This window comes from Gallinula chloropus, assembly GCF_964237585.1.
Source record: "Gallinula chloropus genome assembly, chromosome: 26".
Lineage (NCBI taxonomy): Eukaryota > Metazoa > Chordata > Aves > Gruiformes > Rallidae > Gallinula > Gallinula chloropus.
Genome location: NC_140111.1, coordinates 2535678 through 2673778, shown reverse-complemented (window position 1 = coordinate 2673778; position 138101 = coordinate 2535678). Strand labels below are relative to the sequence as shown.

Here is a 138101-nt window from a genome sequence, read left to right as displayed (position 1 = left end):
CCGGGGGCTGTGTGGGACCGTGGGGACGGGGAGACATTGGGGCAGGGTGCCGTGGGGACAGGACACCGTGGGGATGGGGGATGCTGGGGACCGGGTACCGTGGGGATGCTGGGGATGCTGAGGACTGGGTACCATGGGGATGGGGGATGCTGGGGACGGGGGATGCTGGAGATGGGGCACCGTGGGGATGGGGGATGCTGGGGATGGGGCACCGTGGGGATGGGGGATGCTGGGGATGGAGGATGCTGGGGACGGGGCACCGAGGGGTCGGAGCATTTTGGGAACAGGAGGACACTGGGGACAGAACTTCGTGGGCACAGGGTGCCATGGGGACAGGGAGTCGTGGGGACGGGGCGCGGCGGGACCGGAGCGTCGTGGGGACAAGAGGACACCGGGGCGCCCGTTGCCCGGTCCAAAAGGTGAGTGTCGGGGGCGGGGCCTGGGCGATGGAGCGGGCGGGGACTGGGGTGGGCGGAGCTTGGGAAGGGGGTGCCGAGGGGAGCCGGGGGGCCCCCCCAGTGCTCCTTACCCCGGGCATCTCCCTCTGGACGCCTGGGTCTCCCCTTGGCCCTGCAGGAGGGGATACATTCTGGGGGTCCCTCCCGAGCCCCCCACGCACCCCAGGACCCACCGAGGGTGCAGCCCGCCGGGCACACGACCCCCCCCCCGCACCCCCCCCCCCCCTCCCCGAATCAGCGCCTCCCCCCCGAGCTGCAGCGGGGGCGTCCGGGTGGGGGCCGGTGCTCCCCCGGGTGCAGAGGAGGTGCCGGAGTGGGAACACGCGTGGGAACAGGCGTGGGAGCAGAAAGGGGCGGCGGTCGGGGGAGGGGGGGTGCGGAGGCCTTAACCCCTTCCCTGCTGGCAGCTGTGTGTGTCCCCCCACCAGGAACAAGCCTGGGGTGCTGCACAGGGGAAGGGGAGCTTGGGGGTGGCCCCCTCCCCAAGTGGGGCTTCATGGGGGGGCCTGGGGACCTGACCCCCCCAACGGTGGCACCCCACTGCCCTGCTGTCAGCTGTCGCTGCCCAGAGCAGCGCTGGGTGGGGCTGGCACCCCCATTGGGGAAACTGAGGCACTGAGCAGCACTGGCAGGACTGGGGGGCTGCAACACCAACCCCCCCAGCACAACAGGGGGGCTCCAACCCTGGCAGGATTGGGGATGGGGGGGTGGTGGTCCTCACCATGACGGAAGGCTGCAACCCCATGACCTCAGCACAATGAGGGGGTCCAACCCCAGCATGCTGGGGTTGGGGGCCAGCAACCCCGTATCCCTGGAGAGACGCAGGAGGGGATGTGTCCCCCAATTCCCAGTGGGACAGGGCGGCTTTGATCTCACACCCCCAGTAAGATGAGGGGGGGTGATGTCCCCGGTGGGATGAAGATGTGTCTGGTCTCCACACCCCATCAGGGTGGGCAGGGGGCTGTGTGTCCCCCCCATCTCCCTTGGGCGAGGCCTGGTCCCGGTGCCCTCGCCAGCCTGTCTGTGCCCATCGGCGCTGCGGCACGCTGCCGGCAGATGTCATCCCCGGCGCGGCTGGCATGGTGGTGCCCAGCCCTGGCATGGCTGTGCCCGATGCTGGCATGGCCGGGCTGGCACAGCCACCCTGGTGCTGGCACGGCCGCGTGGAGAGCACAGGCCCGGGCACCAGCTCAAGGGCTTTGGCAGCGGGCAGCGGGAGCGGAGCCGTGGCTGGAGCTGTCCTGGTTGGCAGCCGCCGGCCACTGGCCCACGCCAAACCTCGCACCCACACCCCAGGGTGCTCCCGAGCAGGGTGGGGCCAGGGGCTGGGGGTGTGGGAGGGGTCCTGGGACAACACCCCCAGGGTGGGCACTCACCCGGGCAGGGGGATGCATCAGCACAGACGAGGGGTCTGTGCACATGGAGCCAGGTGCCAGGGTCTGCCTGTCCCCTTCTACCCCCCCTCCCTCTGAACAGTTAAAACCTTGAGGGGTGATTTAGGGGGGTGGGCAAGCCTGGAGGTTCTGAGGGGGAAGGGGATGCAGCAGTGAGACCAGGAAAGGAGAAGCAGCCTGTGACTCTCTTGCTGGGGGACACCAGTGCTGGCTGTGCCTCAGTTTACCCACCTATAGCATACGCCCTCCACAGCCCTTGGCCCCAGCTGTCCCCGTCCGCAGGGATGTGTGACCTCAGGGGACCCGTAAACCCATCCTGCTGCCCTCAGGGTGGGCTGCAGGGAGTGGGCTGCCACCTCTGTCCCCCCCTCACCCTGTCCCCATCGATGAAACCTTCCCGGGGAGGGGGCCTGGCCGTGCCCAGCCGCCACCACAGACCAGTTTGCTGCCTCCATTCCCAGAAGAAAGAATAAAGTTAAAACATCTGTTAATTTATAAACCAATTTAACCATGACTGGTTAATAAATAGCTACCAGCTGCCAACCCCCACCCTCCAGCCGGGCGAGGGGCGTGCGGGGAGCTGGGCACGCGCAGCCGGCCGCGTGCGCTTCCTCTCCCCCCCAACCCCAGGCCCCCCCCTGGAGTCAGCATCACTTGTCCCAGTGGGGATGTCACCAGGGTCCCCGGGGGATGTGGCTGCCCGGAGAGCTGGGGTTTGCTGGGGAGAGCCCGGTGCCCATGTGGAGGGTGGCACGGCCACAGCGCCTGGCACAGGGGTGGGAGGGGGGCTGGCAAAGGGACTATCAGGTGCGAATCCATAAGGGAGGGACATATGGGTGAGCGTGGCCTGGGTGGGGGTGATGCCCAGGTGCGGGGGGCAGGGGGTGCTGCTTGTGCAGGGGGGGACATGGGGACGTGGGGGTGGGAGCCATCCTGCTTCAGAGTGGGACTCACTGGTGGGTACTGGTGTGGTGGGAAGGGGCTGGGGGGTGTAACATGCATGTGCATGTGCCAGGGCTGTGAATGTGTGTGCCAGGGAAGTGCACACATGTGCTGGAGCATGTGTGTGTGTGTGTTTGTGTGCACGTCACACGTGTGTGCCAGCACCCAGGGCACATGCAAGGTGCCCATGCATGTCCCAACCCCAGCATGACCAGGTGCTGAGCAGGGGTTCCCCATCTCTCCTTGGGGAGCTGCTGTCCCCACAGAGCCGCAGGACAGTGACGTGTCCCTTGACGTGTCCCAGCCCCACATGGAGCATCCCTGGATCACACGGATCCCTCTCGGATGCAGACAGAGAAGAACCTGACCCCAGCTCTGGGCAAAACCAGGGATGACCACACCAAGGGGCAACGGGGTCCCTACTTTTGCCCCCCTACCCTTTCCAACCCCACTCCTCCCAGCCCCCCTCGACCCCTCTCCCCCTGGGTGGGGTTGAGGGGTGCAGCAGGGTCACGGTGCCCAGGCACGAGCCCCTTCCCGTCCGCGCGCGCCCCGACACGTGTCGCAATAGTAATGTAATTTGTCCGTTAACAATGGGCAGCTTGAGGTTTATATTTAATTACAACGTTTGCACCAACCTGAACTCGCCCTTATTCATCAATAATGCATGGGTTTGTGTTTATCGCTGCTTAATTAATCTGTGCTTACGACAATTAAAGGCTTGCAAAATCCCCAAAGGTGGCGGTGGGGAGCGGCTGCGCGGTGCCGGCGTGGTCGCGGTGCCAGCGTTGGTGGTGGAGTTGGTGTGGTGGTTGAAGCCATCGTGGTGTCCGTGGCTGGCAGGAGCCAGAGCGGCTGTGGAGCGGGGTGATGTCCCCCGCCAGGTACCCACATCCCTGGGGGGCTCCCCAAGTCGGGAGAGGCTGAGCACCTCCCTGTGCGCAGGGTGCTGCAGTGGGGAGCACCATGGACTCACTCCCTCAGAACACCCCACTCCCTGCCTCTGCTGTGGGGAGCACCATGCACCCACTCCCCCAGGGCACCCCACTCCCTGCCTCTGCAGTGGGGAGCACCATGCACCCACTCCCCCAGAGCACCGCACTCCCTGCCTCTACAGCGGGGAGCACCATACATCCACTCCCCCAGGGCACCCCATTCCCTACCTCTGCAGTGGGGAGCACCATGGACCCACTCCCCCAGAGCACCCCACTCCCTGCCTCTGCAGTGGGGAGCACCATGCACCCGCTACCCCGGAGCACCCCACTCCCTGCCTCAGTTTCCCCAGGAGGAGACAGCTGGGGGGCTACCGCATCCTCTGGGCACAGAGCCACCGCATCACCCCCACCCCATCCCTCCTCCTCAGCGCCTTTTCCCTTCATTTCCCCCTCTCTATTCCGGGTGCCCTCGCCCCCTCCCGCGCCCCAGGGCCGGGAGGGCCGTGCGCGCCCTGAGCCGGGCGGCGTGGCCGGGCCGTGCCCCGCCGGCTCTGCGCCTTTAAGGGCGCGTGGCTGTCCCGGATCAGCCGGAGCGCCTATTAAAATTTTATGCGAAGTGTAAATGGGCCAGGTCTCCAGCTTCCCGCTCCCTCCGAATGATTTATTACTCGCAAATACCACAGAACTAATTAGTATAGTAATTAATTAATACGAATTTGCATATTTGCATGTGCAATTAGTGCAGTGGAGTGATTACTCTGAAAATGAGAAGTTGGGCTTGTCAGATGGTAGTGTGAACTGGAGTGGAAAAGCCTCGTGCAAATGAACCCGGGTGGCGGCGGCGGTGGCGGCGATGGGCACGCGGCGGCACGCGGCGCCACCGGCCCCACGCCGCGCAGCACCGGGACACCGCCAGGCCCCACGCGTGGAGGGAGCGAGGGGACACACGCACACGCACGCTCTCAGTCTTGGGGACCCCCATCCCTCAGCCCTGGCCTGGCCCTGGGCCCCAGCCATAGGGACCGCTCCATCCCTCGGCCATCTCCATGGCGACTTGCAGTGCCAGGCGCATCGCCATGGCAACGGGCCGGGCCACGCAGCCTCGCCATGGTGACTGTCGTCATCGGCGCCTTGTCGCTATGGAGATACCCCCCCCCACCCCCAAATCCACTCCCTGATGGGGGCCCCCCCCAGGGATGGCTGGGAGTGTTGGGGTGAGGGCCCTGCTGCTCCCCAAGCTGGGGGTCCCCAAAGACACCCAGGATGCTGGAGGGGGTGTCCCTGATGTCCCAGGTGTGGGGGGCCCCAGAGCACCCTGGGATGGGATGAGACCCCCCAGGGCACCCGATGCTGGGGGTCCCCAAATTGCCCAGGGGACAGCCAAGCCGCACAATGGCAGCACCAGGCTGGATCACCCCCCAAGGGCCAGCAGCCTGAGGGACACCCCCAAGATGGGGGTCTGGCACCCCCAGCCCCACAGCTCTGAATCTGTCTGCCCCTGGTGCCACCCCAGCCCATCACTGCCCACGACCCCTGTGCTCACCCTCCTGCTGAGGCCTGACACTACTCAGTGCATGGCTGGGAGGGCCACCAGCTTCCTCCACCCCAGCTTGGGGACATCAGCGCAGAGGGGGTGCAGGTAAGTGGGGTGGGTGTGTGGGGCAACAGAGGGGGGTGTGACTGCAGGCAGCCCCCGCTGCCCCCACACACCACGTCCCCCCATCACTGCGCCCCGCCGGCTCCCTGAAACGGGCCCAAGGAGACGCCATCTGCCGCGGGGGGGCCGGGGGCCGGTGCCAGCAGCGCTTGTTCCGCCGCGCCACGCTCATGCCGGTGGCACCACCGGGCTGTGCACTGACCCCCCCCCCATACCCCCACCCCTCCCCAGTCTGGCCGGGGCTGCCATGGGGAAGATGCTGTGGTGGCCTCAGGGGGCTTCCTGTCCCCTCCTGGGGTCTTGTGACAGTCCAGTGGCTATGATGTCATAGCTCCTCCTGACCTCACTGAGGCTGGTAGTTATGGTGTCATAGGTCATCATGACGTCACAGGGGTGGCCTCCTGACCTTGTCAGCAGCCGGATCCCTCCCAGCCCCCACCCCCCTCCAGCCCCAAAGAGCATCATGTCTGTCAGGGACCAGCCCAGCCACCACCAAGTGACAAAGGGGGGTCAGAAGGGGGACAAACCCCTGTGGCCACATGTCCCCCCACCCCAGGACCCCCAGTCCCATCCGCAGCCAGAGCTCCAGCAGTTTCCCATCAGACAATTCCCAGGGCACCGTTCTCCTTATTAATGCTGCGTCTCAAAATCCCTGTGCCAAGGGTCCAGGCTGCCAGCAGCAGTGCAGGGGGCTGGGGGGAGAAGGACATGGATGGGGGGGTCCAGGGGTCTGGCCATGGTGAGGGCTTCGCTTGGCACCAGCACCACAGCCCCGCACTGCATCTCCCCATCCTCCTCTAGCAAAAGAAAAGAGGGTTCTGCTAAGCTCCCCCCCCAGCCCAGCCCAAATAAAGGCTGAGCCAGGACCGCCCCTTTCCTCCCTCCCTCCGTGCCTCAGTTTCCCTCCACCACCAGCCTCCTCCTCCCAGGCTCCCCAACCCACCCATGACCCCGCAGTCCCCACTGCAGGGACCTTGAGGGACATGGGGATGGGCAGGCCACCCACACCCCCATCCCAGAGACCCCACTACCTCATCCCCAGCCGGGGCCCTGCTCACCCGGTGACCGCGGTGTGCCCAGGGACGGGTCCCACGAGGCAGAGCTGTTCCAGGGACCCAGCCCCGGGTGCCACTTCATCCCCGAAGGCAGCAGGGACGGGGCCAGGGATGAGCTGGGCTCCCGCTCCCGCCGCTCTCCTCCCCTCGCTGACATTCCCGGCGGTGGCTCCGCCGCGCGTTAGCACATCCATCTCTCCCAGCCTTCACCTCCCAGAAATATTGCAGCGCGGAGCCGGCTCCATCTGGCAGCGCGGCCCCCGCCTCCCCCCGCCGCCGCTCGCGGGGAGACGCCGGAGCCGGCTCCAAGGCTTGGGGCCCGATGGCTCAGCCCAGCCCAGGGGGGGAATGGGGACCCCAGGGATGAAGAGGAGTGGGGGTGGGGGGGTGGGGGGTCAGGTCAGGTGCCCCCCCCAACCCACAGCCCACACCGAGGAGGGTCGGCACGGTCTTCGCCGAGGTGGCCGGTTGCGGTGCTGTGCATCGGCCCCACGCTGGGGATGCGGCAGCCGGCTGAGCCCCGGCAAACTCACCCCATGCGGGGCCCCCAGAGCCACCCCGGGCCCAGCTGGCTCCCAGCCGGGTCCTGGCACCACCCAGCGCCCACCTCCCACCCCCAGCTCTGCCGGTATCAACCCGTTTCCATGCCCCCCACCGTGTCCCTCCGGATGCCACGTGTCCCCAGGGATGGATCCCAGCCCCGGGATGGAGCTGCCCTGCTCTGGGCAGGGTTCCTGTCCCCATCCACCGCCGTCCTGCCTGAGGGAGGGGAAGGGACGCAGGGGATGAATTTTGGAGGAGGAAGGAGCTTCATGGAGCAGCGGGACGTGCTGCTGTGCCTGCCGGGCAGTGAGACCCCAGTGAACCCGGCTGGCATGGCTGGGGACCGGCGGTGGCAGTGCCGGGACCCTGCACACACAGACCACCAGCAGGATGAGGACAAGAGCCCTGGGGTCTCCAGGATGCAGGGAGCCCCAGTCACCCTGGATGACCCCCCACCCCCCTAAAAAAGGCACCCCCAGGACTGGGATGGGGCTTCCCTGCCCTGCCCTGTGCCATCGCCAGCCACGGCTGAGGGGACAGCATGGGGACAGCACCGGGATCCCCTCCTCCTGCCTGCGCCACGGGCCGCATCCTGGCACAGGCCGGCCGAGGGCCCCTGGCACTGCCCCGGCCCCGGCACAAGGCAGCGGTTTGGGTTTTCATCTCCCTGCTCCCCTTTCATCTCCTCTCCCCGTTTCATGTCTCCACTTTCTTCTCCCTCCAAGCGCTGTGCATGCTGATGAGCCTCACGCCGGCGCCCACCCTTGCCGCTTGCCGGCTGCTAATTAGGCTGTAACGGATGCACCGGGCCGGGGGCTCACGGCTTCCCCCTGTCCCCATCCCCATGAGGTCCAGCCTGGCCGCTCACACCATGGCATCTCCTCAGCCTCAGTGGCACCACGTGGCAAACCTGGTGCCAGGAACTGGGGTACCGCCGGCTTCGCTGCCCTGGGGGTGCACAGCCATGCTGCCTGGGGGTCCCCCCGGCCTGGGAACCGAGGGCAGCGCGGTGTGGACTTACCCAGAGCTGGCAGGGACAGGCAGCGCTGGCGTGCCGCGGGCACCGGGCAAGGGTGTGCTGTGCTCCTGGGGTGCAGAGATGCTGCCCGGCACCCACCTGCAGAAGGAAAATGGCAACAACGGAGGGAGCCGAAGGGTGCTGCTGGGAAGGGCTGGGAGCCTGTGCCCAGGAATCGCTGCCCCAGCACGGCACCGGCACGATGGGCCCTGCCTCCCCGCGGGCCGGCTCCAGCCCAGGTGCCATCTGCTCGGCCGCAACCATGAGTGACAGTCGGAGGGTTCGACAGCGGGAGTGTGCGGGGGGGACACTTGCCGCCGGTGGAGGCCCCTCTGTCACGTGCCAGCCCCGGCACCTGCACCGGGGGAGTGGGCGACGCTGCCGCTGGCACAGACCCGTCGGCCGGGCACGGCCAGCCCTTTGTCTGTGTGTGGGCACAGCCCCGGCCACCACAGCCACCGTGTCCCTGCCGTGACCGTGCCACGGCTGCGCTGGCCTTGCCTGTGGTGCACAGTGAGCACGTGCCGGTGTGTGGCACCCCACACCCACTGCATCCCCCACTGCCCGCACCCCTCAAGCCAGGCTGGTCCCCAACCCCACCCTGGGCTTGTGCTGGGACACGGGGACATCCCTGGCACAGAGCAGGTGAAGGGATCCAGCTCCCAGGGACACAGTGTGCCCGTCATGGGCTGCCCGGCCCCGCTGTGGCCAGACGCCAATTTCCTGGCACAAGGGAAATGGCAGCACCAGTTTCTGTCTGTACAGGCGCTGCGGTGGGGATGGAGTGGGGGGCTGAGGGGTGCCAGGGGGCTGAGGGGTGCTGGAGTGCTGCCGGGCTGTGCCATGGGTGCCTGGCAGACAAAGGCCTTGATGGCTGCGCCATGGCAAGGCCGGGCCTCTGCCACAGTGGGACCCGTATCCGTGGGGGGCTTGGCCCCCGTGTGCGTTGGGAGGACGGGTGTGCGTGTGCGAGCGTGCGTGTGTGCATGTGTCCGTCCGTCCATCCGCCTGTGTGCACAGGGGAGCGTGCCGCAGGCTGGCTGCGTCTGTGCACAACGGGCTGTGCCGCGGGGCTGCGGAGACGGGCTGGCACGGCTGTGCGGCGTGCCGGTGGGGGCCGTGGGGCAGCGGGCAGCTGGGAGGGCCACGTGCCACCCGCACAGGGACCCACAACCCCGCAGCCACCGGCCCTCCCTGTACCCACACCGGTAGCCCCCCTGCCCAAGCCAAAACTGGGCACCACCACCACCACCACCTCCCATGGGCCCTGCCCGGCCGCAGCCCCCAGCCCACACCAGGCCCTCAGCGCCGCATCCACAGTCCCCCTTTTTGGCTGGTGGCTGAGGGTGGGGATGGACCTGGGCAAACCACCGCGGTATTTTGCAGCGAGCCGCAGATGCCAGCTCCCAGCGAGGGTCCCCGCAGCATCTCCCCCCCTCACCCCAACGCTCGCCGGCTGCCCCCAGCACGCTGGGCCCAGGCGGGATGGCCGGTTTCCCCTGCTGCCCTGCCGCTGGCTCCATTGTTCAGCCCGGCCGCGCCATCGCCTGCGTCTCGCCCGGGTCCCATTTTGCAGCGTGTAGGCAGAGCTGTAGATTTGGAAGAGATTTTTTTTTTTTCTTTCCTTTTTCCCCCCCCCCTCTTTTTTTTTTTTTGAGTACAGAGTGACAGATGGCGAGTCCTCCTTCCCCAGAGAGACAAATCTCCCTGAATGCAAGCGCATGTCAATCATTAGCTCTCATGTGATAGCTCTCGCGCATGACGTGCCAACCATATGGCACTGGCAGCAGAGCTGGTACCCCCTTTGCTGGGTAGAGATGCCACTCTCGCCTCCTTTTGGATAGAGGACTGCAGGAGGCTGGAGCACCTCAAGGAGCCGCGTCCCGGTCCCAGAAGATGCTGGGAACAATGAAATAAAGAATTCCTCCGGTCCGCCCGAAGGTGAGTTATGTAAGAAGTGGAGGGCTGGGAGGGCAGCGGAGGAAACTTGAATGGAGAAAAGGCAACTTCCATGTTGATTTTGTTTCTCCGCCACGTCTCGCCCTTTTTTCCCCCATCTTTCGTTCTCCCCCGGCCCCCGGTTCTCCCGCTCCCCTCCGGCCCCGCCGATGGGCTTTTCCCCCACCACCACCCCCGCTCCCGCCCCCGAGCGCCCCCGGAGGGGGGGGTTGTTAGGGCTTTTTCTCCCCCCGGCCCCCCCCCCTCCCTTCCTCCCCAACACCCCCCTCCCCGCGGCTGGGCGCGCCCGGGGCGGCCCGGTCCCGGCGGGACGGAGCGGGCAGCGGCGCCCGAGCGGCATCAACGAAATCGCCGCGGAGCCGCCGCGCCGCCGCCCCCGGGGGCCTCGACCCGGCGGAGCCGCCTCCCCGCTCTCCCGCGGCGCCCCCGACCCCCGCCCCGGGCGGCGCCCCCCGCCCCGGCCCCGCCGCGCCGCCCGGCCCCGGGGGCGACCCCGGCAGCGCCGCCGCTAACGACCTCCGCGTTGCCCCCGGGGGTGGGGGGCCCGTCCGCGGCCGCCCCCGCCGCCCCCCGCCGCCCCCCGCCGCCTCCCGCCGCCCCCCGCCGCGCCGCCGTTTGATGCCGCCGCATTTTACGGGCCGCGCTCCGGCGGCCGCGGGGAGCCCCGAGGCGGGAGGCGGGGGGGGGGGGGGGGGGTGGGGGTGCAGGGGGTTCGGGCGGGGCCGACCGGACCGGAGGGGGTACGGGGGAGGGGTGGGGCGGCGGCCGCGCCTCGACGCTCCGGCCCCGGGACGGCGGTGCCGGAGCCACGGACGGGGCCGCGCCGCGCCCGCGGCGGGGAAAAGTTGGAGGCGTCGAAGAGGGGCCGGAGGCACCGGGCCCGGCCCGCGGGGCACCGGGCGGGGGGGGTGGGCACCGACTGGGCCGGGCCGGGAGGGCGAGGATCGGGGGCGGGGGCCGCCGGGGCCGGAGAGCGGGACGCGGGCGACGGCTGCGGAGAAGCGGGGTCGGGGTGGGGGGGTCTGACCTCGCGGGAGGGGCGCATCGCCGCGCACCGAGGAAGCCCCGGTGCCACCGGGGTCGGGCGGCTGGGGCGGGCGGCGGCAGCGGGCGGCCCCGCTCCCAATTCGTTTTCGCCGCCCCCGGCGCCGCGGAGCCGCTCCCGGGGAGAGCGGCCGGGGCGGGCGGGTGGGGGGAGGAGGGTGTGGAGGGAGGGAGAGGGAGGGGGGGTGGAGGGCGGGGGGCGGCGGGGCCGCCGGTAACGCCTGGCTCTTTGCCCCCCGCTGCAGCCACCATGTTGACGCGACTTTTCAGCGAGCCCAGCCTGGTCCCCGAAGTCCCGAAATTCGCCGGTTGGGCCGAGGAGTGCGAGGAGGATGCCCGCAGCGAGAAGGAGGAGCGGGCGGGAAAGGGCTGCTCCCTCCCCGAGGAACCGCCCGAGGGTTCGCTGGGGGAGAGCAAAGAGGAAGGGGAGCTAGGAGGGGACGAGGAGGAGGAGGAGGAGGAGGAGGAAGGCTTGGAGGAGGCGGAGGGCGAGCGGCCCAAGAAGCGCGGCCCCAAGAAGCGCAAGATGACCAAGGCGCGGCTGGAGCGCTCCAAGCTGCGGCGGCAGAAGGCGAACGCCCGGGAGCGCAACCGGATGCACGACCTGAACGCGGCCCTGGACAACCTGCGGAAGGTGGTGCCCTGCTACTCCAAAACCCAAAAGCTCTCCAAAATCGAGACCCTTCGTTTGGCCAAGAACTACATCTGGGCTCTCTCCGAGATCCTGCGCTCGGGCAAACGGCCCGACCTGGTTTCCTACGTGCAGACTCTGTGCAAGGGGCTGTCGCAACCCACCACCAACCTGGTGGCCGGCTGCCTCCAGCTCAATTCCCGCAATTTCCTCACGGAGCAGGGTCAGGAAGGCGGCCGTTTCCACGGTCCCAACGCCTCCTTCGCCGTGCACCCCTACCCTTACCCCTGCTCGCGGCTGGCCGCGGCGCAGTGCCCGCCCGCCGCCGGCCCCGGTTCCCACGGGCTGAGGACACACAGCTACTGCGCCTCCGCCTACGAGAGCCTCTACGGCAACGCGTCCCCCGACTACAACAGCTCGGAGTACGACGGTGGGCTCAGCCCCCCGCTCTGCATCAACGGCAACTTCTCCCTCAAGCAGGACTCTTCTTCTCCCGACCACGAGAAAAACTACCACTACTCTATGCACTACTCGGCGCTGCCCGGTTCCCGGCCCGCCGGCCACAACCTGGTCTTCGGTTCGGCGGGGATGCGCGGGGGGGTCCACTCCGAGAACATCTTCCCCTACGACATGCACCTCCCGCACGAACGGGGCCCCATGTACGAGGAGCTCAACGCCTTCTTCCACAACTGACCCGCACCCACGCAACACCCCCCCCCACCCCACCCCCTCGCCCCCTCCCACCCCGAGAGCCCCCTCCCCAACCGGCCGCCCCGTCCCCGAGGCGGGGGAAGGATGGGAGGGGGACGGACACAACCGCGGCGGCCCCGCGGACCGGCCCCCGGGGCTCCGCCGTGGGCTTTGGTGCAATATGGGGACCCGGCCCCGGCGGCGGGTCCCCGCGCCCCGTGGGGACAAAGTGCTTTTTGGGGAGGATTTCCCCTTTTCCTTAAATTATTATTATTATTATTATTATTATTATTATTATTATTATTATTATTATTATTATTATTATTATTATTCCCCGAGGGGGAAGGCGGCCCCAACCCCCCCGACCAGCCACGGCAGCGCCCGGCGGAGCCCCCCCCCGGAGCCCGTCCCGTCCCGCTGTGTCGAGCCGCCTCGTTTCCTTTTTAATTCGTTTCCATTTCATTTATAATTCTCTTTTTTTTCCTCCACCCCCCCTCCATCCCCTCCACCCTCATTTTTGGGCCTTTTCTCCCCTCCGCCGCTGTGACCTCCCAACCCACTTACCCACCCCCCCCCAACCCCTACACACACCCCCACCCCACCACCACCACCCCCCCCCCGGCATTGGACACCCGCTGCCCCGGCCCGTGGGAGCGAGAGGAACCCGCGCTGCGGCGCGGAGCGAAACTTTCCGAAGCAATAAAGAGGCGAAGGGAGGAACCCACATTTCTATCTATGCAAGCAGGCCCGGCCCGGCGGACGCTCAGAGATGCACTTTGCTTTGGGGGGGGCCCCGGCCCCGCTCCCGGCCCCGGGAGCTCCTCTGGCAGCGCGTGTGTCAGGACGTTTTTTACCTGTTTTAAAAACTTGAAACGGAAAAAAATTTAAAAAACAAAAAAATTCAAAAAAAAAAAAGAGGAAAAAAAAAAACCCACAAAAAGGGGAAAAAAAAAAAAATTATTACTAAGAATAAACCCCGCGGAGCCGCCCCGGTTTTCTCGAGCTGGCGGAACCGGGGCCGGGCAGCCCGCAGCTATGCAAGCGGGGCTCCGGGGGAGGTGGCGGGGCTGCGCCCCCCCCCAATCCCCCGCGGCGCCCGGGTCCGGCCCGAGTGTCTTCGCCCCGGTTTGCCGCATTCCTTCGGTCGGGAGACGCCGTGAAGCCGAAATTAAGCGCTTTTATTTTTTCTTTTAATTGTTTTCCCCTCTTTATTTCTGTTTTTTATCTATTTTTTCTTTTTTTTCCTTCTTTTTTTATCTCTTTTTTTCTTTTTTCCTTTTCCTGGAACCTGCCCGCACCACCTTCGAGAAACCAGCATTTTTAGAGACCAGGGAGGAGGAGGAGGATTTCTGAGAAATGTTTTCGAAACGAAAAAAACAAAACAAACAAACAAACAAAAAAAAGTTTTGCAAAAAAAAAAAAAAGACAAAACCCGGAAAAAAAACAACAAAAAAAAAACAAAAAGAAAAAAAAAAGAAAAAGAAAAAGAAAAACAAACCCACAAACGTTGTAGCAAAGGGGACCCGCCTGTCCGACACCAGAAGTGCTTTCGTGTTTCTGTTCCGTTTCATTTCGATTAATAAATATTTATGGCCAACGATATGCAAGAGACACCCCCCGCCCCCCCCCTCCCCCCCGCCCCCGCGCCGGGAGCCGCTCCCCGCTCCCCCGGTTCCCCGGTCCCCGCCGCCGCGGACACTTCTTGGCGGCGGCGGAGCGCGTGGGGCGCGGGGCCGGGGGGCCCGGCGATACTGCATGCATCGGCGCCCCCCCGCCCCCTCCCCTTTTCTCTCCCCCCCCCTCCATCCTCCGGGGCCTCCCCCCCGGCCCCGCTGGACGTTCGCAGCCCGGGCCCCGCCGGGGCGGCCCCGCCAGGACTCGTCGGCCGTGACGAGCCGCCGCCGGTGCGATTCGCGGCGAACCTGTAATTACCGAGCGTCCTTCGACGGCGATTAATAAATATTCAATGTTGACTCCGCCGCCTTCGCCGCTTTCCTTCCGCCCCGGGGCACCGGGGGGGGGGGCACCGGCCCGACCCTCTCCCCGCGCCCTCCGCCGCTGTCGGGACCAGCCCCGGTACTTCTCGGCGGTGCCGGTGCCTCCGCCGCTCCCGCCGCCCGAGTGAGAGGCCCGCGGTGGGGCGGCGCTGATATAACGCGGCTCTGCCCCACGGGTGTCCCCCCCGGGACCGGGGAGGCGTTGGTCCCCCCCCCTCACCAATAAAGGCACCGGGATCCGGAGCGGCGGCACGGCTCGGTCCCGATCCCGCCGTCACGGGCGAAGCGCGGCTGTGCCATCGCTCCGTTCCCCTGGGAACATGGTGCCCAGAGCCTGGCGCCGGGCCCCGGTGCCGGTGGCCTCGGTGAAGGCGGTCGGTCGCGGTGGTCGAGGCCGGGTTCGTCCGTAGCGGTCCCGGTACGCGGTTGGCTCCCGGCGCGGTGCCCGGTTCCCGGTGCCGGTGCCCGACGGAGCCCCGGGAGCCCCGTCGCGGCGGCCGGTCCCGGTGCTGGTGCTCGGTGCCCGTCGGAGCCCCGGCGCGGTGCCGGTGCCTGGTGCGGAGCTGTCCGCCGCCGCGGTGCTGAACGGCCGTCGATCTATTTACCGTTCGCAGCACCGGGACTCGTTACCGCCCGACGGCCCCGGACTCCGGGCAGGGACGGGGACCGGGATCGGGGCCGCGCGGGGCCGCTGCCCACGGACACGGGGATCGCGGGAGGCGGCGTGAGCCGGGGCAGCCCCCGGGCTGCGGGGATGGAACCCCGGGGTTCCTCCCAGGACAGGCTGGGGGAAGCTGCGCCCCGCAGCCCGCGGGTTCCGGGGGAAATCTGGGCAGATTTGGGGTCGGGCCGGGACGCGCCCCCAGCCTGGCCGGGACCGGAACCGGCGCCAACGGGGATGGAAACGGGGAACGGCTCCAGCGCGGCCCCGACGTGCCGAACCCAGCCCGGGAAAGGGGACGGCGGGGAAGCGGTACCGGCAGGACAACGGGACCTCCCCGGGCCACCGATCCGCTGCGACCCCCCAGCACCCCCGACCGGGCCGGGCCCCGGCACTCGCCGTGGGGCGAAGCTTCTTCCGACGGCTCCGGCCTGAGCATCCACCGGGAAGGGCCTCGTTTCTCTGGGGGAAAAAAAAAAACCGGGATAAGGGCGATCCCGGCCGGGAGTGCCGAGGGCCCGGCGGGGAACGATGAGCGGCCCTTCGGCCGTCACCCGCAACCGGCGGCACCGGGGCCGCGGCCCGGAGACGCCCCGGCGGAAGGGAGGGAGGTCGCGGGGGGCCGGGGACTGCGGGGGAGCCGCCGACATCTGCTGCCGGGAAGGGCCTGGGACCGGCTGTGCCGGGGTGATGCCGGTCCCGGTGGCGAGGCTGCCGTTAACGTTTAATTCCCGGGATTTTTGTTTCCCCGGCCCCGGCGAAGCGGGGGGGGATGAGGGGACCCCTCGTCTGCCCCGCAATGCGGCCCCGCACTCGATGCACGGGCCCCGGTGCAAGGCTCCAGCAGAAGGGTTTGGTGCGCGGCCCCGGTGCACGGCGTCGGTGCGAAGCCCCGGTCACGGGTACACGGCCGCAGCAGGACGCTCCGGTGCAAAGCTCCGGTGCGCGGCCCCGCGCAGAGCTCCGGTCCCTCATCACGGCTCCGGGGCGCAGCCCCCGCTGCCCAACCTGCCCGTATCGCCGTCCCCGGCCTCTGCGGGGAAGGGAGACGGGAGGTCGGGAGCCGCCGGGCTCTGCGAGGGTTTTGCGTGATCGTGGGGTCACAGTCACCTCGGGTGGGGAGGGGGGACACACACCGCTCCGGTGTGTCAGCGGGACCCCTCACGGCTCGGCCGGGGAGATGAGGGTGGGGGGGACCCGGGTGTCCTCAGCATCCCTATTTCAAGGCAGGATGAGATTAAGGGGGGAGGGGGGGGGAGCATGTTTCTTTCCCCCCCCTGCCCTCCGCCCTCCGGTGCCCCCGCTTCTCCCGGTGCTCCCAGCCCGGCCCCGGCGGAGGCCACGGGGCGAGCGCCAGCTCCGGGTCGCCGCTGCCACCGGCGAGTGCCAGCCGTGGAGGGCGGGTGGGGGGGGGGGGGGGGGGGAGAGGAGGAGTCATTGCTTCAGTTTAAATTTCATGGCATCTGTTCATTATTATACAGTGCGGATTTTTATATGGACAGCTAAATTAAAGACAGATTTCTGCCAAAATTGCAGATACCATAAAAAACCGGCGGCTCCCGGCGCGGGGCTCTCGCCGCTGCGGAGGCGGCTCCGCGGCCGCCGTGGGCCCGGCGGGGGGGGGTCCCGCTTTGGTGGGGGGGGAGCCAGAGGCTGCGTGGGGGTCGAGGATGGGGGTCCTGCAATGGGTTGCCCCTGGTTTTGTGTGATGGGGGCACCGGGACGCTTCCCGGGGCCGGGGTGGGGTGTGCGGGGGCTGTTGGGGGGGGTTGCGGGGGGGTGGTGGCTGCGGTCCCCGGAGCCGCGGCCGGGGCGGGTCGGGCTGGCAACGGTCCCCGCCGCACCGGGGGCTGCCGAGCCGCCCCCCTCCCCCGCCCGGCCTGCCAGGCTCCATCGCAGAGGAGTTAAAACAAGGACATCTGTGCCTGGAATCGCTGCGAAGCTCCAAACCTGCCAACGCCTGCTGGCACCGGCCGCCAGCAAATGCTGGTACTCCGGAATGCGGCACCGCCTGCAGCCCAGCCCCGGGCCCCCGGCACTGCCCCCCCCCCACCCACCCCCACCTCCCCGCCCCGCCGCAGGGTCCGGCCCGGTTCGGCCCCGGGGGCTGCGGGGCCAGGGGATGCTCGGCCCGGCTGGGCAGGGGGGGCGGCTGCTCAAGCCTCGGGCACACGTGTGTGCGTGGGGGGTGTGGGGAGTGGGGGGGGTGAGGGGGGTGTGCCCCGCCTCCCCCCCCCCAGGCAGTGTCCCGACCTGCAACTGTCCCCATCATGTCCCTGCCAGTGGCAGTTCGGTGGGGTGACCCCCTCAGCCCTCCCTGGGGTCGTGTGTGTGCCCCCCCTCCCCATTGACATCCTGCCCCCCCCCATCACCATGGGGCTAAACCCCAACCCCTGTCCGGGTGTGGGGTGGGAAGTGGCAGTGGGAGGTGCCATGGGGGTGAGGAGATGTCCCTGTGTGCTGGTGGGACACAGCCAGTGCTGGGGTGACTGCATGGCTGGGCTGGGAGGGTGGAGAGCAAGGGGTGTGGGGGGGCTGACAGGGAGCAGGTGGTTCCCAAAGGAAGGGGTCACCCAGGGCTGGGGTCACCCAGACAGTCAGGGCTCTGCTGAGCAGCCTGGAGGGGCCAGGCTGGGGTCTGCAGCATCAAGGACTGCCGAAAGAGGGGAACCTCTACCTCAGCCCACCCCCCGCCCCCCAGGCCCCAGGGGGAGAAAAGGGACAAAATCCAAGTGGGAACAGTGGGGGAGGATGGATCCAGCAGACGCGGGGCCAGCCCTGGCCAGGAACACCAGAGAGCAGGTGGTACCCACCTGAGCACCACACAGCAGCCAGGCCCCTTTCCCTTCCCTTCCCTTCCCTTCCCTTCCCTTCCCTTCCCTTCCCTTCCCTTCCCTTCCCTTCCCTTCCCTTCCCTTCCCTTCCCTTCCCTTCCCTTCCCTTCCCTTCCCTTCCCTTCCCTTCCCTTCCCTTCCCTTCCCTTCCCTTCCCTTCCCTTCCCTTCCCTTCCCTTCCCTTCCCTTCCCTTCCCTTCCCTTCCCTTCCCTTCCCTTCCCTTCCCTTCCCTTCCCTTCCCTTCCCTTCCCTTCCCTTCCCTTCCCTTCCCCTCCCCTCTTCACCCTGGGCTACAGCCCCATCTCCATAGTCCCCAGTGAGGTGGTACCACCCTGTCCATCCCCACTCAGGGGGGGTCTCCCAAGCCCGGGCCCCGGCTGGGCTCCCTGCCCCCCCTCTCTGTGGCAGGCAGCAGCTCATTTCATATGGGAAATGTCCATTTTGTTGCTACTTAAAAGCTGATTTACGGCGGCTGCATCCCAGCCCTGCCTTGGCCTGTGTTCATCCCATAATCTGCCCATTTCTCTTGGCAGCTCCAGCTCGCTCGGGCTCACTGGAGGTCTGTGCCCGGCAGCAGGAGCACCCGGCCCCTTCCTGCAGCCCCCCAGCCCCGGCCCTGCTCCCCTGGTCTTGGTGCTGCTGCTGGCAGCTGGACCCCAGCCGCTTCCAGTGGATCCCAGCAGCCCTGAGATTGGCAGCGCTGGGTGATGCCTCTGGGATGGAGGGGACCCAATAGCCCCAAAACGGGTTGTGGGGCTGGAGGGGACGTGGGTCATGGATGGGGACAGTGTGTGGGTGGCTTCTCATCGCCCCAGCATGGCTGGGATCCCCGCTCCATCCATCCCCCTCTGCCTTGGATGTGGCCAATGGGATCCATCCCTCCATCCATCCCTCCATCCCTCCATCCATCCATCCATCCATCCATCCATCCATCCATCCATCCATCCATCCATCCATCCCTCCCTCCCTCCCTCCCTCCCTCCATCCCTCCACCCAGCAGGACAGCCAGGCAGCCCTGGCACCGAGCAGGGTCCCAGCACCCCTGGCCCCCTCCCCCCAATAGAATTTGACCCACCTAGAAATATTTTTGCTAAATGTAATTGAAAACTGCCCCTTCAGACCCAGCATCCGCCCGGCAGCTCGTTAGCAGAGTAATTAAAGCCTTTCCCAAGTTCGGATCGGCCGGATTGTGCCATAATCCCGGCAAAGCAAACAAGTCCAGAGCAAAACTAATTACATTTCGAGCAGCTGTGATAATAATCCTAATTCCAGCCCATTTGGTGCCTAAAATCCGGTGATCCGGCAGGAAAAGCCGGAGGGGGCGGCTGTGACATATCTCTGCCCTCCAGTGTGCCCCTTGCCGGCAGCAGCGCTGGGGTGTTGGGGTGAGGAGGGGTTACCTTAAAGCTTGGGGAGTCCCTGGGGGTCCCTCAGGGCTGGGTTCCCCTGGAGGGGGGGGTCCCCATACCTCTCAAAGCCGCCCTCCCCATCACCCTGCGTGACTCGGTCACCCCTCGCCTGGCACTGTTGGGTTGGGGTGGGGGGGGAGGTTGGTGACTCTGCATCGATTCTCTGGGTGGTGGCACGGTGCCCAGGCCCACCCCCAACTCCTCACCCCCCTCCCCAACAGCCTCCCTGGGGACGGGGGGGATCGGGCGGCCGCAGCTGGCGCGCGCAGCCGTAATGGCCACGGCTGGGCTGGCACACCGGCCCCACGCCTGCGGGCACACGGGCAGGAGCAGCTTGTGCACCGTTTGTCCTTGACTAGTCCCCGTGCGGCCGCCCCTACTTGGCACTGCCCACCCTGGGCACAAAGCCCCCCCCCTCCCCTTCCTCCTTTCCTCCCTCATCCCTCCTCCCCATGGCAGCCGAGACCTCCCAGCTCATCACACGTGTGGCACCTTCACCGACACCAAGGCTCCGTGTTGCTGGCTGGGCACAACACCCCATCGCTTTGCTCTGGGAGGAAACAAACCCTCTGTGGGCAGCGGGCACGGCGTTGGCATCACCACCACCACCCATCACCCACGGAGCCGGGTGGGATGCAGGGGATGGTTATTTACACCCCGGTGGGTACCTCAAGGGTGGGGTGTGGGGGGGACACACACACGTTCGTGACGCTGCCAGGCTGGAACTTGCCATTTTTTTTATTAAAGTTGCCAAAAAAGCCCAGCGTTGGCTTAATGGCTCCTTCCTCCCGCCGGCGCCGGGGGAAGGCAAATGATGCCATCCGTCTTGTATCGGTTCGGAATCACATCTGACACCCAATCGATCATACTGTGGGACATTAACTCCTTTGGATGGGGGCCCGAGCGGCTCTCGCAGGCTCCGCGCTCCCGCGCTGGGCTCAGTTAACTGCTTTACTGCTGGTATTTTGGCACCGGGCTCCGCGGGCTGGTTCCTCTCCGGTTGGTGCCGCTGAATTATTTGCCTTTCTCTGGATACAGCTGGCACCGTGCGCCGCAGCATCAGCAGCATCCGCCCCCTCCCCACACACACATCACATCCCACCCCCCCCCCCCAGCCCCCCCCCCCGCCTCTTCGCGTGCCGCCGCCGGCGCCCTTCACCCGACCTTCGCCCCTTCCTCCCGGTGCTGTGGGGTGCAGCCCCCCCCCCCCCCCCCCTTACCCCTCCTTCATGGGTGTCCCGCATTTTGGGCATTGCTAGGGGAATTATTTTCCCGGGGAGGGGCGGTGTGAGTGCCCAGGGATGCCCGTGGGGTCAAAGGGGAGGTCCTGGGGGATGGGGATGGTGGTGGCTTTGCTCCCTGGTCCTGCAGCGGGGCCGTGCCTCAGTTTCCCCATTGCTCCAGGGACCAGGGCTCAGCTTTCACCCACCTGCTCGGGACAGGCAGGTCCCCAGGGTGGGTGGAGAGGCCGGTGGCACCTCAAAGCCGTACCCAAAGGTGGCCCCATCCCCTCCGCGTGTCCCCCCCACCCCGCCCAGCGGAGCTGGAGACCCTCCCTGCGGCGACCCGGGGGATTGATGGTGCCAGGGGCAGCCTGGGCTGGGCTGTGCCCTCCCAGCCGGGGGCAGCTGGGGGCGCTGGGGGCACCGCCGGCTCGGCAGGGCCCGATCTGCCCCCCCCCCCGGTCACAGAGGGGGCCCAGGCGGCAGCGGGGAAGGACCCGTGAGACCCCCGGGGCGGCCCCGGGGGCAGCAGCGGCCCCAGCGCGGGCAGGAGGGTGATATACCCACGGGGGGCGGGGCCAGGGGCGGGGCCGGCTGCCATTGGTCAGCAGCGCAAACCCTGATAGGGGATTGGCTGGAGGGTCGAGTCCTGCGTGGGGATTGGCTGAGCTCTGTGCCCCGCCCTGGGACCGGCGGCGGCCCGAGGGGGCGGTGTGGGGTGCAGGGGTGTCCCCGTGTCCCCCAGAGGGGCCCCGGTCTGTGCCCCCGGCCTGTGCCCCCGGCGCAGAGGACACAGGGACAGTCGTGTGTCCCCTGGTCCCTTCTGACGGCTCCTGGCCGAGGGCAGCTGCCCGTCCGTCAGTCCGTCCGTCCGTGTGTCCACCCGCCTGCCTGTCTGTCTGTACAGCCACCTCCTGCCACCCAGCCACCTTCTGCCTGTCACCCGCCTGCCCGTGTCCCCCTCCCTCTGTCTGTCCTGACACCCACCCACCCACACGTCCATCTGTCCATCCATCCATCCATCCCTCCATCCCTCCATCCATCCATCCATCCCTCCATCCATCCATCCATCCATCCATCCATCCGTCCGTCCATCCATCCATCCATCCATCCATCCATCCATCCATCCATCCATCCCTCCCTCCCTCCCTCCATCCATCCCTCCCTCCATCCATCCATCCATCCATCCATCCATCCATCCATCCATCCATCCATCCATCCATCCGTCCATCCATCCCTCCCTCCCTCCCTCCCTCCCTCCCTCCCTCCCCCCAGACACTGTCTTTCCCCCCCCCAGTCCCCCCAGTGAGAGGCCAAGCCCCTTGGTGCAGCCCAGACCCCTCCCACCCACCCCAGGGACCCAGGAAACCCCGCAGGTGACACCCCAGTTTTGGGATCTAGAACCCCAGTTGGGTGACCTGGAACCCGCTGGGTGACCTGGAACCCTTGTGTGCACGCTCACACGGGGTGTGCACACGTGTGTGTGTGAGTGTGTGTGTGAGTGTGTGTGAGTGTGTGTGTGAGTGTGTGTGAGTGTGTGTGTGAGTGTGTGTGAGTGTACGCTGGGTGCTCACACAGGGCTGTGTCCCCCCCCACTGGGGGTGGGGCCAATCTGGGTGTGGCACCGTGGGGGGAGTCGGAGTTGGGGGGGGGCAGTCGGGTCTCCAGGGTGGGCTGGATCTGCTCGATACCCACATCACCTCCTTCATCCCATCATCAACCCTCATCCCCTCCATCACCTTCATCCCCATCATCCCCATCATCACCTTCATCCCCATCACACCCTTCATCCCCATCACCCCCATCATACCTATCATCCACATCACCCCCTTCACCCTCTTCATCCTCATCCCCATCATCACCTTCACCCCATCACCCCCACCACCCCTATTGTCTTTATCACCCTCTACACCCCCATCACCCCCACCACCCCGTTCATCCCCATCCTCCCCATCACCCCCTTCATCCCCCTCACCCCTTTCATCCCATCACCAACCTTCACCCCATCACCTGCTTTATCCTTATCCTCCCCATCACCCCCTTCATCCTCATCCTCCCCCTCACCCCTTCATCCCATCATCCCCTCCATCCTCATCCTCCCCATCACCTCCTTCACCCCATCACCATCACCCCCCCACACCCCTTTCATCCCATTTCCAACCTTCACCCCATCATCCCCTTCATCCCCATCCTCCCCATCACCCCCTTCATCCCCACCACCCCTTTCACCCCATCACCAACCTTCACCCCATCACCTGCTTTATCCTTACCCTCCCCATCACCCCCTTCATCCTCATCCTCCCCATCACCCCTTTCATCCCATCACCCCCTTCACCCCCATCACAATCACCCCCCCACCCCTTTCACCCCATCACCAACCTTCACCCCATCACCTGCTTTATCCTTATCCTCCCCATCACCCCCTTCATCCTCATCCTCCCCATCACCTCTTCACCCCATCATCCCCTTCACCCTCATCCTCCCCATCACCCCTTTCATCCCACCACCCCCTTCACCCTCCCCCTCCCCAATCCCCCCTTTCACCCCACCACCTCCATCACCCCCACCACCCTTCCCTGCTCTTTCCCCCCCCACCCCCCAATCCTCCCCCACCCTCCCCCTCCCTCCTCTCCACACACACACAGGGAAGGCCGGGATGTGTGTGTGTGTGTGTGTGTGGGGTGGGTGCCCGATGAAGACGCAGACCCCGAGCGTATGTCAGGAATCAGTGCCTGTCTCAGGCTCCTAATCTGTTTTTCTAAGCCGCCCACGAGCGGAGCGGGAGCCGAATTAGGCCGACAGCTGCTACGGGGTCTTCTCCCCCTCCGCGCCCGCGCCGCGACGCCTGCCGCAGATGCCGGGTACCCGCCGCTCCCGGCCTCGGCATCTGCGACAGGCGGCGCCGCCTGTGTCACCCGCCTCACACCTCCCAGCACGCGGCCAGCAGCACACGAGGACCTCACCATAGAGAAGCTGGGGGGGGGGGGGGGGGGGGCACCACACAGCACCCACAGCGCACACGCGTGTGCATCCTCCTCCTCCTCCTCTTCCTCCTCCTCCTCCTTGCACTAGCTTGGGCTCCTCTCTCTCTCTCTCTATTTTTTTTTGGAGAGCAGTAGAATGCAATATGCAAATGAGATGGTTATTACCGCAATGTTCGTCAAGCTGAGCTGAGAAGACATTAATAGCCTGATGAATATGCATGCGAATTTGTTAATTAAGTTAATTATTCTGCTGAAAATGCATTCGTCTTTCCAAGGACATTTTTCCCAATGATTTTTTTTCTTCACATGCTCCAGTCATTAGTCATGCTGTATTTTAGAGGGGAAATGAGTTTGCTTAAGTTGAGGGGGGGGGGGTGTTTAAAAAAAGAGAGGGGAAAAGAGGAAAGAAAGAAGGAAAAAAGGGAAAGAAGAAAAGAAAGGGAATGGGAAACTGGGCGGGGAGAAAAAAGGAAAAGGAGGGGAAAAAAAACCCTAAACCCCCCCCAAAACACAAGGCAGGGCTGGGCTGGCAAATCCAGAGGGAAACTTTAGGGAAGAGCTGGGGCTGCAGGTGGGTGCTGCCCCCCCCTTTACTTCTCTCTGATGACAAACTTTTTTTCTCTCTCTTTTTCTTTTCTTTTTCTTTTCTTTTCTCTCTTTTTCTTTCTTTTTTTTTTTTTTCTCCTCCCGGTGCCAAATTTCCAACACATTAATTAATTGTTGTAGCCAATTAACTGTAGTTGTGCAAATGAGTTTAGCACTAATTACCATGCAGTGCCTGTAATCACATAAAAAACTTGCTGAGAGGTGGAGGGAGAGGGGGGAGAGGGGGGGGGCTCTGGTGGGGTGGGGGGGACACGGGCAGGATCCGGCCACCCGGCACATGGGGTGCCCATGGTGCTGCCAAAGGCACCGGCTGACCGTGGTGGAGTGGGGGGCTTGGGTGGGGGGCAGTGGGTAGGGACACAGCCCACCCTCACAGTGACACTGGTGTCGCCAGGAGGAGACACGGAGGGGCTGGTCATGGTGAGGGTGATGCTGGGGTGGATGGTCACAACGGGCTGGTTCCTCAGTGGTGCTGGCAGTGCTGGGTGCCATGATGTGCCATGCCAAGCCATCCTGTGCTGTGCCATGCTGTGCCATGGTGTGCTGTGCCATGCCAAGCCATCCTGTGCTGTGCCAAGCTGTGCCATGTTGTGCCATGGTGTGCCATGCTGTACCATGGTGTGATGTGCAATGCCAAGCCATCCCACACTGTGCCATGCTGTGCCGTGCCATGCTGTGCCATGCCAAGCTGTGCCATGCTGAGCCATCCCGTGCTGTGCCAAGCTGTGCCATGGTGTGCCATGCTGTGCCATGGTGTGCTGTGCAATGCCAAGCCATCCCACACTGTGCCACGCTGTGCCACGCTGTGCCACGCTGTGCCATGCCAAGCTGTGCTGTACCAAGCTGTGCCATGCCACGGCAGGAGAAAGGAAGGGGACACGTGGCCCCATGGGGAGTCCCCATCCCGCCTGGGTCCCCCCAGACAGAGCCCCCCAGCCCCCCAGTGCCTGGTGTCTGCCCCGGCTGTGGCCCCCTCTGCCCATCTAATCACACCCCGCCACAAAGTGGGGATGGCCATGTCCCCTCGGCCAGCACTGCGCCCCCAGACACCCCCCGGCTCAAGGCTGGCACCTCCTGGCGAGGGGCAGCCAGGGCAGGGGGCAGCCGGGGCTGGTCCCCTCCAGCAGCCAGGCAGCAGGCGGGCACCGGGCAGGGGCTGGCACCCTGCCCGGCCAGAGGATTAACCGTGCCATGGATACAGACTCCCTGGGGGCTGCTCTGCTGCCAGGCTGGGGCTCCTGTGGCACGGAATGGCATGGCACGGCATGGCACGATGCCGCTCAGCATGGCACAGCGTGGTAGGGTGCAGCACAGCACAACACAGCACGGTGCAGCATGGCATGCCATGGCATGGCTTGGCATGGCACGGTGTGGCATGGCACAGCATGGCAGGATGCAACATGGCATGGCATGGCACAGCACAGCACAGCATGGCACAGCCTGGCATGGCATGGCACGGCACAGCATGCTGCATCACAGCGTGGTGCAGCATGGTATAGCACAGAGTGGTGTGGCATGGCATGGCATGGCACAGTGGGTGCATCACCACACGGAGTGGTGCGGCCCATTATGGCACCGCATGGTGCAGCACAGCATGGCACAGGATGGCATGGTACGGTGAGACATGGCACAGGATGGCATGGCGTGGCACGGTGAGGCACGGTGAGACATGGTATGGCATGGTGAGGCACAGTGAGACATGGCACAGGATGGCACGGCACAGCATGGTGAGCCATGGCACAGGATGGCACGGTGTGGCACGGTGAGACATGGCACAGGATGGCATGGCGTGGTATGGTGAGGCACAGTGAGACATGGCATGGCATGGCATGGTGAAGCATAGTGAGACATGGCACAGGATGGCACGGCGTGGCATGGCACGGTGAGCCATGGCACAGGATGGTATGGTGAGCCATGGCACGGCATGGCACGGTGAGACATGGCACAGGATGGCACAGTGAGCCATGGCACAGGATGGCACAGGATGGCACGGTGAGGCATAGTGGGCCATGGCACAGGATGGCATGGCGTGGCACGGTGAGGCACGGTGAGCCATGGCACGGCATGGCACGGTGAGCCATGGCACAGGATGGCACGGTGAGCCATGGCACGGCATGGCACGGTGAGCCATGGCACAGGATGGCACAGTGAGCCATGGCACGGCTTGGCACGGTGCAGCGGGCGCATCACCGCAGGGCGCAGCACAGCCCGTTGTGACACCGCATCACACTTCGCAGCATCGCCCGGCCCTGTCCGGCCTCCCCCGGTGCCCAACACCCCCCGGTGCCCCCGGGCAGCCCCGTGTGTGTCCCCCCCGGCCCCGCCGCCCCCGCCCGGCAGGCAGAGGGTTAACGCGGGCCCCGCCGCGCTATAAATTTTGCATGGCGGGGGGGGGGATGGGGGGGGGAGCTGGGCGGGAGCCAGGGGCTGTCTCTAGGTAACAATAAACACCCGGGCAGGAGCAGCTGGTGCACCGACTCTCTCTGCATCACAATGCCGGAATCACGCTAATAAACCCGCCCGCGCCGCCGGGCCACGGGCCGGGACCGGCCACGCCGGGGGGGTCCGGCCACGCCGGGGGTCCGGCCGCGGGGCGCAGCATCCCTCCTCCGCCGCCGCCAAGGGAGAAGGGGCGGTGGTCCAGCCCCCTCCCCCTGGCAGCATCCCGGGCCCAAAGGGTCCCACCTCCCCCCGGGCCGGGGGCTGGTGACGCCCCGTGTCCGCCCCCCCCCTCGGGTGCTGTCCCCGTCGCACCGGGGCACCGCTGGCCCGACCACAGCCGGGAAGTGGAACGAGACCGGGAATGGGACCGGGACCCCCCCCCAGGGTCCCTCCCGTGCCCGGTGGGGCCGGGACTGACCCACCGCCGCCTCTCGGCCCTTCCCCCCGGAGCAGGGACCGATGCCGGGGGTTGTGCCCCCCACCCCAGCTCCCCTTGTAACGTGTCCCCGGCCTCTCCGGGCCGCCTTGGGGGGTGGTGGGGGGGCGCAGGGGGGGTGCTGTCCCCGCAGGCTGCGGTCCGCATTCCAGCGCAGGAGGCAGCTGTGCCGCAACCCCGGCGCGGCCCCCCCAGCGCCACTAAATATTAATGCCTGCCCTACATTGCGCCGCGGCACCTGCCACGGGCGAACCCCCCCCCACCGCCTCCAGAGCAGACCCCCCCCTCTTCGACCCTTCGCAGGGCTGGGCAGCTGCCCCCGCCCCTCCCCACCGCACGGCCCGGCCCCCCCCGGAGCTTCGCCAGAAGGTGTGGGAGGGATGCGCCTGAACCAGCTGTGCCCCCCTCCCTGCCTCCGACCTCCCCCCCCCCACCCCGGCACCTCCCCGGGCTGGGCGGGAGGAACAAAGCGGGGGGGGGGGGGGCACGGCGGGGGGCACCGAGAGCCCTCGTGGGGAGGGAGCCCATGGGGGGGCTGAGGGGCTGCTGACACGGGACAGCGCTGGGAGCTGCCCTGGCTGTGCCCGGGTCTCCCAAACCCCCACCCCACACGCAGACTGGGAGCAGAGTGGGCTCTGCCCGCTGGCACCCTGCCCCCAGCACCACCCTCCCCCCCTCAGCCCCCTCCCCACTACTGCCAGCCGCAGCTGAGGACGTGCCGCTCATCACACATGTGCCAGGAGGCACCGGGCGGGCGGGGGGGGGACTGTGGGGTGAGTGGGGGGGTGGGTAGGGAGGGGGGGTGTGGCTGCAGCCCCATCGCCCAGTCTTGAGCCGCAGCCAAAAAGTGCAGAGCCGAGAAGTAGGGGGTGATTGATGGGAGCGATTGGCGGGTAAGCGCACCCCGCGGCCCAATCCTCCCACCGTCCCCAATTCCTCCCCTGCCCCTATTCAGAGATCATGTTGTCTCATGGTGGTCCCAGAGGCACCATTAATTAAAAATACATCCAATTAAATGGCAGGTGAAAGCGTGGAGGCGCTAGGCCTGTGTGTGTGTGTGTGTGTGTGTGTCCTCCAAGCCCCCCCTGCCCAGCCTCTGTGTGTGTGTGTGTCTGTGTCCCCTCCAAGCCCCCCCTGCCCAGCCTGTGTGTGTGTGTGTGTCCCCTCCAAGCCCCCCCCTGCCCAGCCTGTGTGTGTGTGTGTGTGTGTGTGTGTGTGTGTGTCTGTGTCCCCTCCAAGCCCCCCCTGCCCAGCCTGTGTGTGTGTGTGTGTGTGTCCCCTCCAAGCCCCCCCCTGCCCAGCCTGTGTGTGTGTGTGTGTGTGTGTCTGTGTCCCCTCCAAGCCCCCCTGCCCAGCCTGTGTGTGTGTGTGTGTGTGTGTGTCCCCTCCAAGCCCCCCCTGCCCAGCCTGTGTGTGTGTGTGTGTGTCTGTGTGTCCCCTCCAAGCCCCCCCTGCCCAGCCTGTGTGTGTGTGTGTGTCCCCTCCAAGCCCCCCCTGCCCAGCCCTGGCTCAGCTGTGGCCGTGGCGCTGGGGAGGGGGATGCTCTGGGTCGGGGTGCAGTGCCAGGGCCCCCACTGTGGCTGAGCGCCCTGTCCCCATCCAGGCACCTGCTGCGGTCCCCGGGGTGCAGTGGGGTGGGGGTCACCCTGCCTGTGGCCCCCCCCCACCTGGGTATGATGGCCAGGTGTGGGTTCAGGGGGGGGAATGTCCCCCAAAAATGCTCAGCCCTGGCTTGGTGGAGGGTCACGGGGGCGCTGGCACAGGGATGCAGGGACACGGGTTGGAGCATCCCTGGGCGGTGGCACCGGGGGATACGCGGGGGGCTGGGGAACCCCCCGGGCTGCAGTGGCTTTGCTTTCCCGCTAATTGGAGCTGTTAATCTCGGGCGCCTTTCCGCTCGGGGTGCTGGCAGGAGGCACCAGCTGTGCCGCGCCGCCCGCGCCGCCTTTTTAATCAAGCTGCCGGCGTGGCAGGGCGGGGGGCGCGGGGGCTCAGGGGCACGGCGCCGTGTGACACAGGGACCGCATCACCCCTGAGGAGCGGGGATGGGGCAGGACCCCCCCCAACCCACCTGTGCTTGGCAAACCCCATCCCTCCCCCATCCATCCCTCCATCCTTCCCTCCCTCCCTCCACCCTTCCATCCCTCCATCCATCCCTCCCTCCCTCCCTCCATCCATCCCTCCATCCATCCCTCCCTCCATCCCTCCATCCATCCATGCCCCCGTCCATCCCTCCATCCATCCCTCCCTCCCTCCCTCCATCCATCCCTCCATCCATCCATCCCCCTATCCATCCCTCCCCCCATCCATCCCTCCACCCCTCCATCCCTCCATCCATCCCTCCCTCCATCCCTCCATCCCTCCATCCCTCCATCCCTCCATCCATCCATGCCCCCGTCCATCCCTCCATCCTTCCATCCCTCCATCCTTCCATCCCTCCCTCCATCCATCCATCCATCCATCCATCCCTCCATCCATCCATCCATCCCTCCCTCCATCCATCCCTCCACCCATCCCTCCCTCCATCCACCCATCCCACCCCTCCAGGGTGGGGGGCACAGCCTGGTGATGCCACCCAAAATGCCACCGCTGCCATCAAAACACATTCCCACAGGGTGGGAAGCACTGGGGGGGTCCAGCACCCATCCTTCACCCCCCCTCCAACCCCCCTCTTTCCATCCCCAGCACATCACAACCTCCAAAACCTCAGTGGTTTTACCCCCACCCCCCTCCACCCCCATTTCCTTCTCAATCCCTTTATTCCCTCCCCCCCCCCAAAAATACCCCCCCACCTCTGCCAAACACCAAGACAAGGTGCTGACGGGTGGGTGTGGGGGGTGTGTGGGCTGGGGGCGGGTGTTATTTTGGGGCAGGAAACATCAAAATTGGGAGAAAACTCTTTTCATGCCGCCAGCCAGAGCAGCTGGAAGGACAAATATAGCTGAGGAGGAGGAGGATGGGGACACGGTGGGAGGTGGTGGCCGTGCTGAGAGCGACACCTGGTGACTGGCATCCACGGCCACGCATGAACACGCGTGTCCACGTTGCCTCCCCCCCCCCCCAGGTGTGCGCACACGCGTGGACACGCGTGTGCGCACACCTGGGGGGGGGGGGGAGGCAACGTGCACACCCCATGAGCTGGTTTCTTCAAGGTGATGCTGATACAGTGGGAAGGATCCTCCTCATCCTCTTCCTCACCGAGCCTTCATCACCATCCCACGTGTGCTGGCACGATGGGAGAAGCACCGTGGAAGGACAATGCCCCTCCGGAGTGGGTGGTGTCACCAACTCGGCACTGCAGGGGACCTCAGCACGCTGAGGATGAGTGTGAGCAAGGGAGGAAGGAGAGGGGTGCTGAAGCCCCGTGGCTCAGCCGCTGGAGATTTACAGCGCTGGCTCCATGGATGTTGGCACAACACACCCCTCACCACCTCCCTCCCTCCCTCCCCTCTCCCCCCCTGGCCATTTGGCACCGCAGCTGCTGCTGGGGATGTTGGATGGGAAAATAAATTAAATGGAATAAAACGTTCTGGTCACCTTGGGATGGGGTGGAGGGGGTGAGTGGGATGGTGGAGGGGTGAGTGGGATGCTGGAGGGGGTGAGTGGGATGGTGGAGAGGTGGGCAGGATGCTGGAGGGTCTGGGTGGGATGCTGGAGGAGTGGGCAGGATGCTGGAGGGGGTGAGCGGGATGTTGGGGGGTGAGTGGGATGCTGGAGGGGTGGATGGGATGCTGGAGGGGTGAGCAGGATGGTGGAGGGGTGAGTAGGATGCTGGAGGGGTGAATGAGATGTTGGAGGGGGCAAGTGGGATGCTAGAGGGGTGGATGGGATGTTGGAGGGGGCAAACAGGATGCTGGAGGGGGTGAGTGGGATGCTGGAGGGAGGGATCAGGATGTTGGAGGGTGAGTGGGATGGTGGAGGGGGCAAGTGGGATGCTGGAGGGGTGGATGGGATGTTGGAGGGAGCAAGCAGGATGCTGGAGGGTCTGGGAGGGATGCTGGAGGGAGGGATCGGGATGTTGGAGGGTGAGTGGGATGGTGGAGGGGGCAGGTGGGATGCTGGAGGGGTGGATGGGATGTTGGAGGGGTGGATGGGATGTTGGAGGGGCAGGCGGGATGCTGGAGGGGTGAGCAGGATGCTGGAGGGGGCAAGTGGGATGCTGGAGGGGACTGGCTGGATGGTGGAGAGGGAAAGTGGGATGCTGGACGGGGCGGGCAGGATGCCGGAGGGGACGGGCGGGATGCTGGCGGGAGGGAGCTGGATGCTGGGGGCGGGATGCCGGAGGGGACGGGCAGGATGCCGGAGGCCCAGGGCCAACCCCACCCCGCATTTTGTCTGGCCGAGGTGCAAAGGTGACGGGCGGCCGCCCGCGCCGAGTCCCCGGTACGATCCCTCCCGCCACGGCGATGCCGAGCGGAGCCCCCGGGCTGGGTACCCGGGCGGGTGCGCGGCTCCCAGCGGCCCCGCTCATCAATCGGGGGGGGGGGGGGGCGGCCCGGGGGGGCTGCGGGCCGGTCGCTCCCGCTGTCAGCGCCGGGTGCCGAGGCCGCCCCCGCCCCCCCCCTCTCCCCCCCCCCACCATCTGCACAGGGAGGTATTTTAAGAGGTGTCGGCGGGGAGATGCTAAACCAGGCGAGAGGAGAGGGAGGAAGCCGGGGCTGGAGCCGCAGGCGGCGGCTGGGCTGTGCCGAGGGGGAGGCACGGCACGGGGACCCCAGGCGTGGGGGGATTCCTGGGCTGAGACACCCCCCGGCACCCCCCCACCCATCATTCCTCACCCGCTGCCGGCAGCGGGGTCCTGCCCCCCTGGCTCAAAGCAGTGAGGGGGGGGAGCCCTGGGATGCTCCTGCACCCCCTCCCCAGTTCCCACCTGCACTTGAGGGAGGGAGGAATCCTCTGCCAGCCCCCCAGGAGCCAGGGCTGGAGCTGGGACCAGTGTGGAGAAAGACCTGGGGAGAGGGAGGGCTGCCCACACAGCCCCCCCACCCTGTACCCCCTGAGCAGGGTCTGTCTCCCCCCATCTCCTCTCCACCACCCCAGGGGCTGCCAGGGGAAGGTCAGAGCCAAACCCCAATCGCAGCTCTCCCCTCACTGCCCCCCACCACAGCATCTCCTCCCCCCTTCCCCCTCCCAATGTAACCCCAACCAGCCCCCACAGCCCCAGCATCCCCCACCCCAACACCCACAGGAGCAGCAGCACCGAGGGGCTAACGAGGGCTTGGCCCTGCTCTTAATTAGCCAAGTCCAATTGTGGGCTTAGGGACAGGGGTACGGGCAGGGGGCTGACGCTGCCAAGTCCCAACCACCCTCACTAGGGCTGAGCTCACCAGAGGAAAAGGGGGGGGAACCCCCAGTTAAGGGTTAATTAACTGGCAGAGGCTGTGGGGAGCACTGGGAGGACCCTGGGCAGGGAGCAGAGGCCACTACAGTAACAGGAAATATTTAATTTTCCAATCTCCACTTTCCATTTTTATAAACTGAAAAGAAAAAAAAAAAAAAACAACCAAAAAAATTGAATATATTACAAAATATCTGTACAGAGCCAAAGGTACAACGGAGAGAGGCGCACTCAGAGCCCACCAAAACAGGGGGGGGGGCAGGAAGGGTCTTACCAGGGGCTTCTCTGCTGGGCAACCAGCTATGGGGCTTTAGACATCAGGGTTAAACCCAAACCTGACCCACATGGAGGGAGAAAGGAGGAGCCAAGTGCCACCTAAGGACCTGTGTGGAACCTGCAGCACATTTTGGATCCTTTAACTGAGTACAGTGTGTCCCCACCCACCCTGTCCTGTCTCACCCCCAGTAATTCCTTTTGTCTTCTTTGTACAGAGACCTTTGAAATGAAAGAAAAAGGAAAAATAAAAGAGCTGCTGGGGGGGCTGGAGAAGATGCCAGACCCCCCCAGGAGCAGGGGCCACATCCTGGCCAAGCTGGTGCCTCCCAGATCCCCTCTCATGTTCCCTTTGCTCTCACAGAGGTTTGAAACCTTTTGCTGGGACCAGTTAAGAAAAGCCACTGGAGCTGGAGCAGCGGTTCCTGCCAGCACCACAGCTCTGCCCAAAGCTCCTGGGGTCAGGAGGGGAGATGCCCCCAGCCACCCGAGCCCCAGAGCAAGGGACAGGAGCTGGGGGGCCCCATCTGTCCTTCACTCAAGGTGGGACAGAGGGACAAACCCACCCCTCACTGTCACTGTCACCCCCCAGATTGTCCCCACAACACAGGCTGTCCAGGGGGACACGGCCACACTGGGATCTGCTGTTTTGCAAGAGCTGGGACAGGGCACCCAAAAGTAGGACCCCACAAGGGGGGGGGTGGCAGCAGGTGGGGGGCTGGCTCAAGGACCCCTCACTCCTTGGCAGGTGCTGCTGAGAGGGAACACCCAGGATCCAGCACTGGGCTTTTCCCTCCCAAAGGGGATGGGTGTGGGAAGGAAACCCAGGAGAACAGCAGCAGCTTCACCCCAGCCCAGAAGGGAACAGAAAAACCAGGGACCTTCCCCACCCCTGTCACCCCACCCTCGAGGGGTGAGCACTTCATTCCAGGGGCTCCAGGGCTTCCAGAGCCAGTTGGATTTGGGGGTTGCCCCTGTACATCAGCCAGGAACCAGCAATTAGGAAAATAACTACCCCCAACAAACCAAAACCAACGAATTCCTACTTGGAATCAGGGAGAAGGGGCTCAGCCCTCAGTGCTGACTCAGCACTATGAGGGGCACTCGCTGCTCCCCCTTCCCAGAGGGGCCTCAATCCTCACCAGCCAAAAATCTCTCTATTCTATAGCCCCTGTCCTGTCCCATGCTGCCACCCAGGGCTGTGCTGCTGGGTGCCAGGCTGGGGGGGGGGGGGGGGGCTCTCCCCAAGCACCACCCAGTTGGGGGGGGCTTTTATTTTATCATTTTGCTTAATTTCTCTCTCTAACAAGACACAAAAATCAAACCCTGTCAGGAAGAAGGTCTCTGGGCCCCACCAGCTTCCCACCCCTGTAATGCTTCCCAGGGTTAAAGAGCTGAGTGTTTGCCATGGGAAAGGGCTGCTTGGGGAGGATGAGAGGGGGAAGAAAAAGCTCATAAATATGTACCTTGGTTTTATTCATCTCTTTTAAGTCTCAGTGGAACGGACAACACGGCAATGCGCTGCAGGAGGAGAGAGCTTGTTGGGAACAGAAATAGAAATGCTTAAAGAAGTGACACAGGGAGGCTCTGAGGACCCTGAGAGCCCAACTGAGCTGCTTGGGACCCAGACATGATCCCAAAAGCACCCTGGGTACAAGAGATGCTACTGCCCAGCAGCGATTCCCTGCCAGAAGTTGGGGGTTGTTTTGCCTTTTGGTTTTTCTTCCTTTTTAATCCTTGAAGCAGTTGGGGAGTTGGGATTACAAAGGAAGGTGGATGTAGAGGGGGGTTCTCTGTGCTCCCCCCCCCCCCCAAAAAAAGGGGGAAACAGAAAATTGACAGTTCCCACAGCCAAAGTTGTGTTGGGAGAGACCAGAGACCCCACAGAGCCATTTACCAGCGTTACCATGCTGAGGGGCAGGATCCAGGCGTGGGGCCACCAGGGAAGGACAGACAACCAGCCCCAGAACGGAGCTGGAGCAGAGGGACAGCTGGATGCTTGAAGGAAAGAGAGTGACAGATAAACGAGAGTCCAGCCCTGTGCCCCCTCCTGCAGCTCCACAGCCAGGCCCAGCACTCCAGCAGTCTCTGTATCACTACCTTATTCCTCCCCCACCATCCCCTCTTTAATTTTCCTCCTTTCTTCTTTTTAAAAGGGAATTGGGGAGGGGGGGGAAACCAAACCACACACACAAAAAAAAATGTACTTTGGGACCCAGTTTCTCCCCCAGCCCTACCTGAACTTCCCCCCTCTCAAGAAGCACGGGTGGGGGGCTCATGAAACATCCTTTTTATTTCCTTCTCCCCCCACAGAGGGGTTGGTTTCATTCCTCCTACCTCCAAACAATCCCCCCCCCACACCCCTCCCTGCTCTATGCACCAGGGTGGGGGGGTTGGTGGGGTTCACTTTCGGGGTTGGTTTTCATCACTAACCAAGCATGAGAGGTTTTGGCCAGCGAGGCACCCGAGCAGGGACCCTACAGCAGGGGTGATGGGGTGCCCAGGGGCAGCCCAGCAAGGGAGCACAACAGGGAGGCGTGGCAGCGGCTGAAACGAGGAGGAGACCTTGCTCTGGCAAAGGGGAAAAAGAAAGAAAAATAAAGGGGAAAGAAAGAAAAAAACAAACCCCAAAGGAAATGGTAATAAAAGTCATGTCACTAAAGGTGGAGAGGCGAGGGAAGGGGGGGGAGAAAAGGTGAATCTCTCAGTAAGGAACCCCTCTCCCCCGTCCCCCCCGCGGAGGCACTCTGCCGGGCCCACGGTACGCCTTCCCATAGGAAGAAGGGGCCTGGGTTGGGGCACCCCAGCTGTGACCTGTTCCTGCCCCGCTGGCACCGGCCGTCCCCGGTCCCAGCTCGCCGTAGTTTTGGATTTTGGCCTCTGGGTGTAGCAGGGTGTTGTTGCTCCCCTCGGTTTTGGGGAAAGATTGGCCGACCGAGTGTATGGCGACGGGGACTCTGGCGAAGCGGAGGTCCTGGTCCCCTGGGAACTGGACAGATCCTGTGCCCTGGTAATTGCTCGTCTCCCCGAGGTGGCTCACGGAGCCCAAGAAGGTCCTGCTTTTCCCCAGAGGCTGGGCAGAGGGTTCTAGTAGCGTCTGGCCCGAATTCAGCTCCTCGGTACCAAATCCCCCCTCTGAGCCCTCAGCGCTGTAAGTCCTGGAAGGGTGGGACCTGCCGTAGTCGGGGGCCGGCGGGGCCGGGTGCTCGTGGGTGGCGTGGGCGAGCGGTTCCGCGTCTTGCTGGGACAAGAGCTGCAGCAGCGCGGCTGTCACGGCCGGGTTCAACTCCTGGGCTGCGCTGGAGAGATCAGCTTCAGACAGGGGCGGAGGCGGCGGCGGTGGTGGTCCAGGGGGTTCGGGGGGTCTCTTCTCTGGTGGGAGAATGCGAGGAGGACATGCTGTGGAAGGGTTACTTCTTTTAAACACCATCTTAAAACAGCACGTGAAACAGACATAGAACACATTGCTAAGCAGATAAAAATCCCCCCCCCAATCCCCCCAAACCCCAACCCCAGCCAGCCTACAGCCCAGGATGTGCTGGGAAGAGGCTGAGGGGTGGAAGAGCCGCTGTTCCTCCCGAGACCAACGCACACACGTTCGTTAAGGGTGTCCCCATCCTCACCCTGTCCCCCCTGCCCCTCCCACGCTCCCACCCAACAGCTGGCTTAACACATGGGCGCCCACAGAGGGAATTCCTGCTCTGGGATCAAAGGGCAACGCGGAGCAGGAGCCAGATGTGGAGCCACACGAGGCTCTGGCGCTGCGGAGGGACGCCGTGCCGCGCCGGTACCAGGCTCAGCAGCTGAGGGGTTTTGCTTTAGGAGAGAAAACCACAGGTCCAACCCCAAACCCACACACAGCAGCTCCTGGCTGCGCCTGTGGCAGCCTGAGGGAGGGGGTACACCCACTCCTGTCCCCTCTTTGCTCTGGTACATGCCCAGGGTACAACCCAAAAACCATCTCCACCCACAAACATTCATATGCAATGTACAGGATGGCCTGGAGCACGAGGAGATCTTTCTGGTGTGTCCCCCTAGCCCTCCCACCTTGGCCCCAAAGTCACAAGGATTTCCATTCCCAAAGGACCCTCCAGCATGAACAAACCCCCCCTCCACTCTCGCTGCTTCTGAGGCAGCAGGAAGAACAAGGCAGCCTGGACAGGCAGTGGGAAAGGCAAGCACAGAGCTCTGTGTGTCCCCCTCAGCCTCACAGCACCACGGCCAGAAGTGATGCTGCAGAGGGGAGGACACGGCTTCCCACACGCCCCAATCTGCTCCCAGTGCCTCACAGACCCAGCCCTGACTCCTGCAGAGCAACACAACTGCACTGACTCCATCTCACCCACCGAGAAAAGCATCGGCTGCCCGGGGAGGGGAGAGGCCACGAGCGCCTCGTTCGAACCAGATCCTCAAAATCACTTGGCAAAAGTGGTTATTAAAAAGGTCAAACTTTATTGTGAAAACCAGTAGTCTTCCAGGACCACCCCTCCACCCATATCAGTCAGTCCACTTGAAAACTAGATTGTATTTAAATCCAGAAAACAATCTTCAGGTAAATCTTAAAGCCAAGCTGATTTTTGGGGAGGGGGGACGGGGGGGGGGACGGGGGACGACAGCATATCATTTAAAATAATTATAAAACAGAGAACAATGTTATTTGATTGAATCTGCTCTACAATAGCCTAGTTATCTTCCAGTACTAGGGCAAAACAAGAGGGGAAAAAAAAAAAAAGTAGAGAGGAGGCAAAAAATAAAGAGCAGGATCACAACTGGCTTGTGGTGGGCGGGTGTGTTGAAGGCACGAGAACACAGCACGTTGAGCTACATTGCAGGAGGTGTGTACCAGGCCCAGGGAGGTGTGTACCAGGCCCAGGGAGGTGTGTACCAGGCCCAAGGAGGTGTGTACCAGGCCCAAGGAGGTCCCTGCAGAGTCCCAGCCCTACTCGGGAGGCGCTGCTACAATTTGGTGAGGTCGTCACGGGATGTTGCTAATAATCCAAGAGATCAACAGAAACAAGAGACATGGAGATATTTACACTCACCTTGGGAAGGGAAATGCCAGAGTTCACCCATAGGGTCAGGTCTTTTGAACGTGCCTTTTACTTGCTCTATGGGAAGGAGCTGTTGGGCTCAGCTTTAGGGTAAGCTGAGTTTTGGGACTCCCAAGAGGCAGCTCTACATGTGACACACTGAGGCTGGAGGCACAAGTTTCTCACATACACAGCTGCCATCATCCTTCCCTCCCAGCACTCCCCAGAACATCAGCCCCTTAAGAATCTCTCTGCATATTTTGGGGGGGGGTTTAAAGTATTTTTTGAGAGTGCTGGAAGGGAACAGTGAGAGAGGAGTCAGGATAAACAATAAGGTTGGGAAAAGTCAGCAGAGATCCAACACCCTGTGCAAAAAACTCCACCTGAACCTGATTCCAAGGGGTGTGGACTGACCCCTCCAAACTTCCCTTCAATTTTTGGGCAAACCCCCAAACCTTTATAGTCTTCACTGCCCCATTGTGAGCAGAGCACTCAGGGGTTTACACGCTTTGCAGAACAGTTCAGTGTGTTCATGTTTGGGTGTGTTAGGGCTGTTAGAGCCTCCTGAGCAGTCCAGCACCTACCACAGGGAGTGGGTATCTTTGTCAGTCTCCGAATTTGAGACCCGAGCACATTTTAACACCCAGCACCTCTCCTCCTCCTTCCCACAACCTCCCAAGCCACAGTGCACTCACTCAGAATACTTTAATTGTTCAACAAGTGTGCAGCAGCCACGATGCACAAGCCCCAGCGCTGGTTATTTACCTGTAGTCTCCTCCGGGTGTGCGGTGGGGGTTTTCCTCGCTCCCCGTTGCTCGCTGCTCTTCTCCCCATTGCTCTCCTCCATGGTGATAACAGGTTCCTGGCTCTTCATCAGCTGACTCAGCAGAACTGCCAGCACGTTCTGCATATCTCCCTGAGCGCTGGCTGTTTCTGGAGTCGCCTGCTCCTCCGGTAGCTGGGTCTCTGCAGGTGGCTCTTCTATGGCTTCCTCTGCTGCCGCTGCCGCCTGAGACTCGTGCTGCTGAGTGGTGGCTTCTGTCAGTGCGTTGATGGACTGGTTGAGAGCCTCCAGCTGCTGCTGCATCTCTGGGTTAGAGTGTACATTCAACAGCTGGGCCATCTGTGGGACGCTCAGATCGGTCTGGCTCTGCAGCAAGTTGAGTAGAACAGCCAGTTCGCTCTGGTTCAGCTGCTGGGTGATTTCTCCGAGGCCTGTGGGGGACACAAGCGGCATCACAGGAGGGTCAGGCAAAGCTGCACCACGTTGGGTTGCAATCACAACGCTGCACATACAGCTCGACACCTCCTCTCCGTGTCCCCAAGCCAGGGAAAGGCACAGAAGCTCCAGGAGGAGGATTCTAGGATGGTCTGCTTGGATTTCCACCACCAGCTTGCCCTCTCCAGACTGCCATGGGCTGTGAGCAGCACTGCAGCAGCACCCCGTGGTACTGCGCCCACACTGCACTCACCCAAAGCTACCGCTGGGTACCGCTCCCTCAGAGAGGGAGGCTTCTTCCCTGCCCCCCCTCAAAGCTCCCAACCCAACTCTAACACACCCCTGTTCCTCCAAAGCCAGCCCTGCTGAGCCCAACCTCCCCGCTCCTGGTTGGCTAACCGAGGGCATCCAAGGATCAAAGCTACACGAGCCTGAGGATGCATGAGGAAGGTGGAAACCCTGAGCTGGTCATCGAGCAGCAGCTCAGCCCCTCCCAAGGTCTCTGCAGCTCTGCCCCCATCACAAACGCTCCCCTCCTGCACTGGAGAGCAGGTTTCTCAGGATGGAGGATGGAGGAAGGGTGTGCTCCACTGACGCAGCAGAAGAAATTAGGTCAAACAGAAGGCAATTCCTCGCTGGAATCCAGCCTGGGATCAGAGAGGACTCTGTCCTGACCTGCAGGTATTCAGGTTAGTCTAAAATGCAGCTCGAGTGGCATCACCTCCCCTTGCACCAGAGCAGAGCAGAGCCTCCTGAGTGCCAAGTGACAGGGCTGTCCCTACACACTGACTCCAAGGCAAACTTTCTGGGAAGAAGGGTGCAAAGGTTTGGTTTCAGCAGCTCCACATGAAGCTCCTCTCTCTGGTAGGCAGCGAGGAACGTGCCACTCGCTTTCCTCAGCTGTTTGTTAATCCAACCACCACCTTTTGTCCATCTGCCACGTTTCATTGAACACATGGATCGTGCATTCCCTGGAGCAAGAACTGTCTTCCTCGTTACTTGTCACTACAACATTTGACACAAAGGAAGCTTCAGCCCATATCTGGATTTCCACCCCCCTTCCCTTTTTTCTCCAGAAGGCTTCTACAGAGCAGTCAGTACAACTGGGGTAGCTTTGTCTATCTCCACATTCCCAGGAGTCAGAGTACTTTCCCTCCACCACTTTCCCAGGCACCAGGAGGGTGGTCCCAGTCCTACAAATCCTTACAGCCCAGCAATCTTTTTTGCAAGTAGTAAGGCACACTTCTGCCCACCACCCTGACATCTGTTACACACCATGCTTAATCTTTGTATAATTCCACCAAATTCAGCCCATTTGCACCCCCTTTCCACCTTTCAGCCTATTGTCTGGTACTTTGCTGGCCTGAGTGACTCAAGGTCTCCTTTCATTATCTCATCACTCTGATATCATCCATCAGAACCACTAATCTAACTCCTAGACCAAATTCACTGTCAGCTCATCACCAGCCACTTCTGAAGCCCAGCCAGAACACTCTGCAGCCAAGAGTTGCCATAACATGAGGGAAAAAAAAAAGCCCCAAACCACCCCCAAAAAAAATCAGGACTGGAAGATTCTGGAAGGTTCTTTCCACAGAAATAGAGGTGTAAGAACCAGACCGGCTTGAAAGCAGACCCAGGGAGGTAACAGAGCAGGAGGAGCATTTACAGAGCAGGCTGTGCACTGACCTACTGCATCTCCAGCACCAGACTCTGCTTTGAGCTGGGCAGGCTGTGGGGGCACAGGACTGCTGTTGTTTTTCACAGTGTCTGTGCTCGTTACAGAGGTAGTTTCTTTGCGAGAAACTTTTGCTAAGGGCGGCTCCTCCACCGCGATCCCGCTTTGCCGCTGCCGCCGGCGCTTCTTGCTCCACAGCTCGTGGCAATCCTGCCAGTGGGGAAGGCTGGAAGAGAACAACACTTCACAGTGAAGAAACGTGGCAAGAAACAACCCCCCTCCCCCAACCCATTTCACCCCCACAGGAAGTTATTAGTGCCATGAGAAGCACAGATGCTCTTCTGATGGCAATCCTACTGCTAAGACAAGAAGGGGCAAGTGCTGGAGCTGGGAGAGGCAGCCTAAGTGCATGTGAATCCTTAAATCTGCACTGGGATCTCACCCCTGAGTGGACTGGCTTACAAGTCCTGATGAACCTAAGTCTGCTGAGCTTTGAGAGTCTGGGGGCTTTAAGAAAGCAGGTGTCTTTAGGAGCTCTGAAGAAAATGGGCACTTCAAGAGCTACTGCACACAAAGCAGCTAGAGCAGGGTTTATGGCCTGCTTGGTGGGAGAAGAGCGCTGCAGTGTGACACTGCTCCACAGACACTCTTCTACTTGATTAAGCAGCAGCATAAACGAGGCCCAGACTCTCCCCATGACAGAAGAGGGGGATACATGAGAGTAATACCTCATGTATTTTCCAGCAGAGTTTTAGAGCACCTTGCAGGCAAGCTGAGCTTCATAAACCCAAGCCTGCTATCAGGCAGAAAACCCACAGTGTAGGAAGAGTTATTTGCTCTGTCACAAGACAAAACACAAGGGCCAAGTTGAGAACAGAACCCAGCAATAACAACTTCATTCTGCCTGAAGAAACCAAACCCCAAGGCCAAGGTAGCAGCACCTTCCCAAAGCTCCTCAGCAGAGCCCACTGCCAGGGAGGATGCCAGCTGGAACTTACTCTGGAGGTGCCATCTTGCTGAGGTCAACATCCTTGAGGAAGTCGCTCTGCAGCGCCTGTTCCGCGGTGCAGCGCTTGCCGGGGTCCAGCGTCAGCATGTGGTCCAGCAGGTCAAGAGCAGATGAAGGAATGCTGGGTGGAGGCAGAAACACAGCTGGGTGAAGGGGATGTTCTGAACTGGGGGAGAAACCCACTTTCAAAGGTGCTTAAGGGAAATCCCTGCAGTGAAAGTGTGTTTCTATGGGATGCAGCAGCTCAGAAGACATCAGATTTGAGATATTTGTGACTGATTTTTGCCAATTTGGCTACAAATCCCACCAGGTCTCACACAGTTACAGCCTGGCCTTAGAGAGCAGCCAGCCTCAGTGCTGTGAGGACACCAGGCTCCCAGCACACGTTCTGGGTGCAGACTCTGGCTAGAAGTGTCCCTGGCCTGCAGAGGGGCAGGATCCCCTCCAGAAAGTCACCTGTGGCAGACCAGGTATTTCAAATGGGGATGGTGACCTCGTTGCAACCTTCCCCAGAGAGGAGAAGCCCTCTGGCAGAAGGCAGAAAGGGAAAGCACTGTTTTATCCTACCAGATAGGCTCCAGCCAAGGGATAGCAGGCGATTGGCCCCCCAGAACAAAGCCATAACCCCTGTGCAGCCCCTTCCCCTCTTAGCAAAACTCACAAGGAGAACTCCTCACGCAGGCGCCTTCGGTATTGCTTCTTGGGTTTCATAGTGTTGAAGTAGGGCAACTTGATGACATCCGGCCACACTGCTGGACAGGGGCTCCCACAGAGCCGGCTGAGAACCAGAAAAGCAGAGCAGAATCAGCAAGGGAACCCCACAGAGAAGAGTCACCAACCTGAGTGGAGACATCTTCTTTCTGAGCAGCTCAGCGTACCCATAACCTAGGTCTGGGCACAGGTCAAAGATCAGGTAACCCTCAGGGTTAAAAAGGAGGCAGCAGGAAGAGGAAAAACTCTTGCTTTGGGTTTACACCCAACACAATTTTCCATGTGAGACACAATTTAGGTTGAGGATTTTTGCACTCAACTAACAGCAGCAACATTTACTGAGGGCACCTGCATCAGCAGTACAGACACAGAGACCCCCAGCTCCTCACATCTGCAGGTACAGTCACTCACTGGTCCCATTTGCAGGCAGATTAGAGAAAGGGCTCTTCTAACACAGAGACTGTGTGCACAAGCAGTTTCTGCAGCACCTCTCCTCATAGGCATGCATGTGCAATGCTTTACCTGATTAATTCAAGCTGAGCCAGTTCCAGATTGGCTTGAAAAATAGGCTTCTTTGTAAACAGTTCCCCGAGGATACAGCTGGAAAGAGGAAAAGCAAGAGGTCACGACAGCAAACCCTTGGGATGATCATTGGAACACTGCAGCGTTTCTGTTGGGAAGCAGGTTTGCCTGAGGAGAGTGATTTGCATCAGGGCTTGTAGTTGAGAACTGACAAACTAACCTACGTGTACAGAGTCACCGATTCTACGCAGCTGGGAAATAACACTCAACATAGGCTGGTTCCCACGTCACCGGCTCCAGGCTTTAACTCTTTGTGGGGAAGGAGGATGCATCAATGGCACAGCAAGAAAAACAGCCAGGGATGGCATTGTCCTTCAGCCTCAGCCTGGTTTTATCTTTTACAGCTTTGCTGGGGGAGTATCTGCCAACAGCTCACTGCCTGTCGCTGCCCAGTGCAGGATACAGCCCTGTACATGTGATGTTTGTACACACACACCTTTGTACAGCTGGAAGGGAAGGAGGGGAGAACTCAGTTCTTAATGTCTGCTCCTCAGTTTTCCTACAGGAATGACAAATTGGTGCCAAAACTAGTTGTGGGCTGACGCCAGCACCCATCTCCCTGAGCTGGGCTAGCTCCTCTCCTTCAGCACAGGCCACAGACAGCAACTGGACCTCACAGAGAGTTTCCAGAAGTTATTAGCAGGGTCTGGCTTGCACAAACCTTTGCAGTTTGTATGCTAAGCTCCCCTGAAGTGTGGATGTGACAATGGGGAGCACACACTTTGGGAAATCCAGCCCCACTGCTGAATCCTTGAGTCTCTGGTTCTGAATCCCTGGGAAAACGTCCCATCTTTGTGGCTGAACTACCCAGACTCCTCCTGTTCATGAGGCTCCCTACACTACCAGAAACCTGAAATCTCTATTTTAAAGTGTTTCCTAGATTTAGCTGAAAAAAAACCCCAGGTGACAAGCAAAGCAATCTGAAGATGTTACAGAAAAACCCCTCTCTATTAGGTCATTAAAGCCATATGCTGAAGCACAGAGCAAACTTGTCACCCCTTCTGCTCTTAGTGGGCTGCTTTGGGTTTTAAAGATGCTTTTTATGCTCTCATGTGCCAATACCAAGGAAAGTCTCATTCTGGGAGTTCTCCCTGCAAGATGTAGCTGTACTCAGGTGACACACACCTCTTTCTGCAGAGCAGGGGGTTCTGAGAGCCAAGCTGGAGCAGGGTTCAAATCACAGAGTGCTGCTGGGAACAGTCTGTTCACATTCACAGCCCAAAGAGGACAGAAGACACCACCAGACACTTACCCACAGCTCCACACGTCTATGGCTGGTGTGTAACGCTCCTCACCTAGCAGCAGTTCCGGAGGTCGATACCATAATGTAATGACTTTGTTTGTGTAGGGACGGCTGGAAGGTCAGACAACAAAGACAAGCTGATGACAGGAGCCACAAACCCCTCACAAAACTGTCCTCTTTACTTCCAAACTGCAGAGTTAAGCATTCAGTAGAAGCAGCAGGCTTTCAGTGCCTCAACTCCCATAGCACCTGCCCGAGTTAAATCCCAGCTTTCACAGGTCTGCCCCAAGCAGTAGGCTGTAGGTAACCCAGACTGACAGCTCCTGACCAGCAACAGGCTGCTGTGACTGAATAGAGACTGATCTCTGAGCCAAGCAGGGTCCATGACAAGCAGACATGCTGTTTTGGTTCCTTATCAGCTGTTTTGTGTAATGAAAAGCTGTTTGTACCAGCCAGGAGGATATTTTCCCAACAGCTGGAGCTCCATTGTACCTCTTACACCAGAAATAATTCTCCAGGCAATGCCAGGACTTCCCAGTGAAGGGACTATCATGAAGAAAGGAGCCCAGCCCACCCACATGAGCCCTTTCCCCCTTTCCTCCACCCTCCTCTGCCTCACCTCTCCTCCGAGCTGTAGAGTCGGGCGAGTCCAAAATCTGCAAGTTTGATTTGCCCACTGAAAGACAAAACCCAGACACTGGTTTGAATGGGAGGGAGAGGCAAGGAAACAAGCCCCCACACACAGCCACGTGCACAGTAATTACTTGTGGATGTGCCAGTCTTAGTTTTCCAGACCCTATTTTATGCTTCAAAGAAGCAAAAAGAAAAAGCAATAGTTCAGTCTCACCCCTCTCCCAAACCTTTCCCAACAGGCCAATGTCCCAGAGACATTTTCAGGTGGATATCTGGACTCATGGACACAACTATGTGCAGTGTTATTCTCACAGGCTCAAAGTTTTCTTGTGGGACTCCAGATAAAGCCTTGAGAATTAACAGCAAATGAGTAATCATTAAGTGTTCTGTGATGAACTACGCTACTGCCAACCACTGCTGCCTGGAGAGAGGAGAGTGTTCATGGAGAGCCACTTCCTACCTTACTCCTCAGTGGTTTTGCTGCATGAAAATGCTTCCAATAAACAGCATTTTTGCCAAAAAGCAGAGACCAAGCACCCACAGAGACCCCTTCACTTCACATCAACAGGACACAGTGAACTGTGAGGAGCAGAGGGCCTCGTGTGGAGGGACTATTAAAGCAGTTCAGCCTCAAGGCAGGAGCTTCCTCAACCCAGGAAAGCTGCTGCTCAACTACAACCATCACACCACTGGTGGGAACACGCAGGGCTGTACTGAAGAGGATCAACATCTCCTGTTCCTCAACATACTTAAGGTGAGGACAACCACTGTGTGGCTCACAACTGACCCCAGAGAGCAGGAAGAGCTTGGACAGAAGTGTATCTACTCCCAGGTTACCTGTTGTTCAGTAAGATGTTGGAGCACTTGATATCTCGATGAAGGAAATTCTTTTTGTGACAATAATCCAGACCCTCCATTAACTGTTTCATGAAAGACTTGATATGGTCCTCTGAGAAATGTACCAAGCCAGATTCTAGCAGCCCCATTAGGTCATGGTCCATGTACTCAAACACAAGGTAAAAGGCACCTGGTACAGCAGAGAAATGATTTAGAGAGGAGAGACTGAGGAAAAGAAAGAATAAAAATATCTTGAATTGTTGAAACACTTTCTGCAAGCTCATGAGCTTGTGACATTCAGGGTTTACCAGGCATCCTACAAGAAATATTCTTCCTCAAGAGACAGGATGGAACTGAAAACCTAAGTAGTCCCTCTAATGCATCAAGCTGAAATACAAGTGTGCCCCCAAATAAATTCCTTTTAAGGCCTGATCAAACTTACTCACCCATCTTGGGTTTTCTTTGAAGCTTCTTGTTTAAGAGACTACTGCTACATGAGGCTTAAACTGATGCCCACATCATTCTCTTCCATGAGAGAAGCCCTCATGGAGTCTTCTCTCATGGAAAAGAAGCCCCCAAGCAAAAGCTGGTGGGATGCTCTAACACCCTTCCTTCCACAGTGGCAGGGGACAAAGTTTTCCACACTCTGAGTTTGCTGGCACTAGAAGTGAGCCTATAAAGGGTTTTAAGGCTGCTCTTCTGTGACTCTGCAGGAATGAAGTGCATCCTCTCAAGCCCACGTCTGCTCTGCAGTGCAACAGCTCATTTTAACTGGAATCTATCCCCTGATGTAAGGCCAAATCCAGACGCCAGATACGCTGGAACTGTGAGTCAAGGAGGAATGTAAAGAAGGAAATCTCCACCAGCACTGAGACTTTTAGCTTTACGCTAAGAACAGCCCAACAGGAGTTGCATCACCCGTTTGTGCAAATCAAAACCACACCCTGCAGCAATCATACCTTTGTCCTTCTTGAAATCCAGTGCATCTTGTTTGTCTGTGACAATCTCCTTCATGTTCACCACGCTGCGGTGGATGAGCTGCCGGAGGATTTTGATCTCACGGATGGCGGTGATGGGGAAACCTTCCTTCTCGTTGTCCAGTCGCACCTTCTTCAGCGCTACCAGTTCACCTGCCAGAACAAGACTGGGTCAAAGCCTCTCTGCACACACACATCCCTGCTAACAGCTCTGCCTGTTTCCAGGGGGAAGCTGAAAGCAGCTATGAGCAGAGTCAACATGCACCAGGCAAGAGCAGAGGCAGCTTTAGGTACCACCCCACTAATTTCCACGCTGCTGCCCTCTCAGAGGTTGTCACACCAACAACTCAAGGTAGGTGACACCAGTGCTGCTCCTAAGCTGCTTCAGAGGGAGGGCACACTGGTGAGCTGATCCCAGCCCTTTTTGGGAGCTCTGCTACAACCCAGCCTGGCAAAGGCACAGCTAGAAACCAAGGCACCTTGGGCCACGACCATCCGACTGTGTGCAAGCTGTACATGCAGGGGACAGGATTCCACAGGCAGAGGGGGCAGCTGGGCACTAAGCTGCAGTGCCTGTGATGCAGAGCTGCTGGTTTATCCATTTTTGGAAACACTGGATGCAAATGCCTATTCCAGGGCTGGGCCATTCCTAGCTCTACAGGTACTCATCCTTACCTGGCAGCACCGTTAGCACTGGGATGGGTTTTTTTAAGCACACCCACAGTAACAAGGCTTTCAAAAAGCAGCTTGGAACCCTTACCTGTGTCCTTGTCCTTGGCTTTGTACACCTGCCCATACGTCCCTTCTCCAATAATCCCAATGATATCAAACTTGTCCACGCAACGCTTCCCCCAGTCACTTTCCGTCTGTCTCCTTTCCCCATACCGAGGACAACAGATTCTGGAAGAGGGATGGGGACTGTTAGATACCCACATGCTCCACCTCACACACCAGCCCACATACACACACCCACTTGACCATTTTAAGCTAAACTAAACAGCAGAGGCCAGGCACCCTCATCTTCACACACCTAGCCAGGGAGTGTGCAGCAGGGCACAAGGAATTCTGCTCCATCATCTCACTAATCCAGACCCAGGTGCTGCTACACAGGAATATTATCCCTCTTACTCAGACACTGAACCACCCAGGAGCCCTCTCACCATCAGAGCTTTGCACTTCACTTAGGTGTTTATCAGCTGTGTAGGGCTAGTGAGCAATATTTCCTGGGGAAATAAGAAGTCCCTGAGGGGGAAAGACAAGCACAATAGGTGCTATGCCACCTCATTTCCAGTGGCTTTGAGGTGGCAGAAGCAGGTTGCTATAGTTTGTCTGGGCACACACTCAGCCACGAAGATTTCCACAAAGGGCTCATTGCGTAACACTTAACTGAGCGCAGCTTGGATACTAAGCCAGTATCTTTAGCTAAGGGAGACCAAAGAATTCCACTACAGTAGGACAAAAAAAAAATAAATACCAGTGTTTGGTGTCTTTTGCAGAATCACCAGGCACTGGATTTTAATTTAAAAGGAAGCACAGCCAGCACTCTGGGCAGCAAACACCAAGGGAGCTTTGCTGCTCTGACAGCTGCACACACTCTGTATTGGGGAGGCTGTGTACACCCTGCAACCTGGCTAATGCCTCAATGGCACACAAAGAAAAGGGGTTTGGCTCCTACTGGGAGGACCTAATTCCTAGAAGCACCATGAGCTCTATGTGGGGATACTCACTGGGAGGCTGCTTTGGCTGCCAGGCTACAGGCTAAAACAGAAGGTGAGAGCACTTTCAGGGTAGGTGAGGCTGGAGCATACTCCAGCAATTCCAGCCACTGAAAAGGGCCAAGGTGGAGGACAACAGAACCCAGCACAGCTTCAGCTTAGAGCCTGGACTGTGGTCTGTACTCTGTGCACGATTCACACCACCTCTTCTTCCCAAGATCAAACAGATGGGGCAAACGGCCTTCAACTGCAAGCAGCCCACGCGTGAAGCGACCCACAGGAAACAGTTCATACACCAGAGGAGAAAACCAAACACCAAAACCCCCCAGAAATATGAACTTGTGTTCTCCTCGTTTCACTTCCTTCAGAGAGAAGGCTCACAACGAGCCAGGGGACTAAAGAACTTCAAGAGGACTGAACTAATCCCAGCTAAAGCTTTACCGGTGAGGGTAAACGGTGGGGAGGGTGCTGGGTGCTGGCACAGGGAGGATGGCAGCATACACAGAAACATGGAGCTCTGGAAACCTAGGCTTTGAGCTGGGTGAAGAAAGAGAAGTCCCAACAACCCAAAAGAGAAACAATAAGGAGAAAGGCAGCCTTACTTTGGTCTCTTTTTGAACGGTTGCTGAGGTGGTGTGGCTGCCTTTGGTTCCGGGGAGTCAGGAGGAGATGGATCCCCTCCAGGGAGCTCTGGAGGGAGCGGGAGGTCCGTGAGTAAGTGCCGTGGTCTCTGCTCTCTATCTTTCTTCACAGGTTTTGGAGGAAGAATCTCTTTTGGACTAAACTCCGAAAAGTTAATACAACACAGAAGTCAGACATAACAGCCAATTCAACAAATAAAACCCCTACTGTTAGGGCTGCAGCTCTCTGTTTGAGAGCACAAAGTTAAAAGCCCGAGTTTAAGGGCCAAAATGAGCAAAGTATAAACCTTAAGTTTATACTTCAGTTTCACAATGATAATACATCAGGAGAAAAAAAGCATTAGGTTTGAGCCACTGCTAACAGAGAAACACACTGCTCCCTGCAAGTACAGCTTGCTCAATGTGCACAAATGAGTAGTTACTCTGAGTTTCCTGTTCAGGTTATCAGCCAGCACTCACTTTCCAACCTTTACTTCCTCTATTTAGTCCACTTATCATAATGAAATTAAACACTCGACTTGTTAAGGACCCCTATGAATACAGAGCCAGAATTAAATCTCTCTACATTGGTACCTTCTACCTTCTCATTGAGGACTGAAGCATAGCTCAGACTTGTGAGGGCTGCTGAGAAACCAAAAGCTGAGCTTTTTAAAGCCCAAACCAAATTACCAGTGGTTACAGAGCCTTGGGTCAGACTCCAAAGAGTCTCATTAGCAGACTCTAACTCCTGACATCTGAACAGGCAGAAGTTCTTCTCCATATAAACATCCATCTCACCAGGAAAAGAAAAAGCTGAGGAGATAGGAAACAACCTTCTGAGGTCGGTTTTTAGGGCAGCCAGCAGGAGGTTTGCTGTTTGTCAGCATCACCAGGTCCAGTGCTCCAGCACAGAGACCTCCACTTAAACGAACTGATGGAACTAGGTCATTTTCCCAATTTTTTTTTATTAGACTCTGCCTAATCTGCCTGAAAAATCTCTTGTGAAATAGTCAAGAAGCACACAAGATGAAGGAGGATATTGTTTTGGCACTGATGAGATCTTGTGAGTGGTACATCTCCTAGAAATACTGTAAGTGGGAGAGCTGCCTGGGCTGAAGCTGCTGGGAATCCTTCTGGACACACAGCTGGGTCACCTCACTGAGGCAGAGCCCATGTTAAACCTCAGGAGAGGTTCTTCAAAGCAGGATCTAGGCAGCCAGGGCACGGAGGAGCAAAAGACTTTGTTCCAAGAGAGCAGATCAACCAAGTTTTCCAGCTTTCCTAAGCATGCTCAAAGCCCTAACACCACCCAGCTCTGACAGACCCAACGCTCACAGTAACAAAAAGCTGTTGTTTATCTGACTGTCTTTAATCCACCTCTAATTGGCAACCAATTTGATCCTGATAATATTTAAATATCCAAGAGTAAGTACTAAGCTTGGGCCCTCTGACCCTGTCAAAAGGCTCAGCCTTTTTTCCCCCCTGGACACACATCAAAACCCAACTTCTCCACAGAACCTTCTCGGGGAGGTGGGTGTGGAAGGTTCACCCCACAGGTGCCTGGCCTTTCAGGAGGTCCCTTCTCTCCCTCTTCCCAAACAATTCCCATCTCCTTCCTAATCTATTTGCTCATCAGCACTAGTGCTGCTACCTGGTTACTCTAACTTCAGTTAATTTTCATTCACACATTTCCCCAGGCCTTCCTTTCCTTTCCCAGCCAAACACTCTTCAGAGATGCCTAAGCAGAAAAAAAGACAAACCCAAATGCCAAGTGCCTAACAAAGGCTCCTGGAAGCTCCTTCTCCTCCCCTACAGCATTTTAAACTACCTTAGTGCTGTGACCCATCAAGCAGATGTTCCCAGGAGCCTACAGAAGGTATCCAACATCTGGGTGCAGCATCCAACACATACAAAGTTTGCACCACTCATCCCTCAGCAGTTTTTCCCCTTCCTCCTGCTACATGAAACAACCCACAGGACACCTCGATAGCTGTGACACCTAAAAGCATTATGGACAGATGGGTGAGCACTGTGAGAGGTTACAGAGCCTGTGACTGAACGAGGTGGGGTTTGTACTGGGACTCTTCAAAGCTCATCTCAATCCCACACTTGCTGCCGCCGTGGAGCTGGAGGGTCCTCCCAGCCTCAGCACAGGAAAACAAAAGCCTGAGATAAAATTTTGCTCATCACCACAAAGGCAGCTGATAAGAGTGAGGTTCTGCAGGCAGTCAGCCCTATAGGCAACTGCCACCAGACTCAGCAAAATGAAGCAGGATTCCCCATCCTTTTATTGGGAAAAAAATCACTGCAAATCCCTTCCCCAAGCTCAGCAACCAGCCGTGTTATCACCCACACTCCTCAGCTCAGTGAGGGCAGAGGTAAAATACACTTTTATACAGCTAAGCCACACCTAGAGCTCCAGGTGTGAGTGGCTAAGAAATAAACCACAGCATTTGCAGCATGGTTGCTGTGTTTGGAAAGAAGGGAAGGCAGCAAGGAGCCCTGCTTAGGCTGGCGGTCGAGTCAGGAAACATCTGCAATACAAGCTCCTGCTCATCATGAGTAGGTTTACACCAAACAGGTACTTGCTAACAACACTGTGGAAGGGCAAGACAAACAGGCACAAGTCTAGCAGCAACAACGGAACTCTACTTCACAGTGACACCAGGACAAGCAGTCAGGATCAGTTCAATGAGTCACGTAACATACTGTGTTCACGTAAACCACGGGGTAACTGCACCAAGTCATAGCTACTGGGTAGCACACTAATGGTTCCAAACCACACTTTGCTAAGCAATAGGGTAGCTGCTACACCTTTAGTGATGGTTGGAAGGGTACAGAAGTCCTTAGGGAATTACTGGCTAAGTAGATCAAGCAGAGGAAAAAAATAATTATCAGTGATGACCTTACATTAACAGCACCAGAGCACACTGAGAGCTGGGAGAGAGAGAGCAGGTTGTTCTTCCCCATTTTAGGCATTCCACTTCCCTCTGCCCCCCAGTAAAAACCCCCACTATGGTTCTTTAGACAATTTGTGATAGAAGCTGAGACCACCATCAGCCAAGGCCCCGAGCAGCCAGAGTGACAAGGATCCAGCCTGTGTGTTGTGACTAGAAATGAGAGTGAACAGAAAGCTGAAGTAGGTGCAGTTTCACTCTTTCAAACAAGCAACACCTACTCAAGCAATAAAGACTGTATTAACTGTTCAATAATTAAGACAATATTGAAGTTAGTTCAATCATTGTCTTTTTTTTTTCCTTTAAGATGTGGGCACAGCCTGCAGGTTCAGTGCAGTTGGGATAGAAATAATGCTGGTATTGGAACTGTTAAGCCCTTTCCTGCTATTTTAAGTACAGGTTTTGGAGGAATTAAACAAAAAACTAGCTTCAAAACAAGCCTGTGCCAGGGGCTGCAACGTAAAGGGGTGCAAAACTCCAGCTCCATGCTTCATTACTGTAATAAATATGAACAAAGAGTGAGGTGAAACTTTTGCTAACCAGCACAAAAGAGCAGCCAAACCTCTCTTTCTCACCAAGACAAAAGTACCTGCACAGGACAAGAAAATTCCCCACATAAACCTGAGGAGCCCAAACCCAGGAATGGCTGTGGAACACCACACTGATCCCAGCAGCACAGCCCTCACTCAGCAGGGTAAGCTAGGAGCTGTCACACTAACTGAAAGAATCTTGTTTTTGCAATGTTTTTGCTTTTAAAATGCAAACAGGAGGCTCTCTTGTGACCTTACCTATCCAAGTCATCTTCCCCAACTAAAATAGGGGGCAGCGGAAGCGGAGGCAACGTTGAAGTTTTCAGGTGCGGAATAGCAGCCGTCACAGACACTTGTGTTTTTGTAGCGACTTGGACAGAGGGCTGAGAGTTCACCTGAGAGGATAAAGTAGACGTCCTTGGGTGGGAAGAAGATGGCAAAGACGTTGGGGCTGAAGTAGGGGCCTGAACGGGAGTCGGTTGGGATGGTGGCAAAGGCGGAACAGCAGGTGATGGAGGCAAAGGCGGCAGCGGCGGAGTTGGAGGCGGTGGGGTGGTTGTGGGCAGAGGTGGAGGAGGTGATTTTATTGAGGGCTGCGGGGGTGGAATCTCCTTCTCTGCTGCATCTGTCTCTTTTGGAGAGAGGAGGTCCTCTGCCACAGGCTTCGAGTCTTTTGTTCCCGACTGCTTGGGCTCTCTGGCTGGAGCAGGATGTTTCCTCTCCGAGTTCTCCTCTGCCTTGGCTTTCGGGGTCTCCGCAGGGGCTTTAGTCTCTGCGTTCGTATACAGTAAATTCACTAATTCAGTATCTGAAGAGGATTTTTCAGATTTAACAGTTTTGATGACCTTTTTAGCTTCTGTTCCAGGCTCCTTCAGTTCAGCTAAGCTGTTCTCCTTCCTAGACAGGAAAACAGGCGAGCCCTTTGCCTCCTTGCCATCCACCTTGGCTGCAGCCGCCGCGGCGGCCGCTCGCTCCTTCTTCTTCCTGCTGAGCTCTGCCCCCAGGCTGGAGTTGAGCGGTAGCCTGGTGGGTGAGATACTGGAATGGCGACTGCGTGACCCAGACCTCTGCTTCTTACTGTGAGATGATGAGTGTCTTGAATAGCCAGGACTTCGGCTTCGGGACTTCACAGACTTCCTGCAGAGAGAACAGGAGGAGAGGGTCAATGAAACAAAGCATCTCTCAACCTCGGAGCTACACATCAGGAGCTCTCTGAGAATAAATCAGATCGTTATTTGTCAACTCGGTTCAGAGAGTCTGCAACACCTGTCAGCTATGGGAAGGAGTTTATTGACTAAACCAGTTCAAGTCTGAGGTCATCACCCTCATCTGACGTCAGCACTACCCACACAATCATACTGTCGAGGCAGAAATGAAGGATTGAGATGGGACAAACCTCAAGGTAAAGGTGAGATCAAAGATGCACACACAGTGAAAGATGCCTTCAGTCAAGAGGATGAGCAGGCAGCTTACGGCTCCTTCCCAGTGATTAGACACAACTTTAAAGGGAACAACGGATAAAATACGACTGCTCTCATGGGAATGGCACCTCAGGAAGCATCTCACTTTGAGCTAATTTCCCCTCTCAGTTCTTTAACTATCATCAGAACTCAAATTTGCATATTGGGATTCAGGAGAAGAAAAAAACTCAGGAATTTTAATACTGTTTGAGGTATTGTCCAGGGGGTCTGTCTTACTCCAGAGTGAACGGGCTCTAAATTAGGTGAATATGCAGAAATAGGAGACCACACAAAGCCTGTGCTGTGATCCCAGCAAAGCAGGAAACATCTCCCACCGTGCAGACACGCACCGCGAGCGCAGGGCAGCCCGAGTCACGAGGCAGCAGCAGCCACACCACCCGTGTGGGGACCCAAAACAGTTAAATGGAACTGGAAACCAGTACTTCCAGTGCCCAGGTCAGGAGAACTGACAAGGCTCCACTGTGTTCTCCACTTCAGGAGGAACTAGGGTCTCCCAGGATGCTTTTGCTGTACGTGGGGTGGCTGTGATGGGTTGAGGAGCTGTGGAGCCAACAGGAAAATAAGATTCTGAGATCAGGCCCCACGAATAGAAACTTCTTGAGTCTGTTCTCAGGCTGTGATTTACTGCTCCAGACATACCCAGTTCCCTCCAAACATCCTTCCTCACTAGCTACAGACCACACTCAGTACCAAGCAGGTTTCAACACCATAGACACTGGCTTGCTAGTGAATGCAATTAACAACAAGGTCTAAACCACTTGTAGCTCTACACAAGCCAGTATTACCCCAAGACTGCACACGTTTGGAACCAAGACAGCCTAATGTAAAGCTCCTCACTGGACCCCACCAGCACCCCTGAGGATGGGCAGAGCTGGGACTGCCCCATCCCACAGTACAGAATTTAACAGAACCCTCTTCCCTCACTACTCCAAGCTCAATGTCCTCTCAGTAGTGAGTACAACCCCGCTGCCAGCACGAGGCTCAGTCACAGAACAGGAGGACTGTTCACAAGCCTTACCTTTAGGCTTACAAAATAAATACGTGTCCAAAAGGAAAAAAAAGCATCATCTTAAGTCACTCAACTACTGTCCTTGTCAACCTCTTGCTCTGCAGTGAGAATGCTGCCCCAGGTTAATGAACTAATGGCCTCAGACACAGTTTACCATTTGGACAGCAGCTCACCTGCCACATCCCAGCAGCTGGAAAAGCACTTCCATTTTCACTCTGCTCCAAGACATTTGCAGGCTAAAGAAAACATTCCTAATGAAACCTGTAGGATGTTGTTTACTGCAACCACAAATAGTTTTGGGGGGTGGCATTCCCTATTACAATTCTTTCCAGGTCAATTAAGACGCTGCAACACTCAGTTTCCTGCTCCATCTCCCACTCTTCCCCATGATTATCCCCCAACAGTTATTCCAATTCAAGTGGTTGCAGAGCAACATTCTCAGTACGTTTTCTCAGCAGATCTGACAAAGTGAAATGCTCCAAAAGCACACTCTGACCTTATTTTAACAGTGCTACACTGGAAACACAGAGACACCTGCATGGACACAAGCATGGGATGCTGCAGAAGTTGTGCTGCAGAACCAGCACTTCCAAGGGCTGGGATGAGTCCCTGACCTTCCATCAGCAGATCTACAGGCTCCTCTGCTCCACCCAGACTAAACCCACTCACTACCTCCCAGCACTCTTCCCTGCTCCACAGGGACCACTCGTGCTTCTTCCTCTTCAGCCATCTAACGATAATTACCTGTAGTTATTACACCAAGAGCTGTTGTTTTAAGCCCGTTTTCCAGCCTGGTGCTTTGTCAGACCCAAAAGCAGCACCACATCCAGCAGCTCATCTGCTCTCCCAGCCCGTTACAGGCCACTCCACAACAAATCTTACCTCTCATCATCAGACCATCAGCAGCCTCAGCACCACTACAGTGCTTACTGCAGGCACTTCCACAGCAGCACTTGCTTTTATCTCTGCTGGACAGCTCAGGAGAGATGCAGTAAAGACAGAAGATGCACAGGCAGGTTTCTGTTTTTAAAGATACTCTTCCCACTCTCTGGAAGGATCTTTTTGGGGGCTTTACCTCCAGCCAGTTTGTCAGCACTTTTACCTTTTCCATATGTTAAGGCAACACCCTACAGCTGCCTGGCTCTGCTGGGGTGAGCAGGGATGGGCTGGGGGTAATTCAGTCTCACACAGTTCTTCTTTGGGATTAAAACACTCTGGGGTGACAAATCCCCTCACTGTCTCCCTGGCACTGGAAACTAGAGACACCAACCGTGATGACTGAATTAATACAAAGTCATAAATGTTGGTGCATCTAAAAATCCAAACAGAAAAAGCATCATTAGAGTAATTTAACTGATTCCATCAGGAGATGAGAATAGTCTTTGGAGAAAGGAATGCTAGAACTCTCCAGGCCTCCCCATGCTGAGGGCAACCACAGCTACTAGTCATTAGCAGAGGTGACCCTGAGCCAAGTCTGTTGATGGAACAAAGCCCACTGCTCCCTCCTACCTCATCCACTCCCACTCCCAGGAACACCTACAGACATTGAAATAAAATACTTCAGGAGCCAGAAGTTAAGAATAAAGTACAAACCAGTGTCTGGGACACCTGACTGTGTGTGCTGTGCTCTAATCACTCAGAAAACAATCCCAAACAGAAGGCTCAAGCCTCTGCTTTATGAAAGCCCAATGACCTTTTGCCATAGCAAGGACCTGTGTAACAGTGGCCACTACTACAGCACGTGCACAGGCTCACACTCAACAGCTGCTACACACAGGACACACAGAGCACAACCCACCTGCAGCAAGCTCAGGGACTCTGCCATTTCTTTTGCTAGTTTTAGCTGCAGCGAGTTGCTGTGAGGAATGGCAAGGCACAGCTGGTATTTTCCCTACTGACCAAATCATCCTCATTTCCTCCTAAATTGAAAGCCAGTTGTTTTGCACAGCTATTTGAAATGCAAACATTCTGCCTCTTCTCCAATCTGCACGTTGATGCAGTTTCCCAACACTGAGTGTGGAGATTAAAGAAAACACAGAATGCACTAACCCCCCCCACCCATATTGTCAGTGAGTGGAAATAATTGGGTGTCCCAGAAAAGCCTGCCTTGCCTCCTCTGAAGGATTTAAGGCACAGGCAGATGTTCACTGCCTGAGTGTGCCAGTTACAGACGTTTTCTCTCCCAAAGTGTTCCTGCCCCTCTGCAGGAGCCCAGAGGAGAGATCACACGGTCAGGTGCAGAGTCAGCTGCCTGCGTTTACACACCCCTCTGCAGCAGACCAGGCTCCAGCCAGCTCCTCAGCAGAGGGGCAGCCCCACATGAGGCTTCTGCAGCAGACATCTGACCATAAACCTACACCAGCCACCTCACTGTACAGGCTGCAAGCTCAGTGGAAGAAAACCAATGATGAATTACAACCCTGAGTCTCCCTAACATACACAAAATACACTCAATTCCCTCTGTCCCCCTACTAGAATCCCTTCAGGCAAATGTTTTCTGAAGGACTGATCCCTGTTTTGTTGTTCTGCTTTAAAAGAAGTACAGCACACAGTCAGGAAGTTAACTGCCCAGAAGAGAGAGGAGTTGTAGGTTATCAACTGAAGTCAGACACTCAAAGAATTCACTACAAGCTGAGCGTAAACAGTGAGTAACCTTTGGAATCTGTTTGGGTTTTGGGGTTAGCATTTTGTCAGCTGGTCAAAGATGCTCTTAAAGAGTTTCTTACGTGGGTACATAAGTTCAGGGAAGCAGCATGAATTGCTTCAAAGCTGCTCCAGTAATTAAGATCAGGAAAAGATAACTGCTTGATTTCGAGTTAGGAGCAACTAGCCATTTCCAGAAAGAGTAACCTGTAGGTTCTCCTGGGAGGGAACAAAGCAGACCTCTCTGTACACCCACTCCAGCTTCCACATCATTTCTCCCTGGCTAGGGCTGAACATGGACACTTCAGAGGTGCCATAACACACAAGGATGTCAGGAAATAGATATATATTGCCCACTATTCTCACTCTTCCAAAAGAGTTAGTATGTCATAAGTAAAAGCAGCATCACCAGGGCAAAGAGGAGTGAGGGGAGAGAAAGACATTGAGGACTATCCCTCAGAACCTCTCGGGTGTCCCCAGAGAAGACAGGGCAGAGGAGAAGCAGCCTGAAGGAAGTTTTCACTATGGGAAATCTCAGCAGAGCAAGTAGATTTTACATAACAGCTTTCCAGTGTGCTAAAACCCAATACCCCTCTCACAGCAAGGACAAAGGCACTAGTTCAAGCCCACTACAAAGAAAGTATTCCTGAAGTTAAGAGAAAAGCTGTAGTAAGAAAGGCTGGATTCCAAAAGCCCCGAGTTCTTTAGGAACTGCTGATCTGGAGGCAGCCTCTTCCCTTGCAGCTCCTGTTTGGACCTGAGGATGCAGCACAGCTAACACAGTGCAGAGCATTTTATAGCTATTACATTCCAGGTCACATCTTAATTGCCATGGAGCTACAAGCAAAGCTTCACTGCACCCATGGTGACAACTGGAAACTCAACATGAGCTGAAGCTAGAAAAAAAAAGAAAGAGAGTCAATATTAGGCTACGTATTTGTGCATTTAACAGGATGATTGATGTGTATCTGAAATAAACCACACAACTACCTTCAGATAGTAGCTTCCTTCTGTAGCAAGTTTGCTAATTAAAGAGGGGGGAAAAGAAGGGTAAAATAATTAGCCAAAATACAGCTGGTTCCTACTTGCCCTTCCAGAACGCCCTGACTTCAGAATGGAAGCAGGAAACTCCAGGGCTGAGAAAAGAAAGTTTAGGCTAGAAAGTTGGGAGTTGGCATGAGGTCACCTCCAAGGAAAGAGCAAAGAGAAGTCAGTTCAGAAAGAGGAAAACACACTCAAAACAAGCCGCCCTCCCTAAAAGCATGATCCAGTAGTGAAAGAGATAAAGGCTTCCAGATACTGGTGCAAACATCCTCCCTGGCTGCAGGGAAACCAGGGAAGCACATTCCAGCCCGCATCAGGAGCCGCATGGCTCTGGCTCCCTTCAAGGCACAACCCTCCCCCGGAGCCTGGGCCCTTCTGCAGGGGCCACCTCCAGAGGTGGGTGTAATTTAATCCCAGGAGCTCATTCAGCCCCGGGAGCCTCTGCGCCCGAGAGCCAACATGGACGCTGCCTCCTGCCAGCCAGCCAGCCAGCCAGAGAGGTGTTTTCCCAAGTGTGAACAGGGTTTGAAAGGGAACCCCCATAAACCCCACCAAAGCCATTCCACACGGCTCCCTCCCAAACCAAGCCAGGCAGCTGGTGGAGTCTGAACCCCACCGAGACAAGGAAGAGGGGTGTGTGTGTGTGGGAGGAGGGAGGGCTCACCCTTCCCACCCAGAGCCACCCCGAAACCCCCAGACACTTCCCCATTCAGAGGAAGGCCACGCAGAGAACACGCACCTGGCGATGGGGCTTCGGCTCACGGAGCGTTTCGGGGCGAAGGGGCTGCTGGACCGCCGGCGGCTGTAGGGGCTGGGTGACCTCCCGCCGTATGAGCCGCTGCCTCTCTCGTAGCTGGAGGAGCGCCTCCTGTTATAGGGGCTGATGGACCTCTGCCGCCGGCTGTAAGGGCTGGGAGAGCGAGTGTTCGACTGGTAGGCCACGGGCTCCTTGTAAGGTGGGCTGATCGACTGCCGGCGCGAGGAGCCGCCCGGACTCTTCCTATAGGGATCATAGTTACTGGATGTGTGAGAGCGGGGTGGGCTGAGGTCGTATTCCTGGATGTAGGAGGCTCCTGAGGGGCTGTCGTCCAATTTAGGGCTGTCAGACCATTTCCTGTGAGGGCTTCGAGATCTGCGCTTCGGACTGTCCAGGGTTTTGTAGCTTTTCGGCGCATCCCTCTTCCGATGGCTTTTGCTGCGCTCTTTGTGGCTGGACTTCAGCTCCCGCTCCTTCCTGGATTTCTCCTTGTGCGCTTTGGCTGAGCGGGATTCCTTGTTGCTGCTCTTTGAGGACAGTGACTTCGGGTGCTCCTCGCTTTCGAGGAGTCTCTTGGAGGATCCCGATAGTCTCTCCTTGGTGGAGCCCGACCTGCTGGATGCTTCCAGGCTCTTTTCTAACTTCCTCTCTTTTTCCGCCTGTTTGCTCTTCATCAGCTCCCGGATCCGCTTGTGCTGGTGGTGCCGGTGCTTCTGCATCCTCTCGCTCCTGTCCCCTCTCCTCTCCTCGTTCTCCCTCCTGTCCAGCTTGAGGGCCACATCATCCGAGAAGGTATCCGAATCCGAACTGATGTCATCGTACTCCACCAGCGGCTTGATCATCGCGCCCAAGGGTGCTGCCGTGTCCTGGGCTGCCAGCGGCGACTCCTTGGAGTGCCTGGACTTGTGTCTCTTGTGCCTGGAGGCCAGCCGGTGCCTCTCCTTGCTGTTCGAACTCCCGCTGCCAGGCGCGTGCTGCGAGGACCCCCCGCCGCCCCCATCCTTCTTGCCCCCATGTCTCTCCGGATTTGGCATTCCTCCTCCACTGTGCTCAAGAGAGCGGAGGAGGAGGGGGGGGGAAAGCCTCCAAAACCCCCGAACTTCAAACTTCCTCAGCGCCCCGCTCCCCGCACCATTCACACCCCAGGCCTCGGGCCTCCCTGCCGCCAACACACACCCCCCCCCCCTACTCCTACATGGGGAGCGGGGCAGGGAGCGCGGCCCCGCGGCGGCTCAAGGCCCCGGAGGAGGCGGAAAGGGAGGTGGGGGTGGGAAACGGGGCAGGCCGGGCGGGAACCGGGAAGGGACGGGGGGGGGAAAGGGCTCCGGCCTCACCGCCTCATCCGAAGGGCCCAGGCCCGGAGGGCAGCGCCGCGGCGGGGGCGCCCCGGGAAGGCGGGGCCTGGGCCCGCGATCCCTCCCCGCTCCCTCAGCACCGGGAGTCGGCGGGTTCCTTCAACCGGAAGGCCCAAAGGGGAGCCGCTACCGCCCGTCAAACCCCCCCACCCACCCCCCCCCGTCGCCCAGGTCCCTGTCCGGCCCGGCCCGGCCCTGCCCTCCGCGCTCCCGCCGCCCCCCCGCTCACTTCCCAAAGCGAAACGGCTCCGCGTCCAACGGCGGGGATGGGGGGGGTGGGGAAGGGAGGGGGGGGGGAAAGGAGGTGGTGTTAGCCCGCCAGCTCTCGCGAGACCCCGAGAGCGCTCGCGAGAACGCCGCCGCCCGGCTCGCCGATCGCGCGAGACTTCGAGGAAAGAGGAGGGAGGGAAGAAGGCTGAGCGCTCTCGTCCTCTCGCGAGAGTTCGAGCGTGCGCGCGCGCGCCCCGCGCCAGGCGCCTTCGTGAGGCGTTTTATCGGTGGTGGAGGAGGCGGCGGGAGGGGACAGCGGAGGGAACCTCCTCCCCTCTCCTCCTCGCCTCGGTGCCTCAACAAATCCCTACCAGGCAGCCCCGGCGGCGGGTGGGGCCACGAGGCCTGGTCCTTGGCCCCTCACGGGTTGAGGGGTTTTTTTGTGCTTTTAAAGCGTTTTGATGTTTGTTCACCGGCCACTCGTTGGGTTTACGTGTGTGTGTGGGGGGAAAGTCACCGGAGCGCTGCGTTTTAACTACCGCCGGTAACCGGGAATAGCCCCGTGTGTGTCTATTCTCCCCCCCCCCGTGCGCTCTGAGGCACCGAGATCAAAACGAGGCTGTGAAGGGGGCGGCGCTCGGGCGGGCGCACGGCGTTCCCGCCCCTCTCGCGAGAGCCGAGGCTCTCGCGAGAGGGGCGGGAACGCCGTGCGCCCGCCCGTTGCGATGGCGGCGGCCGCCGTGTGAGACCAGCGAGCGGCGGCCCGGCCGCGGCTTCTTCCCTCCTCCCCTTCCCCACCCCTCCCCCTTCCCCCTCCTTCTCCGTTCTCCCGGCTCGAAACGACGCCGGTTCTGCGTCCCGCCCGGCCCAGCCGGCGCTATGAAGGCGGCACCGGGCGGCGCCGAGGGTGAGTGCGGGTTGTGAGGGGAGAGGCGGCCCAGGGGGGTGTGGGGAACCCCGGGGTTTCTGAGGGAGCGCCGGTTCTGTGTTGGGTTGGGGCTGAAGGGGTTGTTTTTCCCTGGCTCTGAGGGGATTTCGAGGTTGGTGGTGCTGTGCTGGGCTTTCCCTGGCTGCGGGATGGGTCTGGGTCTATAGAGAGATGGGTCTGGGTCTATGGAGAGCTTCCTACTGCTGTGGGCCGGCTTGGGCCTGGGGGTTGGTCTCGATGAGCTCTGGAGGGCCCTTCCAACCCCTAAAATCCTGTGGATGTCACACAATCCCTGGGCTGGAAAAGCCCTTTGAGACTATCAAGTCCAACCGGACCCATCCTCTACTAACCCTGAGCATATCAACCCATCAGTGACTCAGCCCCTCCCTGGGCAGCCTGGGCCACAGCCCCACAACTCTGCCAGGGAAGAACTTGTCCCTCCCATCTGCTCTGCCCCTGCCCTGGGACAGCTTGAGCCCATTGCCCCTTGTCCCATCTCCTGTCCCCTGGCTGCAGAGACCATCGCCCACCTCTCTGCACCCTCCTGGCAGGGCAGGGGAGGTGGGGAGAAGGTCTCCCCTCAGCCTCCTCTTCTCCAGGCTCAACACCCCCAGCTCCCTCAGCTGCTCCTCAGAGGATTTGCCCTCCAGCCCCTTCCCCAGCCTGGTTGCTCTTCTCTGGACTCGCTACAGGACCTCAATGTCTTTCTTGTAGTGAGAATGTTCTCCAGAAGCTCTTAACTCTGCTTAGTTCTGGCTGTGCTCTCCCTGTCCCTGGGATCTTCTCAGTGAAATAATGACACTGTGCCTCAAATGCTGCATTCAGTTCGGTGCCCCTTGCTACAGGAGAGATGCCAGGCTCAACCTGAGCACCAGGAAGTGCTTTTCCACTCAGAAAAAGCACTTGGCACAGGGTGCTTGGAGAGGAGCTGGGGGCTCTGTCCATGGTGGGTTCAGGGTCTGCCTGGATGTGTTTGGGTTGGTGTTTGGTCCAGGAGAACCCTTCCAGCTTGGGGTTGAAATGTACTGAGAGGTCCATATACTGGAGAAGAGAAAGCTCCAGAGATCTCTTACAGCAGCCTTCAGTACCCAAAGGGGCCTACAAGACTTTTAGAAGGGACTTTTTAGGAGGGCAGGGAATGACAGGACAAGGGGGAATGGGTTTAAATTGGAAGGGGGTAGATTTAGGTTTGATATTAGGAGGAAATTCCTCCCTCTGAGGGTGGTGAGGCCCCAGCACAGGGTGCCCAGGGAGGTGGTGGCTGCCCCCTCCCTGGAGGTGTCCCAGGCCGGGCTGGATGAGGCCTGGACCAGCCTGGACTGTTGAGAGGTGTCCCTGCCCATGGCAGGGTGGGACTAGATGGACTCTGAGGTCTCTTCCAGCCCACACCAATCTGTGATTCTATAAAGCATCTGAAAACATCTGGTAAACACATTTATGTGGTGCTCTTGGATTTGGTAGGGGTGGCTGGAGGTCTGGAAGTTGTGTGTGTGTCCATAATGAAAACCCCTTGGATTTGTGCAGGTGGAGGTGTGCAGGGTTGAGTGCTGTGCTGGTTCAGATCTCACAGGCACCTGCTTGTCTTGGACCTGCAGTGACAGGGTTTGTTCTGGCAACGATGCCTGGTGGGGTTGTATGACAGATGCAAATGTAGAAAAAGCTGCTTTAAGGGGAAAAATAAAGGGCAAAATTCTGGTGCTCCTGAGAGCTGCTTCTCTTTGTGCACGTGTCTGGCTGGACAGTGTGAAAACCTGAATGATTTTGTCTTGTACCTTTTTTTCACTGAAGTGTCCAAGGTTCTTATTTTGCTTGTTCCCTGATCCTGTATATCCCTCCCCCCTTCCTTTTCCCTCATCAGGGGGATATTATGCACAGCACAACTTTGTAAAGCCTACAGAAGTGTAGAAACCCAGGTAGTAGATGGGAGTCTGTGGGATGAGAGAGGCCTTTTGTAAAGGCTGAGTAGGTTTGTAGGTTGGTAGAGCTCACTGACCCCCACAGTCATCTGCTGCTTTGTTATCCCAGAGCAGCACCAAGGAGACACCAGCCCAGGGGTATGGAGCTGGGGTGGGGGTATGTCTGAGCAGTGAATTCCTGGCAGTGACTGCACTCATGTGGTTGAGGTTTTCAGTGTTGGGAGGGTCTGTGAAGACTTTTACCTGAAGTGGAGAGCTGGAGGAGAGAACAGTGAAGAGGAATCCAGGAAACAAAGTGTAACCTCACTTCTTGAACACAATGTTTCACACACACACTGTTTCCTGTCCTGGGAAAGCCTCATCTCTCCACCATGCTGTGCTGTCTTCAGACAGTGCCCTGATATGTCCCTGTCTTCCACAACCTGGTGGGGCTGCGCTGTTCAGAGTCCATGCAGAATAGACCCAACAGCCCTGTAGGCATTTTTACAGCCCTTTAGGTTGTGATATCCTTAACATTTACTTAACCTCAAGGTCTAGGCCTTGGGGATAAATCAAAGGCAAAGAGAATTGTCAAAATGGTCTTTAACTTAAAGGTGGGAAGTATTTTCATTCTGCCTGCCAAGCTGTTTTATTTGTGGGGCCTCAAAGAATGTCTCTTTTCTCCTCCCTGAATCTTCCTCCTGTCTGACAGAAACGGAGAAGCTGAACAAGATGAGTACCCTCCTGGAAAGACTGCACACAAAGTACAACCAAAACAGACCTTGGACAGAAACCATGAAGTTAGTCCGTCAAGTCATGGTGAGAGCTGCTGGGATCTGAGCAGGAGGGTTTCTGGAGTTGGGTCAGGAATAATCTTTGCTGCTGGTTTGTTACCTCTCTCTAAAGTGCTTTGCATTTTGTTCAGGCCTTGGTTTCCTCCCTGGCCTGTGTCGTTGAGACGTGTCAGTTCTCACACCCTGCAGTGTGCAGGGGAGGTGGTGATGTCTGTACCCATTCTGTCTGTCAGGCCTTTGCCTTCCCTAATTGCAGCCTCCCCCTCTATTCCCTGATTGGCACAGGGCAGCCATCAGCTCAGCACCAGGAAAAGGTCAAACCTGTGGTTTCAGCCCAAACCCTCCTGCTGCTTTGGGGTGTTGTGTTTTGGGAAGCAATTTGTTCCCCATTTAGGGATGTTCAGAAGTTGGTGTTGGCTCAGGCAAGCGTGGGTTTGGAGTGTTGATCACTGGGTAGGGAGGGGGCTACAACAAAGGCTTCTGCTTATACTGTGGTGGTCCAAGTTTGCCTGCCCTGCTGCTTCTGTTCTCTGTGGGAATCAGAGAGGATGTAGTTTTGGGATGAAATCTACTCTGCTTTTAATGACCTAAATAAACCTCACTTGACCAATCAAAACTCCTGATACCTGTGGCTGAGCAATACCCACAAAGGATGATTTTCTTCTTCTTTCTGACTAAGGAAAAGCGAGTTGTGATGAACTCTGGGGGACACCAGCACCTGGTGAGCTGTTTGGAGACGTTGCAGAAGGCGCTGAAAGGTTGGTGCATCCTAAGTGACCGGCTCAGTTGGGATCTGCTATGGGAATACTCCACACCCTAAAGCAAGCCAGGCTGCTGCTGGCTGGTTTCACTGGTTCCCAGCATGCATGTGCTCCTGTTTATGTGAGTGTGTTTATCTCTGTGCCAGTCAGCATTGCCTGGGTCAGTTTTATCATAAAAACCTGTACCTGAATTCCTCTTGGGGAAGAACATCCATCCTTGCTTTGCTGAACGTGTGCTTCTCTCTGTGCACATTGTTCCTCCTCTAGTTTGAGTGCAGATAATGTTGATCGCTGCACATGCGAGGGTGTGAGCAGACACAGGAGGGAGGAACTGGTTGAGATTGGGTTCAGTGCTGATCTCTTATTCCTGGGGTTCACTAGGCCTTGTTTTTTTGCTCTCTCCATCTAGTATCTTCTCTGCCTGCCATGACGGATCGCTTGGAGTCCATTGCTAGACAGAATGGGTAGGTCTTCTCCTTTACTTCACAGCAGAGGCTCTTCCCCTGTCTCTGTACACACTGTAATCTCACTGCTGGTTGGGTTGGGTTTTGTGTGTGTCTCATAGCAATCTTTGTTTGGTTTGTTTTGTGTGTAAAGCCTTGGATCTCACCTCAGCACCAACGGCACTGAGTGTTACATCACCTCCGACATGTTCTATGTGGAAGTCCAGTTAGATCCTACAGGGCTGCTGTGTGATGTCAAGGTGGCTCACCATGGAGAAAACCCTGTGGTACGTATCCCTGGCCAAGCTGAGGGTAATAATTCCTCTCTGGGTTTGGAACTGCTGTTCTGGCTCCCTTCTGCTTGAGCTGAGGGCAGGAGTTACTCTGAACGTTCCACTAGACCCCACGTTACACCTTCGCTCCAACAGAAAGTAGAAGCTTCTGTGGAGCAGTCGGTTCTCCTGGGTGAATCTGGCTGACGTAGTGCATGTGTGTGAGGACTGTTTTACCAATGACCTCTCATTTTTTTTCCTCTGAGTGGTTTTATAACCAGCAAAATCACTTGAAGATATCCCTGTTTCTGAGAATTTAGTTTCTGAAGAAGGGACAGGGAAATTAATCTTACAGAACCTAGGTCAGTGAATGGAAAGCACTAAATCATGGAATCCTGGAAGAAAATAGCTTTCCTTGCCTCCTGCACATGTATGAGAGTTTGAACTGTGGATTTACATTGGCCTGGCCATTCCTCTGAGAGAGGAATTATTTCAAATTAGTCATTTAAGAGGGAAGAGTATTGCTTGGCTTTGTCCCCAGGGGGGTTAATGAGCAGAAGTAGCACCTAACAGTGTGTCGTTGTGAGCATTGTGTTGCTTCTCCCCAAAGGCTGATGGTCAGCAATGTTGCTGTCCTGATGTTTTGCAGTTGCTGCTCTGCACAAAGGCTGAAATTGCTGCATTGGCCATTGATATCCTTGTGTGTTCTTTCCTTTTCAGAGCTGCCCAGAATTGGTGCAACACCTGAGGTGAGCAACCAGAGCTGTTTGTAGTATTTTCTGACAGGCTCCTCTTCGCAGTATCGGTCTGATGCTTTTTTTTTAATGCCTGGAAACACAAAATGTTTCATAACTGTTCCTTCCCCATGAAGCCTTTCTACTTCTCCAGGGGATTTTCTGGCTGGGGTTCAGATACTTCTGGTTCTGATGGCTGTGCACAGTATCCTGGAAGCCACAGCACAGCCTTCATCAGAATCCTTAGTGCTGTCCTGTAGCTTTCATGTAGCAGAAGTTGCTTCTGAAGTGACTGAGTGTCAGGATTTACCTGACTGTTTAAAACAAACCCTTGTCTGTTGGGGATTTCAATGTGTATTAACTTCTCCCTCTTCCTTTCAGAGAGAAAAATTTTGATGAGTTTTCTAAGCATCTAAGGGGGCTTGTGAACCTGTACAAGCTGCCAGGAGACAAGTAAGTCTGGAATATGCTTGTTTACATCCACATACATAAAATCAAACACATCAAAGCTTTCAGTTCTGTGTTTAGCTTTTCAACTTGATGATAAGTTGTAATTTCTAGACACTCACCCTGATGGCAAGTCCTGGGGCTTGTCACCCAGCAGTTCCCTGAGCTGGATTTCACTGCACACTGCCTTTCTGTTTTTCTTAACGTCTTTTTTCTGTTGTTTGCTTGTTTTTCCCCAGCAAACTGAAAACTAAGATGTACTTGGCTCTGCAGTCCTTAGAGCTGGATCTCTCAAAGATGGCAGGGATGTATTGGTAAGGAGAACTCTGCCTTTGCTGCTGCTTTGGTTTTAGTTCATAACGCTGCATCATGCTCGCTGGTTCTGACTGTGCCAAGAGCCATATACCTGGGATGATGTCCCATCCATCCCATCATCATCAGTGCCTCTGTCTCATAGTGTTGCTAAGAAGTACAGTGCTGAGGCTGTAGAAGGCCTGTGATAGTAGGGGAATTTTATATACATGTATATGTGTGTGTATATATATGTAAAATATATTTTTATATTTATTATAAAATATATAATTTGCATATTAAACATTATTAAAATATATTTTACATATATAGATATGTAAAATACTATGAGCTTTCTGTGCAGTTCCTTTTTAACTGCAGAATTCAACTGGAAGAAAGTCTAAAAGCCCAAAACAAAAACCAGTTTGGAACTAGATGGATTAGTGGTGACACGTTTTACACTCAGAAATTGAGAAACATTTGACCATCTTTCACTGCTGCTGATTCAGTGGATAAACAATCCATGCTGTAGAGAGTAAAGTAGCTTCTGTTTTGCTTAGAACACTGTGAAGTTTAAGATCACAGCCCCTGTGTGACTGAGAAGTGTGTATATTGAGCTAAAATATTAGACTGCCATCAGCAGGTGAATTTTGGCTGCAAGTATGGCTCTGGCTTGTTACCCACCTGTGACTGCCTCTCTTGCAGGCAAGCCACCAATGCTAATCCCCTCGACAAGATTCTTCATGGCAGTGTTGGCTATCTCACCCCCAGGAGTGGAGGTACGTCTGATGAACTCTTCAAACAGAAAAGAATAAAACCTGCTTTGTTCAGGGTCCCCTTTATGGAGGATAGTTTCATGTTCACTGGTGGTGGTAATGGAAATTGTCAATGAAACTGAAAGAGGGACAAAGGTGGTTGAGTATTTGGAAGTCCTGCATGATTCAGAAAGCTGGCTTTTCTTTACAGAGGCCCTTCAAGCCCCCCCAGTGCCACCCCTGCCACAGGCAGGGACACCCCCCCACCAGCCCAGGGTGCTCCGAGCCCCATTCAACCCGGCCTTGAACCCTGCCAGGGATCCAGGGCAGCCCCAGCTTCTCTGAGCACCCTGTGCCAGGGCCTCATCCCTCCTCCCCAGGAAGGATTTCTGCCTCCCAGCTCCTCTCCATCTCCCCTCTTTCAGTTTAAAACCATTACCCCTTGTCCTATTGCTACAAGCCCTTGTAAAAGGTCCCTTGTAAAAGGACCAGCTCGTTCAAAGTGCCCCAGCAGCTCTGCACAGTGTGTGCTGCCTGATGGTGCCACTGCTGTGTGGCTGGAGGGATTAATAATGACCAGGCTGACCTGTGTTGTTGGGGTGCCTCTTCAAAAGCTTCTCTCCCACAGGTCTTCTGATGAACCTCAAGTATTACGTCTCGCCCTATGATTTGTTTGAAGATGGCACTGGAGCCCCTGTTATTTTGCATGAGAACAACGGTAGGTCAGCTTTAGAAGCTGGTGTGAACTGCTGCTGCTTGAAGGAGAGAAGAAAGCTCAATTGCAGCAGCAGAGCTCCCTGCTGCTGTCACCCCCTAGTACAGGAAAACCACAGGGTAACTTACAGAGGACCAGAGTTCGATGAGCCCCAGTAAAGATGCTGGTTCACTTGACCATCGTGAACCTCATGGCTGTTCTGCAGTTTGAACTGTGCTGCTACCAAGTGGGATGATCTGCAGACAGAGCCTCTTTGCTTAGGGTGAATTTCATCAACATGAGAGTTATTTTATTGTGGGAATACTTGTTACTGCTGTCTTAGCAGAAGATTGTTTTGTGAATGTCTGTGGACATCTGCAGCGCTAGGTAGTGTATCTAGCTTGGCTCTAGTCCATTTAGTGCTAAAGGTGAAGGCTGGATACTCTGCCCCATGGAGGAACTCAGCTATTTCCACCTAGAGATATTTAATTCCTAAAGCTTGCCTTGCTTTGGGGTGTCTTCAGCTTATGTTGCTGGGTTTTTCTCTTGCTTCCTCCTGCAGTTCCTCGGTCTTTGGGTATGAATGTGTCGGTGACAGTTGAGGGCACCATGACCATGTACAAACTTCCGATTGCCCCGCTGATTATGGGCTCTCACCCCGTGGACAGCAAAGGGTAAGCAAAGGCCTCTCCTGCCAGGGCTTTTCTCAGCAGCCTTGTTTAGATGTGAATTCAACATTCAGCCCTCTGCTGAAGTCAGAGTGGGGAGAGGACTGCATGAGGTCATAGTGTTATATAAAGTACTTAGGTGCTGTCTTTAAGCCAAGAAACACATATTTCAGGCATGTGACATGCTTTTGAAATGGGGGGGGTTAATTTTAAGCAGGTGTAACAATCTGCTGAAATAGTAAAGTGTATGTCTGGAGCTCACAACAGAAGGCAGAGTCATGCCCTGCACCTAACAAGATCCCGTGTTCACTCTCTATTCCAGAACTCCCTCCTTCTCATCCATCACCAGCGCCAACAGTGTGGATTTACCAGCCTGTTTCTTCCTGAAATTCCCACGTCCCATCCCGGTGTCCCGAGCTTTCATTCAGAAGCTCCAGGGCTGCACAGGTGGGTTGTTGATCTCAAGGTGGATCCTCCCAAGGGTTTTATAATAAACTTGCTCGAGGTTTTGTGTTATTCTCAGTAGAACCCAGATTAAGTTTCCTTTACTGGCTGCTAACGCCTCGTGCAGCCCGCTGTCTCTTACAGGCTCCCAGGTGCTATTGTTCTGTGCCATCCTGTTCCTGCAGGTATCCCACTGTTTGACACACCACCCACATTTGTGCCCCTGTATGAGCTGATCACACAGTTTGAATTATCCAAGGAGGCTGATCCTCTCCCTCTAAACCACAACATGCGCTTCTATGCAGTAAGTATGTTGTTACAGCCGGGGTGTTAGACTGGGGATGAGTGATTTGGGGGTCTTCATGGTGTCTTTTTAGGTGGTATGAAGGAAAGTGGTATGGTGTTCATTCACAGGCAAAAGCTGTGCTGTCCAACGTTAGAAGTCAGATACTGACCCAAACACAGTGATTAGGAAAATTAGGTAATGAAGAATCTGTGGCTGATGAAGTGCAGTTGCAGGAGTGACAGCAGAGGTGTGGGACTGAGCCTGTCCAGGTTCTGCCCCTTCTTCTTCTTCAGCCTGTTGTGTGCAACTGAGCCATTCACATCACTCTGGGAGAAATTCTAGTTCTTAAACGTGCTGATGACAGATCTCATGTTAATGTCAGAGAATTTCTCCTCTTCCTCAGAAGGTGGTGGGTGCCCCATCCCTGGGGGTGTTCAAGGCCAGGTTGGCTGGGGCCCTGGGCAACCTTGTGTAGCTCCAGGCCTGGAGGTTGGTGTCCCTGTCTGTGGCAGGGGGGTTGGAGCTCTGTGACCCTTGAGGTGCCATACCCTTCAAAACTGCCTTAGTGGGGGCAGTGAGTAGTGTTTGGCAGTACTGCTTCTGAGGAGCCAACATCATGTTTTGCTGGTTCAGATTAGAAGGAAAGTGTTGCTGTGTTCTGTCGTTTTCAGCCAGAAATAGGTGGCTTGGTGTCACTTGGACCTGGGGCTGCTCTTTCCTTCCTACATGTCTGTTATTGCCTTGTTACTGCCCAGCAGTGATTGGAGTAAAGCAGAAATTGTTTATCAGGCTCTTCCAGGACAGCAGCACTGTTACTTTCTGAACAAAGATGCTCCCCTCCCAGATGGAAGAAGCCTTCAAGGAACTCTGATCAGTAAAATCGCCTTCCAGCACCCAGGTCGGGTTCCTCTCATCCTCAATTTGATCAGACACCAAGTAGCATACAACACCCTGATCGGCAGCTGCGTCAAGAGGACAGTTTTAAAAGAAGGTGAGTACAGCATTGAGTGGAACATGATGTGTGGCTGGTAAGAAACCCTGGGTGGTTCTTCCCAGGTGTAGGAATAGGAAATGAAGCCTGTGCCTGCCTCCCTCTCTCCCTTTTAATTTCTATATGGGGGTCTTGAGCTGGTGCCTCTGGTTCATGTCCTGTGTTCTCTAATGTAAAAGCTCCCGTGTCTTCCAGATTCTCCTGGGATCCTGCAGTTTGAAGTGTGCCCTCTCTCTGACTCCTGTTTCAGTGTATCCTTTCAGCATCCCGTGAACGACTCCCTGGTGTGTGGTAAGTGGGCTCAGTGAAAGCGTGAGCGTGTTTAGGGGGAGGCAGGCAGGGATTTCCTCCACTCTAACCAGGGTTTTGATCTCTTCCAAACACCTTCTCTGTTCTAGTGGTAATGGATGTGCAAGACTCTACTCATGTGAACTGTAAGCTCTACAAAGGGCTGTCCGATGCTCTTATCTGTACAGATGATTTCATTGCCAAAGTTGTTCAAAGGTAAGCTGGACATTTCTGTGCTGCCACGTGGTCTGGGTCACACAGGTGAACTCTGTCTGTCTTGTCTGTCCCAGTGGTGTTGGAGCTGCTCTCTCTGTGGGTGAGTTTTGCTGATGGCCACTTGGAAGACCCAAAAGCTTGGAGCCTTCCTGGAAAATTCCACCCCAGCCGCGTGTCAGAGGTGCCCACCTGCCTGTGCCTTCTCCCTTAGCTAGTTGCCTTCTACATCTTGTAAAACATGGAAGAGCCCCCCTGCAGTTTGTCATTTATTGTGTCATTATTTGCCTTGTATCAGGGTTCCTCCTCCCCAGCCACGGTTCAGAACACAACAGAAGGTTAGCTGGGTGTAGTGCAGATGGTTTGAATGAGACTAGCTAGTTTTCCTTTCAGGACATTGTAGCCTTGCCATCTTTGAGTAGAACTTGGTGTTACCATTGATACTCTTTTTTACAGTGTTGCAGGAAATTAAGTTTGCTGAGCTTAGATAGATACAGAACCAGCAGGTGGAAGGAGGTGATCCTACCCCTCTGCTCTGCCCTGGTCAGGCCCCACCTGAAGTATTGTGTCCAGTTCTGGGCTCCCTGGTACAAAACAGACAGGGATCTCCTGGAGAGAGTCCAGAGGAGGCTACAGAGATGATTAAAGGCCTGGAGCATCTCCCCTGTGAGGAAAGGCTGAGGGAGCTGGGGCTGTTCAGTCTGGAGAAAAGACTAAGGGGGGACCTTATGAATGTTTATCAATATCTGAAATATGGGATGGAGGGGGACATGGGCAGCCCCTTTTCAGTGTCTGTGGGGACAGGACAAGGGGCAGTGGCTGCAAGTTGGAGCATAGGAAGTTCTGCACAAACATATGGAAGAACTTTTACACAGTGAGGGTGGCAGAGCCCTGGGACAGGCTGCCCAGGGGGTGTGGAGTCTCCTTCTCTGGAGAGATTCCAGGCCCGTCTGGACACCGACTTGTGTGACCTGTCCTAGGGAGCTGCTTTGGCAGGGGTTTGGACCTGATGGGCTCTGGAGGTTCCTTCCAACCCCTGTGATTCTATGAGAATCAGAGTAACAACCCTGATTGCCCCCTGTGCTTTAACTGCAAAGGGATGGATGGTTTGTCAGCTATTTAGTTACTCGAGTTAATTGATTGATTAAATCTCTCTTTGTGCAAAGCCTAAAGGCACAGTGGTCTCATGGCTGGATAAGTGTGATGGGATAGGTGTGAATACAGGCGGAAGAGTGGGGTGTTTACAGCGCCTGGACCTGTTGCCCTGTGGTCCTGAGACCCTTTCTGCTCACGTTGCATCTGGTGAAGTGGTTAAAACAGCTTCAGCCAACGTTGCCATAGGACAGCGAACTACAGGCTAAACCCTCTGCCTTGTCTCTTGCAGATGTATGTCCATCCCTGTCACCATGAGAGCAATCCGTAGAAAAGCAGAAACGATTCAAGCAGACACCCCAGCCTTGTCCCTCATTGCAGAGACAGTAGAAGACATGGTGAAGAAAAACCTTCCCCCAGCCAGCAGCCCAGGGTATGGCATGACCACAGGCAGCAACCCAATGAGTGGTACCACTACCCCAACCAACACTTTTCCTGGGGGGCCCATCACTACTTTGTTTAACATGAGCATAAGCATGAAAGAGAGGCATGACTCGGTGGGCCATGGGGAGGACTTCAGCAAAGTGTCTCAGAACCCTATTCTCACTAGTTTGTTGCAGATCACAGGGAATGTGGGGTCAACCATTGGCTCAAGTCCAACCCCTCCCCACCACACACCACCACCAGTATCCTCACCAGCAAGCAACACCAAGAACCACCCCATGCTCATGAACCTTCTTAAAGAGAATCCCCCTCAGGATTTCTCCACTCTGTATGGGAGCAGCCCTCTGGAAAGGCAGAACTCTTCCTCTGGCTCCCCCAGAATGGAAATGGGCCCTGGGGGGAATAAGCAAAAGAAAAAAAAGTCCCGCATGCCGGCCGACAAGCCCAAGCATCAGACTGAGGATGATTTCCAGAGGGAGCTCTTCTCAATGGATGTTGACTCCCAGAACCCCATTTTTGATGTCAACATGACCGCAGATACCCTGGACACCCCTCACATTACTCCAGCGCCCAGCCAATGCAGCACTCCTCCTACTACCTACCCTCAGCCTATACCTCACTCCCAGCCCAGTATTCAGAGAATGGTTCGACTTTCTAGCTCGGACAGCATTGGGGCCGACGTCACCGATATCCTGTCAGATATCGCGGAGGAGGCTTCCAAGCTACCCGCCACTAACGAGGACTGTCCACCCATGGGGACTCCAGTGAGAGACTCTTCTAGTTCAGGACATTCACAAAGTGCCCTCTTTGACCCCGATGTTTTTCAGACCAACAATAGTGAGAACCCCTACACAGACCCAGCAGACCTGATAGCAGACGCTGCTGTCAGCCCCAACAGCGATTCCTCCAACCATTTTTTCCCGGATGGGGTAGATTTCAATCCTGATTTGCTGAACAGTCAGAGTCAGAGCGGCTTTGGGGAGGAGTATTTTGATGAGAGTAGTCAGAGTGGAGACACAGATGATTTCAAGGGCTACGCGTCCCAGGCTCTAACTACTCTGGGGGTGCAGGTTTTGGGGGCCGATGGGGGGGAAAATAAGTTTAAGGGGAGCAGTCAGTCCGATACGGTAGATTTTAGTATTATTGCAGCTGCAAGCAAAGCACTGGGGTCCTCTGACATCATGGAGCATCACAGTGGAGGTCAGAGCCCTTTACTGAATACAGGGGATTTAGGAAAAGAGAAGCCTCAGAAACGGGTGAAGGAAGGCAATGGTTCTGGAAGTACCATGGCCGGTCCTGGGATCGATGGGAAGCCAGGGAAGCGCAGCCGGACGCCATCCAGTGATGGTAAAAGCAAGGAGAAACTCCCAAAGCGGAAGAAGCAGGAGACAGATGGGAAATCTCCCTCTCACAGCTCAGCCAACAGGCCTTTCACGCCACCAGCAAGCACAGGGGGGTCCAAGTCTCCCGGGAGTTCGGGCAGATCACAGACTCCTCCTGGTGTAGCTACTCCTCCTATTCCCAAAATCACCATTCAGATCCCAAAAGGGACAGTGACTGTTGGCAAACCGTCCTCACACGGCCAGTATACGAGTAGTGGTTCTGTCACCTCCTCCAGCAGCAAAAGCCATCATAGCCATTCTTCTTCCTCCTCCTCTTCTTCCTCCTCTTCAACCTCAGGCAAAATTAAAAGCAGCAAATCCGAAGGGTCTTCTGGCTCAAAGATGAGCAGCAGCCTCTACTCAAGCCAAGGCGGCTCGAGCTCGGGGCAGTCCAAGAGCTCGGCGCAGTCGGTGGGGAAGCCTGGATCCTCCCCCATCACCAAACACGGGCTGAGCAGCGGTTCTGGAAGCAGCAAGATGAAACCTCAAGGAAAGCCATCCTCACTTATGAACCCTTCCATGAGTAAACCAAACATCTCGCCGTCTCATTCTAGACCCTCGGGAGGTTCTGACAAGCTCGCTTCTCCTATGAAACCTGTCCCAGGTACACCACCATCATCTAAAGCAAAGTCACCTATCAGTTCGGGTTCTGGAGGTTCCCATATGTCTGGGACTGGCTCAAGTTCAAGTATGAAATCATCTTCAGGAATGGGATCCTCTGGGTCTATGTCACAGAAACCACCTCCTTCATCGAACTCTTCGACGGCATCGTCATCTTCCTTTTCATCTAGTGGGTCTTCCATGTCTTCGTCTCAAAACCAGCATGGAAGTTCCAAAGGCAAGTCTCCGAGCAGAAACAAGAAGCCATCCCTGACAGCAGTCATAGACAAGCTTAAACACGGGGTTGTCACTAGCGGGCCTGGTGGAGAAGACCCGATGGATGGGCAGATGGGGCCAAGTTCCAATTCCTCAAGCCATACGATGTCCTCCAAACACAATATGTCTGGAGGTGAGTTCCAGGGCAAGCGTGAGAAGAGTGACAAAGAGAAATCTAAAGTCTCTGTTTCCGGAGGATCTGTTGACTCTTCCAAGAAGACATCAGATTCCAAAAATGTTGGAAGCACTGGAGTGGCCAAAATTATCATCAGCAAACACGACGGTGGTTCCCCTAGCATTAAAGCCAAAGTAACTTTGCAGAAACCTGGGGAAGGAGGTGGGGATGGCCTAAGGCCTCAGATGGCTTCTTCCAAAAGCTACGGGTCCCCTCTGATCAGTGGCTCCACTCCAAAGCACGAACGCTGCTCTCCCAGCCACAGCAAGTCACCAGCCTACACTCCCCAAAACATAGACAGCGAGAGCGAGTCGGGCTCTTCCATAGCAGAGAAATCCTACCAGAACAGCCCCAGCTCTGACGATGGCATCAGGCCTTTGCCTGAGTATAGCTCAGAGAAACACAAGAAGCACAAAAAAGAGAAGAAAAAAGTGAAAGACAAAGACCGGGACAGAGATCGGGACCGGGATAAAGACAGAGACAAGAAGAAATCCCACAGCATGAAGCCTGAGAGCTGGTCCAAGTCCCCTATTTCAGCTGACCAGTCTCTCTCCATGACAAGCAGCGCCATCCTTTCGGCTGAGCGACCGTCCCGGGCGAGCCCGGAGTTCCTGATTGGGGAAGAAGATGATGATCTCATGGATGTTGCTCTAATTGGCAATTAATTCTCTTAGTGTCTTTAAAAGCTGAGCCGTACGCGGGACCTGCAGGTTCTAGAGGTCTGAAGGAAGGAACCACTCATTGCCAACCTGCTGACTTACGTGGGGTGTGTGTGAAGGGCAAAAGTATTTCCAAGGATCTCCAAAGTCTGAACAGAAATTGAGAGTGCCAGCAGCCCTTCCAGCAAGCCAGGTTCCTGACTGTGGCCTTCACCCCGCAGACACCTCCACCCATTCTTAAATTAGGAGTATTAATCACCCCATCGGAGTTAATGGGGATAAAGCTAAGCGTGGGTGTAGGTGTGGGAGCAGCCCCCAAACTGGTGCAAACAGAAACATGGGATATTCTGGGAGAGTCCGAGTTCCTCTGCCCCTCTTCCCATTCAGCACGAGTCGCTTTTGGGTTTAGGGATAATTTTTAGGGCATGCTTTAGGGTTGGGCTTGGTTCTTTTGAGAAGGGTGGTTGGAAAGAAGGAAAAATTGATACTTTTTTTTTTTTTTAAATTTCATTTTCGGGGCATTTCTCCATTCAATGCCTGATTCAGTGTGGTGCTGAGCAACTTCATCTTCCTCTGATACGAGCAGCTCTGCAGGATCGGGCACTGTGTCCTGCTGGATCTCAGCCTTTATTCCAGATCCCAGCGATGAAGGAGTGCACTCTGGCTTCCCTTTGGGTTTAGCTATTTATTTGGGTCCGTCTCTGAAGGCCTCGTGCTCCCTGTTTCCACACAACCTCCGTTGTGATTGCGCGGCGCAGAGCTCGAAGGGACTCGGACTCGGGTCGAGCCCGTGCGTGGGGGCCGCTCTCCGTGTCCACAGCCGCTGTGGCTTCGCTGAAGCTGGTGGAATTCCAGCCCACGTTGGAGCAGATGGGAATTGGAAAGGACCTGTGCTGTCTGTCTTCATCTGAGCGTTGCTGCCCCTTCCACCCAGCAACCAGAGCTTCCCCAGAACCCCCCGATGCTGCATTCGTCAAGCGATGACGGACCGAGCGCCGCACGCGTCCCACCCTGGAACACTTCAGAGCTGTTTTTAACTCACCCACTACCCAAACTTCCATTAATGCCGATAGGACATAGATTCTCAATCCATTTCTGAACCCTTCAGGGGTTTATTTGGGTGGCTTTTTCCCCTTCCAGCGTTCTCTCTGTCCTGGGGCAGCACCAACACTGCAGGACAAACAGCCCCTCGCTCGTTTGGCTGGGTGGGAATCGCAGCAGAAACTGATTTCCTTAAAAGATGGATTCTTTTGCCCCCTTTTTGGAATGAAGGACGTGACTCAGGCATCCTCCATGGTCCCTGAAAGGAAAAGAGACTCGGGAGAAGCCGTTTTATTTTTAAAAGCAGTTAAATCTGATTCAGTGCAGAGGAATGTGGGAAATGAAGAGCTCTGCGGACACGTCTCCCTCTGAATCACGGGCTGAGCGCAGTCCTGCTCCCCTTGGCTTTTGCTGTTGAGATTTTCCCTGTGGGAATGAGATCAGACTTTGCGTTTGGGGATGTGGTCTGAAACAATACCAAGGAATTCAGTTCCCCTTAAACCACAGAGATTTCCAGCCCTGCTTATGGCCCTGCCCCAGGCAAGCTCCCTCTTCCCCACTTCTCGTAATGCTGATGTCTTCTCCATAGGATGGAAATGATTCCGTTAATCAGTGGAGTGTTTTTACCTCTTCCTCCTGCCTTCAGCTTAATTCTGAGGCTCCTGTGGAAAGCAGGAGCCTGCTTTTCTCCAAACTCCCCCCTCCCATGCTCTGGAAAACCCCTTCCTCCTGTTTCCCACCATCCATCCTTCGCTCACTGTGGTCTGCAACCTGTCACTTCCCCCCCCACCCACCAATCTTCACCCTTCTCACGTGCTGAAATAGGAAAATAGGAACTGAAAATGTAAACCTGGAGCAAACACTCTTCCCTTCTGCAGCATCGGCCCCGTGTGGCCGTGGGGTGTCTGCGAAGAGGACGGACAGAACACGCTGCCAGAGGAATGTACCCTGAGACCCGGCTGCATCTTGGGCCTGGCGCCGGCTGCGATGCCGGCAGCTCAGTGCCGGCTCTCGTGCTGCCCCTCTCAGTTGTTGTTTTTAACGTGGTGTTTTACAGGAGCCCCTGGATCCCTCTGGGGTCACACAGGGGTTTGAAAAGAAACCGCTGGTCGGGTCGCCGCGGGGCTGGGGATAGCCAGGGCGGTTTGCCGGACCCGCCGTCGGTTGGAATCGGTGTAATAACCGCGGTGAAATAACCGTTGGGCTTGGTAATTCAACACAAAAATGTCTTTGAAAGGAAAGAGCTGCACCCGTTGCCTCCCTGCTCACCCAAGACCAAAGTTCAGTATCCTAAATTCCTCCTGCGGAAGGCGGGCAGCGCCTGTGGAAACAGAGGGAACAAAGTCTCCCACCCCCCTCCAGGTCCCTGACGTGGCGGCAGCCAGTGGGGTGAGTCCTGCGACGTGGGGGGCTGCGATCCAAAAGCCTTTTACCCCACTTTGCTGTGCCAGCCCCTTCCCCGTGGCGATAGATGAATCGTGAGAGCAGGATTGAGACAGGAGCCGGGCACAGGAGAGGCGAGGGACGCGGTGACACGGACCTTCCCACCTGTAAACGCGCCGTTCTCGGACAAAGGTTTTATTTTTAAAGATATTTTTGCTTATTCTTGACAATTATTCGACATCTTTCAGTATTGGAAAGATTAAAGAGAAGAAAAAAAAGGTGTAAAGCAAATAAAAGCCAAACGTTTTAATGGCGGGTGGTGACGTGATGCTGATGCAGGGCTGGGCTGCGGCGATGCAGGGCGGTGAGTGCTCACTCGGGGACACTTTGGGCTCTTTTGGGGCTCTTTTTAGGGCTCCTTTGGGGCTCTTTTAGGCTCCTTTTGGGGTTCTTTTTAGGGCTTCTTTTGGGGCTCCTTTTGGGCTCTTCTGTTGCTCTTCTTAGGGCTCCTTTTGGGGCTTCTTTTGGGCTCCTATTGGGCTCTTTTGGGGGCTGCTTTTGGGGCTCCTTCTGGGCTCTTTTGGAAGCTCCTTTTGGGCTCTTCTGGGGCTCTTTTCAGGGCTCCTTTTTGGCTCTTTTGCGTGCTTCTTTTGAGGCTCCTATTGGGCTCTTTTGGGTTCTTCTGGGGCTCTTTTTAGGGCTCCTTTTGGGGCTGCTTCTGGGCTCTTCTATGGATCTTTTTAGGGCTCCTTTTGGGGCTCCTTTTGGGGCTCCTTCTGGGCTCTTTTGAGGCTCTTTGGGGGTACCTTTTGGGGCTCCTTTTGGCAAGATCGTGTCTGTCAGCGGGACATAAACCGCTTCGTTACGCGAGGTCTCGGTCGCCGGCACCGGGATTGAGCGGGGGGGGGAGAGGGGGCGCGGGGGAGCGAGGCGGAGAGTCTCCCCCACGCTTGATTTTCCCGCGGCAATGACGTCGCCGTGACGCTGCAGCGAGCTGCGCGGTGATTGGCTGAGCACCGCGGCCTCTCCGCTGCTCCCGGAAGGGAGCGGAGAAACGGGGGACGCCTCATCCCCCCCACCCCCCTCCCCGCCCCCCACCCCCCATTCCGAGACCCCCAATCCCCGCGGCGGCACTTGAGGGGTGCGGGAGGGGTGCGGGGGTGGGGGTGGAGGGAAGACCCCTCCCGGATATCGGGGGGAGGATCCTCGCGGCCCCCGGATATGGGGGGTGCGGGGGTGGTGTCCGGCAGCCCCCGGTGCGGCGGGACGGACACCCGCAGCCCCCGGGGTGGCGGGGCGAGAGGGGGAGGGGCCGCCGGGGGGCGGGAGGACGCCGGCGGCGGCGGCGCGATGGGGGCGGCGGCCTGCGGGGTAGGTGGGGGCGGCGGGGGCTCGCCCAGTCCCGCGTCGCGTCTATGTGAGTGTGTGAGTGTGTCCCCCCCCCTCCCTCCTCATCCCCTCCCCCCTCTCCCCCTTCCCCGCGCGCCGCTGCTCTCGCCCTTCCGTGTGTCTGTCCCACCCCCCCCCCCCCCACTCACACACACACAACCACCCCCCCCACACACTCCCCACTCAGCCCCCCCCGCCGCCGCCGCCGCGCGCGCCGTGGCGCTGGCCAATGAGCGTGCGCGTTGCTGGCAGGTGCGGAGTGTTTTTGTTTTGGGTTGAAGTTGAGGCCGGAGGAGACGCGGCGGCGGCGGCGGGCGGAGGCCGCGGAGCCCCGGTACCCCCTGCCCGCCCTCCTCCCCCCTCCCGGCCTGCCTCCCCTTCCCCTCCTCCTCTTCCTCCGCCGCCCCGCCCGGCCCCGCCATGCGGAGGGAGATGAACGGGGTCACTAAGAGCCGCTTTGAGGTGAGGCCCTGGCCGGCCCTGGCGCTGAGGAGACGGCGGGAGGGGGCGGCCGGGCCGCGCCTTCGGGACGGCCAGACAGGGCTGGATGGGGGGGTCGGGGGGGCGGGGGGCGGGGTCTGGGTGAATGGGGCCGGGGCTGGGGCGGGGGGCGGCTTCCCCCGGGCCTGGGGCGGGGTGGGGGTTAAGGGAGAGGCTTTCCCCTGAGGGGAGCCCCCGGCCGCGGGTGTCCGTGGGGCAGGAGGAGGGTGGTGTCGGTGGGAAACTCCATCCCCACACCCCCCCGCCCCGTTTGTTCCCCCGGGTGGGGGGGCTGCGCGGGGTGGGGGGGTGGGGGGTGCGGGGCCGCTGCCAACGTGTTGCTGCGGGTGTGCGCGCTGGCAGCCGAGTTGATGGTGGAGCAGGGATGGGGGAAGCAGCCGGGAAACAAGACGGGCTGGGCCGGGGCTGGTGGGGGGTGGCGGTGGCGAGGGGAGGGGAAGGGGAAAGAGAGGGGAAGGTGTCCCCGGCCCGGCTGTTTTGGGCAGTAACCGGGAAAAATTTGATTACGGAGAGGTGTGGGGGGGGGGGGGGTGGAGAGGACGGAAAGAGCAGAGGGTAAACAATAAGATCTATTGAAAGAATATGGCACAAAGCAGGCGATGGAGCCGGGGCCGCTTCCAGCGCTGCATTGTTGTAACAGCTGTCTTCCCGGGGTGGGGGAGGAGGCCGGGAGAGCGGCGGGTTTACTTTCCATCGCCCTGAGAGGCTGTTGCAGAGGATGAAAACACCTGAAAATGCCTGAAAACACCTTCCTGTCCTTCTAACCACCCGGCTCCGTGGTGTGTGTGAGCCTGATGTGGGTGGAAAAGCGCTCAGGACCGTGAAGATGTGGCTCTGTGTGTGTGTGTGTGTCCCCTGCCCCACATCACAGCGAAGGGCCGTGAAGGGAAAACCCTGGTTAATGGTAAACCCCAGAGCAGCTGGTTCCAGGGGGAGCAGCGCTGGATTCCCCGGGAAGCCGGGCCCTGGAGTTGAGGAAGGGGCAGGAAATCAGGGTTTGGGATACTGGATGTGAAATTACTCCCTGCCTTTCCCAGACCCATAGCAGCACAGCTGCTGGGAATGGCTTCAGGTGAGAGAGTGTTGGAACATCCACGTTTCTGTAGCATCCAAACAGCCAGCTCAACCTGGGAGCTCCAGAGACCAGGCTGTGCTTTCTCTGGGGTTATTGTTTTTACTGTTCTGGTCTCTTCTTGGCTGCACAGATTGATTTATTTATTTCCCCCCCCCCAAAAAAAAGCTTTTTCCTTTTTTAATTTCTGCAGAGTGGCTGGTTCCAGAGCAGAGCAAAGGATAAACCCACAGTGGTAGCAGCCTCCTGGGGTGGGACAAGGGGGGAAATGCCACCTCATCCAGCAATGCCTGGTTTTTGTTTAACCTTTACCTGGAAATACCAGGATTCACTCCTGTTTTGAGGGAGCTTTCATCAGGGTTGTCCCAAAGCATGATGAATCCAGCTCACTGTGGAAGAAGAGTGGGGAAGAGCTTGGCCTGGGAGGGGTTTTTTCTGGAACCCTGTGGGATTTTCTTCCTGTGGTCAAAAGTGGATGAGGTCAAAATAAGCAGAGTGCTCAGAGGGTGTTTGAAGTGGATTGTTCTCAGTCCTTCGTGTGGGATGAGTTGGTGTGTGGTGGAAGGGCTGGCCCTGAGCTCCTGGAAGTGCTTTAAACGTTAACCACACTTCCTGGCCAGGTTGGGAAATCCAGGACGTGGGTTTATTAACCTGAGCACTGATTGTCTGTGACCCACTCGTATACCCTGGGAGGGACGAGTTTAGCCCTTTAAATCAGAGTCACAGGGGTGGGAAGGGACCTCTAGAGCTCATGGGTGGGATACAACCCCCTGCCAAAGCAGCTCCCCAGGACAGGGCACACAGGTCGGTGTCCAGACAGGGCTGGAATCTCTCCAGAGATGGAGACTCCACACCCCCTGGGCAGCCTGTCCCAGGGCTCCCTCACCCTCACTGGGGAAAAGTTCTTCCACATGTTGGTGTGGAACTCCCTGTGCTCCAACTTGCAGCCATTGCCCCTTGTCCTGTCCCCACAGACACTGAAAAGGGGCTGCCCATTTCCCCCTGTATCCCATCCTTCAGATACTGATAAACATTCATAAGGTCCCCCCTTAGTCTTCTTCTCTCCAGGCTGAAAAATACACGGATGGGGTTTCCTAGGGAGGGTGTTTTGATCTGAGAAGCTTCTAAAGTGTTGCCTCTTCACACTTCACAGATTGCTTTTTTCTCCCCATGGGTAGAAACTCAGCCCTGCTCCCTCAAAAGGGGGGTTTGTAGTGTTTCTGCTCTAAAAGTAAAAGCTCTGGTGGCTGTTGGGAGCGTCAGCCCCTGAGTGTAATAGTTCGTATTGAGTGTGACATAAGGACAATTATGCAGAAACGTGTTGAGGCTGGAAGCTGCTGCTCAGAGTTGTTGAATATTGTAAGATCACAGAAAGACAGCACGGGGTTGAATGCTTGGTGATTAGTACTCCTACATAGCCCTCTGCCTCCCCTCCAGAGCTGACACCCAGCCGACTGCCGCCGTGGTTTCCCTGGCTGAGGAGGGGTGAGCAGGGTCTTCCAGTCTGGAGCCTTTATCTTGGGGTAAAAATAGCTCCATGCAGAGTTGTGACTAATGTATATTGTGTCTGGTGAGGCTTTAAAGAACAAGTGGATTGTTGAGGGGGAGTTTGGCTCTGGCTTGGCTTATAGCCTCTTGTTGAGCCCTGTGAATGCATCCCTGATCTGTTGTTGTTGGGTAACTTTAAAATCCACTCAGGGTTTGGATTGAATAATCACTTCTTACTGTGGTAACAACGTGTTGTAAGGGAATATGGGCTGAGGGGCTGGATGTGCCTCCCCAGGGTCTCCATGTGCCCCCTGGGGTCTCCATGCCACCCCCACAGCCAGCTGCCTGCTCTGGGAGGGATGAAGCACCTTCTTTTAAACCCAAGAATGAACTCTGGTGTGCCCAGCCAAAAGAGCATATTCTAAGTCAGTCCCTTTATAGGAGGAGTGGCCACCGCAGAGAAAATAACCACTTACTGCAGCAAAGCAAACAGAAAGGGAGAACGTTACCCAGATTGACTCCTAATTTTCTGTGGTGTTGGTTTAATGTGGAACAAGCCCTGGCATTTTGCAGCCCTGGCTGGCAGCTGGGGCTTCTCTGCTTCCTGTGGTGGGCAATAGGTGATGCAACTAAAACAGAGCAAAGAGGAGGGGGCATCATCATCCAGGGCCTTGGATTGATGGGTACCTTACTCTTAGAGCTTGTTTACCTTCCAGAGACACCAGTTGCCATGGCTTCTCCAGCCTGTTTGGTCCCTGCTCTTCTGGCCTGGCGTGTTGGGACCCAGTGGCTTGGGCTGGCGTTCCCTGTCCCGCTGCTCCTGCTGTCCCACTGCTCCCACTAGCTCATCCCCAAAGATAAACACCCTCCCCCAGGGTGGGCAGGGTGCCCTGCTGAGCTTTCAGGGTTCTCAGAGGGGCAGGCTGAGGTGGTTGGTGCTTAGGTGGGTGCATGCAGAGCTAGAGGAGGTAACCCAGCACCGAATCACCCCATCAGGGGCTGTGCTGTGTATTAACAGTGGCTTCTTCAGCTTAGACCAAGGAGTCCTGAACGACTTCAGCATGAGGTGCCTCCTGCCCTCCCAGCTTTCCCTGCCCAGGGATCTGGGTGTCCTGTTGAGCCACGTCCTCAGGCTTCAATAATTATAGCTGCTTTCTTCTTTTCCTAGACCATGAGCAATGCACAGAGTCTCCTCTACATCCTTCTACAACAACAATAACAACAAAAAACACCCCCCCACGCAAATAAAAAAAGCACCAACCCAGCCCAGGTTCCTGGAGGAGCCTTCAAACCCCCAATTAGCAGGAGCTGGTTCTGGCTGTGAAGTGTTTCTTTATGGGGAGTTTCTCCTATTTCAGAATAAGATGTGGACACCAGGGATGTATCTGAGGACTGAGGGTGCTTATGGAGCCTTGTGAATGCCTTCAGTGGGATGCATCGACCCAGTGTGCTTCCACCTGGGTCTCTCCCCCTTAGGATTTGGGATGCTCAGTGTGAGGGAGTTCTGGCTGTGCTGGTGGCCTCTCCAGTCCCTAGGTCCTTCTTTAGAGCTGCTGTGAGAGGAGGCAAAAAGAAACACTTCAAACCCTTCAAAACCGAGTTGCCTTCTGGTAATTCATCTTGTCTGTGTTCAGAAAGCTGAATTGAGTAACCCCACTTACCCAAATCCTGTTTTTTTTTTAAATCTGGTAAGTTCCTGGCTCTTAAAAGCCATGTTTCTGTGTCCTGGGGTGGTTTGGATGTGCTTTTGGGGTTCTCTGCTCCCTTTGCTGCTCCTGTGCTGGTTTCTGTCCCACAGGTTATCGCAGGTGATGGAGGGGATGTGAGCACTGATGGAGGGCAGGGAACACTGATACCTCTCTGCATCCCACCCCATGTCTGTCTGCTCCCACCATGGTGTTTCTCTTTGTATCCCAAGAGAAGCTGCTGCTGATGTAACACAGCAGCTCCTGGACCCAACCAGTGATGAGAAACACCATCAAAACCAGCACCACAGGCTTGAGGGGTGTCAGAGCGGGTGGCTCCTCCGTACCGTCGGGGTTTTTTTCTCCCAAATAGGATCCCCTTCTTCCTCTGCCCTGTCCGAGGCATCCTGCTAGCAAGGGGGTGACAGTGGGAGTGTTGGCAAACTGTAGTTTCAGTGGGAAATGTAAGCAGAGATGCCAGAAAAGCTGAATTTCCTCCCTGTCCCTCACTGACACTTGTGGGGTGAAGAATCCCATGAGGACTCCTCCATCCCATGAGGACTCCTCCATCCCATGAGGACTCCTCCATCCCATGAGGACTCCTCCATCCCATCACCCAGCAGTGTTGGGGTCAGTTATCCACGGCTTTTCCAGCTGGATACTGAGCTGAATGCCACCTCAGTGCTGAAACTGGGGCTGCCCAGGGTGGTGTCACTGGAAGCTGCTGGTCAGAGCAGCCACCTCAAATGGTATCTTGGGGACTGTGTGTGCTCCTGAGGAGAGGCACTGGGCTGCTTGGCTGTGTCTGTCTTGCGTGGCAGCTTGCGTAACAGGAAAGGGAGTTAGGCTGGGTCTCATTTTATTTCAGATACCATTATTAATTGGGGCCTGGGATAGATCAGGTAATTATTGTTTTTGCTGTTGGGTTACCTGGCTCTGTGTTTCGTTTGACTCACACCATGATGAAAGTCACCCTGAGGAATGTTTCAGCCTCGTGGATGCGGCATGAAACACCCCAGAGATGTGGGGGGGACCCGTGTCTTTGTGTGGCTGGTGGCCCTGGGTACCTGGCTGGTCTGACAGGTTGGTTGTCATAGAATGGCATGGGTTGGAAGGGACCCCAAGGGTCACAGAGCTCCAACCCCCTGCCACAGGCAGGGACACCAACCTCCAGGCCTGGAGCTACACAAGGTTGCCCAGGGCCCCATCCAACCTGGCCTTGGACACCCCCAGGGACGGGGCACCCACCCCCTCTCTGGGCAGCCCCTTCCAGCCCCTCACCACTCTCTCTGGACAGAACTTCCCCCCAGTCTCTCCTCTCCCCCTTCCCTCCTCCAGCTTCACCCCATCCCCCTTGTCCTGCCAGTCTCTGCCCTTTAACAAGCTGATTCCCCTCCTGTTCCTCTGTTCCCTTCAGGGACTGGGGGGCTGCAGTGAGGTCCCCCCACAGCTTCTCTTCTCCAGGCTGACCCAGCCCAGCTCCCCCAGCCTCTCTTCATAGGGGAGCTGCTCCAGCCCTCTGATCATCCCCGTGGCTCCTCTGACCCCTCTCCAACAGCCCCACATCTTCCCTGTGTTGGGACTCTGGCCACAGGACTCCAGCTGGGGAGGGCAGAGCAGAGAGGGACAATCCCCTCCCTGTCCCTGCTGCCACCCCTCTGCTGATGGAACCACCATCCTTGTAAATGTGGCAAACTTCACACCTCATCTCAGTAGAGGGTTTCTTTGAGACTTCCATTGCCAAGTGTGTATGCCAGTTACTATCATCATCATCATCATCTCTTGATAAAGCTGAATACGCACCCAGTAGTGAGGAAACTTATCACCACTAACACAGAGCTGCAGGAGAGGGGCAGAGCCAGGAGACATTTGTTTATCAAAGAAGCTCATTTGACTCCTGATGAGCTTTGGTACATACTTGGGAGAGCTGGAGGAGTCTCACTTCTGGCCTGAGCCTGTCTCTGGTTGGGTTGGGTTATTTTCAAGCCCATTCCAAGGGTGTTTGTAGTAAATAGCTGCCCTGCTGAAACGAGCTCCTGAAGAAGAAGCAGTGAGGATGGGTGTTGTGCCACACAGGGACGCAGCCTGTGGTGTGGGCTGTGAAGTCCCAAGTCTCTGGGTTGTTTAAACTCTCCCTCTTTGGACTGGGATGTTTTTAGGGGTGATGGTCTATATGTGAAACTAAACTGTGTGAGAGAGCAGCAGCACTTAAACTCCGGTGTCTGTAGCAAGTCACAACATTACCCCAGTGACCACTTGTAGGACGTTGAGGTTTCTAGTGGAGCTAAAAACGATGCCCATGACCAGCTTTGATGCCAACATCCATGGCCCTCCTGCTTCTCACCCCATCTTTCCAATGTGTAATGCCAACCAGCTTCCACCTCCTTGGTTCTTGAGCCTGTGAGCTGCCCCCAGCCATCTCAGAGAGCGCTTTTCATTCAGCACCAGCTACAACTTGTGGGGAGGACAAAGCCGATTAACTGCAAGCTTCTGCCTCCCCAAGCTGTCACCAGGCTGCTTGGGGTTCTGCCCAGCATCCCTGCCAGGGCTCTCTGGTGGAAACCACTGGGATGCAGGGCTCCTGTGGCAGCTGGGTACTGAAGGTGCTGAGGGCAGCTCATATGCTGGTGCTGCCTTTTAAATTGCAGTTTAGAGATGAGCCCGGACACAGGGAGCTTTTAGGTGCAGTTGTGGGATGTTTTGTTTGTGGAAAACTGTCTCAGAGCCAAGGCTGGGATAAAAGCACAAAGCAGAGGAACAAAAAGCGTATGAACGCGCCCTTCTGGTGTCTGACAGCACTTTCTGGGTTGGGGGGGGGACAGGGGGAGGTTCAGCACGTGTGGTACTTCCAGCTGAAATGGTATTTCTGAAGCCAGAAGTCATCCAGTATCATGATACTCAGAGGGGTCCCACAGGGAAGCAGGGGAGGGGCTGCTCACCAGGGAGTGTGGGGACGGGACACGGGGCGATGGCTCCAAGCTGGCAGAGGGCAGGGATGGGTTAGAGGTGAGGAAGAGATTCCTGACTCTGAGGGGGGAGGCCCTGGCACAGGGTGCCCAGAGGGGCTGTGGGAGCCCCTGGATCCCTGGCAGGGTGTGAGGCTGGATTGGATGGGGCTTGGGGCACCCTGGGCTGGTGGGGGTGTCCCTGCCCATGGCAGGGGGTTGGAACTGGATGGGCTTTGAGCTCCCTTCCAACCCAAAGCATTCTGTGATTCTGTGATCTGACTGCAGCTTGGCTTTCTGAACACAACACTGCACATCATCCACCTGATGGATTCCTTCTCTGGGACAGCTTCTGCATGACACTGCCACGTCTGAGGTGTGTGCAGCAGGCAGCTCCCTGTCCTGGGCTCCATTCCTGTAGGGCTTCTGGAATTTGGCTTTTTGCTCAGCTTTATGCTTTCAGCATTGCTGATTAAAAACAAGCAAACAAAGGCAGATGATAAAGGCTGTTTACTGACCTTTGTTACCCAACGCAGGACGGAGTGGGACTGTGCAGCAAGGCAGCTCCTCCATCCCCGGCTATTTATCGCCAGCAGAAATTTAAGCTCCTCTAAAGCAACAACAAGCGGATGAGGAAGTGATGGTGATGATGTATATCAAACAAATTGCCTATGGAGCTATTTTTAGGGATATTAAGCCTATAATAAGCCTTTTCGACCAGGGTGGATCTCGTCTCGGTTTCGCTGTGCTTAGTCAGAGTTTTGTTTGAGTGGAGCCCTGGTCAGGAGCCAGGCTGGGTGAGGGCACCAGTGCCATGGGGCTGCTGCCCCTTGCCCCCCCTTCCTGCAGCCCCTTGCCCCCCCTTCCTGCAGCCCCTTGCCCCCCCTTCCTGCAGCCCCTTGCCCCCCTTCCTGCAGCCCCTTGCCCCCCTTCCTGCAGCCCCTTGCCCCCCTTTCTGCAGCCCCTTGCCCCCCTTCCTGCAGCCCCTTGCCCCCCCTTCTGCAGCCCCGTGCCCCCCTTCTGCAGCCCCGTGCCCCCCTTCTGCAGCCCCGTGCCCCCCTTCTGCAGCCCCGTGCCCCCCTTCTGCAGCCCCGTGCCCCCCCTTCCTGCAGCCCCGTGCCCCCCCTTCCTGCAGCCCCTTGCCCCCCCTTCTGCAGCCCCGTGCCCCCCCTTCCTGCAGCCCCGTGCCCCCCCTTCCTGCAGCCCCGTGCCCCCCCTTCCTGCAGCCCCGTGCCCCCCCTTCCTGCAGCCCCGTGCCCCCCCTTCCTGCAGCCCCGTGCCCCCCCTTCCTGCAGCCCCTTGCCCCCCCTTCCTGCAGCCCCTTGCCCCCCCTTCCTGCAGCCCCTTGCCCCCCCTTCCTGCAGCCCCTTGCCCCCCCTTCCTGCAGCCCCTTGCCCCCCCTTCCTGCAGCCCCTTGCCCCCCCTTCCTGCAGCCCCTCGCCCCCCTTTCTGCAGCCCCTCGCCCCCCCTTTCTGCAGCCCCTCGCCCCCCCTTTCTGCAGCCCCTCGCCCCCCCTTTCTGCAGCCCCTCGCCCCCCCTTTCTGCAGCCCCTCGCCCCCCCTTTCTGCAGCCCCTTGCCCCCCCTTTCTGCAGCCCCGTGCCCCCCTTCCTGCAGCCCCTTGCCCCCCCTTCCTGCAGCCCCTTGCCCCCCCTTCCTGCAGCCCCTTGCCCCCCCTTCCTGCAGCCCCTTGCCCCCCCTTCCTGCAGCCCCTTGCCCCCCCTTCCTGCAGCCCCTTGCCCCCCCTTCCTGCAGCCCCTTGCCCCCCCTTCCTGCAGCCCCTTGCCCCCCTTCCCGCAGCCCCAGCCCCAGCCTGATGACCCCGGAGCATCGTGGCTGCTGGAGCTCGTCAGGGCAGCAGCTTTATTCCACAGCCATTTTCCTCGGAGCCTTAACACAGATTAAACCACATGGCTTTTGGGGAAAGGAGGGGGGATAATTCCCTGTGTAACTCCAGGCTAGAAGGAAAATTCACCCCATCTGAACCGGTTGTGGATGGAAACAGCTCCACGCTCTCTATCACGTCCCTCAGCCCAGCCCAGTGCTTCACTGTCGCTTCCCTGTGACCCATCTCTGCAGTGTGATGATTTCTTTGCCTCCAGGAAGGCAGCTCAGCTGCTTAACCCCCTGTCCCCCCCCTCCCAGGTTCTGAACCCCTGCATCCTTGGTGTTTGGGTTGTTTGAGCCCAGTAACAGTGGCAGGTCTCTACTCCGAGGTGAGCAGCACCAGAGGCAGGGTGTTGGTGCACGTTGACAGTGTTTGTAAGAAGTCAAAGCTTCACTGAGCTTCTCCAAAGGGAACACAGAATGAATTCCATGTTTCTTCTTGTTCTGTGGTTTATGCTCAGCTCTTTTTTTATCCTTTTCTTTTTCCCTCCCCCAGATTGGGGCTGTGTGATAGGAGCTGGGCTTGGCACGTGTCTTGTTTGGTTTCAGTGACTCTGTGCTGCCTGTGTCCATCCCCTCTGTATGGACAGACAGCAGCAGATCCAAGTGGTGTGAGTACCACCAGGGATGCTGGGCTTTTAGGGCTGAGCCAGCAGCCCTGTAACCAAAGGACACCCCACAGGGCATCTCAGGCTCCTCTGGGTTTAAACTTGGGATCAATCTGTGCAGGTGTTTCATTCCTTTCACTTCAGCAAAGACTTTTACAGCTCTGAGGGTTGATCTCTATGGGGCAGGTTGGGTGGGGATGGAAATGATAAAATACACCAGCAACACGTGTGATCCTTAATTTAGGGTGGCAGCTCCTGATTCCCCCACCTTCCCTGGTGCAGAGGTGGCTTCGAGGATGCGCTGGCTGCTCTCTAATAATCACAGTCTGTTTTCTGTCTTGGTTTGAATTGCTTAATTTCCTGTGGTTATGAGTGGGTGCAGAGGGTCTGGCTGGCACCTGCACCAAGGGCACTGAGCTCCAGGTCTGAGCAAGAGCTGCAATCTCCTGCCCAGCAGGTGCTCACCTCTTGCAAGGCTGCTCGGAGAGGTTCGTCTGCCGCTGCTTCTGTTACACAAGCAAACGAGTTGCAGTGTTAATGACCATCTTTGCTAATGTTGGATGGGTTCTTGGGAGGCTGGGTGTGCTGTCAAATCCCTTCTGAAGTTCTGCCTGAAGCTTGTGTAGCCCAGAGACCCGAAACACTTTATTCCTGGCTGTGTTTGTGCTTCCAGGATCGTTCACAGCTGCGGCTTCCTGCTGCCCACCTGCACGGATGTCACTGTTGTTCAGGTGGCTGGGCTTTGTCCTGGAAGTGGATGTCTGTCTGTCTGTCTCTTCCCTCTGTCCACATCCACCCACTCACATCCTTGTTCCTGCTGCCCGTTGCATTTTGCTCCTGCTTGTTGGGCAGCTTCAGACCTTCCCCTTGCGCTCTCCAGGGACCAAGTGTGCCAGACCCTGGGTTATTTTTCACTGGGGTGAACATCACTGGGGGTAACTGGGTGTAAGGACTGATCCCAGTGCCTTTGCAACCCCCCCAGGCACTAATCCCATAAAGCTCCAAATAAGCCTCGTCCCTTTTTCCCCGTTGAGCTTTGAATTTTCCACTTCAGGAGAAGAGTGTTTGGGTTCAAAGTCCACACCTCGTGCTCAGTTGTTGCTTCTCAAGCTCAGCCTCATGTGATTGATTTTTTAATATATATATATATATTTTAAGACCAGCCATCCCCTCACTGTGTGTGGGGCTGTGTGTGTCAGCAGAGCCCCTACCCCACTGAGGGGGGCTGGGGGCTCGGTGTGTTGGGCTCCCATTGAGGACAAACACAGATGATGACTTTATATCCTCTTAAAGGCAGCGTGGTTTCTGTCCCACTGAACATGCTGCTGTTAACTTCAGCTCTTCAGTGCTTTTCAGAGTGATACAGCCCCTGAAGAGCTCTGCCCCTGTGTGTGGCTGGCTAGAAGAGGTCATGATGCTTCTTCCCCGCCTCCCCATAACAATACACGTTTTTATGCAGAAACAAGTTCTGCAGAGGGTCAGATTGAGAGTGACTGACTCCCTGTGATCACCCTGGAAACTTCATGTGCCAGTGAATCCCCTTGTGGTGTTGGCACGGTAGGATTTTGGTGGTGCTGGGACAGAACCACCTTACGGGGCTTGGGTCAGGTCCTGAAGACCCAGCATCAGAGCTGCTTGGGCTGTGTGAGTGTTTGTACATCTTGGAGATGCCCCTTAACTATAGACCAGCCCTGCTGGGCTGCAGATCGGCTGCAATGGGGGTTGGACCCGGTGACCTCTCGAGGTCCCTTCTAACCCCTGCAGGCTGCCCAGAGAGGGGGTGGGTGCCCCATCCCTGGGGGTGTTCAAGGCCAGGTTGGATGGAGCCCTGGGCAACCTTGTGTAGCTCCAGGCCTGGAGGTTGGTGGCCCTGCCTGTGGCAGGGGGTTGAAGCTCTGGGACCCTTGGGGTCCCTTCCAACCCAGACTGGGATTCTCTGATTCTGTGACTCTGTCCTCTTTGAGCTCCTGGCTTCTTCCACAGGGAAGAGTTCTGTGTAACAGGACGTTGGGAAGAGGGATGGAGGGTTTCAGTCTGGCAGTGCAGCCCCTCTTTGTGTCTGAACTGCCTGGTACTGAAACAAGGCCCTGCTGCTGCTGTAGAGGAAAGTCTTTCTGGTATGTCAGACCAGTAAACCGTTCTCTTAAAAATACAGCCAGGAACTTCAGAGAGTGGGTTTGAGCATTTAGGGTAAAGTAAAATAAATGTGCTTTGTGTTCAGTATGTTAATATTCCTAATTACTTCCAGTAAACTGTAAATGTTGAAATAACTCATTTAGAAACTCTTCTAGTGTGTTTTTCCAAACACCAAATAGTGAAAAACAAGCCTTTTGTTCCTCATAGGAACACCCCTCCAGCCCTTCCCCAACAACAAAGTCCAACCCCTTGCCAGATGTGACATTTCCAGGAAAGCATCACCCCCTCCCTCTGCCAGCCCCACCGCAGAGGAGCTCTGCAGCCAGGAGCCCTGTCAGAGCCGGGGTCCCCAGCAGCTCCTGGGGAGTTTTTCCAGCACCCTGTAAGCCCAGAAAGAGTCCTGTGCCAGCGTGTGTTTGGAGACTGTCTTACTGAGAGCTCTGGAAGTCAAGGTTGAAGTTCTGCAGAAGCTGTTGGAGAAACTCTTCTTGCTGGAGCAAATCAATTAACCCCACCTTGAGACCTCCGTGCTAATTGGGCAGCTCTGTCTCCCATGGGAGCTTCTGAAATGCAGTGGAACGTGTGCTGGGTGTGGGTTCCCCAGAGGAGCCGTCGGTGGTAGCATCTCTGTGCTGGCGTGGGCTGGTGATGTACACTTTGGCTGTGGAATAGGGAGAAGTTGTGTGGCCTCTTCATGAGCAGCAGGGCAGCAGAATCAATCCAGTTGAGGACACCTCTGATGTGGAATACTGACCGTGGCTTTGGGTGGGATGGGCAGTGGGGCACCAGCCCTGAAGGAGGGAACCAGGATGAGCCTCCGCGCTCGTGTGCCGGGGCCGTGACGAGGTGAGGCTCGCTCAGAGGCTAAATGAACAGATGCAGCACTGACCCAGTGCTCTGCTTCCTGTGTTAACCCCAATAACACATCCCTCTGGAGCGTTGCTTCACTCCCAGGCCTTGCATTGAGCGCTGCTCGTCCCTCTTTGCATGTGTGATGAGCACGGGTGTTCCTCGGGCGGGAGCGCTCCTAATTACACACTGCCGCCCGCTGTCATCGCCGGGATGTCACACGTGTGACCCAGTTTGGGTTGCTGTGCCCCTGTAATGAACAGCTGGGCCTGACTGAGGCCTGAATAGCACCTCTTGTCCTCTCCAGTGTCAGCAGCACCTGGATGCAGGGGGATCTGATTGAGCCCCACACCGGCCACAGCAGCGCTGGGCAGCCCAGGGTATCCAGCCAGTCTGCAGGAGCTTGAATACCCCGTTAGGAGGGATGGAGAATTGCAGGGAGCGCTGAGTGAGCATGAGGCTGCTGGAGCTTTCCAGGGATTTGCCTATTTGTTTCCTCTAAACTTCCTTGGTCTCATACCAGGAGCAGCCCTGGCACCCAGCAAGGCAGCTTCTGCTGAGATGAGATGAGTTTTGGGGGGGGGGGGGAGGTCTCAGCGCCCGTAAGCTGTGTAAATACAACTGGGAAGTACTGGTTTTCTGCCCTCTGGGTTATCATCACTGGGGTTTTGGTTGGTGGGGGGGAGCGTGCAGGAAAGGCTACTCAAATTCAAGGGTAACCAGTGAGTTCTGTGGATGGCTGGAGGTTGGATGGTCCTTGTCTTGGCTGCTAGTGCCTCTGGACATCCCCTCTTTGAAACCCATCCCCGATAAACACACGTGTGTTATCTCCTCTCTCATCCTCACCAGCTCCTAACCCACTCAGCACCTCTCTGGCATTTGCAGTGAGCCTGCCCATGGTCCTTGACTGGAGAACATGCTCTTCTGTCCCAGCCACAACAGGGACAGGCTCCACAGAGTCGGTGTTGGCTGGGGAAACAGCAAGGCCCCCCCTTTCAGTGACCTGCAGGATGGGCTGAGGGGTTCCCTGTCTGGTGGAGCGTTCAGGACTTGTGAACTTGTGCTGTCTTGTGGTGGGATGTGCTGAAAGCATCTGGGGGGGTGGGACAACACTTCCCTTCTACGTGACGTTTTGGGAAAGAAAGCTGGAGACTTCGTGTCCCACTTCAGCATCGTGCCTGGGCACCCTGAGGTAATTAAAAAGTGGACTGTGATTGAGAGACAGGGGTTTAACTGACTCCTTGGAGTGCTGGGTTCAGCGTTCTCCTGTAGCCATGGCTGCTGCTCTGCTGATGGGAGCCCCTTGAAAGGCTGCCCAGCAGCAGCCCCTTAGCTTGTCATGTCAAGGTGGGGTGGTTTCACTGAGAGGGGCTGGGCTGGGGGTGGGGGGGTGGCTGCTCAGGTACAGAGTACTTGCTGCCTGGAGGAGCCTCTGTCTGTCTGTCTGTGATCCCTAGCTACAGCTTTGTAAGCCACTAAGGTCTTACTTTCCTTTTTTAACTCTTAATCTGATCCTCTGCCACTTAAGTGACCTAGCTGATGCTGGGGTCATTTGCTTTGCATAGATACCACTAAATTGACTGGGGGCTCCTAATTAACCAACAAAAATCACCTTTTTTGGACTGTAACTTCAGCACTGCTTTTTACCAGGTCTGTAGCTCAGGAAGATCAGCCCTTAGTTGTTCCAGGAGATTAAAGAGAACCTTGATTCATGAAATTAAAGCTCATTCTCCTTGCTCCCTGCTTGGCTTTTGGAAGTGTTGAAAGTGTGCTGCTAACTGGCTGTGGTCCAGAGATGGCACCAATCGTCCCTCCCACTGGCATGAGCGTGTGGAGGTTGGTGCTTTGGTTCTTTACCATGGCAGGATGGTGTGAAGCTTGATAAATGCTCCTCAGGAAGCATGTGAGGCTGTTTTCTTCAGGACTCCTTAGGAGAGAGAAGCTTCTCTCCCTCTTACAGCTACATGGGGTTGTTTTAGTTGTCCGAAAGCCCGTTTCAGCTTTGTCAGTTGTTGGCCAGCGTGATGATGTTTCCTCATGCAAAGCTTGTGGGATACAACAAACAGCTCCCACTTGGAAGAACACAGAGTTTTCCCAGACTCCTGTCTCCTCCTGATGCCACACCAGAGACCGTGTCTCCCTTTAAACCACACTTCAGGATTTAAAATCCCCTGCCCTGTTTGCCCTGAAGTCCTGAAGGATCCTCCCAAACAATTCCCTGCTGGGATGACATGGCCCTGGACCGCTGTTCGTGAGGCTCCTGCTGGTCCTGCCGTGCCTGTTCCCTCAGCCTCCCTGTGCTGGGCTGCTCCATGGCTCCTGGCAGCCTGTCCCTCCAGCCTGTTTGCTGTGTGCTTGTCTGAGGTGTTGTCACACGTTAGGGTTTCAAGTCCTGGTGTACCTCCACAGGGTTGTGACACCGGTGGGCACCTGGAGCAGTGCTGCAGGTGACACCTTCCTACAAACACACCCTCGTGATCACTTGTTTTTATAGATAAAATAGAAATACCTACTTATGTTTTGTATGTCAATCCACAGAGCATTCTAGAGCCGTGGTGCTTAAACTATATTGGATGTAATATTCTGTCTGACTGTGGTCTGGTCCTGGAGTTCAAAAGGTTGAGCACAGAGTTTTATCCTTGGAGGATTTACTGGGCCAAGGGTCTCTCCAGCAGCTTCTTCCCTAAAGCAGGGCTTGTTCCCACAGGGAAAGTGCCCAGCTAAAATGTGTCCCTTGTTTCTGTTCCAGATGTTCTCAAACAACGATGAAGCTGTGATCAACAAGAAGCTCCCGAAGGAGCTGCTGCTTCGGTAAGCTGCCTGTCCGGGTGTGCGCACACCGACCGCATCCTGTGAGCTGCCTGTCTGGGTGTATGCACAGTGGCAGTGTCCTGTGAGCTGCCTGTCTGGGTGTATGCACAGTGGCAGTGTCCTGTGAGCTGCCTGTCCGGGTGTATGCACAGTGACAGTGTCCTGTGAGCTGCCTGTCCGGGTGTATGCACAGTGACAGTGTCCTGTGAGCTGCCTATCTGGGTGTATGCACAGTGACAGTGTCCTGTGAGCTGCCTGTCCGGGTGTATGCACAGTGACAGTGTCCTGTGAGCTGCCTGTCTGGGTGTATGCACAGTGGCAGTGTCCTGTGAGCTGCCTGTCTGGGTGTATGCACAGTGGCAGTGTCCTGTGAGCTGCCTGTCTGGGTGTACGCACAGCGACAGCATCCTGCGTCAGGATTTGCAGCCAGGGGCTGATTCTGCAGGTTTGCTGGTAGATCCTGAGCTTGGCTTGGGTCACAGACGATCAGAGGGAGATCAGAGGTGCCCATCAGCACCAGGTTATGCTGAACACCATTAGGTTTTGCTGCTTGCAGTGTTCCCTCACTTTGCTGGCTGCCTGTTCTGTAGACAGAAGCGCTACAGACTGAACAGTCCTTAATGGGAAGAAGGGGTAAGTACAGGGTGGGGGGTGAAGACCACAGACACATGAAGCGAGGGGTCTGTGAGGTGTAGGGAAAGCAGGGAGCCTGGAAGGGAGAAAGAAAGGTCAGAGGTGGAATTTAATTGGGGTTTTCCATGGATTTCAGTGGGATAAGGGTGTGATCACACACGCCTCTCAGAGCACGGGTGAGCCTTCCCAAAGATTGGTTGAAGCGGAACGACCCTGAGTAGGACCAGTGAGCACATCTTGATCTGCAGGAAGTACTTGGTGTTGAGGAACATTGCTAGGCAGCTGGAGAGGAGTTTGTAGTAGGGAGGAGGGAAACCCTGCATCAGGCAGGGGATTCCAGCAGTACGAGCTGCAGCGTGGCTGGTTTTGCCTGTTGTGGCTCAGTATCGCTCATCACCCTGAGCCAAGCTGGAGCGGTGGGGGGGCTCAGGCTCCTCCAGGACCTGTGAGGAACCAGCAGCCTGAGTTTATAAACGTTAAAGTTCATAAGTGATGCTTTGGAGGGTTGGCATTCACTGTTAGCATACTGTGAAAATGAATTGGCGTGGATTGACAGTGCAGCCTTTGAAAGAGAAACTTGGATGCGTTCGTCTGCAGGAATCTCCTGTAAATGAGTGTCGCTGTCTCCCAGACAAAGCCCCGTGTGTCTGAGCAGTGCTGCTGTGCCGTGGCTCCTTCCCTGGTTTGTTCATTCTGCAGATGGCATTGATGCCCCGTGTGTGTGTGGTCGCAGCGTGGAAAGCTGTGCTCCAGCAAAAGAGAGAGTAGGAGGGTGCAGAAGGGCTGAACAGCCGCCTTTGTCACACCCCGAGGCGCAGAAATGTGCAGCCCCAGTAAGGCTTTTGTCTGGGAGGATGGGGTGGAGGTGTAAAGCACTCTGAAACCACTCCTTTGAGCATGTCCGTGCTTCAGCTGCCACGTCGTGTTCTGCCCTGCTGTGGTGGTGGTGATGCCTGTCCAGCCGTGATGCCTGTCCGGTGGTGGTCATGATTCCTGTCCCATGACGACGCCTGTCTAGCAGCAATGCCTGTCCCGTGGCAAGGTGATGCCTGTCCTGTGCTTCCCCAAGAGCAGGGCTCTGGGTGAATGCAGCACGTGGGCAGAGGGATCAGCTGATGGGTCACGAATCCTCATCCTGATGCTGCCATACCCACCACAGCTCCGTGTCCCTCCAGCTCAGTTTCCAGGAGCTGACACTTTACATGTGTGTAACCTTCCCATGGTTAAATATGAGCTAAACTGGTGTGAAAGCAGCAGTGTGTTCACCTCCTTCATCCCTCTGCTGCTGCCAGCTCCTCCCTGGGCAGCCTTGGGCTCTGTGACTCCAGACGCTGAACTCATGGGCCGCATCAGCTCTGGCCACGGTCGTGGCTCCGAAGGGGCATCATGTCCCTGTTGCCCTGGGCTGGTGTTAGCGATGCCCTGCTGAAAAGGTACATTCATTCTTTGAGGGCTGCCTGCCAGTCGCTGCTTGTCCACAAGCCAAACCCCAACCACGAGCCTGGATTCTCTGTGCCGGTGGTGGTCTCTGCTGGTTTCCTGAAGAAGGTTTGCTCTCAGCGTGACATGTGGCTGCTGAACAGCTTTACACTTGGCAGGGCGAAGGGTGCTGGGCTGTGGGAGCTCGTCTCTTCCTTACTGGTTCATGGACAGGTCAAGCAGTTTTCAATTCTCTCCTGGCATAAGCAGCTTTCTCTCCGTGCCGCTGCCTGCCAGCCCGTTCGCAGCACATCCAGCCACTGGCACTGCCTTTGCCGTCTGACCTTCAAGCCCTGTGTTGATTTATTCCTTGGGACCTGGAGTTCTGCTCGGGATGAGGAAGTGATGGAGTGTGTGGGGAACCAGCAAGTTGGCAGCAAAGTCATGGTTCCTCCCCTCCTGCCTGTCCCTTCAGCATGAAACGAGCACGGAGCGGAGCCTGACTGGAGCGGTGGGTCACTGGCATAAACCAGGGTGGATAATTTTAGCAGGCTGAAGGTCTAAGCTGGCTCACCTCAAAGCCTGCAGCACCCAGGGATTTCATTTGAGTCCTGACCCTAATCTAATTAGACAGGCAGTGGGAAAGTGAGGAGTCCTAGAAAACCCTGAGTGGATTAAGAGGTTGAAACCTGAAAAATGCTCTAACTGCAGTGTGGTTTAGCTGAATTCTGGTGCTGGAGTGTGCAGGGAAACCCTAAACCTACTGGGTGCCCTTGCAGGGAATCATTTCATCTGCTGCACCACCAGGCTTGTTTTAATTCCCATCCGGAATCCTCCACCTGCCTTCACCCACGGGCGCTGTTTGATGATAAAGTTATCAGGGGTGGTGATTTTATCTGGCTGTCAGCTCTGGAGAGGAAAAGCCCAGCGTGAGAGAGGAGCAGTGAGCTGTGAGCAAAGCAGAGATCCCTCATGTCGGGTGTAACGCATCCCATGACTCAGTACGTGATGTGTGTCGTGCTGCTCAGCCTGCTGCCAAAGACTCTTCTCTGCTTTCCTCCAGCACACCCAACTCTTACCTGACCAGAGCAGCAGATCCTTTTGGAAGGATTTGGTGCTTTGGAACAATCCCAGGAGGAATTGTCCTTCTCTTACCAGGAGAGGGTTTGGAGCATCCCAATTTCCAGTCAGCCCAGTACGTTTCCTCAGTGTTGAGTCTGGTTTTAGTGGAGCTACAGGGTAGTAGCAGGAACGTGAAGTATTTCCAGTGAAAGTATGGATTACCTTTGCTTTATGTGGTGCAAACTGCAGAGGAGAGACCCAGCTTTGCCAAGCTGTGTTCCTGTTGGAAGGTGATGATGGCTCAGTCTCCGCTTAGCCATGAGTGCAGCTTCTCTGTGGGTTTCCTGGGGTTCTTTTGTTCTGGTTTAAACCTCACCCAGCAGCTCTTTAGGGAAGAAGCCTGGCCTCAGGGCTTCGTGAGGAAGCTTAGCTCAGGTCATGGTGCTGGCAGGGCTTTACCTGTGCTCCTGCTGTTGGGGTTGGAGCCAATTCCACAAGGACCAAAACACACAACGAGAGTGGTGGCTGCTGCTGAGTGGGTCATTCCTGCCACCCAGCTCTGCTGAATCTGGGGCTGATATCGGTGAGGAAACACAAAAGCAGCTAAGAAAACACTGGGGAAAGGCTCTTGGGCTTTGCAGAGCCAAAGTCCCAGAGTTAGAGAGCGAGGAAGCTCCTGGCAAAGCTCAGCGATAACCTCAGAGGTGAGAGGGGCAAGTGCTTGGCTGCGCTGACATCCCGTTTGCTGTGTGGGCAGACTGGGAAGGGAGGAGCAGGAAGCAGAAGAGAATTTGGCCCAGACCTAATAGCCCTGACAGAGGGATGAGATGGTTATTAATATAACATTTCCATGGAGAAAGCAATTTTAATCACAGTATGGAAAGTGTGTGTGGCTGCTGACCCAGGCTCTGTTCCCATGGAGTCTGGTTTTATTTCTTTTTCCCCCCCTTATAATGGGAATCTGGAGTGAAAGTCGGAATTTTCCCAAGCTTCCATCGTTTCCCCTGGCTTTCCTTGTATTGTTGTACATGGACATTGTGCTAAATAAATCCTTGTAATAATACAAGGTGCTAAATAAATCATTGTAATAAATAAATCCTCAACACTCACATAACAGGCGTGAATAAACGACATTAATTCAAGGGGAAGATTGTCCATAAGCAGTTGGAAGGGAGAGTCAATCTCCTTCAGAAACCTGAGTTTGGGAGCCCAGAGCAGCGTTACAGGGAAGTGGGAGTAGCTCTCTCCCCCAGCACGATGCTCTGAGTGTTGTCTAGTGATGAGATGCAGAAAATGAGAAGTATTTTGACCCAAACTCCTGGGTCTGTGAGCATCTTTGGGCAGGGTAGAAGCCCAGGGGAGTGTGTGGTGGTATATTCTGCTCTATCCCAACTTAACTGAGTGTGTGGCTGTTGAGCCCTGTGATTCCTGGAAGCATCTGTGTTTGGATAAATAATCTCTGTTCATCAGTAGTGAGTGGCCTTTGCTTATCTTCCCCCAACACTGGTGTTTCTCAAGTGCTTCTTTTAACCTTCTGGTGAAGAACACTCAGTTCAGCAGTGGTTATTGCATCATCTCAGCCTTGCTGGTGTCCTCTCCTGGGATCTGAAAAGCCAGGGGCTGCTCCTTCTCAACCACCCAGGTGTCTGTGAGGGTGTGCTGCACGTGGTAACCTGCAGACAGAGCTCGGTGTGGGCAGCAGAAGCCCGGACAACCCCTCACTGCTCATCTCCAAAGCGCCTCTTCCCCCAGCTCCCGCAGTCCCTGTGCTGTTCATTCACACGTGTCTCTGTACGGCTGGGGGAGATGAGTCCATCACCCGCTTCCTCTCTGGGTGTGGGAGGCTCAGAACCCCCTCAGCACAGGGGGGGAGGTTTCTAAGTCACACAGTGAGCGTGCTGCCAGCCATGTTTTCTCCTAAGCTCTCCCAGCACGGGACAGCTGAGAGTGTCAGGGGGTACCTACACCCCACGCTCCACGCGGGGAGGTGACTCAGGCATTGCAGGTATCCACCCAACAGCTACTCCGCCTGTACGCTCTTCTCCTGAGGCAGTCTGGAGGGGCCTGGAGCAGCAGAGTTCCCTTTGGTCTCTGAGTTTCTCCTGCTTTGCTTGATGAGAGGGTTTTACCACGTGGGGTGCAGCAGTGGAGCACAACCACTCGCCCCAAACCACTCACACCCCCCTATGACCACGGTTTCCTTCTGGGCCTTGGTGTTTCAGACACTAAAGCTCAAAGCATTGCCTTACCTGTGTGAAACCCCTTCACCCTGCGGCTGTCCAGTCACTACCACAGCCCATGGGACCTCCCTACCCCTCTCTGCACTCGACTTTCTCTGTTCTGTGGCCTTTGAGTAACTAGAAACCAACCCCAGTGATAAATCGGTGCAGAATCAGGAGCCTTAAACACCCTCAGCCACCCCTGTGGTCACAGAACAGGGGGTGTGTGTGCCCCAGGGACAGGCAGGGGTGTCCTGGCCCAGCACGGCGCTGCGGAGAGTTACTGGGATAAAGGAATGAGACACTAACTAGGACAGCAGCTTTGGGGTGTTGGCCTGAGCACTGGGTGTGCCCTGGCAGAGGAACCACGTTCCACCACGGAGTGACCACATCAGCTTAACCCCAAACTCCCAGACACAGTCGGAGGGATCCTCTTGGAAAAGACAGTGGGAGCTGTGGGCTGACATCGGGCTGCCCCGTCGCTTTGATCCATTAACTGTCAATTATGGGGTGCCCGGTCGGTGAAGGTGTTGCTCCGGCTGTGCACAGCGATGCTCTTGTGTCCAGCAGGACCCAGTACAGCCCCACATGGGTCTTGTGTCCCGACTGAACCCCACGCTGGGCGGAAGAGCCTCAGGGTACCTGGAAGAGCCTTTTTTGGTCAAGAAGTGCTTGGTTTTGCAGCCAGTGAATGCTCCAAGGTGTGAGGTTGCTGTTTCACAGCGGCTCAGCCCCTGTGGTTTGCTTTCCTTTGTTCACTGCTACAGCTGCACCTCTCTTCACAGCTCAGCTGACTGACAGAGAAGTTTGGGTGTCCCCAGGCCTCCCCCTGCCCCTGTTGCCCCCGCTCACCCTGTTTCACCTGCAGAGAACTAACAAGGGCTCTTGTGTTTCCCTTGCAGGATTTTCTCCTTCCTGGATGTGGTCACTCTGTGTCGCTGTGCTCAAGTGTCCAGGGTAAGACCCTTTCCTCCTTGCTGGTGGATTTTAAGGGTTGATGGGATTTGGGTGGCAATCCTCTTGCCCCAGCCTTCCCTAGCATGTCAAACCGGGAGGATTTGTACCAGGGAGCTTTGTGCAACTCAACTATTGTTATTCAGTCACCAGTATTAACACTGTGACACCAGAAACTTCTGCTGGCACCAGTGACAGGGGACTCAAAGCTTGAACTGGAGCAGGTTACAGGGGGGAGGTGACCAGCTCTTTGCCCAGGAGCTCTCCAGCCAGCCTGGGTTTGTGCTGGGGGGGCTCCACTGCTGGAAGTACCAAACTTAGATGGGTCTGAAATGGCATCTTGAGGGTTTTGGTGGAGAAACAGACATTTTCATCCACAAAGACGCTGCCCAGTCACTGAAAGTTTACTCTCCTACTTGGATTAGTTAAGAAAGCCTGGAAGAAAGAAATGAGTGTCTGTTTTGTGAGGGTTGGGGTTCTTTAAGGAGCTCCTAGTTTTGGTGGCTTCGCCTAAGGAACTCCAGCTTGGATTAGTCATGTGAGAAAATTCCTTCAGCTGTGTAGAGCCACTGGTCTGTTGGATAGGTTTTCCTGCCAGTGCCTAGTAAGACACACAGAGGAATCAGAGAATCCCAGACTGGGCTGGGTTGGAAGGGACCCCAAGGATCACAGAGCTCCAACCCCCCTGCCACAGGCAGGGACGCCAACCTCCAGGCCTGGAGCTACACAAGGTTGCCCAGAGCCCCATCCAACTTGGCCTTGGACACCCCCAGGGATGGGGCATCCACCCCCTCTCTGGGCAGCCTGTTCCAGCCCCTCACCCTGCAGAGTAGTGCATGTAATAGGTGTGGTGTAAAAACATCCCTACTTACTCTTTCCTAACGATGGGCTCATGTTGATGATGAGATCTTGTTGATTACTTTGATTCCTTAATTAAAACTCGAGGCACAGTGCTGCAGTGACAACCTGTTTGATTTGCTAAGGGCAGAATGACTAACTTCCAGTTCCTGGTTCTCATTTGTAGCATGAACCACACCAGATTTGGTTGGTTTGTTTAAAAAAAGCCCAAAGCCAACCCAAAGCAAACCCTTAAGTCAGAGGTAGCGAGTGCTGTGGCTCCGGCAGCGGTGCTGGTTCTCAGGTAAGAGCTGGAAGCATTAGCTGGACAGCTAGTGAAGCTCTGCATCTCCCCATCTGTGGGATGTGGCACCCCACACACCAAGCTGTGGAGCTGCCTTGAACCCTTCATCCCACTGGAGGCAAGAGAGAAGGCGTGGAAGGTGCCAGCATCACCCACTGCGTGTGGGACCTCGCCGCACAGTCCCGCATCCCAGCACCACCGAGTCCTCCCCGTCCTCCCAGCAGCTTCACTTCCCTTGGCAGTGCAGACCCTTGGGGCAGGGTCTCCTCCCGGACTCCCCCGTGTCCTGCTGCCCTTCATCTTCCTCTCGGTCCTGCGAGCATCCTCCAAAGGCGCTGCTTGAGCCGGCGATGCTGCGGAGGGAATTTATCCCAGCCAGGAGCTGATGCCCACGCTGCAGCGCTGCCTCCTGCCCCAGGCTCAGCATCCACACTCCCCCCCAGGAGCAGAAGTGGCCGGGGCACCACGTGCTTCCTTCCCTGTTTTGGGGGCTGGCGATGAGCGTGCCGCGTAGGCGAGGGGCCTCTCTGAGCAGCGACTCTGGTAACTGCACAGTTTCTCCTTGTTGGCTGTAATTCGTGTTATTTTACATCTGAGGCAGAATGTTGTCTCTAGAGGGATGGAGCTGTAACGAGGTCCCCACTGATGGGGGGGTTTGTTTCATATTAACAACACCTTTACGTTTTTTCCCTGATAAAGGCATGGAATGTTCTGGCCCTGGATGGCAGTAACTGGCAGCGAATTGACCTGTTTGATTTCCAGAGGGATATTGAGGTATAATTAAGTGACATACAAACCCATTTTTCTCTTGTTAAAATGTAATTACAGCCTAGAATGGATTAATACTCCCAATGTTACCCTCTCTGCCTTCCCTGGAGATAGAAATCATTAATTTCAGTTCTTCTTAGCTTCAGGGACTCTTTAAAGGCTTGGCAATCCATTCAGCTTTTGAAAATGGACAGATTTATGTGTCTGTGTGAAGGCATCCAGGTAGCAATAGAAGGAAGGTATTTGTGTGTGCCCTGAAAACAGGAAGAAGTAGAATAGTGGGCAGCTGCTTCACTAGGAGAGGATGCTGTGGTCGTGCTGGTCTTAAACTCAGGTTAATCGGGAAAAGGGATGAGGAAAAAAACCCCACTGAAGCTTCTTAGGAGGATGTTGTATCCTTGTTAAAGGAGTTGGAGGGAGATAGGGTACGTGATATTTTAAACAGAAGTATAAATCAGAGGCTGAGCAAAGTCCCAGGCCCTGTGGGAAGTGTGGAGGTTATTTGTGGAGGGAGGAGTTACCCTGGTCTGTGCCAGCTGGGTACCGAAGCTGGATAAGGGGCAGGGCTGTGGTACCTGATGACTTCTGAGCAGCTGGACTCTCCTCACAGCAAGCCAGCAGTGTGGTTTTTGTCCATGGTGATCAATACTGTAGCTCTTAACGTGCCCTGGAGGCTCTGGACCTGTGTAATTATTTACTTGCATAGAGGCCGAGCCCGGTCTCTGGAGGGAAGGTGGCCCGAGCTGCCCAGCCGTGCTGCTGCCAGAGCTGTGTGCAGGAGGGAGTGCTGGGAATGCAGACTGGGCTCTTCTCACTCCTCAGTGGGTTTTGCACAGGTTTATCATCCCTTTGTTCTCCAACCACTCCATACACCCAGCACGTGTTCCTGCATAAGCACAGGCTCACCCAGCTAAAACAAAGCACTTGAATGGGTTGTACCTGACCTAACAGAACTGCTGGGCTTTGTGATGGACGAGGTGTTTGCTAGGTGTAAACTCTCTAGGTAAAGGTGTTGGAATCCTGTAATTCAAACACAGGAGTTTGTAGGCTTGCTGGAAGAATTGCACATTCAGACAGGCTGTTTCAGACTCTCCAGCCCTCTGTCAGCCTTCACTGCGGAGCTGCTCCCCAGGAGCAAGTGGCCAGACAGCAGCAGAGGGTGCTGGGGTCCCTTTTTTTGGCCGTGGCATTCCCCTGTACTGAGCCTGATGCTTGATTTTATTGTTTAATTAATTTTTTTTTAACCCAAAAAAGATCATAGAAAAATCTCTCCATCGTTCCAGAGTCTTAAATGCCAACTAGTACTTGGAGAGCAGAGGGATGCTCCTGTTCTGTGCTGAACAGCCACGTAGACCAGAGCAGAAGGGAAGGGTTTGAACTTCTGGACACAGATACAAGTATTTTTCTGAGATGTTTTTGCACTTCATTCACAGTGAGAAATAGCTGGGTGGGTGTGAGCTGGTAGCAGGGCCTTTGGAGGCTTCCAGTGAAATTTGAAATTCAAAGGGTGGGTGTTTTTCTAGATCTCTTGGACAGAAAGGTTTGAATGCCTTTTTCTGGGAGAATAAAGCCCCTGGCCTGGTTCCACCTCCTCTCTCTTTGGAATAGGAACCTCATCCTGTCCATTTCTAGTGCAGGGATCATCCTTATCTGTTGGCATTGCTTCTGTCCTTCTTGGGAAGGCGGTATCGGTGTCCAGGAGCTCCTGGCTGGAGGAGGTTCCTCAGTCATTAGCAGCTTCAGACTAATTGTTCCTTGTCTCTCCATCTTCAGAAGCTGAATGATTCCCCCTCTCCCCCTGCCTTAGGTTATTATCGTGGCGTTGCTGTTCTCCTAGCGCTGTTTTACCTAGAGTAACAGACTGTCCTCAGTCTGCAAAGCATTTAATTCCTCTTCTTGAAGGTCTGGGTGACTCTGGGGCTGTAACCTGACTGTTTCTGTCCCTTGACAGGGCCGGGTGGTTGAGAACATCTCGAAGAGATGCGGGGGTTTCCTGCGGAAGCTGAGCCTGCGCGGCTGCCAGGGAGTGGGAGACAACGCGTTAAGGTAGCGCTGGGGCTTCCTGCTGCTCTGGGATGGGGTGGGAAGAGCAATTCTGTTTCTCCAACCAGGGGGTATTGGAATCATTTCTCATTTTTAACTTCACACTGTCAGGATTTTCCTCAGTTCCCACTAAAATTCACGCCAGGTGAAGTGCTAATCAGCGGTGACTTGTGGGCTGCTGCCTTTAGGCTGGGAAATCCCAGGGCAAAATCCGGGGCAACATAAATGATTTGCTTTATTTATTTACTTACTCACTTTGAGAGACTCTTCCAAAACGTCTCTGGGGTGCTACAGTTAAAACAAGTGCTGTCAAACACCCCAAAACACATCGTTTCCCTTTGCTTTAACCCAGGACCTTTGCACAGAACTGCAGAAACATCGAAGTCTTGAACCTCAACGGCTGCACCAAGATCACGGATGCGTGAGTAGAGTTCTGTTCTGGTTTCCCCTCATCCCCCTTCCCGTGTGTGCCACAATGTATTCTCCATCCTTTGGGGATTTTAAGGGGAAACCAGGCTTATAGGTAGATGATGTAACGCCTGTCATATGAAATGTCCCCGCCGTGGGATGAGCCTGTCGCATGAGTGTGTCTCCTGTGCTCTCTTCCAGTACGTGTACCAGCCTCAGCAAGTTCTGCTCTAAGCTCAGGCACCTTGATCTGGCTTCCTGCACTTCCATAACCAACCTCTCCCTGAAAGCACTGAGGTAGGAATCAACCACGTGGACGTTTGCCCATTGATTCCAGTGTCACCCACCGTTGCCCTGAGCATCTCGTGAGCCACAGAGGAGACTGATGTAGGCTGAGGTGTAACTGAGAACTCAGATGTTCTCCAAAAGAGCTCAGCCTGTTGCCTCCTGGTTTGCTGAGGCGGAGGAGGACTCAGACTTGGTCAGAGCTGCCCTTGGCCTTGTTTGTATCCACCCCGATGCTCATGAGCTGTAAGAAAAGAGTGATGCTCGTTTAGTCATGGAGGAGGGATCTGGGGAGGGATAAAAGCTTTCCTCTGCCTCTCTGAAATGCTCCTTTACTGACAGTCAACCTCATTGTAAGCGTAGCCCTGTGTACTGAGCAAGTGTTTGCACAGCTTGGAGGTGACACCAGCATGTGACTATTTGTCTTTTCAAACTGCTTAGGAGACATAGAACTGCTTAAATCTGCTAAATGGAATTGCCAAGTAATCTAGAAAAGGAAGGGACAGACAGACATTGGTGGGAAGATATTGGGACAGAGAAAAGGAGGCAAAAAAAACCCACTAAAGGTAACAACAGAGGCCAAGCTACTAAAAAATAATAAAATATCCAAGTGATACACCAGTGGAATAAAAGAAAGCACAGGAAAGCTCTGTCATGGGGAAGAAATACTGGAGGGTGAATCTAGACACTGGAAGAAAAGAGATTTGAGAGAGCAAATGATGGATTAAATTATTCTTTTAGCTACACTAAAATACTTGGGGTCTGTTCTTCCCTTCCCTGGAGGGTCTTCATCCTCCTCTCTGATTCCATGAGGTCAGAGTCGTGCTGCAGCTGTCTGAAGTACGTGGTAGCACGTGTCTCCTACTCCTGTGACAGCATCTGAAGGGGGAAGGCTTTGCCTGGACAGTTAGAAGCAGCATGGGGGACATCACCCTTGGGTCTGGGTCCGGATCTGCGTTCAGATCCAGAAAGCCCCTGAAGAGCATCTCTCCTTGTCTAGGAGCTGGGAAGTGTCCAAAACAGGATAAACCGGTGGCCTTTTACCCTCCTAACAGAAGGTGGGGTGGGGTGTGGGGGTCCCAGAAATGGGGTGGGATGAGATGCCGCCTCAGAGCAGGATTTATTTCCAAAACAAAACCGAGTTTCCACTTGCTTTTCCTTTCACCTCTGAAGCGAGGGCTGCCCACTGCTGGAACAGCTGAATATCTCCTGGTGTGACCAAGTGACCAAGGATGGCATCCAGGCCCTGGTGAGAGGCTGTGGGGGACTCAAAGCCCTGTTCCTGAAGGGCTGCACGCAGGTACGGCTCCGTGGAGGGGGCTGATTTCCACTGTAACTCAGAGTACAGGGATGAGGTGTTGTGGATGTTTCTATTTCCAGAACTGCTACTGAAATTACTCACAGCCTGTTGGAGGTTAACTGCTTTTATTGAGCTGGTTTAATAGTGTTGACCTTGGTCAAATAGCAGGGCAGCGATCACCCTGCATCCCTGGCCGGGTTGGATGGGCCTGGAGCTGCCTGGGCTGGTGAGAGGTGTCCCTGCTCATGGTAGGGGTGAGACTGGATGGGCTCTGAGGTCCTTTCCACCCCAAACCATTCAGACTTTTGTCTGAAGTGCCTAGAATAACAGCTCTGTGGTGTTTATTTCTCCTGTGCCTGGACACAGAAAGTGCCAGAAGGTTGTTAGGCCGAGCACAGCAGCAATACGCCGGCTCGGCCCAGAAAGCAGTGACCCCACACACAGGCCCAGCCCCAGGGCTACAGTCAGTGTTCTAAACTCACACCACCACTGGGTTTTGGTGGAGACACATGGCTGTAGAAGTGACTTGATTCAAGATACAACCATCTCCACCTGTTCTGAGAACTGGGGTCATAGAAACAGCTTGAGTTTGGTAATTTATGGAGCCGTGAGTAATATTGATGGCAATACATCCTTGTTATCAATTACTTGCCATCTGTTCTTAGGGAGTTAGGAATAGCAGGCTTTTTTACCATCAGAAAGCAAAACCTGGGTGTGTTTGTGCTCCTCACATTGAAATAAGACTCTTTGATTCTTGGAAGTTCCAGCATAGCAATATAAAGATGGTGGTACTGACAGGCCCTGGCTGAGGCCTTTCCTGGAGTGCTGTAAACAGCTTCTGATTTCACTACTGGCTTTGTTAATTCCCTGGATTTTTTCTTAAATCAGTCCCTTGGTGTCGTGGGTCTCAGAACCCTGTTCTGAGGTGGTGATGAAGCAAGTCCTGTCCTTCCTGCTGTGTGTTTTGAGGCTGGGGTGTGTTGCCCTCCTCCCCCAGAGTTATCCAAACCCGAGGTGCCCTCTTCTTCTCCAAGCTTTATTTTGGGGCTCACTTTGGGCATTAACAGGTCTCTCAATTCTTCTTTTCCAGCTTGAGGATGAAGCTCTGAAATACATTGGTGCACATTGTCCTGAGCTGGTGACTTTAAACCTTCAGACCTGCTTAGTAAGTGAAGTCTCCTCTGACTGCCCAGCTCAGCTGTGCCTGGTTGGAAGCCCGAGGAGGAGAAGGCACAGCACCTTGTACCTCCACCTGGCTTCTGATGGTGTTCTTGTTCTGCCTTGTAGCAAATAACAGATGATGGCCTCATCACAATATGCAGAGGGTGCCACAAGTTACAGTCCTTGTGTGCTTCGGGCTGCTCCAACATCACAGATGCCATCCTGAACGCCCTGGGGCAGAACTGCCCGCGGCTTAGGTAAGTCCCACCGACCTCTTGCACCCTGGAGATGTGGCTGTGTGATATTTGAGTCATTTCAAGCTCTGGAGATCCTTCTGGAAGTGCATTTTTTTAATCACTGAGCTTTTTCCAGGCATTTGCTGGGGGGGTGTTGTTGTTTTACCCAATCTCCTGCTTTCTAAACTTGGGTGAGTAACCCAGTGGTAAAAGAGCTCCATGCTGTGCACTGCCAGGAGTAACCATCTCCCTTTGCCCCACCGTGGATCTGCTTGTGTTCTCTCACAGTTGAGGTTGGGTTCCTTCAGCATTGAGAACTGAAAACACCATTTAAGCAGCGTTGTTCCCTCCCTCCACGTGGTTGTAGCAGGGTTTTCAGGAGGGTTTAGTGGCAGGGGGAGTTTGTGCTCTCACTCTGCTTGGCACAGGGGCTCCCAGCGACATCTCTGTGGGGCCCTGCCACCACCACCATCATCATCATTATCATTATTATTGTTATTATTGTTATTATTAGTATTGGGTTTGGGGGGTTTAGTTAGCACAAGTTCCTTCAGGAAGACTTTGCTGTGCCTCAAGAAATGGCCTGGTGCAGAAAGAGGAGATGGTTTATTATCTGGCATAACTATTTCTGTGATAAGCTCATTTAAAGAATCCCAGGTATGAAGCAGAGCATACTCTGTACATCCAGTATCTGGAAACCAGTTCCTAGAGAGGAAGGTGAACTGGGATTTTGGTTCCAAGTTTATGTTCAGCTTCAAAGGATTAAACACTGTGCAGTAAAATCCATAACACCATTCAAGCAAGGTGGTTTCTTGTCAGTGAAGGTAGATAAACACCTTAACTCTGTGAAGTTAAACCTCTGTAGGGCTGTGGTGACTGGCCAAGAGTTCATCTGGTGTCACAGGAGCAAGCAGTTCACCTCTTTAGAAGACTTCAGACTCTTCTCTAGTGGCATTTAGTATTTATTCTTCCATGCCCACCTTCTGGGATGCTGTGTATTACACCCTTTTTCACCATAAGATCTGTATTTTGGGTGGAAACCAGAGGAGATCACTTGGGGAGGTTGTGGAGTGTCCAGCAATGAAGATGTTTAAGAGCACCTTAGCCCAGCATTTGTGGGATGAGCCCTCCCTGCCCCATAGTGGGACGGGATGACCCTTGGAGTTCCCTTTTATCCTGACTCCTATGCTCAGGGGTAGAGGGTGGGTGCTCTGTGCACATCATCCCCTCACACAGCACAGCCTAAAACCGGGTCAAACTTTTCTGGGTTGCTGGAAGCTGTTAATGAAACACTCTGAAAAGCAAACTGACTCCAAAACTGGCTCCACCACGGCTGATACACATTCTCTCTGTGCAGAATATTAGAAGTTGCAAGGTGTTCTCAGCTAACAGATGTGGGCTTCACCACTCTAGCCAGGGTAAGTGCTCCTTTCTGCTTTCCCATCAACTCTCTTTGCTCTCTTTTCCTCATAGCTGGGACCAAAACAGTCCCATCCTCTCTCTGCAATGCTTTCCATCTCGGTGTTCGAGGAAGCTGAGTTACAAAAACCAGGCTGGCTGTATCTTTGGCATCATCCTGACTCACACATCTGGGAGGACGTGCAGCCAAACTGCCTGTGATGTTAAAAACTTGAGAGTTATAAACTTTACTGTTGTTTTTTTCCTAGATTAATCTGTGTTTTCAACAACTGACCCTAAATTTACTCTCTATGAGTAAAATACCTCTCGGTGCCTTTCAATGAGTGAAACTGCTCAGGTTCCTTTAGTGCATCTGGTGCTGTTTGTAAAGAAGCAGGAACCTTTCAGCCATGATGTTTTGTGGCAGAAAGACCTTTTGTGGCTTTTTAAAGGACTGTTACTGTCCTTGTGTTGATATTTACTGCCTGAACTTTGTACTTAGCTTGTGTATTCAATCTTGTCTGTGTTCCTAGAACTGCCACGAGCTAGAAAAAATGGACCTGGAAGAGTGTGTCCAGGTAAGAGGGGTCCCTCTGGGTTGGGTTGGGGTTTGGAGGGGGGTTTAGCATGGGCCCAGCAGTCTGGAACACGGTGAAAATGGTACTGTGAGTAGCAAAAAGCAGCTCTAATTAGTGTGTCCTGATGGTCATGCAATAGGTGTGACCCTGGGCACAAGATAAAGTCACCAGGGTGAGATCTCAGCACCGAAGGGAAAGTTTGTGCCATGGGTGTTGCCAGAAATAAGGGAACTTACCTCTCTTTTGGGGGAAAAAAACCCACTGGGTACTGAGAACAGCGATGATTTTATAGAGGATGAGGCAGCAACTGGAAATAAACCCATGGAGCTCCTGTCACCCTTCCACAGAGGCACTGGGATTGGGTGTGACGAGTCTCCTGTCCAGTCCATATGTGACACATGCTGGTCTGTAGGGTCCCTGTGTAAGCCAGTAGCCATTTCAAGGCAAGTTTATGGGGGAAAACAGTTGAATTCACTCATTAAAATCTCCTAACCCAAAGGATGGGTCTGAAATCGATTCAGATACAGACAGTGGGGGGTAACAGGAGTTTACTCCGTGCCCTGAGAACAGCATAACCCTGGTGTTCCGTACTTCCTGGTGTTTACAGGGCAGGGATGCAGGAGATCCCAGCAGGAAATGACAGTAGTCCAGACAGGAACTGATGTAAAGTTAACCCAAAAGGGAAGCAGAAAATCTGGGCTGTGTCCTTGGAGTGACTGCACTGAACAAAGCCCAGGCAGGTCCCTGCTGAACACTGTTGAGTGATGAGCTGTGGGGTCGGGTCCTTTCTTCCCTGAGAAGAAAGAGGAACAATTTGGCACTTGGAAGGGGATTTGAACACCCTCCCCTGCTTTGAGACATCGTGGTCTTGAAGAGGTCTGCTGGCTTCATCAAACCCCAGACCAGTTTGGATGGGAAGGGCCCTCTGTGCCCCCCCAGTGCCACTCTGTCATGGGCAGGGACACCCACCATCATCCCAGGGTGTTCCAAGCCCCATCCAACCCAGCCTTGAACCCTGACAGGGATCCAGGGGCAGCCCCAGCTTCTCTGGGCACCCTGTGCCAGGGCCTCCCCACCCTCCCCAGGAGGGATTTCTGCCCCCCAGCTCCTCTCCATCTCCCCTCTTACTCCTCTTAATTGTGAGCTTATCCTGCTTAAAGTTCAGAAGACCACTCAGAGCTCTGCCATAAGGGTCCTTTAAGGGCGTCAGTTGATTTCTGGAAGGACATGGAAGAATCCAGACACCCGATGCTCTCAGCCCCACAGGAGATGGGTCCCAGAGGGGCTGTGGACACACTGCCCTGTGTCAGGCCAGAGTTGGCAGGTTTTCTTCCATTGGAGGGGGGGGGTGTGAAAAAGTCCTTGTGCAAAGCACCCAGCATGAGAAGGGCTTATTCTTTCTTCCAGATAACAGACAGCACGCTAATCCAGCTCTCCATACACTGTCCACGCCTTCAGGTTCTGGTGAGTAGGAGGAGTGAGGTTTCCAGCCCTTTCTTCCCATAAACAAAGGGGTTCCGAGGTGCCGCCCGCGGGGATTTGTCTCCTTCACTTCACAGGAACTGGGCAGATCTGGGCCAGAAACTTGACCCCAAAGAACCTATTGTCCCCCCCCTGCTGCCAGCACTGATCGTGCGCCGGGCACCCAGGGCTGCCTGAAAGGGGGTTGGAGGACACTGGATGCTGTACCAGGCTCTGGCTGTCCTCAGCAGAGCCTGTCCTCAAACCAGGCTGCCTGGCTGTCCGTCCTCAAACCGGGCTGCCTGTCTGTCCATCCTCAAACCAGGCTGCCTGTCTGTCCATCCTCAAACCAGGCTGCCTGTCTGTCTGTCCGTCCTCAAACCAGGCTGCCTGGCTGTCCGTCCTCAAACCGGGCTGCCTGTCTGTCCATCCTCAAACCAGGCTGCCTGTCTGTCTGTCCTCAAACCGGGCTGCCTGTCTGTCTGTCCATCCTCAAATCAGGCTGCCTGTCTGTCCGTCCGTCCTCAAACCGGGCTGCCTGTCTGTCCATCCTCAAACCAAGCTGCCTGTCTGTCCGTCCGTCCTCAAACCGGGCTGCCTGTCTGTCTGTCCATCCTCAAACCGGGCTGCCTGTCTGTCCATCCTCAAACTGGGCTGCCTGTCTGTCCATCCTTAAACCGGGCTGCCTGTCTGTCCGTCCATCCTCAAACCGGGGTGCCTGTCTGTCTGTCCATCCTCAAACCAGGCTGCCTGTCTGTCCGTCCATCCTCAAACCGGGGTGCCTGTCTGTCTGTCCATCCTCAAACCGGGCTGTCTGTCTGTCCGTCCTCAAACCAGGCTGCCTGTCTGTCCATTCTCAATCTGGGATGCCTGTCTGTCCTCAATCTGGGCTGGCTGGCTGGCCTCAAACTGGGCTGGGGCTGTCCATCCTCAAACTGGGCTGGCTGCTTGTCCATCCTCAAACCGGGCTGTCTGTCTGTCCTCAAACCGGGCTGCCTGTCTGTCCGTCCATCCTCAAACCGGGCTGTCTGTCCGTCCGCCTGCCCTTCTGTGGGAGAGGGGGGCTGCAGCCCTTCTCCCCAGTACCGTGAGCTGGGCAACTGGTGCCCGTAAAGCTTCCTGGCTCTAAAGCCACGTTCCTCTCGGTCCGAATCTGTGGGAATCAAGCCCGGGTCACTCCTGCATCCCCCCCCCAGGGTGTTGGCTTCGTTTTGCCGCTGGCTGAGGCCGCTCAGGGCTGCTTGTGTTTGGGTGCAGAGTCTGTCCCACTGTGAGCTGATCACGGACGATGGGATCCGTCACCTGGGGAACGGCGCCTGCGCCCACGATCGCTTGGAGGTGATCGAGCTGGACAACTGCCCCCTGATCACAGACGCCTCCCTGGAGCACCTGAAGAGCTGCCACAGCTTGGAGAGGATAGAACTGTACGACTGCCAGCAGATCACGCGGGCGGGGATCAAGAGACTCAGGGTAAAGACCGAGTAGCGCTACAACACAGCGAGAGCCTCGGGGGCTTCACGTGGGGGCAAGAGGGGGGGCTGAGGCTCTGGATCCTCGCAGTGTTGGGGCTCATTCTTTAATTGAGAACCATTGATTATGAAGTTAAGAGCTGTCCTGTGCGTGGGGTTGGATGGGGACAAGAGGCAGCTGGTAGGGAGGAGGGGGAATGGCTGTGCTCACTGAGTAGTAGCAGAGCAGCGCGGAGGAGACCCGGTGTGGCAGTGCTGGTACGTGACAGCGCTGTCCTGAACCTGGGACCCAGAGTTGGGCCACAGCAGGAGTGTAAATGGCTCTTTCTCTCCATGGATTCCATGCCAAGTGTAGGTTGTAGCTGATGCCTCCCACATAGGTAACTCCAGCTAATCCAGTGATAAAAGCCGGGCTGGAGTAGGGGAGGCTGCGTGTCCTTATGAGCAGGACAGAGCGCTGCTCGCACCTGGTGCTCTGTGTCCCTGTGGCTGCCCTCCTGACTCTGTTTCCCCTTCTGTAAAAGGGTTTATTTGCAGAGAGAGCACACATCTGTAGGGGAAGGTGGTGGTCTGTTCCCTGGAGCTACCACAGGTTCATGGGGAGGAAAGAACCACAGAATCCCAGACTGTTGGGTGGGAAGGGACCTTCTGAGCCCATCTAGTCCCACCCTGCCGTGAGCAGGGACATCTCCACTAGAGCAGGTCGCTCAGAGCCCCATCCACCCTGACCTTGAATGTCTCCAGGGATGGGACCTCCCCCTCCTTTCTGAGCACCCTGTTCACTGCAGCACCCAAAATTCCAGTGAACAGGTTGCCCAGAGCATCCTTCTCTTTGCCACATGCAACTCTGGTAACAGAAAGACCTCGTTAATCCAGAGCTGGTGAGGAAATCACGCTGGTAAACTGGAAGGGGTTGAGTCTAGTTGTGACCTGTATGTGAGGACGGGTGAGCCAGGCTTCTTCCAACCCCCCTCTTGCTCTCGTGCCACTGCTGCCCCATCCCTTCACCCCTTGTGTTTGTCTTTGCAGACCCATTTACCCAATATCAAAGTCCACGCCTACTTCGCGCCCGTGACTCCCCCTCCGTCGGTGGGGGGCAGCAGACAACGCTTCTGCAGATGTTGCATCATCCTATGACACCAGAAGCCGTCGTCATCCTCCCCAAAACAGACTTGAGTATTTAATTACACTTGTAGAGTTACAGTGGACACCCGTGTCTCCAAGGAGAGTGTCATTTGCCAGGGCCAGTGACCAGGGCCGCGGCGCCGGGCCCCTGTAGCCCCCCATACACATCCATACACGCGCCCCAGTTGCTCCAGCAGCCCAACGAACTCCGTGCTGTGGGAGCTGGAGCCGCCTTGGCTTCCTTTCTGTAGGTGGATCCGTGTAATTCTGAACCATTCCTCCTGGGCATGGAGGAGGCTGAGGAGGGGAGGGGTTGTTTTGGGAACCTGGAGCGAAGCCGGAGCAACCGTTGCTGCTGTTGAGGTTGGAACAGTGACTGAAACCCTTGGAAACCCTTTTGAGATGGGGAGAGGGGGAGAGGAGAGGAATGTGCTTTAACCCCGCATCCAGCAGAGAAACCAACCAAAAACAAAGAGAAACCTGCAAATCCCACCAAGTTTTGTGTCCGTTTGTCAGTGAGGGAACGAAGCAGCAGCTGTGGTGAGACAGGCTGGACGTGTGCTTCCCTCCCTGAGCTCCCTGAGCACCCTGAGCACCCCCTGAAGGTTCCTCTCCGTGCTCCATGTGCCGCAGCGTCCAGCTCAGCAGCTTCCTCCATCCTCCTGACACCGTGTGAGATCCCTACATCGGGCTCAGGTTTTACCCTCCTGCTTTATTTTTCCTTTTTTTACAGATTTTAAGCCACTCTGGGGGTCAGTTGGGGGATTATTATTATTTTTTCCTCTTTTTGAGATTTACCCAACAAAAAGTTATGAGCCAATAATTGAAATTTAAAGTAATAATAATAATAATTACTTTCACCAATGGAAGCCTGAGCCTGTAACAACCCTTTAGGGAGGTGTGGGAGCGAAAGCTGAGCTGCTCCACAGGCTGGGCTCTCTCTGAGCTGTTTTTAACCATGATAGAGTGTCCAAAATTGGGTTTTACCCCTGTGACAACAACATAACTCGTGGTATAGGGGGGAAAAAAGGAGTTCTAGTCCCTGTTCCAGTGGCTGTGAGTTCCCTGCTCCTCCTGTCCTCTTCCTCCTGCCACTGAGGAAGAGCAAAGTCCCAAAGGGAAGTGGGAGGAGGGAAAACAAACACCCTCTGTTCTTGTCTCACGCTGCTGAGGTGCTGGGTGGCTTTTCCAGACTTTTCCATCTTCTACAGGTAAGTGTCTTGTCCTGGAGGAGGACTGAAGCCGGGGGGTTTCCATGCTCTGGGCTTTCCTGGCTGGTGGCAGCTGGGTTTGGAGGGATTTCAGGGGGATTTCAGGCAAGGATCAGCCCAGCCACTTCTGAGGAGCGTAGGGTGCCAGCTCCATCAGCTCCCATCCCCTCCACGCTGGCCCTTTCCCAGTGCCCCCAGTATGAAATGCCAACGGATGGGGTGGATGCTGAGGGTTTAATGGGGCAGAACTTGGTCCAAACCCCAGCAGGTTTATGGAGGATGAGCTGATGTGGGTGTAATTCCAGCTCTTCCTGCTGCCCGCACCCTGAGGGGGAACAGGAGTGGTTGGTTCACCCCACTGATGGGGAAGTGATGACTGAGGAACCCAAGGAAGCGATGACCAAGGAACCCAGTGGGTGAAGAGCAGGGTGCAGCACAAGGCACGGTTATTTTAGGGTTATTTCAGGTGATTTTAGGGTCCTGTGGGCTTGTTTTCCCCTACCCTGGGTTTGCTTTGAGGATGCCGTGTCACTTCCCCACCACTCCTAGTGCTGCCTGAATCCCTCCAGGCAGCTGGATCAGGGTCTCTTAGTCCCACTAAAGCTGGAACCCCCCTTTGCCCACATCCAAAATCTCCCCCCCCTCCCCATCAATATACACTTAAGGAAGCCTTGTGGCTGCGTGGGAGGAAATGCCGTGTGCTGTGGTTAAAGGATGCTGTCGCTGCCTTCCCCAGACATCACTTCCAACCTCTCCTATTTATTCAAATCCTCTTGAGTGCTGGGGATTCTCTCTCTCTCCCCAAAAAAATCAGTGTGTTCCTATGCTGGGTTGGCAGAGCTCCTTCCTCTGGTGTTCAGGGTGACAGAAGGGGATGGGCACAGGCAGCTCCTGCTCCCTGCCTGGATGTGGGAGGGTCACTCATTGGCTTATCCTGGGGCAGGGGACAGCTGAACCGGGTTTGTGAGCCAGGGTGTGGTTGGCTGACCGATTCCTTTGGAACAGAGAGTGGAGTTTTCAAGGGAAAACTCAAGAATACAGAACCCAAAGCGTTACTTTTGGTTTTATTTTGGTTTCCCAACAGGGTGACAGCATTAAGGTAGCTCAAACTACTTGACAGTGTCCTTTTAAGTCAATTATCCGTCTTCAAATGGACTCTTCCTTATGTTTGTATTTATAAATACCAATAAACACCATTTTCCAAGCCGTGTCTTACCAGAGGAATACCTTTGTTGAGCAGAAATCACCCCAAAACCCTCCCCAGGCCGGGCGGTGTTTGGGAATGCTGCTCCTGCTCCCTGTGCCTGCCCTGGGTGCTGGGTCAGGTACCGGCTCCGGAGGGCACCGAGACTGAGGTCCCATCGCTGGGATGGGTGTCTCTGTGCTGCCGTGTTGAGTGATGGGGAATGGGGAAGGGTGCAGCGAGCCCTGACCCAAACCTGCAGCTCTGCCGGGGTCCCATGGGAAGAGGGGCAGCCCCCTGCCCAGCCCAGGTGGGTGTGGGACCCTGGGACCCCTCACCAGACCCCGGCACATGCCCCAGGGATGAGGGATGTGGCGAAGGCAACGGGGTGGGAGTGGGGACGCGGCTGCCATCAGCACGGGGAGGAGGGGATGCAGAGGAGGCAACGGCCAGGACGAGACCCCAGCCCCTTGCCCCGCACACGAGGGGCTGGGTGAGCCTGGCAGGGATGCAGGGAGGGGCTGGAAGATGCGCTCTGGGGGATGGTGAAAGGCTCGGGCTCCTCTCCATCCTCACGCAGCTCGTCCCATCGCAGGGGTGATGCGGGGCCGGGTCCTACCGCAGCACCAGCCGGTACCCCTCGGGGCCGTGCGCTGCCCAGAGCCGCGGCTCAGCGGGGGCCACCGGCCCCGGCCCGCAGCCCCTGGCACCACGTTACCTTTGCCGATGGCCACCACGAAGCTCGTCTCGTCCAGAAGGTTCCTGATCATCTGTGGAGACGCAGGGTGAGGGGGTGGAGCCGCAGGCTGGGGGCAGGTCCCATCCCAGAGCTCGGCCCCCCCCATCCTGCTGCGGCAAGGGGCTGGGAGCAGGTTGGGCACAGCGAGGGGCCGGGATGGCTGCGGGACCCATCCCCACCCGAGTGTCCCCGTCGGCCCTTTTACCGCGTCGCTGACGAGGATGTGGATGCCGGAGGGTCCCTGCCGGGACACCCGCAGGATCTGGCCCACAGGCAGCCCCAGCAGCTCCGCCAGCTTCCCCGTCAGCTCGGCTGCCGTCAGCTCCTCCAGGTGCAGCTCCTGGTACAGCCCTGGGGCAGGACAGGGGCAGGGTGATGGGCACAGACCCCCCCCCCCATCCCCACACTGCCCTGTGCACACCCCCCCCCCACCTACCTGCACATCTGTCACCCTCAGCACCTCCTCCGAGCTCCTGCGACACGTAGAGAGTCAACCGGGGCCGTGGGCACCTGCGGGGGCAGAGAGGGGATGGGAAAGGGGGGGGGGGGGGGCGCACAGGGTCAGGCACCGCAGAGGGTCCCCAGGGCTCCCCAGAACGTGGCACTGAGGGGGCCCCGAGGGACACACGAGCCCACCTGCCCGCCAGCGCGTTGCAGAGGCGGATGCCGTCGGGGGCTCCGCAGATCTGGATCAGGTCCCTGCGGGAGAGCTTCAGCAGGTCGGCGCCTGCGGATGGGGGTGGCTCAGGGGGGGGTCACAGCTCGGGGGGGGCCAGCTCTCAGCCCCCCCCCCTCTTTCCCCATCCCGGTGCTGCCTGCAGCCTCACCCGTGAAGCTGGCGAAGACGCGGGCGTACGCGGAGAAGCGGCGCTTGTGCAGCCACTGCTGCGTCTCCAGGGGGGATGCGCAGGGGCTCAGCGCCTGTGGGCAGCGGGGCATGAACTGAGCGGGCGCGTTCTCAGCCCAGCCAACCGCTCCTGGGGGATGGGGGGGGTGGGGGGTGCGGGGGGGCTATGGGGGTGCACGAGGCTGGACCGTTGGCACCCTCACCTCGCCAGCACCCTCCGCAGAGCTTTCGGCAGCGCAGGTGGGTGACACACAGACCCTGTGGGGAGCAGGGATGGGGATAACTGGGGGGGGACCCCAGCGATGGGTGGGTGGCCTGCGGGGGGGGACCCGCTTACCTCTCAGGGCTCAGCAGCTTGAAGGGGTGAGGAGGCGGCAGCCCCGGGGTGCCCAGGGGGGGTTGGGGTGCACCCAGCGCGTCTGGCCACGGGGCGCACTTGAGGATGGAGGGAGGGGGTCAGGGGGTGCAGGGTCCCGGGGGAGGGACCCCGATCCTCGGGGGGGGCCGGGTCGCACCTCGGCCAGCACGGTGGTCTCGTAGCCCGGCTGGAATTTCTCCCGCTCCGGTGCCGGCTGCTTCTCCACCTTCTCCCGGTCCGTCTTCTGCTTCCTGTCGGCTCCCTTGGGCTGCGCCGGGAGCCGTGAGCGCGGCCCCGGGGCCGCGGCTGCAGCGGCCGGTGGGGACCCCACAGCCCCCCGACCCCACCCCCCCACCCCCCCGACCCAGACCCCGCCTGACCCAGAGCTCCCTGCACCCAGGTCCTTGGGATGCTCAGCCCCCCGTGCACCCACCCCCTTGTGCCTCCAGCCCCTCCAGGGTGCAGCAGCAGCACCCACCCACCCCCCCCCCCCCCGCTCAGAGCAGGATTTCCCAGTAACGGGGCAGCTCTGGTCACGCTGGGGTCACTGGTACACCCTCCCCCCACCCCAATACCTTGAACACCTTGACGAGGCAGCTGGCGGAGTGGAGGTGCTCGGGGGGGTCCCCCTTGCCCCCCACCCCGAAGGTGTCGATCTGGATGCGGAAGGGGACCCCTTTCTCCCCCCCGTTCTTCCGCAGCGTGAACTCGGTGCTGATGCAGTGAACCTGCCCGGGGACAGCGGGGGCGGCCGTGTGACCCCTCCCAGTCCCCCCAGTACCCCTCCCAGTGCCCCCCAGTGCCCAGCCAGGCCCCACCTGCACGAAGACGGATGTCCGCCTCGATGGCTCCCAGAGGAATTCCACCGTGTTGAGCAGCGTGGGGTGGATTTGGGGATCGAGGATGCCGACGGAGAGCGGGATGTCTGCGGGAGAGGGGTGAGCGCAGCCCCCCCAGAGTCCCCCCCCCAGCCCCCCCAGCCCCCCCCCCCGGCACTCACCGATGTCGAGGATGCGGTCGCCGGGGCGGCTCCACCGCCACCCGTCCAGCTGCTGCTGCTCCGAGTGCTGCAGCCGCCGGTCGTGGAACGTCACCCGCACGGTGCTCTGCGGGACCGGACCGGACGGGACGGGACAGGGACAAGGACAGGGGCAGGGATGGGGACCGGGATGGGACAGGGACAGGGATGGAACAGGGACAGGGATGGGACAGGGACAGGGACAGGGACAGGGACAGGGACAGGACAGGGACGGGATGGGACGGGACAGGGATGGGACAGGGATGGGACAGGGACAGGGACAGGGACAGGGACAGGGACAGGGACAGGGATGGGACAGGGATGGGACAGGGACAGGGATGGGACAGGACAGGGACGGGGACAGGCTGAGCCCGGGACCGGCTGATCGGGCTGGGCTGGGGCTGAACTGGGGGGGTGAACTGGGACTGGGTTGGGGCTGAACTGGGGGTGAACTGGGACTGTACTGGGGCTGAATTGAGGGTGACGTGGGGGTGAACTGGGGCTGAACTGGGGGTGAACTGGGGCTGGGCTGGGGCTGAGTTTGGGCTGAGCTGGGGCTGAACTGGGACAGATCTTTGCCTTGACCTCCCCCCGGTTTGGGGTGCCCCCTCTCTCCCCCCGCCTCACCTTGAGCATCCTCCGTCCCTCCCCAGCGGGGTCCCCCCGGGGGTTCCCCATCATGCGGATCTCATAGGACTGCCCTGCGGGGGGGGACGACAGGGGTGCTGAGCCCCCAGACAGGGCGTTGGGGGGCGGGGGGTGTCCCACCGCCCCGGGGTGCCCCCAGCCCCCCTCAGCTCACCCTGGTTGAGGTAGGTGAGGGTCTCCTCGTGGTGCCGGACGGCGGGGGATGTGGGGGCGCAGAGCACGTACTCGAAGGCCGAGCAGGGGGGCTGCGAGCTGGAGATGCCGTGGGGGTCCTCCTGCTTCAGGTAGGGCAGCACGGGGGGGTCCCTGCGAGAAACACACACGCACCCCCACCCACCCCCCCAGAGAGTGGGTGCTCAGCCGTGCCTCAGTTTCCCCAAAAGCCAGGGGTGCTTTTGGCGGGGAGGGAGGAAAGGGGGGGGCACCTGAGCATCCCAGCGCTGGGGATGGGGTACATCTCCCCAGGGCTGGACCAGTAGTGGTCGGGTTGGCTGTGCCAGAAGAGCATGGCGGGGGGGTCCTGCGGGGGGGGGACACACGCAGGGTGGCAGCAGGAAGGGACAGGTTGGTCCCCCCACACTTTTATAGGCACAAGGAGGGGTGGTGAGGGCGGGGTTAGCCCAGTTAAGCCCAGTTTGGTCCAGTTTGGGGAGGGAGTTGACAGTAAATAGGGGGAGGGGTGGGGGGGTCCCTCCCCCTGAGTTTGTTGTCAATACAAAATAGGGGGGGGGCATGGAGGGGGCACACTCAGGGGTGATCCTTGGGGGGGTTCAGCTTGGGAACCGGCAGGCCAGACCCACCCCCCCCGCGTGTCGTGTCCCTCCCCCCAGCCGTGCCCTGTCCCTTTGTCCCAGCCCAGCCAAGGACATCTGTCCCCCCCCCCCCCGTGCCCCCCCTCCGCGCCCTGGCCAGGGCCGGGAGCCAAGGCCTGTGCCAGGCGCTGCATCGCAATGGGCTCATCCCGCCCGGATTCGGGTCACTGTGGGGAGAAAAGGGGGTTCGCTGGGGTGGGGCTCTGCCCCCCCCCCCCGCCCCCTCCCCAGCGGCAATAGGGGCGTATGGGGTGATAATGGGGGGGGGATATGGGTGCTGCCCCCTCCCCTTGGGTGTCAGGGGGGTGATGGAGTGTCAAAGGGGGGTGTCCATGGGTGCTGCCCCCCCACCCTGGGGTACGGATGGGGGGGGTCTATGTGTTCTGGCCCCCTCAGAGGGCGATGTGACGGGGCGATGGGGGGGCTGGATATTGGGGGGGTGTTGGGGTGTGAGGTGGGGTCGGTGCTGCCCCCGAAGTGTCACCGGGGGGGCTTTGGGTGCTGCCCCCAGCGTGGGGTCCCCCCCACTTAGAGCCCCCCCCCCCAAAAGGGACGCCTGCTGATGATGGGGGGGGTGCCAAGCCCCGCCCCCTGGGGACCGACAGCCAATGGGCAGCCGAGGATTTGCATATCCCCCCATCCCGCGGGCGGGGCGGGGCCGGCGGCAGCTCGAGCGCGGCGCTGTCGCGACAGAGGGACGGGGGGGGGCGGGGGGGGCGTGTCGGGCGCATGACGGAGCCGCCCGGGGAGACCGAACCGGCGGGGCCCCCCGAGCCGCCCCCCGCCGGCACCGGCAGCAAGGTACGGCCGGGGGGGGGGGTACGGGGAGGGGGGGTCAGTGAGCAGCCTGTCCCGGGCACCCGCAGCCGCTTCGGGGTGTCGCTGGGGGGGGTTCAGCTGCCCCCGGATCCCCCCAGCCCGGCCGGGATGCTGCACAGGGGTGGCAGCTGGGGGAGGGGGGGCGGCTGGGCCCTCCCGGGGAGGGGTCCCTGCCATCCCGGGGGGGTCTAGTTATCCCGGGGGGGGTCCCTGCCATCCCGGGGGGGGTCTAGTTATCCCGGGGGGGGTCCCTACCATCCTGGGGGGGGTCTTGCCATCCCGGGGTGGGGGTCTTCTTATCCCAGGGGGGGTCCCTACCATCCCGGGGGGGGTCTAGTTATCCCGGGGGGGGGTCTTGCCATCCCGGGGGAGGGGTCCCTATCATCCCGGGGGTCCCTGCCTGGCGGGCAGGGGTCCCTGGCACACCGGGGGAAGGTCGCTGCTACCCTTTGAGGGGTCCCTCACGGGGTCCCTGCCATCCCGGGGTGGGGGGGTCCCTGTCATCCCGGGGGGGGGGTCCCTCTCATCCCGGGGGAGGGTCCCTGCCATCCCTGGGGGTCCCTCCGGCAGATGCAGCGGCTGAAGCGCTCTCTGTCCCTCCGGACGCTGCTGCGGAGCAAGAGCGTGGAGAGCCTGTTCCCGCGGCCGGGCGGGGGGGTACAGGGCCCCGGGCCCCCCCCGTCCCCCCCCCGTCCCCACGGCTTCCAGCAGTACGTCTTCAAGAAGCATTGTCCCTGCGAGCTGTGCCGGCAGCTCATCGCGGGTGGGTGCTGGGGGGGGGGGTTGTGGGGGGGCGGGGGATGGATTGAGGGGGTGGGGGGGGTTGGGCAGCTCCTACCCCTGACCGTGACCCCCCCACACCCCCCCGCTGCCTGCAGGGAACTCGCGGCAGGGCCTGCGGTGCAAGGCGTGCAAGGCGGGGGTGCATCTCTGGTGCTCCGAGGGGATCTCACACCAGCAGTGCCCCGGGAGGACGGTACGTGCTGGGGGTGGGGGGGCACACACAGCCCTGCCAGCCCCCCCCCCCCCCCCCCCCCAAGAGCATCCCCCCCCCCTTCTCAGCCCTGACCCGGGGGGGCTGCAGGCAGCGGGGTGTGTGGTGCACCCCTGTGTGAGCATCACCCCTGTGCACACAGGGGCAGGCTTGGACCCAGCACCTCCCCCCCCCCAGCACCCCTGGGGGGAGGAGGGGGGGGCGTGGCAGAGCTGGGGACCCCATTTCCTACCCCCTTGTTCTCCCCCCCGCCCCAGACCAGCTCTTTCTGCCGCAATCTGAGCTCTCCCCTGCTGCTCCCAGAGCCGGGGGGCTCCACGCAGGGCTCAGCCCCCCAAGGTAAGCCCCTCGCCCCCCACCCCCCCCGCTCCCAGGCTGCACGTGCCATGGGGTGCACCCTCTCAAGTTGGGCTGTGGGGGGGGGGCCTGACTCCCCCCCCCGTGTCTCCCCCCACCCCATCCAGAGCCGGGGGTGAGGGTGGACCCCGTGTACGAGGCGCTGCGGTTCGGCACCTCCCTGGCACACGGCACCAGCCCCACGGAGCTGCCCCCCAGCACCCAGGTAACCCCCCGGGACTGGGAGGAGTGGGGTGCACTGGTGGGGGGAGTCGGGACCCCCCCCTTCCCCAAGCCCTCCCTCTGTTGTAGGGTGAGAAGGAGAGTGAGGACACCCAGAGCAGCATGGAGAGCCCAAGTGAGGGTAAGGGGGTGGCATGAGGGGTGTGTGTGGGGGGGCCAGGGATGACTGTCCCTTGTCTGTCTGTCTGTCTGTCTTGGCAGCTGTCACCCCAGCTGAGAGGGACAGTGTGGAGGAGAAGAGCCCCGGGCAGCAGGTAGGGGGGTTTCTGGGAGGGACAGGGATGGCAGGACTGGGGGGGGCTCAGGTGATACAGCGGTGCCGTGGGGCAGAGGGATGGGGGGGGCTGGAGGGGGCTGTGGGCAGAAGGAGGGGATGGGGGGCAGGGCATGGGCTGGGGGCCAGGCTGGGGGCTGGCGGGCAGGGCTGGAGGTTGGGGGGTCTGTGTGTGTGTGTGTGTGGCAGTGGGGCAGGGCTGTTGTGGGTCTGTCCGGGCCGTGGGTCTGTCCAGGGCTGTGGGTCTGTCCAGGTTGTGGGGCAGGGCTGGGGGTCTGTCCAGGGCTGTGGGTCTGTCCAGGCCATGGGTCTGTCCAGGGCTGTGGGTCTGTCCAGGCCGTGGGGCAGGGCTGTGGGTCTGTCCAGGGCTGTGGGTCTGTCCAGGCCATGGGTCTGTCCAGGCCATGGGGCAGGGCTGTGGGTCTGTCCAGGGCTGTGGGTCTGTCCAGGCTGTGAGTCTGTCCAGGCCATGGGGCAGGGCTGTGGGTCTCTCCGGGCCATGGGTCTGTCCAGGCCATGGGGCAGGGCCGTGTGTCTGTCCGGGCCGTGTGTCTGTCCGGGCCGTGGGTCTGTCCAGGCCGTGGGTCTGTCCAGGCCGTGGGGCTGTCCAGGCTGTGGGGCAGGGCTGTGGGTCTGTCTGTGGGTCTGTCCGGGCCGCGGGGCAGCGCTGCCGTGTCCGCAGGCTGCCCGGGGCCCAGCGCCCATGTTCTCCTACGTGGCTCTCTACAAGTTCGTGCCCCAGGAGCACCAGGACCTGGCGCTGCAGTGAGTGGGGAGGGGGCTGGGGGGTGTCACGGGGGGGGCAGCAGAGTGTGGGGGACACCCCTCCCCCCCTCCCCCCCCCCCCCCCACTGCCCCGTGTCTCCCCCCGCCAGGCCCGGGGACAGGGTGACGCTGGTGGACGACTCCAACGAGGACTGGTGGAAGGTCAGGGGGGGCCGGGGGGGCTGCCGGGGGCATCCACTGGTGTGGCGAGTGCGGGGGGTCTCAGCCGCCCCCTGGCTGCGCCGCAGGGGAAGGTGGGCGACCGGCTGGGCTTCTTCCCGGCCAACTTCGTGCAGCGCGTCCGGCCCGGGGAGAGCGTCTGGAGGAGCCGCCGGGCCGTGCCCGGGGACCGGGACCGGGGCCGCCTCAGCCTCAGGGAGAACCAGGTACGGGAGGGGGCCGGGGGCGGGGAAACCTGCCGGCACCCCGCTGCCCGGGGCTGTCAGCGCGGTGATGCCAGGGCCGTGTCTGTCTGTCTGTCTGTCCATCCGTCTGTCCGTTTTTCCCATCCCTCCCTCCATCCCTCCCTCCTTCCCTCCCTCCCTCCCTCCCTCCCTCCCTCCCTCCCTCCGTCCATCCCTCCCTCCATCCCTCCATCCCTCCATCCATCCATCCATCCATCCATCCATCCATCCATCCATCCATCCATCCATCCATCCCTCCCTCCCTCCCTCTGCCTGTCTGTCCGTCCCAGATCTGCGTGGGCGTGGGCAGGACCCAGGGCCTCGTCCGTGTGACCAGCGGGAAGAAGAGGGGGCTGGTCCCTGCCGAGGCGCTGACCGAGATCTGAGGGGCAGCATCCAGCAGCCCCCCCACCCCCCAACCCCACCTCCACGTCCCCATCCCGCCATCGCCTCCCCCCTCCCCCGGCTCACCCCACCTCAGGAAGCTCCACCCGGGTGGCCCTCGCCCCCTCCCCTTCCCCCCCCTCCCCACCATGCACCCCCCATCCCTCGGGCTGGGCTGGCTGTGCGGGGCAGGGGGGGGGCACAGGGGTGGCCCTGGCACGGACAGACCCCCGCCCGGCCACCCCCAGCTCCCCCCCACCCCCCCCAGCCCCCTGCCAGCGGGGGGGCCGCTTGCCCCAGCAATAACCCCCCCGCCCCGGGTGCTCCAGCCCCGGATCTGGAATTAAATCGCTGCTGCATCGGTGCCCCCCGGGTCGTTTTTCTGCGCCCCCACCGGAGGGTCCTGGCCAGGCAGAGGGGCGCAGAGCCACCCCCCTCCCAGCCCCCCCCCCCGGGTACCCATCCCACCCCCGCGGAGCCGCTCTGGCCGCGTGAGTCAGGCTGCGGTGAGTCACCAGCTGCGGGGCTGGGCTGAGGGCAGGGGGGGCACGGGGAGGGGGGGATTGGGGGGGGGGGCACAGTGTGACACAGCAGGATGGTGCGTGGGCACGGTGTGTGTCAAGGGCAGGGGCACCCACCCCCACACCCCACTGGTGCCAGCAGGAGGGTGGGGACCCCCAAAACAACCCCCTGAGCCCAGTGGTTGGGGGGCTGCAGTGTGTTCCCCCCCACAGCAGCCTCCAGCCCCCCTCAGGGACCCCCAGAGCCAGAAACCCACCAGCCTTCAGGCCCTGAGGGGTTGGGAGCTGCACCCCCCATCACCACGGGGCAGGGGACATGTTTGGCCCCCTCCCATCATGACTGGGGGGCGGGGGGCACAGCCCTGGGGAGCTGCCAGCCCCAGGGCAGCAGGGACCTTCCCACCACCCCTCTGGAGTCCCACAGCAGCAGGACAGACAGACAGACAGCCAGCAGCTCTTCCCAGCCCGCCCCTCCACAGAACAAAGCCCACCAAGAGCAAGAGGAGTCTGGGCAGGGGTTTTATTGAAGGCTGAGGGCTGGGGAGCACTCTGGACCCCCAAAATTGGGGATCACTTCTTGGTCTCCTCCTCCTTGGAGAGGGTCTTGATGATCTCCTCCTTCTTGGCCTGGAGCCGCTCCTCGCGCCGCTTCCGGGCCTCCTTGGTCTTGGACCTGCGAGCTTCAGCCTGGTCACTGCAGGACATGGAAGGGGGGTGAGTGGGGAGGGTTTGGCCCAAAGAGACTCACAAAAGGGGCTCTCCCACCCCTCTGGGGGGTCCTGGGGCGCTCACACAGCTGCTGAAGCCCCCTCCCCCTTCCCCAGGAGGAGGAGGGGGGTGGTTTTAGTGTGTAACCCTGGCCTGGAGGGGGGACACTGGGCTCTGCTGCTCTACCCAGCTCCTGGCTGGTGTCACACAGAGTCAAGACCCCAGCTTTCTGAAACCTTGGGGGGCTCCTCACCGCCCCCCACCCGGTGTCAGCCACCTACCACCGCAGCTCTGCCTGTTCACAGCCAGCCAAGCAGCTGACACACAGCCCCACACAGCCCCCAGAGCCCAGCCAGGCTCCGGGTCTCTCTGCCTCCAGCTGCCCCAGCCCGGTCCCAGCCCAGTCCCTCCCTGGGGCTCCAGTTCAAGCCGCCAGGCAGCAGCCCCTGGTGATTCCTCATTAAACAGCAAACGAGCTGTGGAGCCGGGGAGGCCGGAGCACTTACGCCAGGAGCTTCTTGCGGGCTTTGTCTGCCTTCAGCTTGTGGATGTGCTCCATGAGGATCCGCTTGTTCTTGAACACGTTCCCCTTGACCTTCAGGTACAGGCTGTGGTACCTACCCAAGCACAACCAACAGGCCATAAACCAGGCTGAGCAAAGCAAGACCAAACCACCAACCACACATCCCCTTCCCAGCTCTGCCCTCCCCCCTGAGAGCCACCCCGCTGACTCCACAGCAGCTCTCCAGCGCTGTGATTCCCAGGCTGGATGGTGTTTCCCTCAACCCACAGGCCCAGGAGCTGCTCCACACCCCGAGGAGCCGGTGTCAAAGCCTGTGGCCAGGCTGCCTGGCGCTGGGCAGGGCTCAGCACACTTACATGTGGCGGTCGATCTTCTTGGACTCGCGGTATCTGCGGAGCAGCCGCCTCAGGATTCGCATCCGCCTCATCCAGGTGACCTTCTCGGGCATCCGGGCGTTGGCTGTACCCTTCCTCTTACCTGGAAAGGGGTGGGGGGAAACGGCAAGAATTGGGTGTCAGTGCTCAGCCCAAGTTCAACAAGAGGCCTTTGGTGAGTGGTTGGGCCTCCTCTTGCCCCAGAGGAAACCCAGGCTCTGGGTTTCTGGGCCCTGCTCACCGATGCCCATGTGCCGGCCCTTCCGGCGGGCCAGGGTGTTCTTGCGGCATCGGGCGCGGGAGTGGACGGTCACGGGCTTGCGGATGATCAGACCGTCCTTGATCAGCTTCCTGATCTGCTGACCTGGGGGAAAAGAAACAGTGTCAGGGTTGTACACACAGTGAGGGGATGCGCTGGTCCCCACCCTGTCTGGATGAGAAGGACGTGACATGAAGGACCAGCCAGACCTTCCCCCAAATCCCCCTTCGCTGCCAGAGCTGCTCCTCTCCCCTCCCCTTCCTCTGGGTCTCTCAGACCTTCTACCAAGGCCTCACCATCTTGCCAGCACACTGGGGAGCTCTCAAGACTCTGCTGATGGCCCCAGTGCTGCTCTGAGGCACAAAGCAGTTGCTCAGGCACCACCTAAGGCTGTCTGAGGGGGTTGGGGAGTCTCCTCTGGATATATTCAAGACCTGCCTGGATGGTGACTTGCCCTAGGGAAGCTGCTTTGGCAGGAGGGGTTGGACACAATGATCTCTAGAAGTCCCTTCTGAGCCCTGCAACCTTGTGATTCTCTAAGCCCCCCTCCTCCCCCCCTCAACGGGGCAACACAGCCACGAGCCCATGACTCACGGGAGTTGGCATTGGCGATCTCGTTGGTCTCGTTGGGATCCAGCCAGACCTTCTTCTTGCCACAGCGCAGCACGCTGGAGGCCAGCCGCTTCTGCAGCCGCAGCATACTGCGGGGAACCAGGCAGAGAACTCAACGCCACGCTCCTTCCCGCGGCTGGGATACTTCGCAGCCGGGGCGGGGGGGGGGAACTGCCCGCAGGGAGTGTGGGGAAGGCTCCTTCTCCTCATCCTCCTCCCCGGGGGGGCGGAACGGCACGATGGGGATGCAGGAGGGGCGGTTACCAAGGGGCTGGGGGGTGCTGCCAAAGGCAGCGGGGCCTCCGAGCTGGGCCGGGGCCTCCGAGCGGGGCTGCAGCCCCGCTCGGAGGCCCCGGCCCAGCTCGGAGGCCCCAGCCCCACTCCCAAGCCCTCCCCCCCCCATCACCCCGCAGGCTCCCCTCAGCGTAGGCCCCGGCCGCCATTTCCCCCCGAGGCCTGAGGAGGCCGCAGCCGCCTCACAACACCCGGGGGCCTCCCCAACCCCGGGTAACCCCCATCACGGAGCCCTCCCCAGCATAGAGAACCCCAACATAAGGACCCTTCCCGCCGGCCAAGCCCCCCAACCCCCTCCAGCAGCGCCGCGGCCCAGCAGAGCGCAGCCCCCTCACCTCATGGCGCCGGCCGGGCGGAGAGGAAGAGGCGGCTGCCTTGGCCGCGCCCACAGCCAGCCCCGCGGGGAGCGGCGCGTACCACTCCTTCACCCCTCCGCTCCGCCGCCGCCGAGAGGCCCTAAAGGCGGCGAAAGGAGAGTCCCCGGCGGTGAGGCGAGCACCGGGCACGGGCGGGACTCTCAGGTCCGCTCGGGATGTGGGAGGAAAGATGAGTTTCCCTACCCGTCTCCCCCCCCTCGCCGCGGAGTGGTACGGCCCGCGCCGGCGCGCCGTGGAGGGCCGGGGGGGTGGCTGTGCGCATGCGCGGTGGCGTGGGGGAGGTTGTGGGCTGCACACGTGGGGGGGAACTGGGGGGTGTTGGGGAGCGCTGGGATGGACTGGGATGTACTGGGGAGGGCTAGGGAGGGCTAGGGAGTGCTGGGGTGTACTGGGAGGTACTGGGATGTTCTGGCGGGCGCTGGGTTGTACTGGGGAGGGCTGGGAGGTACTGGGGAGGGCTGGGGGGAGCTGGGAGGTGCTGGGGAGCGCTGGGATGGACTGGGGAGCGCTGGGGTGTACTGGGGGGCGCTGGAATGGACTGGGGAGGGCTGGGGGAGCTGGGAGGTACTGGGGAGCGCTGGGATGGACTGGGGAGGGCTGGGGGAGCTGGGAGGTACTGGGGAGCGCTGGGATGGACTGGGGAGTGCTGGGGTGTACTGGGGGCGCTGGAATGGACTGGGGAGGGCTGTGGGGGATGAAGTGGGATGTACTGGGGAGGGCTGGGGAGAGCTGGGATGAACTGGGATGGACTGGAGAGCGCTGAGGGGAGCTGGGATGTACTGGGATGCACTGGGGGTGGCGCTGGGGAGAACTGGGAAGAGCTGGGAAGCGGTTGGGAATAGCTGGGAAGAACTGGGGAGAGTCGGGAAGCACTGGGGAGCACTGGGAAGCACTGGGCCTGGGCCCAGCCCTCCCCTCCCAGGGGGCTGCGGGTCGGGTCCCAGCCCGGTTCAGGCCTGGCCCGGGGGGGTGGGTGGGTCTGTCCCCCCCCCTGCCCAGGAAGCGTCGTGTGTGTCCCCCCCCCCGCTGGGCTCCGCTGGTGTCCGGAGCTGGGGGCGGGATTTCTGCCCCCGGGTGGGTTGTTCCCCCCCCAGATTCACCCCAAAGGGGGTCGGGACGAGCAGGGGCTGGTGCGGGGCTGTGTGAGCTGGGGCTGGTTCCTTCCCCCGCGGGGGTCAGCGGCCAACTCGGGGGTCCAGGGGTGCTGGGAAAGGGACATGGACAGGGACAGGGACACATGGACAGGGACATGGACAGGGACACACGGACAGGGACACAGACAGGGACACACGGACACACAGGGACACACGGACAGGGACATGGACACATGGACACGGGGATATTGGCACACACAAGGACACAAAGATACATGGACACACATATGGACACGAGGATACAGGGACACACATGGACACAGAGGGACACAGGGACACAGACACGGACACACAGACACGGACACATGGACACACGGACAGGGACATGGACATGGGGATATTGACACACACATGGACACAAAGACACATGGACACACAGATGGACACACACATGGACACAGGGACACAGACACACAAACATGGACACATGGACACACAGACATAGGGACATGGACACATGGATATGGATGCCTGGGGACACACATATGGACACAAGGATACAGGGACATGGACACACGTGGACACAGATGAACACAGATGGACACGGACACAAGGACACACAGACATGGACACACAGACACAGACATGGACATATGGACACGGACACATGGATATCGACATATGGACATGGACACACATGGACACAAGGATACAGGGACATGGACACACATGAACACACATGGACACACAGACACAAACATGGACATATGGACACGGACACATGGATATTAACATATGGACATGGACACACAGGGACACAAGGATACATGGAGAAGGACACACATATGGACACAGATGGACACAGGGACACAGGGACATGGACACAGGGACATGGACACATGGACATGGACACATGGACATGGGCACATGGATATCAACATATGGCCATGGACACAAGGATACAGGGACATGGACACACATGAAGAAGGACAGAGATGGACACGGACACACGGACACATGGACACACAGACACATGGACACACAGACACAGAGACACAGGGACACACGGACACAGGGACACACGGACACACGGACACAGGGACACACGGACACATGGACACAGGGACACACGGACACAGGGACACACGGACACAGGGACACACGGACACACGGACACAGGGACACACGGACACAGGGACACACGGACACAGGGACACAGGGACACACGGACACACGGACACAGGGACACAGGGACACACGGACACATGGACACACGGACACATGGACACAGGGACACACGGACACAGGGACACACGGACACACAGACACAGGGACACACGGACACACGGACACACAGACACAGGGACACATGGACACACGGACACACGGACACACGGACACACGGACACAGCCACAGCAGTGCCCCACACCGGGGAAGAGCAGAAGCGCCTGGGAAAGGACTCGGGTTGGAGAGTTCCTGGAGCACCTTCTGCCCTGGGTGGGACCCCAGGGTGCAGCGGGGGGTGAGGACTGACCCCCCTCAGCTACAGGGGAGAACATCTCATGGGGAGCTGAGCCAACCCCCCGCTCCCCCAGCCCCTGCTGTGCCACGATGGGGGGAGAAGGGGGCCAGATCCTGGGTAAAGTGGGGTCTGGAAGGAGGAGGGGGGGTGTGTGGGGGGGTGATTTAAGCTCTGGCCGGGGGGTTTCAGTCCTTTATCCCATGATGGATCCATCCTGCCCGGGATGGACTGACCCCTCCCTGCCCTTATCCCCACTCCTCAGCCTCCCAACCCCCCCCTGCCCACCCAGGGGCAGTGATGGAGCGACCCCGGGGGTGGGGGGGGGGGGTGGGGGGGGGGGATGCCTGGTCCCCAGCCAGGGGCTGTGGAACCCCCCCCACCCCGTGCCGAGGCTCGGGGGGGGTTCCCGGGCTCTGGCAGCGCTGCCGACATATGGCGCAGGGAGAGGAGCCGCCGGCGACAGATTTTCCCCTTCGTTTTGAGGCAAAACACAGCTAAACAGGGGCTGTGTTTCCAAACTGCCTCCGCACGCTCCCAAAACAAACAGATCCCGAGGCTGCCGGGGGCTGAGAGCGGCTGGGGGGGTAATTAAAGGGGCTGGGAAGGAGGAGGAGGGGGGGGGAGAACCCCCCAAACCTCATGGAAGCATCAGCTCTGAGCTCCTGGGGAGGGGGATGCCGGGGATTGACCCCCCAGCACCACCCTGGATTTGAGGGGAGGTGTCAGCCCGGAGCAGGGATGCTCCTCACCCCCCCTGGGATGCTGTGCCCCCCCGGCAGTGCGGGCTGGGGGGCGTTAAGGAGTGGGGGGGGGCCCGGGGAGCAGAGCAGCAGGATGGGAGTGATGGTGTCATCGTGTTCTGCTCCCACGCAGCTGCCTGGGAATGGTGCACTTACCCCCCCACCCCCCCCGCAACCGTCCCTCTCCACCCCCCCCCCGCCTCTGCCTGGGCACCCCGCTCTGCCCACCCACCCCCAAAACAACCAACACCCCCCCCCGCCTCTGCACACCCACCCCCCAAAACAACCAACCCCCCCCCGCCTCTGCACACCCGCCCCCCAAAACAAACAACCCCCCCCTTGGCTTCTGCCCACCCCCCAAAACAACCAACCCCCCCCCCCCGCCTCTGCACACCCACCCCCCAAAACAAACAACCCCCCCCTTGGCTTTTGCCCACCCACCCCCCAAAACAACCAACCCCCCCTTGGCCTCTGCCCACCCCCCAAAACAACCAACCCCCCCCCCGCCTCTGCACACCCACCCCCCAAAATAACCAACCCCCCCCGCCTCTGCACACCCGCCCCCCAAAACAAACAACCCCCCCCTTGGCTTCTGCCCACCCACCCCCAAAACAACCAACCCCCCCCTTGGCTTCTGCCCACCCACCCCCCAAAACAACCAACACCCCCCCCCGCCTCTGCCCACCCACCCCCGAAAATAAACAACCCCCCCGCCTTGGCCTTGGCACACCCACCCCCCAAAACAACCAACCCACCCCCCAAAACAACCAGCCCCCCCTGCCCCTGCTCAGGCACCCCCCTCTGCCCACCCATCCCCCAAAAAAACTAACCCCCCCCCTCTGCTTCCCCACACCACCCCCCCCAAACCTCCCCTGTGTGGGCCAAGCTTGGGCAGTGGGTGGGTGTTGGGGGCAGCAAAGCCCCGACCCCCCCAAGCTGGGCATGGGTGGCACCACAGGGATGTCCTGGGGTGGGTGATACCAGCCTGTGGGACCCCAGCAGCTCCTGTGTGTGTGTCCCCCCCCAGACCCCCCCTGCCCGAGCCCTCGCTGCCGTGGCAGGGTGATGGATGGGGGCTGAGAGCCCAAACCGTGGTGGCAGCTGCCTCCCCCCTCCCTGGGAACATCATCCCGCAGCTGCAGGAGCTGGGAGGGGGCTGGAGGAGACCCACTGGTGGGGAGAGGGGGGGAGGACAGGGGGGGCACAAGGGATTTTTAACTTTCCAACAGCTGGTGGTGGCTCCTGTGGTGCCGCATCTGTGAGATGAGTGTGGGAGGTCTCAGCCCGGTTGTGCCTGGGGAGGGGGTGATGGGTGCTGGACCCTCGCACCCCCCGCCCCGCAGGGCTGGTGAGGGGGTCTCTGTGGGGTTGGTGGGTGCTCCATGTGGCCCCTTCCCCACCAGCCCCAGGGTGTCTGTGGGGTGCACAGGGCTCAGGGTGGGGTGTAGGTGCCCCTGGGGAGCGGAGGGGCTTTGAGAGGGGGTGGGGGGGGGGCTGTGGGTTGCTTTGAGGTGGTGGGGACCCCACAGGGATCCCGGCTGGGGGGCGGGGGAGGGCAGAAGCTGGAGGTGCAGGGGCTGCCCTGGTTCCCACATCCTGCTGTGGGTGCTGGTGTTTGGGGAGGGGGCACTGGTTTGGGGAGGGGGTGCTGATGTTTGGGGAGGGGGCACTGGTTTGGGGAGGGGGTGCTGATGTTTGGGGAGGGGGCACTGGTTTGGGGAGGGGGCACTGGTTTGAGGAGGGGATACTGATGTTTGGGGAGGGGGCACTGGTTTGGGGAGGGGATACTGACGTTTGGGGAGGGGAGCACACCCTGTGTGCCCCCCCCCCCCCAGCCCCACAACAACCTGGGGTCTCTGTGTGTCCCCCCATCTCTTTTTAGCCCCCCCAACAAGCGAGGCTGCTCCAGCCTAAAGTCGGGGGGTGCCCAAGCTGCGGTGGGCACCGCTCTGCCCCCCACCCCCCAAATTTGAGGAGGGGGCACCCCCCTTTCTCCCCCCAGAGGAAGGAGCCACTTTGGGGGTACCCTAATTATCTGGGGGTGTCCCCCATCCCTCCCGGGAGCGCGGTGGGAGCGGCCGCCCGCCATCCCTCATCCCCCCCCCCCGCCGCCATCCCCACTCCTCCTCCTCCTCCTTCCTCCTCCTTCCTCCTCCTCCTCCTCCTCCTCCCGCTCGCTGCACGCCGGGGCCGCCGTCACCGCGGGGGTTGGTAGGGCCGAGCCCGGGCCTGGCTTCACAGCGTCATCGCCTTGTCCGTCCGGCTGTCCATCCGTCATCCCCCATTCACACCCTTCCCCTGCCCCAAAACCCCCCCCCCCGCCCTCCCCCGCCCCTCTCCTCACCCCAAACCCCCCCCCCCCGGGAGCCCCATGGTTCGGGAGGGCGGCATGGCCCGGACCCCCTACAGCTCCACGCAGGACATCCAGATGGACGTCTTCGACACCACCGCGCTCCAGGTGACCCCCCCGGGGCTTTGGGGAGGGGGTCTTGGGGGGGGGGCTGCATGTGGACCAGCCTCAACAGCCTCAGGGTGCGTGGGGAAAGGGGGGGGGGGGGGAGTCCCATTAATTCCACAGCCCCACGGAGGAATGATGGGGCTGCCCCCCCCCCCCAACAGATGAGTTGTTCCCCCCTCCCCAGCATGCAGGACAGGGTGCCCCCCACCCATAAATAAGCTGCGCCTGGGAGGGACCCCAAATGTGGTTACCCCCCCTCCCCATAACAACACACATCCCAGGGAAGGGGGTGTCCAGCCCCCCCCCCCCCATTGGGGAGTGCATGTGGAGGGGGGGGGCTCTGTGCTTGCTGTGTCACCGCTCTCCCCCCACCCTCCACCCCACCCCTTAGGGTTTGACCCCCCCCCCGGGGGGTGTTGGACACACTGGGAAACTTTTTGGAATTGGGAAAACTCTGCTGGGGGGGTTGGGGTGTCGTGTGCCCCCCACCCCCCCCACACCAGCTTGTCCCCTTCAGCCTGGGTGGGGGGGGACGGGGATGTGTCCCTGGCTGGTGCCAGTGGGGTGGGGGGCACCTTGTCCCCGTGGTCTGGCTGGGTGCTGTCCCCCTCCCGTGGGGACAGACACCCCCCCCTCGCACCCAGTGGCAGCCTGGGGGGCACCAACCAGTTGGGGTGACAGTTTTTTTGGGGGGGGGGATGGAGACACAGGCAGCCCTGGCTGCACCCAGCACCGGGGGGCTGTCAGAGCTGGGTGCCCCCCCACCTCGGGCTGGGGGGGCTCTGTGGGTGGTTGCTGTGAACCCCATGCTGGCCGTGCCCCCCCCCTCACCCCCTCCCCTCCCCGGGCCCATCCCTGCCCAGCCCCAGCCATGTCCATCCCCTGCTGGGAGCGGCGGGTGGGGGGGGTGGGGGCTGGGGGCGAAGGACCTAAAAATACCCAGTGCTGCCCAGCACGGGGACCCCCCCCCTCCACGGCTGGGTGGCAGCTGGGCCCAGTTGTCCCTCCGAGATGCCGTGGGGGGGGGGTGTGTGTGACAGCCCTGCTTGTCCCAGCATGTCCCAGCATCTCCCCCCCTCCCCAGACCGCCCCCCAGCCTGCTCAGGCATTGCCCCCCCCAGGAGATGCTGGGGGGGGGGGGTGCACTGGGGCATCCCAGTCTCCTCCAGTCCATCCCAGCAGGAGACACTGGAGGGAAGGAGGAGGGGTCCCGTGGGGGTGTGAGGGGGGTGCTGGCTGGTGGGGGTGCACACAGATGGTGCCCACGCTTTGAGGGGGTGTTGTGTGTGCCCCCGCCCCCCTTTACACAGCTGTGTATGGGCCAGGGGATGGTGCCCACGCTTTGGGGGGGGGGCTTTTTGGGGGTGACTCCCTTAGCAGCCACCCCCCAGGACCCTGGGTGGGCTCTGGGCTGTCGAGGCTGGGGGGGTGCACAGCGTTTGGGCAGCGAGGAGCTGGGGGCCACTCACAGATCTGGGGACTCCCCAGTCGGCTCAGGCTTGCTGATTCCCCCTCCTCTGCATGGGGGTGGGAGATCCAGCCCCCCCCCAATAATGCCAGATCCCTGGAGGGGGGGGGTGGGTGGGCTGCATGTGCCCCCCCCCCCATGCAGTTTCCTGCCTCAGTTTCCCTTCTCTTGTCCCCCAGGAGCTGGCTTTGTTCACAGGGTGGGGGTGGAGGGGGATGGAGCATCCCTGAGAGCTGGAGGGGGGGGGGGTTGCAGAGCTGCCCCCCCCATGTCCTGCAGCTCCAGCCCCCCCCTGGCCCCCCCTCTCTTCTCCCCAGGGCAAGTACAGCAAGCGCAAGAGCCGCTTCAAGCGCTCGGATGGCA

At 58.0% G+C, this 138101-nt stretch overlaps 7 protein-coding genes across 8 annotated transcripts; 4 read left to right on the top strand and 3 right to left on the bottom strand.

The window, feature by feature from the left end:
• Positions 1-11255: 11255 nt before the first annotated feature.
• NEUROD2 (neuronal differentiation 2) lies at positions 11256-12329 on the top strand (the record flags this gene model as incomplete). Its single annotated transcript, XM_084275682.1, has 1 exon — positions 11256-12329. One exon carries the CDS (start codon positions 11256-11258, stop codon positions 12327-12329), a length of 1074 nt encoding a protein of 357 aa, XP_084131808.1.
• A 21341-nt stretch (positions 12330-33670) lies between these two features.
• CDK12 (cyclin dependent kinase 12) lies at positions 33671-60236 on the bottom strand (the record flags this gene model as incomplete). 2 transcript variants are annotated; one of them, XM_084275672.1, is made up of 14 exons in its annotated part: positions 33671-35929; positions 38326-38775; positions 40466-40680; positions 41453-41584; positions 42125-42241; positions 42697-42774; positions 44009-44110; positions 44619-44675; positions 45470-45659; positions 46429-46599; positions 47207-47346; positions 48764-48940; positions 52527-53405; positions 59185-60236. In XM_084275672.1, 14 exons carry the CDS (start codon positions 60234-60236, stop codon positions 35235-35237), a joined length of 4455 nt encoding a protein of 1484 aa, XP_084131798.1. In that variant the 3' UTR covers positions 33671-35234. The 2 variants fall into 2 exon arrangements, with proteins under 2 accessions (XP_084131798.1, XP_084131799.1); XM_084275673.1 differs by having other exon boundaries at positions 33671-35902.
• Positions 60237-61646: 1410 nt separating this feature from the next.
• On the top strand, positions 61647-76370 carry MED1 (mediator complex subunit 1; the record flags this gene model as incomplete). Its single annotated transcript, XM_084275671.1, has 17 exons — positions 61647-61674; positions 64303-64409; positions 65064-65142; positions 65555-65609; positions 65743-65875; positions 66581-66609; positions 66976-67047; positions 67281-67355; positions 68038-68111; positions 68716-68805; positions 69344-69455; positions 69772-69896; positions 70079-70197; positions 70969-71170; positions 71366-71461; positions 71569-71674; positions 73056-76370. The coding sequence occupies 17 exons, from the start codon at positions 61647-61649 to the stop codon at positions 76303-76305; spliced, it is 4752 nt and encodes a 1583-aa protein (XP_084131797.1). The 3' UTR covers positions 76306-76370.
• Positions 76371-79944: 3574 nt separating this feature from the next.
• Positions 79945-116635, top strand: FBXL20 (F-box and leucine rich repeat protein 20; the record flags this gene model as incomplete). Its single annotated transcript, XM_084275363.1, has 16 exons — positions 79945-80140; positions 80394-80446; positions 96031-96092; positions 102328-102382; positions 104220-104294; positions 106240-106334; positions 106684-106752; positions 106941-107036; positions 108198-108324; positions 109415-109489; positions 109612-109742; positions 111079-111139; positions 111653-111697; positions 113105-113161; positions 114416-114628; positions 115657-116635. The coding sequence occupies 16 exons, from the start codon at positions 79945-79947 to the stop codon at positions 115762-115764; spliced, it is 1518 nt and encodes a 505-aa protein (XP_084131489.1). The 3' UTR covers positions 115765-116635.
• Positions 116636-118761: 2126 nt separating this feature from the next.
• On the bottom strand, positions 118762-122264 carry LOC311201312 (transcription factor CP2-like protein 1; the record flags this gene model as incomplete). The annotated part of the gene is made up of 15 exons (XM_084275680.1): positions 118762-118799; positions 118865-118916; positions 119091-119236; positions 119322-119395; positions 119522-119612; positions 119713-119806; positions 119936-119990; positions 120070-120167; positions 120248-120358; positions 120666-120818; positions 120909-121015; positions 121091-121196; positions 121736-121809; positions 121911-122062; positions 122182-122264. The coding sequence occupies 15 exons, from the start codon at positions 122262-122264 to the stop codon at positions 118762-118764; spliced, it is 1434 nt and encodes a 477-aa protein (XP_084131806.1).
• A 1033-nt stretch (positions 122265-123297) lies between these two features.
• STAC2 (SH3 and cysteine rich domain 2) lies at positions 123298-126789 on the top strand (the record flags this gene model as incomplete). Its single annotated transcript, XM_084275362.1, has 11 exons — positions 123298-123369; positions 123958-124150; positions 124266-124363; positions 124639-124720; positions 124846-124943; positions 125030-125081; positions 125162-125214; positions 125917-125999; positions 126110-126161; positions 126248-126385; positions 126694-126789. 11 exons carry the CDS (start codon positions 123298-123300, stop codon positions 126787-126789), a joined length of 1017 nt encoding a protein of 338 aa, XP_084131488.1.
• Positions 126790-127814: 1025 nt separating this feature from the next.
• RPL19 (ribosomal protein L19) lies at positions 127815-130461 on the bottom strand. Its single transcript, XM_084275688.1, has 6 exons — positions 130414-130461; positions 129767-129873; positions 129155-129277; positions 128896-129016; positions 128523-128633; positions 127815-128002 (listed from the first exon to the last, which is right to left on the bottom strand). Exons 1-6 carry the CDS (start codon positions 130416-130418, stop codon positions 127879-127881), a joined length of 591 nt encoding a protein of 196 aa, XP_084131814.1. The 5' UTR covers positions 130419-130461; the 3' UTR covers positions 127815-127878.
• Positions 130462-138101: the final 7640 nt, after the last annotated feature.

What these genes read in the sequence shown, in the direction of transcription:
- RPL19 (XM_084275688.1), bottom strand. An exon ending in GATCGCCAATGCCAACTCCC is followed by an intron (nt 129,278 to 129,766) that starts GTGAGTCATGGG and finishes CTTTTCCCCCAG; the next exon opens with GTCAGCAGATCAGGAAGCTG. An exon ending in GGGCCGGCACATGGGCATCG is followed by an intron (nt 129,017 to 129,154) that starts GTGAGCAGGGCC and finishes ACCCCTTTCCAG; the next exon opens with GTAAGAGGAAGGGTACAGCC.